The 138,280-nt window shown below is 50.0% G+C and overlaps 5 protein-coding genes across 10 annotated transcripts; 2 read left to right on the forward strand and 3 right to left on the reverse strand.

Annotated features, from left to right (window-relative positions):
• The first annotated feature begins 11,774 nt into the window (after positions 1 to 11,774).
• On the forward strand, positions 11,775 to 19,523 carry NGDN (neuroguidin). The gene is made up of 11 exons (XM_046007161.1): positions 11,775 to 11,805; positions 12,126 to 12,185; positions 12,804 to 12,875; positions 16,147 to 16,284; positions 16,738 to 16,822; positions 16,906 to 16,958; positions 17,201 to 17,321; positions 17,417 to 17,585; positions 18,566 to 18,722; positions 18,867 to 18,924; positions 19,377 to 19,523. Exons 1-11 carry the CDS (start codon positions 11,785 to 11,787, stop codon positions 19,394 to 19,396), a joined length of 954 nt encoding a protein of 317 aa, XP_045863117.1. The 5' UTR covers positions 11,775 to 11,784; the 3' UTR covers positions 19,397 to 19,523.
• Positions 19,524 to 54,933: 35,410 nt separating this feature from the next.
• Positions 54,934 to 85,377, reverse strand: ZFHX2 (zinc finger homeobox 2). Of its 3 annotated transcripts, none has more exons than XM_046008428.1 (10): positions 85,076 to 85,377; positions 66,550 to 68,642; positions 65,838 to 66,355; positions 65,044 to 65,284; positions 63,705 to 63,779; positions 63,205 to 63,263; positions 61,368 to 61,568; positions 60,811 to 60,937; positions 57,166 to 60,636; positions 54,934 to 56,902 (listed from the first exon to the last, which is right to left on the reverse strand). In XM_046008428.1, exons 2-10 carry the CDS (start codon positions 68,591 to 68,593, stop codon positions 55,923 to 55,925), a joined length of 7,716 nt encoding a protein of 2,571 aa, XP_045864384.1. In that variant the 5' UTR covers positions 68,594 to 68,642; positions 85,076 to 85,377; the 3' UTR covers positions 54,934 to 55,922. The 3 variants fall into 3 exon arrangements, with proteins under 3 accessions (XP_045864384.1, XP_045864382.1, XP_045864383.1); XM_046008426.1 differs by having other exon boundaries at positions 63,193 to 63,263; XM_046008427.1 differs by lacking the exon at positions 85,076 to 85,377 and adding an exon at positions 84,659 to 84,776 and having other exon boundaries at positions 63,193 to 63,263.
• Positions 85,378 to 88,165: 2,788 nt separating this feature from the next.
• On the forward strand, positions 88,166 to 91,271 carry THTPA (thiamine triphosphatase). Of its 2 annotated transcripts, XM_046007234.1 has the most exons (4): positions 88,166 to 88,496; positions 88,629 to 88,817; positions 88,904 to 89,455; positions 90,536 to 91,271. In XM_046007234.1, the coding sequence occupies exons 3-4, from the start codon at positions 88,909 to 88,911 to the stop codon at positions 90,679 to 90,681; spliced, it is 693 nt and encodes a 230-aa protein (XP_045863190.1). In that variant the 5' UTR covers positions 88,166 to 88,496; positions 88,629 to 88,817; positions 88,904 to 88,908; the 3' UTR covers positions 90,682 to 91,271. The 2 variants fall into 2 exon arrangements, with proteins under 2 accessions (XP_045863190.1, XP_045863191.1); XM_046007235.1 differs by lacking the exon at positions 88,629 to 88,817.
• A 322-nt stretch (positions 91,272 to 91,593) lies between these two features.
• On the reverse strand, positions 91,594 to 100,313 carry AP1G2 (adaptor related protein complex 1 subunit gamma 2). 3 transcript variants are annotated; one of them, XM_046009006.1, is made up of 22 exons: positions 100,235 to 100,313; positions 99,578 to 99,782; positions 99,025 to 99,149; positions 98,744 to 98,885; positions 98,536 to 98,632; positions 98,289 to 98,365; positions 98,076 to 98,171; positions 97,588 to 97,668; positions 97,187 to 97,285; positions 96,957 to 97,012; positions 96,674 to 96,787; positions 96,348 to 96,488; positions 96,210 to 96,264; positions 96,001 to 96,123; positions 95,217 to 95,303; positions 95,003 to 95,130; positions 94,663 to 94,767; positions 94,203 to 94,320; positions 93,986 to 94,121; positions 92,301 to 92,464; positions 91,989 to 92,087; positions 91,594 to 91,894 (listed from the first exon to the last, which is right to left on the reverse strand). In XM_046009006.1, exons 2-22 carry the CDS (start codon positions 99,779 to 99,781, stop codon positions 91,793 to 91,795), a joined length of 2,349 nt encoding a protein of 782 aa, XP_045864962.1. In that variant the 5' UTR covers position 99,782; positions 100,235 to 100,313; the 3' UTR covers positions 91,594 to 91,792. The 3 variants fall into 3 exon arrangements, with proteins under 3 accessions (XP_045864962.1, XP_045864961.1, XP_045864963.1); XM_046009005.1 differs by having other exon boundaries at positions 95,217 to 95,306; XM_046009007.1 differs by lacking the exon at positions 94,663 to 94,767 and having other exon boundaries at positions 95,217 to 95,306.
• A 251-nt stretch (positions 100,314 to 100,564) lies between these two features.
• JPH4 (junctophilin 4) lies at positions 100,565 to 110,591 on the reverse strand. The gene is made up of 6 exons (XM_046009009.1): positions 109,774 to 110,591; positions 108,671 to 109,220; positions 107,134 to 107,905; positions 104,025 to 104,143; positions 103,175 to 103,707; positions 100,565 to 102,263 (listed from the first exon to the last, which is right to left on the reverse strand). Exons 2-6 carry the CDS (start codon positions 109,047 to 109,049, stop codon positions 102,180 to 102,182), a joined length of 1,887 nt encoding a protein of 628 aa, XP_045864965.1. The 5' UTR covers positions 109,050 to 109,220; positions 109,774 to 110,591; the 3' UTR covers positions 100,565 to 102,179.
• Between the last annotated feature and the right edge of the window lie 27,689 nt (positions 110,592 to 138,280).

The raw sequence follows: 138,280 nt of genomic DNA on the forward strand, positions 1-138,280 counted from the left end.
CTTCCCCAGGAGGAGCCAGGGGAGCTGGCTGTTGTTTTCTCCTAAGGGAGTTTTTCAGGGGCAGCAGGCAGCCTGATTGTCAGGTCACCTCGGAACCAGGGACAAGACTGGTGGCTGAGAGCTGGTCAGGCTCTTCCACCCTGGAAGTACCTGAGCTGTGGTCTTAGCTGCCCCACCGGCAGGAAGGAATGAAGCGCCTTCATCAAAGGGCTTTGGATTTCCTTGATCAAAACAGCCTGAGCCATTCTGAGCAGGAAGAGTGGGGTTGGGGAGCAAGATGGTGAGGTAGTTGGTTTGTTGGGAGTGGGGAAAAGCCAGAGAAGGGTCCTTTGGGAGCCTGAGTGAGAGGGGCAGGCCAGGAGGTACCCCAGAGGGGGAGAGGGAGGCGCTGGCAGAGCTGAGGTTCAGCTGGGGAGTGAATAGGCCAAGAATGCAGAGAGAGAGGCAGAGCCCTGTGGCTGTGTGTCCTGGGGGGAGGCGACCTTGCCCCAAGGGCAGAGTCTCATGGCTCAGAGAAATCAGAGCAGGGGGCACAGCTTCCAGCCTGGCCTCCCCGTGCCTGGGCCCCTTGTCTCTGAGATTACAGTTTGGCTGCCAAGAGCAGCTCCGCGGGGGCTGTGTGAAACAAAGCAAAAGGCCCTTGTGTGGTACTGGGTTCCTAAGAATAGCTGTGGCTGGGCTTGAGGAGGTGTCTCCTGCGGCCTGCATGGCCTGAGTCTTGTTCTCAGAGGTGTCCCAATGCCTGGTGTCTGGTGGTGGTGATTTCTAGTTGTTAGGGGAGTGGAGGCTGTCAGCCCACCCCAATCTCTGTCACCTGTGCCTGTCCTGTTTAGCTCTGAGGGAGGGCATAGCAAGGAGACAGAGGCAGAAGGAGAACCTGGTTCAGCATGTATTAGGAAAGGGGGACAAAGGCCACCAGCTTAGAAAACAAGTCTGGTGCCTGAAGCTGAAGACCATGGGGAGCCTGGGAGGAGGAGAGAGGGTGGAGTGGGGAGCCGAGGAGGGTCACAGAAGTGGGCAAGCAGGATACGTGTGAAGGACTTGTGGGAGTGGTGGCAGGAAGCAGATCAAGGCAGAAAAGTAGGGAATGTAGATGCAGGAGACAGAAAAGGCATGAGGACTGAGAATGGGCTGGAGAGGACCAGGGCTGGACGGACAGGATGGGGAAGGAATAGGTGGAAGTTAGCAGAGAAGAGCAGATGGAAAGAGGAGAGAAAAAAACTCTGAGAGACAGTAAGCACTCCTTCAGAGACAGAGGGCAGAGGAGGGGGTGTCATACTCTTGGAAGAGCCTGGAAAAAAGGCTCTCAGAGGCCATTCCTATGAGATAACAATGCAGTTCAAATCCCTCCCTAATCTCTCCTCCTATTATTAGCCCTGTGTTCTCTCAGAGAAGAGGCCCCAGGTTCCTGGGCTCTGTCCTTTCCCCCATGCCCTTGGCTAGAATTAGACAGCCGTGCCTGTGTGGTCAGTCTGCTAACCGTGGTCCTTCTGGCTTCTGGTAATGTCACTGTGGAAGAGCAAGGGCACGGGAAGGTCACTGCACACTCTGTGGACCAGGCAGTACCTACACACTTGAAAGGGGTAGAGAACCAGGACAGAGGCCTCCTTGTCCTCAAAGAGCTCTCAGATTAATAAGCGCACGTGGCCAACATGCTCACAGGTCCAGAGTGACAATAGTTAATGTACGCAAAATAAAATTGAGGACAGAAAGGCAGGAATGCAGAAGTGTTGTCACTGAAGGCAGAGCAGTGGGGCAGAGGGCAGGGAGGCTCCTGTGGACAGTAAGCTCCATGTAGATCCTGAAGAAAGGGCTGGGACTTGAGCAACCACATTCATAGCCCCTGGCCAGTGCTGTAGGCATTCTGAAGGAAACAGGGAGCCCAAGTCTTCTCCTCCGTTTACCTTTCTGGCCCAGCCTCTAGGGAACAAGGTTTCAGAGCTTAAACAAGGAGTAGTGACCTCCTAGGTTTTTAAGCAAACTTGTGTGTGTTGCTATTTCCTTGAACCTACTGTTTCTTTCTTGCTCAATGAGATCCTTTTACCTGTTTCCCTCCCCTCTCTTTCCCCTGCCTCTTGCCCCTAGTCTCCCTAAAGTTGTTCGTTGTTTCATATTTTAAATGGCCAAAAGTCATTATGTATATTTTTATCCTGAGCCCTTTCAACTCTGACAAATTGAAATAAAATAATACATGATGAATAATACACCGAAGAAGGTGGACAGCTGCTGTTATCTGTTCCTCTGAGGGCTCTGATTGCTCTGCCGGGTAAGGGACATAGATGAGATTCCCTGGATCTGATTCAGGGCGAGGGTGGAGGGAGTCTCCTCTTCCTTCCTTCTCTCTCTCCCTCTCTCTCTCTTCCCTTTCTTTCTTTCTTTCTCTCTCCCTCTCTTTGTATAGTCTTCTCTCTTTCAAATCTCTTTCTTCTTCTTTCCTCCCTCCCTTTCTCCTTCTCTCCTTTGTTCCCAATTATAAAAGTAACACTCATGGGGCGCCTGGGTGGCTCAGTGGATTAAAGCCTCTGCCTTCAGCTCAGGTCATGATCCTGGGGTCCTGGGATCCGGCTCTCTGCTCAGCAGAGAGCCTGCTTCCCTTCCTCTCTCTCTGCCTGCCTCTCTGCCTACTTGTGATCTCTGTCAAATAAATAAATAAATAAAATCTTTAAAATAAAAACCAAAACAAAAAAAATAAATAAAAAAATAAATAAAAAAATATAAAAAAAATTAAAAAAAATATTAAAAAAAATAATAAATAAATAAATAAATAAATAAAAGTAATGCTCATGACTTCGAACGTTCAAACAATGAATCTTCTATAAGGCAAAAGAAGTAAATCCCCCTCCACCATTCACAGTACCATTTCACAAATGTGACCATGGTTAGTAGTTAAAGGGTATCCATCCAGACCCTTCTATGTGTATGGATAAAATATACACTGAGTTTTTTTTTTTAACTAGAATACACAAAAATTAAATGTTTGTAGTTTCTGGAAGCTTCTCAAGCCATGAATGATTCCAGGGGTTTCTCCTCAAGTAATTTGTATTTGCATGATTACCAGAGTCTCCAGAGGCTAACCGGTAATCAGCTCCCAAAAATGAACCAAAGTGAATTTTAAAAGAACTCAAGGAGGCTGGTAAATGTTATCTAAGGGGATGCTGATGAACATCCAGTTTCTGCCCCAGTTCTTTGCCCCTTGAACATCCTCCTCTTAGGAGAGGGGAGCACTTGGACAGAAAGACTGTGCTTTCTGGGGCAGAAGGGATAGCAGGAACACGGTGGCTTCTCAGGTCATGGGAAATTATCCCAGTACATAGCAGAAGCTGTTATCTGTATCTGTGTACAAGATTTTATTGTCACAACAGTGACATTGACATGATAATGTCTCACCATTTCACTGGCAAAACCAATTCTGAAATGTCTCATTTTTCACGCTCAAAGTTTTATGTCATTTTTCTGTTTCAGGCTCTATAACTTATCCTTTAGCTCACATTTGTACCTGTCCTTTGTTGTGGAAGTTCTGAGGTGGTCTTTAGCCAAAAGCCAATCAAAAGTTCTGTCTAAGAGCCCAGTGTAGGGACACCTGGGTGGCTCGGTCGGTTAAGCCACTGCCTTTGGCTCTGGTCATGTAGTCCCACATGGGGCTCCTTGCTCAGCGGGGAGCCTGCTTCTCCCTCTGCCTGCTCTGCCTGCTGCTCCTCCTGCTTGTGTTCTCTCTCTGACAAATAAATGAATAAAATCTTAAAAAAAAAAAAAAGAAAAAAAGAGCCCAGTATAGTTGATGACTCTGATGCAGGCCTGGGGACGACAGCTGGGGTAGCATAGATGGCTGCTTTCCTGGTGTGAAACCATAAGCCCAGAAGCATCTGAAAACCCCTGTTCTCTACTCTCACCCTGCTCTGTGCTGCTCCTGTGGGCCCCCCACGCCCTACTGCAGACGCCAAACTGAGTCAATACTTCTGCCTCTGCTTTCTGACTTCCCAGGGACTTACCCTATGCCCTGGCCAATCAAAGGGAAGAAAAATGAATAGGAAAAAAAAAGAAAAGAAAAAAAAGAGAAAGCTAAGACAGTTTTTAAGGACCCTAACAGAACAAGGTCAACAGGAGAAGGGCCTGAAACATGGAACCATCCTGTTGTGCAAACAGAGAATGTGCACATGGACAGCTGAGGTGGGAGGAAGGCTTGAAATCGAGAGAATGGAGGATGGGAAAGGAAAGTTCAGGGAATGGGGTCTGCGGCCCCTCAGGATATGGGTGAGCCTTAGGAAGGCCTAGCTTCCCTGGGGAGTGCAAAGGATCCTGGGGAGGAAGGTATGAAGGGTGACTTGGCTCTCAGTCCTGGGTCCATTTTCTTCTCTACACACCTTGTCACACCTACAGTGTCAGTCCTGTCCCTGATCAGCCTCCACGTAAGAGGCACCGAATAAGTTCTAGCCGGACTTGGGAGTCTCAGCATCCAGTTATCCTTGTCCCTGTGCAGTAGTTCCAGAAACTTAGCTTCTATCTTGTTCCTGAGACTTGGGCCCCACCCTGTGCCACAGCCTGGTAACTGAGCCCCGGTCGTGTTCCCTCTGCCAGACGTCCTGTTTTGGTAACTCTCTTAGTTTTTCTGGCTCCCATATACTCAGGGATTAGATTTTTCCCTTAACTTTCAGCTGGGGGACTTTTTTCCTGCTAATAAAGAGAGACAACCTATCTTAATATCTGAGAGCATAGTTTTGTTATCAAATAGACTTACGTTCAAAGACCCTGGCTTTCCTTCAGACCAGCTGTGTGACTTGGGTCAGTTACTTAACTGCTCTGAGGGAAAAAAAAAATGAGTATCATGTAAAGTCTTATGACTCAAAGTGTGATCCAGGGACATGGGAGCTTACTGGAACTGTAGAATCTTGGGCCCAGCCCAGGCCTATTGAAACATAACCTGCATTTTAACAAGACACCCCTCCACCTCCCCCGTGATTTAATGCACATTATTGTTTGACAAGCCGTAATTTAGAGGAAGGAGCACAGACTTTGGAACCAGGAAGATCTTGCTTTGAACCTCAGCATTAAACCTCAGTTTTACTGTAAAATATGGCTGGTAATATCTACCCCATATGTTTGGCTTAAGGATCCTGTATATGGAGTTATTTTAAAAATTGGTTACAGCCATCATGGAAAAGAGCACAGTTTCCCCCCAAAATTACGGGATGCCTGGGTGGCTCAGTTGGTTAAGCGGCTGCCTTCAACTTGGGTCATGATCCCAGTGTCCTGGGATCGAGTCCCACATCGGGATCCTTGCTCAGCAGGGAGCCTGCTTCTCCCTCTGCCTCTGCTGCCGCTCTGCCTGCCTATGCTCGCTCTCTCTCTCTCTCTCTGGCAAATAAATAAATAAAATCTTTAAAAAACAAAACAAAACTGGGGCGCCTGGGTGGCTCAGTGGTTTAAGCCTCTGCTTCGGCTCAGGTCATGATCTCAGGGTCCTGGGATCGAGCCCCACATCGGGCTCTCTGCTCAGTGGGGAGCCTGTTTCTCCCTCTCTCTCTGCCTGCCTCTCTGCCTACTTGTGACCTCTCTCTCTGTCAAATAAATTAATAAATATTTTTTTAAAAAAAGTAAAACTATCACATGACCCAGCAACCCCACTTTTGAGTATATACCCAGAGAAGAGGAAATCAGCATCTCAAAGAGATATTTGTACCCCCATGCATTATTTCCAAGTGTCAATCCATGGAAACAACCTAAGTGTCTGTCAACAGATGAATGGATAAAGAAAATCTGATTCCACACACAAGGAATATTATTCGGTCTTTATAAAGAAGGACATCTTATTGTGACAACATGGGTGGAACTGGAGGACATTATGGTAAGAGAATTAAGTCACAAAAAGACAAATACTGTATGATTTCATTTGTATGTGGAATCTAAAAGGTTGAACTCTTAGAAACAGAGTATAATGGTTACCAACAGCTGGCAGCAGGGTGGGGGAAATGTTGTTCAAAGGATACAAAATTTCAGATATAGGGGCACCTGGGTGGCTCAGTGGGTTAAAGCCTCTGCCTTCGGCTCAGGTCATGATCCCAGAGTCCTGGGATCGAGCCCCGCATCGGGCTCTCTGCTCCGCAGGGAGCCTGTTTCCTCCTCTCTCTCTGCGTGCCTCTCTGCCTGCCTCTCTGCCTAGTCGTGATTTCTCTCTGTCAAATAAATTAAAAAAATGTCAAAATTTCAGATATACATGGTGTAAAAGTTCTGGTGATCTGATATGTATCAGATGCTTATAGAGAACAGTACTGTGTCATGTACTTGAAATTTGTTGAGAGAGTACATAGTCATTATTCTCATTACCACCACCACCCCTCACCAAGAAGAAAAAGGTAACTATATGAGGTGGTAGTCTGTTAATTAGCTTGACTGTGGTAATCATTTCACAAAGTATATATCTATCAATACATGACATAGTACATCTTTTTTTGTTTTGTTTTGACATCATTTACATTTATTCAAAGCAACCCAAAAAAGAATCCATAGCTAACTATGGCTACATTGTCCATTTTTTAACAAACCTATCTTGTTTCTGATGGTTAAACTTTGAGTTTCGGTTTGGGAAAGTGTGTTGGGAGTGCATTTGACTGCTTTTTTCACCTCACGTTCTTTTCCTTAGTATTACACATAATACATCTTAATACATCTTTAATAATACAATTTTTGTTCATCAACTACACCTCAGAAAGCTAGGGGGAAAAAAGAAGTTATGGGGTGCCTGGGTGGCTCAGTGGTTAAGCATCTGCCTTTGGCTCAGGTCATGATCCCAGGGTCCTGGGATTTAACCCCGCATCAGGCTCCCTGCTCAGCTGGCAGCCTGCTTCTCCCTCTCCCAGTCCCCTTGCTTGTTTTCCCTCTCTCGCTGTGTCTCTCTCTGTCAAATTAAAATCTTAGGGGAAAAAAAAAGAAGTTACAGGCACAACTTCCAACAAACAGCGAACGCTTGATGAGTGGTACCTTTCTTTCCACTAGGCTGCGTGGCTTTCCAAACCTGTTCTACTACCCTTTTGTTTGAACATCTTCCTGATTCTGTTTCAAGGATGAACTCCTTTTATAGGCTTCTGGGCCAGTCCGGACTTCCTTCCAGCACCCACAATAACAACATTCTCCAGGATCTATCCCATCTCAGTGGGCCCCATCTAGTAATTCTCAGCTCCTTGTCGTCTGTTTGGCTGGGCCACTTTGCATCCCTGCCTAATTGCAACAGCACTTTGACCAGTCTTCTAGCTGCTCATTTCACCAAATGGCTGGCTAGCAGACTCGATGTTCTAAAGAAGTGTGCACTTCTTACGTATCTGTCATTTGTAGAAACTTCCAGGGCTCCATGTTGTCTCTGAGACAAAGCCTAGGCTCCTCTTATAAAGACAGTTTATAAACTGGTCACAGATTGTGCCGTCTCATCCCTTCACAGACTTCCACCTCCAGGTTGGACTGGCCTACCAACAGCTCCCTCACCCCAGGCTGGGCTTTCCTACTTGGAAAGGCAGGGGGTGGGGACTCTTCCTGTCTGCCCTTCTAGGCACAGCCCAGGTCTTCCCCCCTTCTACCAGCCATCACATGGAGCAGACCGCAGCATGGACTACCAGGACAGAAAAAGACCCACAAGGGGTGAAGACTTGTATCTTCTATCCTGCTGCAAGATTCAGTTCTGTGCATCACAGTTAACATGTCAACCGGTCCCTCCAGGCCCCCTCCCCCCCCCCCAACCCTGTCCATGATGGTGTGCAGTGAGATGCAGCAGCTCACCCCCATGACCCATTCTGTGCCCATACTTAGCCATGTCTGCCACTCTATGTCTTTTTTTTTTTTTTTGACAGAGAGAGATCACAAGTAGGCAGAGAGGCAGGCAGAGAGAGAGAGGAGGAAACAGGCTTCCTGACGAGCAGAGAGCCCGATGCGGGACTCGATCCCAAGACCCTGAGATCATGACCTGAGCCGAAGGCAGAGGCTTAACCCACTGAGCCACCCAGGTGCCCCTGCCACTCTATGTCTTTAATGGTTTGTTGGTTGCCATTACAACTTTGTTGAGTAGTGGGTTTTGTTTTGTTTTGTTTTTCAGCTCTTGCGGTTAAATGTTCCTCTATTTCCCAGTTTGTCTCTACAGAGTTGCAGAAGAGATACATACATCGTCTGTTATGCTTTTGTGAAGTGAATGAAATGAGCTTTCTGCATTTACAAAAAAAGTCTCTTCTGTAAAATACCTTCCAATTGAACAGGGCTGTTTCTGAAACACAAAAACAAGCAAAACTTTGTTGAAACTCCACAAGTACAAAAATGACACCCAAGGTGTCCTACCCAATCACATCAATTATTCTTTTTTTTAAATATTTTATTTATTTGACACAGAGAGAGATCACAAATAGGTAGAGAGGCAGGCAGAGAGAGAAGGGGAAGCAGGCTCCCTGCCGAGCAGAGAGCCCCATGTGGGTCTCAATCCCAGGACCCTGAGATTATGACCTGAGCCGAAGGCAGAGGCTTCACCCACTGAGCCACCCAGGCGCCCACATCAACTATTCTTATATCTCTACTTCTTTCCAAGTAGAGAATCTGTGTGTGTGTGTGTGTGTGTGTGTGTGTGTGTATGAGAAAGTCTTCTTTATGGATGCTATGTATACATACAATATGTACACAAACATATTAACATTCAAATGAGTAGACTGAGTAAAGTAGGTTGCCCTCCCCAGTGTGGACGGATGGGCCTCATCCAATCTGTTGAGTCCCAGAACAGGGCAAAAAAGTGGAGAAAGGGATTGTGGTCTTCTGTCCTCAGACTAGAACTTATACCATTGGTGCTCCTTGGTTTTCAGATCTTTGTACTAGGGCTGCTACTATACCACAAGCATTCCTGAGTTTCCAGCTTACAAACAACAGACTGCAGGACTTCTTAGCCTCCATAATTGTGTGAGCCAATGTCTTCTAATATCTCCAATTGGTTTAGTTTCTGAAGATCCCCGACTAATACATATAGCTATTCTTTGAACACATTAGTTCATAAATAGTCTCTTTCCTCCCCGCTATTGCCTTTTATTTTTAGCATGTTGCTCATTTCTTATACTGTTCCAGTTTTCTTAAGTTTGTGTCAACAGGGGTGCCTGGGTGGTCAGGTTAAAGCCTCTGCCTTCAGCTCAGGTCATGATCTCAGGGTCCTGGGATCAAGCCTCGCATCGGGCTCTTTGCTCGGCAGGGAGCCTGCTTCCTCCTCTCTCTCTGCCTGCCTCTGTCTGCTTGTGATCTCTGTCTGCCAAATAAATAAATAAAATATTTTTAAAAAAAGTTTGTGTCAACAGACTGCAAGGTTTTTGGGGTCAGTGGCTGAATTTTCATCTCTGTGTCCCCAGAGCTGCTGAAATGGAACAGAATATCCAAGAACTGTGGGACAATTTCAGAAGTTGTAACACATGCATAATGGGAATGTCAGAAGTAGAACAGAGAGATAAAGGAGAATAAATACTTGACATAATAATGGCTGAGCATTTCCCAAAATTAATGACAGAAACCAAACCAAATGTGAAACCTAGAAAGATCAGAAAAACACTGAGCAGAATAAATCTCTCTCTCTCTCTCTCTCTCTCTCACACACACACACACACACACACCAACACCAAAAAAAACCCAAAAAAACCCCTATACTGAGGCATATCATATTCAAACTGCAAAAACCAAAGACAGAAAAATCCTGAAAGAAGTCAGGGGGAAAAAAAAGAAAAAGAAAAAAGTCTTTTATCTAGAGGAATGGGGAATGGATAGGTATTACAGTGCATCAAATGTTATTAATGACTGACAGTTTATGGACTTGCAGAAAACAATAAATTTAATGATCTCGTGTTCTGGCCAATACTCGTTGGTTGAGTCCTGGAAGAGTTTTACAAAGATTTACTGTACTGTTAACTCCAAGATTTTCTTATAACAAAAAGAATGACTGGGGGCGCCTGGGTGGCTCAGTGGGTTAAGCCTCTGCCTTCGGCTCAGGTCGTGATCCCAGGGTCCTGGGATGGAGCCCCACATCGGGCTCTCTGCTCAGCAGGGAGCCTGCTTCCCCCCCCCCCCCCCGCCTGCTGCTCTGCCTACTTGTGATCTCTGTCTGTCAAATAAATCAATAAAATCTTTTAAAAAAATGGCAAGTACTTAATCATCAAAACCAAAACAAAGCAGCATAGTTTGTTTCCTCACTGACATCATAATGCATATGAACAGATTAACTTCAAATTTCAAGGAAAAAGAAAATCTTATTTGTGTCCTAATAGGACAAGTATGAAGATTTATGTTGAAATGGCAACTTTTCAGGATGCCTGGGTGGCTCAGATGGTTAAGTGTCTGCCTTCAGGTCAGGTCATGATCCCATTGTTCTGGGATCAGGTCCCACATCCAGATACCCTCTCAGCAGGGAGTCTGCTTATTCCTCTGCCCGCTGCTCTCCTTGCTTGTGCTCTCGCTAGCTCTCTCTGACAAATAAATAAATAAATAGGCAACTTTTCATAATACAAATCCTGACAAGCTGCACAAAAATTATTAATAGAATGAATAGGTTATCAAGACACTCTGAGCTTCCACATGGGCCTGAAGCAGCAAACCAATGTTAAGAGGCATAGGGACTGGACACAACCTCTACCTGTTCTTCTCGAGTCCTGCAAAAAATTTAGAAACCAGTATCTTCCCACTCTGGCTGAGATATGGGAGTTACGCCTTCCTTAATTCCAGAAGACAGTTCCAAGTCAGGAGATCTCATTTCTAGTCAGAGGTCAGCTCGCCCTTGCAGGACAAATTCAAGACCATTATCAGCCTCTGCAGGGCTTTCTCCCTAAGGCAGGGGATGGAAGCAATTAATCCAGACTCAATTCACTTTATCAGCCTGTGAGAAGCAGGAGTGAATTGACATATTTTGAAATATGGAGAAAAGAATGAAACAAGCTGGATTTGGACCAAGTTCTGCTGCGGACCTGTGTGATGGGGGTTATGTCACATACATCTTAACTGGCTTCCTCCTTTGTAAAACGCACTTTCATGTCCCCAAACGGGTAGGGGTGAGGAGTGTTGGGAGTGGCACATGGGGGTCTTCGCACAGGGTCTCCTCCGCACACCACGAGGAGGTGAGAGCGGATGTTCTAGGCGTCCGTTTGTAATCTACCTCGGGGCTTCTCTGGCCAAGGCTCAGAGGCCTAGTGACCTCTCCAGGGTCACACAAGTCTACTGTCACAAAGTCGATCCAAGGGCCTGGCGGTCTGTGAGGGATCTCGCGAGGTCTGTGAGGAATCTCGCGCGACCTGCATTGGCGCAGCAGCACGCTACCGCGGATCCGTAACCCAGCCACCCCAGAGAGAAGCCGAGGACTGCCACCTAGCGGTCAGTTGTGGCCACGCAAGGGCAGAGTAATGAAAAAGATTGGGTACGACGGCATCCGGGAAGCCAATACGTTCTCAGTCGGCTCTGCAAACGTCTTTTTGCCATTGGGGCTTTCTAATTGTCGATCAGTCACTTGGCTAGTTTTTTATTGGTTTAGCTCCAAACAATCTACACAATCGGCTAATCGCGCGTCCGTTTCCACGAGCATTTTTACGTCATTAGATCGCTCCCTAAATCTGACGAAGATAGTCAGTTCTTCCATTCTATTGGCTGGATGTGGCTCCAATCCCGCACGTCCTGTTCGGGGCGGAAGTGAGAGATCACTATTCCTATTGGCTTAGATTTCCAAGTGGCTGTTGTCTATCAAGTCTATCGCCCAACGTTAGGTCAGAAAGTACCGCCCCGGAAGAGGCAGGCTTTGTGAAGATGGCGGCGCCGGATAGTCCCGTGAGTTTGCTTCCTCGCGTTGGTATTGTGGGATTTTTCTATACCCTTAGCGGCCCTGGGCAAATTATTGGCAGGAGGGAAGGGAGTGATGAAAGGAAGCAGGCACAGCGGGGTGAGAGGAGGAGTAGGGTGATGGAGCGGAAGCTACCGCTTCTCTTAGAAATGTGGAGGATTGGCCGGCTTTGAAGCATGGCTGCATGTGTACTGGAGTGGGAAAGTCGGAAATCTAGGGTGTTTGAAGGAGAGTATTTTCCACCCAAGTCTTCTCATAATCCTGAGGAAAGAAGGGCTTTTCTTTATTTTCTCTCTTCCTCTCACAGGAGGTGCTGGAGTCTGACCTGCCAGGTGCTGTCACACTTTTGAAGAACCTTCAGGAGCAGGTGAGTCATATCACCCCTTTGGGTCGGGTTAGTGACGAATTGGCTTTGGTTTTGTGTGCTTCACCTCCAAACTCTGGTCGTTTGAAGGCATGTATTGAATGATACCAAATACTTTGAGAGCCAAGTAACTTAATGAAAACCTTTTCAGGCTAGAATTTAAAGTAATTGATTTCTGCATCCAAAGCAATACAGAAGACTCCAAAAAGAAGTCGTCTGAATGAATTCCCTTTTCTATTATATAGCTAAGGAAACCAGTGCTGGGAAAAGTGGTATGATTTGCTCTTAGGGTACCTAGGTGTGCTGGTTGAAAGTTCATCCAGTACCGATAAAGGTACAGCACCCTTCCCCCCACCACTGACCCAGTTCCCATCCCTTCCCCCATGGTTTGGTCTGATGATTTCTGTAGCTTTGAGAAAAGGTGGAAAGTTTTTTGTACTTTTTGATGAAGTATCAAAAACCATCTCTGCTATACTTTCCCAGAACTGAAAAGAAGGTAGTGCTGCATTTCAGGTAATGTTGCTGATTTTTAGGCATCATTGTTTAGCTTTTGCCCTTCATAGGTCACAGAGATGACTTAGGTGTATTCTCCTCAGCTGTTTTTTTTTGAACTGATTTCAGGTGATGGCTGTAACTGCACAAATACAAGCTCTGACAAAAAAAGTTCAAGCTAGAGCCTATCCTACAGAGAAGGTAAGACATATTTGAAGAGGGGCACCTGGGTGGCTCAGTCGCTTAGCATCTGCATTTGGCTCAGGTCATGATCCCAACATCCTGGGATCGAGCCCCACATCAGGGTCTCTGCTCAGAGGGAAGCCTGCTTCTCCCCTCCCACTCCCCCTGCTTGTATTCCCTCTCTCTTTGTCTCTCTAAATAAATAAAACCTTAAAAAAAAAAAAAGACATATTTGAAGACCTAATATTCTCTGGCTTGTTCTCAATAGTTCTTTTATCATAGGTTTATTGAGTGTCTCATATGTCCTAAGTGTTAGAGCTTCGAAGATGAGTAAGGTCCAGTTTCTGTGCTGAAGTCTAGTGGAGAAGACAGATCAGAGCAATAGGTCTGAGCAAGAGTAGTCACTTCACAGTGCCAGAGAGCAGAAGAAGTGAGGGAAGGCTTTTCAGAAAAGATGGATTATGAGGAATAAATAAAGAGTCCAGGGAACAGAAAGAAACAGCATGTACAAAGTCACAGAGACCTGAAAGCATGGTGATATCCTGGGAAAGGAGGTCATTTAGTGTGGTTGGCTATACAGTGTGTTGGGGGATGGGATGGGGAGTAGGAAATAACACTAGAAAAGTAGTCACTCTCTGGGACAAATAATACATTGTATGTTAATAAAAATAATAAAGAAAAGTAGTTGCTCTGTGAAGAACCTTGTAGGCCATCTGAGGATTTACGACTGTTATTTCCTCTAATCTAAGATGCCGTTAACTGGGGACATACACTTACTTTATATACTTAAAAAAAATGCTGCCTGTTAATCCATAGTTTAACATTAAGATATCATTGATTAAAAGATACAACCTGACTTCAGAGATGTTAAAATACGGAAATGGTGTGCATATTAAAATTGAAATATGGTAGGGCGCTTATGTGGCTCAGTTGGTTAAGTATCTGCCTTTGGCTCGGGTCATGATTCTGGGGACCTGGGATCAAGTCCTGCATTGTTTCGGGCTCCCTGCTCAGCAGGGAGTCTGCTTCTCCCCGTGCTGCACACTCTCTCAAATAAATCTTTTTTAAAAAATTGAAATATGGTAGTTTTCAAATTAAGGTCTTGTAGAACCTTCTTAGGGATCATTGGATGTGAAGCAGTATAGAAGGAGGGCTCTGGGTCACTGGGTCATTCATACCTGCTTCAACTGGAAAACTGGTATTACCTGTTTTATGTATTGAGGTTTTTGTCCTTAGGTGTTATTTGAGCAAAAAATTCCATAGGTCAACAAAAGTATGGAAATCTTTATGGTAGCTTATTAAGTAAGAGACATTGAAAGATTTTTTTTTCTCTTAAGTAGGTGCCACACCCAGTGGAGTTGGAACCCAAAGTGGGGCTTGGACTCATGACCCTGAGATCAAGACCTGAGCTGAGATCAATTAAAGATTTTATTCTTTTTTTTTTTTTTCAAGATTATTTATTTATTTGAGAGAGAGTACACAAGTGGGGGGGAGAGGGAGACGCAGACTCCCCACCAAGTGGGGAGCTTCATTTGGGCCTGGATCTCAGGACTCTGGGATCATGACCTGAGCCAAAGGCAGATGCTTAACGAACTGAGCCACCCAGGTGCCCCTAAAGATTTTATTCTTTTTTTTTTTTTTAATTTTAACTTTTTTTTTTTTTTTTAAGATTTTTATTTATTTATTTGACAGATAGAGATCACAAGTAGGCAGAGGCAGGCAGAGAGAGAGGAGGAAGCAGGCTTCCCACTAAGCAGAGAGCCCGATGTGGGGCTCGATCCCAGGACCCTGGGATCATGACCTGAGCCGAAGGCAGAGGCTTTAACCCATTGAGCCACCCAGGCGCCCCAAGATTTTCTTCTTAAGTAATCTCTACACCCAACATGGGGCTTGAACTCACAACCCTGAGATCAAAGTTGCATGTTCCATTGACTGAGCCAGCCATGCACCCCTATAGCTAATAAAATCTTTAATATATTTTTGCCTTTTCTTTCTCATCATGCAGTTTTGTTTTTAGCTATTTTTATTTTTTCATCTTTGTGTTTTCTTTTTGTTGTTTTTTCTATATGCTTGTCACTCAGTTTGAACTTAACAGTGTCCAAGCTCATCAGAAGAACCTGCTTCTCAAATTCTTGGCTAGTTCTGGGCTGCCAGCGTATTTATTAGATCACTCACTATAGCGGCATCTGGCTGGCTCAGTCAGAAGATCACATGACACGTTACCCAAAAAAACCCAGGGGAAAAAAAAAACAAAAAACTTATATTAGATCACTATATATTTATTCATTGAACAGATATTTAGTAACTTATCCCTCAGGACCAAAACCTTACTAGGCGCTTTACAGGTTACAGAGTGCTTTCCTCTTTTATTTTATTTAAGCCTCATAATTGGGGCGCCTGGGTGGCTCAGTGGATTAAGCCTCTGCCTTCGGCTCGGGTCATGATCTCGGGGTCCTGGGATCGAGCCCCGCATTGGGCTCTCTGCTAAGCGGAGAACCTGCTTCCCCCTCTCTATCAGCCTGCCTCTCTGCCTACTTGTGATCTCTATCTGTCAAATAAATAAAATCTTTAACAAAAAATTACCTTGAGCTTAGGTGTTAGACTGAGTTTGAATCCCAGCTCTACTCCTAATACTCTGTAGTCGTAGTAGAATATGTAGTCTCTCTGAAATAAGTCTTCCCAGGGCTGTGGACTTTTACAGTTTCATTTTATGTCATCACAATTTTTTTTTAAGATTTTATTATTTATTTGACAGAGATCACAAGTCCGTGTCTATATATGTAGATTATTGTTTTTAACTCTATTGCATAATTCCATTGTATGGGGATAAAATTAATTGTTTTGATTAAATTAACTTAAGATTCAGCACTGTATGGAGACAGTTTGATTATCAAAATTTAGAGGGCTCCTGAAGAGTAGAGGCCAAGGATGCTGCTCAACATCCTGCAGGGCCCAGATAGCCTTCCCAACAAAAAATTGCCCATTCCCAAATGTCAGTGGCTCTGAGGTCGAGAAACCATGTCATTGTTATTTTGGGGGCTGCTTTATTGATTTTCCTGTTCTTACTGTCTTCCAGTAATTCTTACAGGTTTGCCTCTGTCATGTTAGCATAGTTGTCGCTGGGGCCATTTTAGGTAGAGTCACCTCCTTGAAACTATTCCAGATACCTTAAAGGAACTGATTGGGAAAAACATGAACTTGAAAAAAATTATCCTGTTTATCCTACGCCTTCCTTCTGATTTTCTAGCTAAAAATGAATTTGCATCTCTTACTCTGTTTTTCACCTCAGGGTCTTAGCCTCTTGGAAGTAAAAGACCAGCTACTACTCATGTACCTTATGGATTTGACCCATCTCATCCTGGACAAAGCCTCAGGAGGGTCTCTTCAGGGACATCCTGCAGTTTTGAGACTGGTGGAGATTCGCACGGTATGAAGCACTGGGCATCTTAGTGTTCTAGGTTTCCACAGCCTAAACTCTAGGACTGTCACACAGTAGCTCTCATTTAAGTGGGTGTTTTTTATGATTAAGTGAGGAACCAAATGAAAAAACTTTTCTCATTCATTTGTTCTGGTTTGTTAATATTTTAGGTTCTTTTTTTTTTTTAAGATTTTATTTATTTATTTGACAGAGATCACAAGTAGGCAGAGAGGCAAGCAGAGAGAGAGGAGGAAGCAGGCTCCCTGCTGCGCAGAGAGCCCGATATGGGGCTTGATCCCAGGACCCTGGGATCATGACCTGAGCCAAAGGCAGAGGCTTTAACCCACTGAGCCACCCAGGCGCCCTAATATTTTAGGTTCTTTTTCTGGCAACTTAATATAGAGACTCTGATGTATGTTTAATTTTGGGAAGGGAATGTAATCCTACCTAACCACATTATAGGTTTTGGAAAAGCTTCGTCCCTTGGACCAAAAACTGAAGTATCAAGTTGACAAACTAGTCAAGACTGCAGTGACAGGCAGCCTCAGTAAGTGGCAGAAGCTTTAAGGTTATGTGGGGACTGTCATAAATTTCTAAATCTTGTAAAATATTTTGGGTTTTTTATTTCAGGTGAGAACGACCCACTCTGTTTTAAGCCTCATCCCAGCAATATGATGAGCAAGGTAGGGAGTTGCATTATTCTAGTTTTCCTGAGGACTCTAAGCCTGAATGAGCCTCATGGTGATCCCAGATCTCCTGGGATTCTCTTACTACTCTTGACTCCCATCTTGTGCCTTAGAATAGAGAGTATGATGTTTTCCTTTCTTAGTTTTGTTTATATTCCCACCTCCCCAGGCTACTCTAGCTTTGGTTTTTCTTATTGTCTAACATTTCCTAAGTTTATGCGCATTATGTTCTTTTGTAGTTGAGCTCTGAGGATGAGGAAGATGAAGCCGAAGAAGGCCAATCTGCAGCTTCAGGGAAGAAATCTACAAAAGGAACGGTTAAGAAATATGTTCCACCACGCTTGGTTCCAGTACATTATGGTATGAACTGTGGCTGCTGCTTCCTCAGCATAAATTGTGTTTCTCTTTTCCTTTTCTCTGTTCTGGGATAACCCTTGCTGATTTTTATCACATAGATGAAACAGAAGCGGAGAGGGAGAAGAAGCGCCTAGAACGGGCCAAAAAACGGGCATTGAGCAGCTCTGTCATTCGTGAACTGAAGGAGCAGTACTCAGATGCTCCAGAGGAAATCCATGATGCTCGGCATCCTCATGTTACTCGTCAAAGTCAAGAGGATCAACACAGGTCTGAGTCTTTGCAGTTGGAAATTGTTTTCTACACCATAGAGAGCTGTCCTTATGTTTTGGATGAATGTGATTAAGTCTGGTACCAAGGGAACTCACATTGTAGAGAAAGTGGAGTAAAAGGCTGATGGTTTAATTTTGTTTCATTTCTTTTCTTTTCCTTTTTAAAAGATTTTATTTATTTATTTCACAGAGAGACCATGAGAGAGGGAACACAAACGGGGAGTGCAGAGGGAGAAGCAGGCTTCCTGTTGAGCAAGGAGCCCAAAGCGGGGCTTGATCCCAGGTTCCCAGGATCATGACCTGAGCCAAAGGCAGATGCTTAATAACTGAGCCATACTGGCACGCCCCAGGCTGATGGTTTCTAAGAATGAGGAGTGTTAAGTACAGAATAGGGGAAGAATGTTTTCTTTTTCCCCAACAATTTGAGCTGTTTAGGCTGAACAAATGCTGTAGGAAGAGGAATATGTGCAGTTTTATCCATTCTGTGGGACTTAGAAATTCTGTGTTTCGCTATCACAGTTCTCACTTTTGCTCAGAAGGCAATGAAGTCATATTTCTAAAACGGCATTGAGAGTGATAGATAAGTTCAGGGAAGAAAAGCAAAAAAGCAAATGTAATATGAATACAGACTCACCAGTTTTGCCTTGGCGGCAATCTCTGTTCATAGATTTGAGTGAAGGGGCCCATGTAGGGAATCCTGTTTGTGAAGGTGAAGTAGAAGAGGTTTCTAGTATAATAGCTTAAGTATTCTTGTGGATGGACTATGAGTTCATTTCTAGGGAAGAGGGAAGTTCTAGCATAAAGAACATTTCGATGAAGAAGCGCGATATTAGACATCTGGTTTGTTCTTAAATACTCCATTGACTTGCTGTCAATATGAGCAGGGGGTGAGTAAATACCTGGGCCCTGGGCCCAGGTTCTTGGCTGCAGCTTTCTGTGTGTATGGACTAAACATGTTGTAAACTGTTTTTGCGGCAGGATTAACTATGAGGAGAGCATGATGGTGCGTTTAAGTGTCAGTAAACGTGAGAAAGGACGGCGAAAACGGGCAGATGTCATGAGCTCACAACTCCATTCCCTCACACACTTCAGTGACATCAGTGCTTTGACAGGAGGAGCCCCTCATCTTGATGAGGTGAGGTTGTGGGTACAGTAGTGGAAGATAGCCTCCTGGATTTCAGCCAGGTGGATGTGGGGCTCATTACCATGCGGAATGCAGGAAGGGATGCTAACCCTTGGACGTACACCACCATTCCTTCACTTCTCCATCTGTCTCCAGGATCAGAATCCTGTTAAGAAGCGGAAGAAGATACCAAAGAAAGGTCGGAAGAAAAAAGGTCAGTCAATGGCTAGGACTTGGATGGTGAAGTGCAGGGTGGGCAGTACAAATTGGGATGTGAGCTCTCAGGATTTGCCCTCCTAGGTCTCACCAACCCCTCTAGTATCTCTTCCTGACTGGGCATTCATCTTTTTAGAGGTGGGCTTCATTATTCTTTGTCAAGCAGAAAATCAGCATCATTCACAAACAAGATTTCTGGATTCTGTCTCTAAGATCCCACAGTTTGTATGCAGGCTTCCTTTAGTAGAACTGTGGAAGTACCACTTGAAGGAACCGTTATCATGGTTCAGTTTCATTCCTACTTCTAGTCTTTTGTCCTGGGAAGATGCAGAGAGTATTGCCCAGGGGACCCGCCCTTCCTGAGCCCTTCTCTCTAAGTGTTCTTTTTTTCTTGTCCCCTCAGCTTTTCCAACTGTCCTTTGCCTCATTCTTGGTTTCCCTTCCTTTCAGGTTTTCGGAGGCGGCGGTGATTATGGGTGTACATGTTTATATTGTATTTGTTGTCATCCTGGGATACTTCTAATTTCACTGTATGTAGGTTTTTTTTTTTTTCCCTTGAAATTCGTTGTTTGCTCTGGATATATGGAAAGATCTTTATTAATAAAATTGATTTTACTTATGAATTGAAGCCCCTTTTGCACATGTATTGTATGACTGGACTCACTGGGTGTGGGGTGTTTTTGGTGAGAGGGTGATAAAAGGGAAAAAGGAAAGATTAAATTTTGGGGGAGTGAGAGAAGTTTGACTTTATACAGTTTCCTTTGATAGTATATTTTCCTCAGAAACTGTAAATTGGTCATTTTTTAAAAAAATATTTTATTTATTTGACAGACAGAGATCACAAGTAGGCAGAGAGGCAGGCAGAGAGAGAGGAAGGGAAGCAGGCTCCCTGCTGATGCGGGACTCGATCCCAGGACCTTGGGATCATGATCTGAGCTGAAGGCAGAGGCTTTAACCCACTGAGCCACCCAGGCACCCCTGTAAATTGGTCATTTAACAGAAAATATTGGGGGATTAGAATAGTATAATCAACTCTTCCAACCCACATTGCCCCAATTTCATGTATGATTTGTTGTAATTGAATTCAAGTCATCTTAAATAAGTGGGTTTTGTTTTGTTATTGTATCTGCTGGCCACCAGATGGCATCAGTGGTTCAGGAAACTTTTGGTGCTAGACTCCGGCAAAAGCTATGTAGAACCTTTCCTTGCCCACAAGTTACTCTTCTCTCCGCATTTGATTGTTTTTCTTTTCTTTCTAAAATAGTATAAACAATAGAGCTGATCCTTGGTCAGTCAAAGAATTAATCTGGAGAGAATAGCAGAGTGAATAAGACTAGAGTGTGAAGAATCAGCATAGTCTTGTATTTTGTAGCCTTTGACCTTCCCTCAACTAAGGCCCTAGTTTACCAGTCAGTAAAGGCCAGTACTTTTTCAAAGAGCTTACAGAGGAGTGCCGAAAATAGGCAGACAGAATATTCCTAGTTTGAAGACCAAAAGAATGAGAATCCCACAGAAATAAAGCCTAAGTCAAGGGATTGGTAGGAGTTACGTATCTGAGATCTTGTATTCTGTCCACAGAATGACTTCTGTTGGTGCGAGATCGTTCAGGCCTTGGATAATATAGAAAGTGAAAAGAGGAACAGGAAGAGACAGAAGTTGAAGAATCTGTAGAATAAGTTCACTGGAGTTTTTATAAGGGCTTGGGATTTCATGAAAAGCTAACTTCGTGTCTGCATTCCTGGGCAGTGGCATGGAGAAGGGGTATAATTAGGTTATTACATCACTAAATCCTTGTTGATTCTGAGTCCTGTGGATTTAGATTTACACTGGTCTGCCCAACTGGGTGGGGTCTGTTTCTGGTCAACTGTAGCCTGGTAGAAAGTAGGAGACGACCTAGTACTGTCTTCTGTTGACTCTGTCATCTTGGGCAGATCACTTAACATCCCTGGCCTTTAACTTTGCTCAGCTGAGAAATGAATGTGTTAGACTGAATCTCTGAGATTCCCTCTAGGATGGGTTTATTTCTGGGGCCTTGATCTTTTAGTCCTTGGCAGATCTGAGGGAGCCTGACCTGCCCAGGACCCTCATACTTCTATTTGCTCCAATGAATCTAAGCAAAGAGCCACAAGAACAGATTTAGAGATTCTTTTCCCTTTCTGGCTGAGCTAACTGGACAGGAGGTTCAGTTCAAAAACGCTTTAGTTAGGGGACGCCTGGGTGGCTCAGTGGGTTAAAGACTTTGCCTTCGGCTCAGGTCATGATCCTGGGATCCTGGGATCGAGCCCCGAATCGAGCTCTCTGCTTGGCAGGGAGCCTGCTCCCTGCCCCCCCCCCCCAAATCTTTAAAACAAAAACAAAAGAAAAATGCTTTAGTTAGGATCACCACATTCACTTCTTAGGACTAACTTGCATTTGTTTCTGCCTTTTTTTTTTTTTTTTAAAGATTTTATTTATTTATTTTACAGAGATCACAAGTAGGCAGAGAGGCAGGCAGAGAGAGTGAGACTGCCAAGCGGAGAGCCCAATGCGGGACTCGATCCCAGGACCCCGAGATCATGACCTGAGCCGAAGGCAGCGGCTTAAACCACTGAGCCACCCAGGCGCCCCTTGTTTCTGCTTTATCAAGATTTTTGGGTTATGGGCACTGCCAAGGAAAAGGAGTACTTTTTTTTAACCTTTTTCCTTTTTTTTTTTTTTTTAAGATTTTATTTATTTATTTGACAGAGAGAGACAGTGAGAGAGAGAACACAAGCAGGGGGAGTGGGAGAGGGAGAAGCAGGCCTCTCACGGAGCAGGGAGCCCGACGCGGGACTCGATTCCGGGACCCTGGGATCATGACCTGAGCCGAAGGCAGATGCTTAATGACTAAGCCACCCAGGCGCCCCTTTTTTTTCTCTTTTTTAAATTCTTCCTTTGTGTTATATATGGAGCCAAGCACTTTACACATAACCCTTAGAAATTATATACCACCAATATTTTACAGTGAGGAAACTAAGACACTTAGGCCGTTTGCCCAAGGTTACATGGCTAACAAATTAGATAGCCATGCTTGAAGAACAGCGTGGAGACCCTCAAGTGTCTTGGGGCTCATGAAAATCTTCAGGTTATTTTTTTCCTTTTTAAAAATAGTGATAGGTAGTTTATAGCCTCCCTACAGCCCCATTTCTGTTCAAGGTCTTGCTTTGAAAGAAACCACAAGTTCCAGATACTCTTCTGCCTTCTTGGTGGTGCACCAGTGAACTGAATAAACAATAGCCCCTGCCTTTGTGAATCTTACATTAATTCAATCCAGTCTTCAATCCCAGAATGTCTTGTTACCCTGGTTTTCTAGATGATAGGCACTAGTTGAAAGAGGTTTCCAACAAAATGTTAAATAGTTTTTGAGAATATTTGCCTCATGGTCATCAAATACCATTTAGAGAACACTGCTGACAAAGTTTTACTGGGATTTGCAATATGTAAAACAGGCATAAGTGAAGTTACTTTAGTTAAAATGGGGATGAAAGATGCTGGAGCCCTCTGTTCTCATAGCTTGCTTTCCCCAAGATTTCTGAGTAGCTCCAAGCAGAATTTTCAACTCCATAGAATGTAGTTTGAAAACTACTGTTAAATAGTAGTAGAACAAGGGAACTAAGAATTTGAATCTCAGGATTTCTTTATGGCTGTTGTTCGCTTTTCTTCTATCCTTTATTCCTCCTCATAGATTTGGTTCTTTGATTGTTCAGACCACATAAATGTCAGATTTCTTCAGTGCAATGCTAGCAACAGATCGTTTCCAATGTTCACTAAGTAATGTCTGTCATTAGTGCATATGAGCCCCAGTTCAGTTTTTGTAATGGTAAAGAGAGTCTTGGCCTTGCTCTTGTCAAGTAATTTAGTGTCTTTCTCTGCCTTAGTTTTTTCATCTGAGGGGTGAAGGAGGGTTTGACCAAGACCTGGTTTTCCTGTTTTTATTAGTTTTATGAAGGCTTGGGGAAGTTGTCAGGAGTTCACAGCAGTCTTCATGGATATATATTTTTTATTAAAAAAAATATATTTTGTTTACAAGGAAGGGATAATCTCATTGTGTCCATTTTCAGTACCACGGAGAGTTCTGGCTTTCCCAGCTTGTTGGTTGCCTTGGGTTGGTGAAAGTACATAGCTAAACCAGTCCATAGAGCTGCATGGTGGAGATCTGCCACTTTGCAGAGGCTAGTTTATCTGTCCAGTCTCCAGTTCTGATTGGTAGCAGATTGAGTGAGGGTCAACAACAGTTCTGAGTATTCCCGTCCTCCCTGCAGTCTCTTAGGTGTGTAAATCTCAGATCCATGTTTAGACTTATCCAAGGATTTGGCCAACTTGATGGAAGCATGTGAGTGAGTGAACTGCCTTCTCCTCTGCTGGTAACATCATTCATATTGTGATGCACAAGACTTTAAACAACCCTTAAGAGGAACTCTGTCCCCTATTCTTTGCTTACAGACCCTTGAGGAGACTTAAACTTGCTCTTTGATTTCTTGTGCTCAGCCTCTCTTTCTGCCTCTGCATGGAGAAAAGCATCACTGCTCTGGCTCTCTGCCCAGTCTTGCTTTTGTATTTCTTTGATCTCATTGTTGAGAGGGTCTCAGAGAAGCCCCAAGAGCCGTGCCTTCGCATGTTTAAGCTATTGATGCTCTTGAAATAACAGAGCCTTGCTGTGTAAGAAGTATATTAAAGGTCTGTCCTGAACAAATTTGGGTCAATAGGTGGCAGTAGTCACCTAGTCCCGAGGCCCTGACACCCCCTGAACACAAGCACATTTGATGGCCATTATATTTAAGGTTGTGAGAAAGGAGGTCACATTGAAATAAAAATGGGGGAAAACCATCCCTTTTTGGTGGAATCCAGGAAATGCTGAAATGTACTGGGTTAGTTCCGTGGGGGTGTTGTATGGGGGAGATTGCAAACAGCCTGAAGGGCCCTGGTAGGAAACAGCAGGGCCTAAGGATTGGGGGAGGACTTCGTGGGTACTGAGGTTTCTGAGAGCTGGAGTAAGACCGTGTTAAATGAGGACCAGTGCTGAAAAGAGAGTCGGGTTGGGGGAGAGTAGAGAGGAAGAGGTGGAGGAGGGAGAGGCAGAGCTGTGTGAAGGGACCAGGGAAGGGGTGGGCTGTGATGGGGAGGACTGCGGTTAGAGGGGGAGGGGAAGGCTGCTGCAATACTGAGCCCATCGAATGGGGGAGGGGGGATATTTGTCTGTGCTGCAGCTGCATTGGCTCCCCTCCCCCACAATTCCAGGGAGCTGGAGCAATGCTGGCAAATCTGTCTTCATGTATTTATTATTATTAAAAATGTGACGGATCCTTCCTCCCTGGAAGCATAACAAATACCACTGATCACATTTCTCTCCCTCTCCTCCCTCTGCAGAGCTTTTGCGTTCTCTCTTTCATTCTTTCCACCCCATCCCCCTCCCAGGTCTGTTTGACTGGTGGTGGTGGTGGGGGGACCCTTCCTTTTCCTTCTCTGAGCTTGGTGGCTCCCTGGGGGTTTCTAATGATGGTTGGGAGTTTCAAGGCGATGCTGGGAGGAAGCAGCTGAGTGAGGGGCATCCATTGCCCCAAGGAGGGAGCTATGCTCCAACATCCACTGGGGAAAGGAAATCACTTGGAAATAAAGATAAAATCTTTTCTCAAGCTAATGAAAGAAGAAGCAGCGCACGCATTCCTTTCAGTACCCGGCATTTCTTCCATCTCATACCCTTTTGTACTGCCTTAATTCTGAGGGGGAAACCCCATTGGAATGGAAAAAGCCAGTTCTGTGTCCTCTTTCCCTTACCTTGTTAAGTCCCTCTTTTCCCAGGAGAGCCATATAGAATTTATTCTTTTAGCCTGCGTGTTGGTTACCGAGAGGTTTGAAGGGCAGAAGCCATAGCTTCTCCCTCCCTGCCTGCACCCCAGACTCCCCATGCCCAGGTGGGGGCCTCTTTTGTTGCTGTCTGTAACCCTTCACCATGCCCATAGGTGGTGCTGCTGTTGCTCTGCGTGCTGGCCCTCCTCCCACCCCCTGGCGCCCTCCCCCTTTCCCCAGCCCTCTACTGCCTGATTGTTATTCCACCAACGTCTCCTCTACTGTTCCCTTCCTCAAATTAATTTTGTGGCGCTCTTTTTCCGCAGTGCCATCTTCCCCTCCCCCCACTCCAGCTCTCTTGCTTTCTCTGTTTCTCTCCCTCTCCTTCTCTCTGTCTGCAGGTTTTCTGTTGGCCACCCCTATCTAAAATCTACACTCTTCTTACTCCCTTTCTTTTTCTTTATCTCTTCTACTGGTGGCGTCTTACAGATGACTCTCCTAATGAAAAGCGGCTGTGGATAAGAGTGGGTGAGAAGAGAGCCAGGGCGAGGGGAACTGAAGAGTCAGTGTTGACGGCCAGGTCAGGAGAGTGACAAGGCTCTGTGAGAGAAGTGAATGGAAGTGGGAAAGTAAAGGTATCCTCTGCTGTCCAGATCTGTTCAGTGTCTGGATTTGGATAACGAGAGCTCAGCTGGCAAGGGAATACTGTGTTAATCTGAATTCACAGAATTTGATTCTAGGACAGTGGGAGATAGGGAGTCACAAGAATTCAGATAATCAGGGCTTCAGCCAAAAAGTTCTGGTTTAGATTGCTAAGGATAGTTGTGCTTTTGTTACCCTGTATTTGAAGACTCAGGAAGAAAACCGTGCTCTTAAAACCTGTTCTCTGGTCCCTCAGGAGATGTCCTGTTATTGATCTTTTGAGTCCTGAGAAGATCCTTCTTGCCAGGACAGCTGTGATGCCTGCTTGGGTATCCTGGCTGCCTGCTGAGCCCAGTTCTGGCTGTCCTCTGTAGGATCTCAGTTAGCTCTTGTAGCCTGTTTCTTTCTCCTGCCATTCTGGGTCTCCTTTATCTCAGCCAAGTTGATGTGGTTGCTTTACTCAGCCGTAGCTGCCTTTATTGTTTAGTCTTTCCAGAATGTAGCCCAAATGCATCAGACCACTACCCTAGCTCTTACCCCACCTTGCTTCTTAACTTTATCTGGAGACTGCTCGTTGTGTGACCAGTACAAACCCTAGTTAACTCAGCAGTGTCATTGATTGTAAGGTTATCCAATTTCTAGGATGGCTAATTTTCCTCTTACTGAATTATTTTTATGGATGAATAGCATCCTAGCAGCTGTCTGGACAAGTGCTGAGTCTCTGCCTTGTGTGTGCCCTAGGAATTACGGGTGGACATGTGGCCTCCTTCCTTCATTTCCGCATGGGAAGAGATCTTCCCTAGCATATGTGGTAGTCCCAGAGCGACTAGCACCCACTTCCCTAGCATATGTGGGTCAAGGCTGCCTCCTAGGTAGGGGAGAGGCAGAGTTCCCTGCCCAGCAGAGCACGGAAGGAGCCTCAGTGAAAACAGGGACTAGAACACTATATCCTTCACTTTATTCTCTGAGCCTTGCAGGTGCCTGTGAAAACCTCTCTTTTTGCCTGCCTCTTCCACCTTCCTAAGGTGTGCATATTGATGGAGGCAGGTAGGCCAGTGGACTCTTTGTTTCCTCAGCTGAATTTTCTACTGCCCTTTTTCAGACCCTCCAGTTAGGGTCATGGACTCACATAACATAGGCAGTGATCCGTGTTAAGGTCCTTCTCTTAAAAGCAAGGCCCAATAAATATTTGTTGCACTGTATGGTAGGAACTTTTCAGCTTTAGTACCCTTCTAGAAGAGTTATAAATTAAGTTTTAACTGTTTCTTCCCTTAGTGCTTATAATGCTGTAGCTAAAATTGTTGATTTTTGTTTTCTTTCACTCAAGCCTTATAGAGGGAAGTGATTTGTCCAAAACTTTATGAATAAATCATTAGCAGAGCTGACATGAGAGCCTATATCCTCTCCGACATCTAGGTCGTCTGGCTTTGTTGACTCCCACTTGGAAACCAGTGTTCCCATTTCATCCCCAGAGTCACTGAAAGCCTTGAAGCCAGCAGCAGGTCAGATTTTATGTCTACACTAAGCCAGCCTTGGTTGGCCTGCTGGGGGAGAGCATCAGCCGTGGGAGAGCTGGGGTACGTGCACCGGACGGGTACCTGGCCAGAATTTCTCTTGGGCATTTCATTGTCCACCCTATCGGAGAAGCCTTGACCATGGCAAGGTAGGGGATTTCCAGAGCCCTGGCTTCTGTTTCCCATTCCACATTTAATTTGACCTTATTCCTAATATGCCCCTTCCCCTAAGTCTTCTCCCCCTCAAAAATATCTTAGAGCTCCAGCTCTTAAGCGGTGGATGCTGGAAACTCTGGTCTCTCTTCTTTTCCTTGCGGCTCATTTGCAACCAACTCTTCAGTTCCAGTACAACTTAAATAACAAAAGGCTCTGGGGACTCCATGCTTCCTGTTGGTCTGGAATTTAGTATAAAACCATCATTGTGGCTATATTAATAAATGTCCATATAGTTTTTGATCGTTAATTAAAACCTAAACTAGAAAATAGGCTCAGAAAGCATTCATGTATTTCCATTCTGACTGAGCCTGTAGCAGCTTCCTCTGAGAACTGCTTTGTCTCATCTGCCAGCCTTGGGTTTAGCCCCACGGGTGAACTCTGGAGAATAAAGAGCCCCTGAGTTTCTACTTCCTCTCTCCCAATTGTGATTCACTCACTGCTAGCTCTTGCAGGAAGCCCTAGGTGGTAAAGAGATCAAATCAGAATTCCTAGCCAGGAAAACCCTGTCTCTTAGCTACAATGACCCCTGTCTGCCATTGCATTCAGCTCTATGGCAGTTAACACCAGAAAAGCTTCATCTGGCTTCACACCCTCCTTCTGTTTCTTTCAGTCAAGCCTTATGTAATCTATCACTGATAGCAGACTTCCTTCTTGCCCTCCTTTATTCCCTCCAAGGCTTTAAGCTCCAAAGCTTCCTAGATGCCTCCCACCAAAGAGGTGCTTTCTGAAGCCCAGTCTCTCCTCTCTTTCTCACCCCTCAAATCCTCAAATCAACCCCCTAATAGATGTATCTCCCTCAGTATCAGATGATACCCTTACAGAGCCAGCTGGGTGGTGCTAAAAATGCCATTCCTCACCCTTCTCCCTGCTGGAGCTCCTGGAATCGGGTCTGTAGCCTCCTGTCATCCTAGCCTCCTTTTCTGTTCATTTGGAAGCTTTTCTCCATTGGTTTTGATAAATTCCTGGTTTGGCAGAAATATCCAGTATTTAGGAAGGTCCTGCGGGATGAGTTCCCTGTCTCCGGCATCTGAGTTGACCCTCAGAAAGATCTGCTCCTGCCTCTCCCTGCCTTGCTGCCATTCCCCCTCTGCCTGGCCTAGGCTGGGCAGGATCAGTATGTGGAAGTCCTCTGCTCGGACACTCTATCCCTCTTTATCCATCGTGGCAAACAAAGCGTGGCTCTGCCCCTGACTTCCTCCTCTTCTTTCTCCAGTATTTATTTCTTCTCCTTCGCCTTCTCCCACCTCTCCCTTCCCTCCCCACGTAACACTCCTCATTCCTCTTCCTTTAAATCTCTTTCTCCTCCACTTGCTCCCCGTCGCCCATCTGTGCCTACTCCCCCCCACCCCCACCCCCTCATTTTTCAATAGCATCTTCCTCATTGCCTGCACATGCTGAGGAAATAGGCAGGTATGGGGAAAATGGCTGCAGAGTGGGTCCCTGGTTGTCAGAGTAAGCTATCCCTTTTTCTCCGGAGGAGTAGTGGCTATCTTTTCCCATCTTCTCCTCAGTGGTCCTTAGGAGCCAGGGAACCCCAGGTGCTGGCTCTCTCTTTTGGGATGAACAGTCTCTCCTCTCGGCTTCATCCAGGGTTGAAGAGGAGAGGAGTCATTGGATCCAATAACCTCTTCTTTTGCTCTTCCTGAGTGTGGGTCTGTCCGTGTTTCTCCCCTTTTTTTTCTCGTTCTCTCTCTCTTTCTGTCTCTCCCCAGCACAAAGCGGCGGCAGGACTGAACGAGTCTGTTTAGAGGCTCTGCCAGTCTGTGCCCCTCACTCTTGCCCCTCCCCCCTCGCTGTGCGTGCTATGGGAGGGGGGGTTGGAGGGCGGTGGCATGGTGCCAGCCAACCCAGAACCATCTCCGGTGCCTTCTGCACTAAGGCGGGCTCTGTCTCTCCTGCCCTCCTCCTCTCCCACTCTTCCTGTCCCATTTTTAATTAGCTGCTGAATTAATTAAATCCCACATGCTAATTAACATTCCTACAGGGAAGCGTGCCGGGTCAGAAAAGCAGGGGGTGGTAAAGCAAGACTTCTGTCCATCTAGGATAGGAGATTTGGGGATGAGAGGTGGGGGGGGGGAGGATAAAGGGTAGATGAGGAAAGAATCTAAGTGGGAAGAAACCCGAGAGAGGTATGAAGAGACAGAGAAGGGAAATCATGGAGAATGGAACCTATTAAAAAGGAAAATAATTAGAATAATTAACATGGGAGAAATGAAAGTGTCTTGAAGCCTCTAAAGGTTAGAGGTAGAGCTGTGGGTCTCAAACATTAGCATGCATGAGTAGCCTGAGAAATCATGCTACAGAGGATGCTAATTTGCTGCCTTGAATGTCTTCCAAAGAAATAAATCTCAGTTTTAAGAGGAGTGATTTAGGTTAGAAATGAAGGAGAACTTCCTCCTTGGAAGACAGTGGCATACTCTGCTGAAGAAACTCTTTGGGAGATAAATTCTTACCTGTCTAGAATGGTTAAAGTTTGCCCAAAGCCAGAGGAGATGATGAACTCTAAGGTGTTTTCTAAATAGACCTATTAATCCATAAGTATGTACTCTGTCCTAGAGAATCAAGAAAATCCAGGAAGGGAAAATTTAGGATTCATTCTCAGTTCCCTTTCCGTACTGCATTCTGGTGAGCTTTGAGTTTGTTCTCTGTGGTTCTGTCAACTTTTTAGGGATGAGCCTTCTCTTCAAATCAGATAATTGCTTTGCTGAGAGGTTGAGAGCACTGATTCCTGGTGAGATCTTCAGAAAGATGAGTGCCTTGTGGCTACCATGGCTCCTGGCTTTGAGCAAGGGTAGAGAGACAGGAGAACAACCGGAGTTAGATATAAGAGAGCAGAGAAGGGAGGTTGGGGTGTGGCTTGACAAGGGTAGGTCTGGCACCAAGGATTCCATTAAAGTCACTACTGTGTCCCAACCTGAAAAAAAATAGGGACATCTTGCTTGTTATTGCTTTTTTCTGAAGAGTAAAGAAAACTATATTCAGTACCGCTCTAAATTCCCCTTTGTTTAGCACCCTCAACAAGAACTCAAGTCTGGGAGGAGTCCAGCAGGTTAGAAGAATGTTTCCCAACCATTTCGAGTCTGAAATAGACCAGGAGCAAGTGCTGTGTTGTCTATACCCCTAACCACCATTCATTTAGACGGCATTCCTCACCATTATACCGCAGTAATTAATTCACTCAAACATATTTGCATACAAGCTGTGCAGAGCATGGTACAGCACAGTATCTCAGCCTGTGTGCACGTAAAAATGTGTGCACGCTCTAATAGCACCTGTTGGCCTGCACTGCTTTTGTGTCCTCGTCTATTGTGGGAGATCTGTGTCTGTGTCTGATCTGTTGCAGAGATGGGGGCTTCTGGAGAAACCAGGTCTGTTGAGCGGGGCACACAAAACACTAGCCCAAACCCTCCCATGTTTGCAGCTCTTCAGCAAACGGTGATTAACAGACAGCCATATATTGAGGTTTTAACAGTTGATTTAGAGTCTGTGACATTCCTAGTTGTGAGTATTTTCCTCTGAAGGGAGTGCTTATTTTTTAAAGTTATGAGAAGCATAACAGTGAGTGAGATAAAGAATTATGTGATAAGTAAGGTAGGCAACTCGAGAGGGTCACAGGGCTTATGCTCCTTGATGAGGCTAGACCAGTTCCTAAAGAGGGGCCAGGCCTGAGGAGAGGTACCAGAGAGCAGAGAACAGGATACAGGCTTGTTGTTGTCTGTACTGTATTCCCTTTCACTCTCATAGATGTTTCCCAGCATCTTCCCACTCCAGAATTATGGTTAGGCAATCCGTGCCCATTTATATCTTATTTTGTCCACTTAATGTTGTGTCATATTCTCCTATGCTATTAAAAAAATCAGGTTAGAGAACACCTTGTGAACATGTAATATTCTAACATGGATGTACAATAATTTGTCAAACCAGTTCTTATTGTTGGACATTTAGAATGTTTCCAGGTTTGTGGTTACTGTTTCTCCCTTCTGTGTTGGATAGCCACATCTTTATATGTAAATCTTGCAGTTTTCCAAAGTGAAATTTCTCGAGCAAAGGATAAAGACCCCTATTCTGGTTTGTGGAGTGACTGCATTTGATTCACCCACGGAAGCTTATTATTATTTAATTTTTTAAAAGGATTTATTTTTTGAATAGGTAAAAAATTCAGACACTACAAAAGTTAACACAATGAAATTTTCTTCCACCTTTGTCCCCCATTTCCCTCTCCAGAGGTGTTGAGTGCATGTATAAGCATATATATAGCTACAGGATTGTGAAAAATAGAAATCATTCTGTCTCACCTCCAAAAATTCTAATCTGGTCTGAGGAGGAGCCTTGGAATATCTCCCTCCTCCCCCCACCTCTGATGGCTTTCTAGCTAATTCTACTGTGCAGCCAGATGTGGAACCACCACCAAGTCAGAACTCTCTGGATCCTTTCCAGCTCTAAAATTGAATGACTGAAACTCACAGAGTTAGTAATTTAAAAAATAATAATGATTAATGTTAAGACTAAATCATAATCAGGTGTCATAAAGATTCTCTTTGAAATGATCTCAGGGATCCAATTTTTGATGCTGAATTTATTATTATTAATACAAATAATGGCTACCATTTATGGAGTGCTTATCTGTGCCAGGCTTTAGAAAGTACTTTACACATTCTCACTTAAATTCCATAGCACCCCATGAGCTATGTAATTCTTAAAGCAAGGCTTTGGAAACATCAAAGCAGTGAGCCCATGATCGAGGAACCAGTAAGGGGCAGAAGGAAGATATGAACCCAGGCGTCTTCCTCTGGTGCCCATTCACCTCCATCCCCACCCCAAATGTGAGATCATACTCTGCCTGGTGTTTGATAAACTTGTTTTTTCACTAAAACATATCTTGAGTATCTTTTGTTTCATACATAAAGGTGGTATTTACTTTCATTTTTAGGTTTTTATATTTTTATTTGTCACTCATTACACATGAATACATTTTTTTTTAAGATTTTATTTATTTATTTGACAGAGAGAGATCACAAGTAGATAGAGAGGCAGGCAGAGAGAGAGAGAGGGAAGCAGGCTCCCTGCTGAGCAGAGAGCCTGATGCGGGACTCAATCCCAGGACCCTGAGATCATGACCTGAGCCGAAGGCAGCGGCTTAACCCACTGAGCCACCCAGGTGCCCACATGAATACATTTCTAAAACAAAAAATTCATATAGTACAAATAACGGAAAATTCCTTGATCTCATGTCCCCAATTCTTATAACCACTGTTACCAGATTTGTGTGTATCTGGGCCCTTTTGCATGCATTTATGTATGTAAAGACATACATGGGTTTTTTGAGTGTTTTTAGTTATTTTATTTTTACATAAATGGGAGCATACTATACATAGGGTTCTGTAACATGCTTTTTAAATTATTATATCTTCAAAGTCTAGGTCTTTAAAGATCTTTTTCAATTTTTTAATTGGTACATAATACCTATAGCTTATGCAACCATTTTGCTGGTGACGGGAATTATTATAAACACTACTCTTGTGAAGAAGGTTGAATTGTTTTTCTCACAGATGCCTAAAAGTAAAATTGCTGGATAGAAGTTTTAAATGTTAATGGACACTGAAGCTGCCCTCCAGAAAGGCTAAATGAGTTTGTACTTCCACCAGCAGTGTACCAGAGTGGCATTTCCCTTGCCAGCCCTGGACACACTGCAGCTCTTCCCCTGAATTTGCTTTATGTTAATTGCTTCTTCTGGATGGTCTCTTGCAGAACAAGCCAAATATTGACAGATCTCTTTTGATTAAACTCTAGGGTAACTTTTCGCCTATTATTTCTGACCTCTGTACTGGGCCTGTTCTCTGAGATACATAGACTTTTTTTTTTTTTTTTTTTAAAGAATCTAATTGTCTAAACCTTATGTCTCTTCTGGAATGTCCTCATGCCTGTCCATATCCCCTTTCGCAGTCATTAATATGCCTATAATATTAATATGGTTTAGGCATAACCCTGCTTATGACCAGAATGCTTCTCTCAATGCCCTGTTGGCACAGCGAGAGGGAAGTCCAAGAATTACCTAATATTTTGTTTTAACACATTGTTTATTCGCTGTTTTAACACTTTCTTTGTTTAGTAGCTATGATTTATTCCTGTTGTAATCTTTTTAGAATGTGTGAGTCCGGCTACCTTGAGTGGCCATGCTAACGGGTGGGATCCTGATCAGATCACCAAGAGGCCTCTTGACTATAGGGCAGCATTGACTAGCACCCAGGGTGAAGGGGCCTGCTCTAATGGTAAGGGGCACAGGCAGCCTCAATCCTTGCTGACTTTTGGATGGCAAACACAGGGATAAACAACAAAAAGAAACAAACGGTACTAAAACTAAAGGAGAAGAAAAAAGCATCGTTGCTACATTTAACAGGTTCAGTGGCCTTAATAGTTCTTAGTGGAAAAATAAAGGAGGGGGTGAATTTAGAAAACCTTTTTTCTATTCCTTAAGGTCTTCCTTGATTCTTCTCCTGTGTGAGTAATGGAAGAACAGATAGGTGGAGGTTCCAGTCCTGCGGATATAGGGTCCTTGAATAATTTGGAGTATTTGCTTCTGTGACCATAGAAAGTGGCATTTGGGCAATTTTTAAAAAAAATATTTATTTATTTGACAGAGAGAGAGGTCACAAGTAGGCAGAGAGGCGGGCAGAGAGAGAGGGAAACAGGCCCCTCACTGAGCAGAGAGCCCGATGCGGGGCTCGATCCCAGGACCCCGAGATCATGACCTGAGCGGAAGGCAGAGGCTTAAACCACTGAGCCACCCAGGCGCCCCAGCATTTGGGCAATTTTGCTTCCAGATCTCAATGTTATTGACTGATAAATGAAGAAGAAAAAAAAACCAGGAATCATTCAAGAAATTTCAGGGCTCTAGTGCTGAAAGGGAGTTCGGAGGTCGTTTAATAACGGCATATGGCTTAATGGGTTTTGGGATCTGGAAAAAGTAGACTTGAAATGTAGCCACTTCCTGGTAGCAGAGCTTTGGGCACGTTGCCTCTCTGAGCCTCAGCTACTTCGTTTGCAAAATAAAGAGAATAACTACTTTCTAGGATTTGTATGAAGGATAGAAATAAGTACACAGCCTTTCTTGTCCTTGCCTATGGAAGGTACTTCAGTGCGTATGGTTGTCGTATGGGCCAGCACCCTCGTTTGCATGAGGAAACTCGGGCTCAGGGAAGTGAAATGGACAGCCCAAGGTCACAGAGCCAGTGAGTAGCAGAGCCAGGCCTCAGATTTCGATTTTTTGACTTTCGGCCCAATTTCCTTTCCTACAATGTAGTCTTTTTTCATTCTTTGTTAAAAAACGAAAAGAAAACATGCAGCCCCTTTCCCCCATTCATTCTTCTTTGTCCGTCTCTGTGTGTAGAGAGATAATGGGGGCAGGAACCCTACAGAGTTACAGGATAGGAGGAAGTATTCTGTTGAAGAAACTTAATTGACCAGCTTATCAAAACATTTTGCCAAGCTGGCAGAAAACCGGTGCTCCTGGATCCAGCTCTGGTTCTAAGCAGGGAGAAGTGTACTTTGAGCTCCTCCACTCCCTCCCCCCTTATTTCCTACTGTGCCCACAGGCTCTGGTTGGCCAGGACTTCCAAGTGGATATGACTGATTTGACCCAGTATCCTATTGGCCAACTCTGTTTCCTCCTCACTGGGAGCTGCTGAGAGGAAAATGGCTGGTTGGCCTTTGGGATGTTTCTGCAGTCTGCAGAGGGAAGGAGGGAGGAGGAGGGTGACTGGAAGGTCCAAGGCTGAGAGTCTGGCGTCAGCAAAAAGATGCAAGTGTTTGGGAATCCTTGGCTCTCTTACTGCTCAATTCTGTGCAGAGATTGTCCTGGATGGATGGAGTTGGCAACACCACTCTCCTTTCTGAGCTTCCGTCAGGGACTCTGTATCTTGTGCTGATGAGGATGGCTGCCAGATCCCTCTTCACTGTTGGAACCTGTGCTCTGGACCCTTACCTGCCTTTCGCATAATATATTATATTTTCCTCCTCCCGTTCCCAAAAGGCCTTACTTCTGTCAGGAGATAGTAAATAAATGACACCAGCTACTGACTGCTAACTAGTCTGATTTCATGGTACCCATCCCAGGTGACGTAAAGCCTTAATGTGGGTAAGAGAAGCACTTGTGTCTGCAGAAGGCCCTACGTGACTCCAGGCATGGGCAATTTGGTCAGCACAGTATCTGCAACAGGTAGCATTCGCTAGGCACGAAGTAGCTCTCTCCAAGCCCTGCTTTTTGCATTAGGCACTGTGCTAGGTTCTGGGATGGGATGTGAATTCCCTCTTACAGAGGAATTCAGTTTGGGAGGGAGTCGGGCATGTTCCAGAAGTCATTATGATAGTGGCTGCGTTCTGGAGCAGACCATTTGTGTAAGGTCCTATGTAAGATGAGCCGAGCAGATCCATTAGACATGCCGGGGAAATTCCAGAGCCTCAGTCCAGGCCTGGGCAGTAGTGGTGGGGAGCCTGCACTTTAGTTGTCCGTAGGCTCGGAATCACATGGAAAACTGTTATGCTGGAGGCAGAATCTTCCGGGCACTTTACATGGGAACAGGCACAGCCTATGTCTAAGAGGAATTTTCCTGGTGGAGCAGAAGCCTTAATAGTATTGTTCAGCCACACCCAGGGGTAGGGATGGTATGATCTTCACAAGAATTCCCTGGGCTCGGGGCGCCTGGGTGGCTCAGTGGGTTAAAACCTCTGCCTTTCGCTCAGGTCATGATCCCGGGGTCCGGGATCGAGCCCCGCATCGGGCTCCTTGGCGGGGAGCCTGCTTCCTCCTCTCTCTCTCTCTCTGCCTGCCTCTCTACTTGGGATCTCTATCTGTCAAATAAATAAATAAAAAATCTTAAAAAAAAAAAAAATTCCCTGGGCTCTGGTACGGTACAGTAGCAAAGCTCTGACTGGGGAGTAATAAGACCTATGTTGAAGTGCTTGTTTTCTTACTGAGAGCTGGATCAATTAATCTATAACTTTATTGGGTACCTACCATGTGCAAGGAGGGTATGGAAATCAGGCATATAGACTCCTTTCCTGATCCCAAAAGGTTTCAGGCCAAAGGTTGCATGGCCTAAAGAGGAGGAAGAACAAGTGATTAATAATTACTATTAAACAACTTAATGGCAGGAACTGAGTTACCTATAATTACATCTTTGTGTGTATATGTGTGTTTGTTTTTTTGTTTTTTAAAGAGCTTATTTATTTGACAGAGAGAGCCAGCAAGAGAGGGAACATAAGCGGGGGGGGGGGGGGATGTGGGAGAGAGAGAAGCAGGCTCCACACCGAGCAGGGAGCCCAATGCGGGGCTCGATTCCAGGACTCCAGGACCATGACCTGAGCCAAAGGCAGATGCTTAACAACTGAGCCACCCAGGCACCGCTCTGTGGGTGCTTTTAATAGGTACTCTGGCTCCTCGCTTGGAGCTAAGTACTTAGCAAAGCCCTTGATAAAAATTAGTTGACTGACTACGATTTGTCAATGAAAGGAAAGCCACTTCTGAGGGCCTTGGTGAAGTAATGTTGCATCATTTGAAGAAATAACAGAAAACTCCCTTAGCGCTTAAATGTGTCTGTAGTGCTGTAGGGTCCTTGGAGGGAAATGGGGAACTAAATGCAGATGCCATCATTAGTCTGGCCCATGCCATTGGGAGACCCTTGTCCTGTGATGAGATGTGACCTGCCTATGGCTTCAGTCCAAGCCACATGGAGTGGAGGCAAGTATCTTGGACCATGAACCAGAAGACCTGGGCCCCACTCCCACTTCTACCATTTGCCAGCTGGGTGAGTCTGGGGGTTGGCCCTGCCAGTGCTGCATAAAGGGAATAATGTCTACCTTGGGTTAATACAGCAGTCCCCCTTTATCTGCATTTTCTTTTCCTGAGGTTTCAGTTCTCCGTAGTCGCCTGCAGTCCAGAAGCAAGATGATCCTTCTCGTGTGCCATCAGGTCAGTCTGCGCCTTACGTGCCTCATGCACCTCACGCACCTGTGTCATTCCCCGCACTGCTTCATCTCGTCATGTAGGCGTTTTATCATCTCCTGGGATCATAAGAAGAAGAAGGGTAAGAGAGACCACATTCAAATAACTTCTATTAGAGTATATTGTTATAGTTGCCCTATATTATTTTCAGTTGTTATTGTTCATCTCTTACTGTGCCTAATTGATAAACTTTATCATAAATAATGTGTTGAGGAGAAAACATGGTGTGTATGTGGTTCGGTATTGCCTATAGTTCAGGCATCCACTGGGGGTCTTGGAATATATCCCATGTGGATAAGGGGGGCTGCTCTGTGTGGAACAGAAAATTTCCCAAGCAGAGCTTAAAGGATAATGTGTTCCTATCCACAAAGCACCCTACTCAAAGGCATTCACCCTCTAGAGTATTCCTGCTCTGTAGATGAAGTAACGAGGTCTAAAAAGACTAAATGACTTGCAGATTATGTTTTGAGTGGATGGTATCTTTGTTTCAGAGAAAGAGATCGTTCCTCAGTTGTCACCTTCTCTGTATTTAAAATTGCCCCTTGCCTCTCCCTCCGTACACACCCCATCTCCCTTTCCTGCTTTATTTTTCTCCATAGCATTAACACAATTGAACATACCATATATCCTTAGAGATGGCTTAACACCTGGACATTGCCTTACACTACATTTTAGGCTGGCATTTCAGAAGGAAAGGAATGAAAGATAGTGATTATAGTGAGCCCTGGACATTGGAGCCTTGAGCTCTATTTCTGACTGAGGAGATTCTGCCAAGTAAAAGGATCTTGGAAGTCCGCTTCCCTGGATTCAGCTTCTAGGTCAAGGGTAAAGCTAGTAGTAGGCAATGTTTGCAAGAAGAGATCTGAGAAATAGGGCTCTTGGGTTCTTTTGCTTTTGTGCTTGGTCCTGGGTTCTGTCATTCTGGTGGAGGCCAAGAGGATTCTGAGGGCTCAGCTTCTCTAGAGTGAATTCTCCTATAGGCTTGTCCAGTTAGGAATAAGGCTACTATATTAAATCTTTGGGTTTATGCAAGATGTAATGATTAATGAAAGAGGGATTATTTACTTAGAAAAGGATTCTGGGCATTTATGTGCTGTAGATGACAAAACCCTGGACTAAGCCTTAGCAGCCTTAGGTTCAGTCTCGGCTTTGCGGTTAATTTTCTGGGTGACCTTTGGTCAGGCACTATACTTCTCTAAAGCTGGTTTTCCCCATTTCTCTCTAGGTTGAAGAATCTAGAAGAATCATGTAAGATTGCAGCTTTAAAAGTCTTTAAAGCCTATAAAGGAAGGGAGGAAATAACTGTTGGCATTTATGAGATGACTCCTAAGAGCCAGCTACAGTATAAGATATGTTAAGCACTTGGACCATTTTACAATCATTTTATAGATTAGGGAAACTGAGGCTCAGGGGATTTGTCTTCAGAGTGTCAGCAACGTTTTCAGGGTTCTGGGTGTAGTGCATGAGCTCCTACCTTAGATGTGGGTCTTGGCCCTCAAGAGACTTCCAGGTGACCCTGCCCTGCTGCTTGTCCTGGTGATTCTCTACTGAACTTTAAGTTGAATAAGGAAATTGTTTGTGTTATTCAATGGCAATAAAGGGGGCTCATGAAAAACAGTGGTGCTAAGCAATGTTTTCTGTGTCAGCAGCCTACATGGGATAGGTTAGGGTGGTCCCAAGATCGTTGTCCAAACATCGTGGACCTCAGCATTTGACCTGTGGACCTCTTCTTCTTGAAACTCTTCTCCCTTGGCTTCTGTGACACACTCTCCCATTTGTCTTCGTATCACTCTGTTCCTTTTTGGTCTGTTGGTGACAGCAGTTATTTTAAGAGTCTGCCTCTTCTTTACTTCTTACTCAGCATTTTCAGCATTCATTCCCAAGGATTCACCTCCACCAAGTTCCTAGTAATTCCTACATCTCTATCTTCAGCTCAGATTTCTTCCTTGAGCTTCCAATTCCTCTGTTCAAAATCTGCTTTCTGGGAGCTCCTGACTGAGTCAGTAGAGCACATGACCCTTGATCTCAGGGTTGTGAGATCGAGCCCCACGTTGAGTATGCAGGTTACTTAAAAATAAATCTTTAAAAAGGGGCGCCTGGGTGGCTCAGTAGCTTAAGCGTCTGGACGCCTTTGACTCAGGTGCAGGGTGGAGCCCCGTGTCTAGTTTGTTGCTCTGTGGGGAGTCAGCTTCTACCTTTCCCTTTGCCTCTTTCCCTCTGCTCTTCCCCACTGCTCGGGCTCTCTCTCTCAAATGAATAAATAAAATCTTTTTTAAAAAAAACCTAAAAGGGGCACCTGGGTAGCTCAGTGGGTTAAGCCTCTGCCTTTGGCTCAGGTCATGATCCCAGGGTCCTGGGATCGAACCCCCGCATCAGACTCTCTGCTCAGCAGGGAGCCTGCTTCCCCGCCCCCCTCTCTTTCTGACTCTCTGCCTTGTTGTGATCTCTGTCTGTCAGATAAATAAATAAAATCTTTATAAAAAACAAAAAACAACCTAAAAAAATCCGTTTGATGGGTGTGTCCTCCTGGATGATCTAAACAAACATTATTTTATTTTTTTAAAGATTTTATTTATTTGACAGAGAGAGAGGCAGCTAGAGAGGGAACGCAAGCAGGGGGAGTGAGAGAGGGAGAAGCACGTTCCCCACTGAGCAGGGAGCCTGACTGAGCGACCCGGTGCCCCTAAACAAACTTTATTTTAGTTTGACTTCTAATTTCAGACTTTTAACTTAATTTCTAAAGCCAGCTCCATTATTTCCCCTACCAAATCTGCTTTTATTCACTCTCCTAGTAGGTGATTCCATTCTCTTCCTGATCACGGAGCTTGGGACCTGAGCTTCTTTTGGCATCTTTTTCTTCTCTCATCTCTATATACCACCAGTTAAGGAAAGCTGATCTCAACTTCCCCTTTTTTTTTTAAGATTGACTTATTTATTTGATAGAGAGGGAGGGACGGAGAGAGAACACAGGCAGAGGAAACAACAGAGGGAGAAGGAGAAGCAGTGCCGCCGCCTGCCCCCACCCCCCAAGACACACACCCTGAGCAGGGAGCTGGATGCCGATGCTGGGGCAATCCCAGGACCTTGGGATCATGACCTGTTCCAAAGGCAGATGGTGAACCGACTGAGCCACCAAGATGCCCCTTAACTTCCCTTTCCTATTACCACTGTTTCTTTTGTTTCTAGTCACCTCTGACCTCAACCAGCCAGAGCCTCCTGTTATCCCTGCTTCCATTTTTGTCTCCATTTGAATCTAGCCTCTGATGAGCCACCAAAGTCATCTCTCTGAAGCCCAAATTTTACCATCATTCCCCTGCTTAAATCCTTCCATTTCTCCTGATACCCTTCAGGGTAATGTTCCCATACAAAAGGGGGTATAGGTGGTGTATATATATGCGAAGGCTCTTTTTTCTCTGCCTTCTGCATATCTTTGCCTTATACTTTACACTGTGTCACAACAATCTGCTCATAGTTCCTGTGTTCCTTAATTGAATGATAGTGAAATATATAAACGTGAGACTCACTAGATTCGAAGTATCCCAGGCTCAAAGCTAGACTAGGATGCTAGGGAATCAGCTTAGCTAGAGGGCCTCAGAGTTCCCCTAACTGAGGTATTTGTAAATCCCACTGACTTTTCTGTGCTCTTGGTTTTGTGATGAAGAACTTGCATTCCAGCACTGCCCTGGGATTCAGGAGACTTAGACCTAGTCCTGAATCTTTCACTTAGGCCAGCTTCCATTCCATCTCTAGGCCCAGAATCAGTGGGTGAGCCAGGCAGTTAGGAGAATGGGCTCTGGAGCTCCATCTACTCCTCTCAATAGCTAACCTCTCCTTTCCTCAGTTTCTCCATCTGTAGAATGAGTGTAATGATAGTCTCTATCTCAGAGTTGTTTAATTAGATGAGTTAGTATGGCACCTGATATAGAGGAAGTGTGAAGTAAATGTTGGTTTCTATTATTATTATTAACACTGAAGGAAATCTAGTTGGCCTCAAGAGACCTCCAGATGACAGACAATTACAAGATTAACCTAGTAGAGGTGCAGAGGACCCAGGGCTCTTTTTCAGTCCCCAATCCTGGAATTAAATTATGTCTGAGTAGCTCAGTCTTCCCTGTCTATGGAATGGGCAGGAATAATAATAAACTTGCCTCTGGCAAGTTTCCCCAAAAGTGGAAGAGCCAAAGAAGAAAGAGAAAGAACAGAGGTGAAAGAAGTCCTAATGGGTGTGTTCCTCATCCCTTTTTGCTTCCTCTACTTAGATGCCTTTACACCTAGGCTCACAGAGCCCTCATCCTGCTCCTAGAACCCTGGGACAGCCATGGTATCCCTTCTTGCTGCTGGCTTGTTTCCTTTGTTCCAAGCTTCTGTCTTAGGGGATCCAGAAAGCTGTGCTGAGATTTGATTGATGGTGTCATTGGTGTGTCATCCTTTTGGGAACATCAGCTTAACAGTCGCCCTTTCTGGACAGGTAGAGTTGCTCCAAGGAGTTGTTCCCTTGGTGATTAGAAGGTTGAGTCACCTTCAGCTCTGTCCATTAGATCCTGTCTGGGCAATAGTCTGTGTTGGGTCTGGCATTTGGAAGCACTCCAGTTGAGCTGAGTGAGACCTAGGCCACTCCCCTGGCTTAGGCTAGATTTCCCCACATAAAATGGACAAACTTCCATCAGTCTAGACACGCTCATTTTCACCAGTTTACTTTCCAAGATGAGATATTTAAACTTAGCCCCTAATGGCCAGAGAGGCTGTTGAAAATAGAAGATACAGAGTCAAGACACTCTGGGATATGGCCTTACCCAGGAGACATGCTTCACCTTAGCTTCACACTGCCACTCTCCTCTACCTCCTCGCTTTTTTTTTTTTCCTAGATTTCTCCAGGGGCTGTTTTAAATTTCTGAAGCTCTGATGGAAAGAAAATGGCAGGTCCATTGCATAGATCCATTTCTTTTGATCCTAGTCCTGGGCAGAGCCACATACTGGAATTGGGTAGAATCAGAGAAGAGACAGCTATAAGGCTCACATAATAAGTCCTCTAGCTCTCTGTCCGCACCAGAGATACTCACAGTGTGGCCCAAATGACACCTGTCATTACAGTCACCTTGAGGATTGGGGAGAGTCTTTAAAAATGCACATTTCTGGGTCCTTCCCCATTTAGTTGAATCAGTCTCTGGAAGGTAGTCTGCTAGTAAGCGTTATAAGCTAATCGGGTAAGTCATAGCCTTACTCATGTTGGAGAATCATGGTGTTAGAGGTTGAGCAACCCCCTCCCGGATGGCCTGGAGAGGGACACCGAAGTTTGGAGGAGGGCTAAGTGACCGGATGGAGTGCAAGTCAGGCAGGTGCTTGGGGTTCAGCAGTAAACATCCCACTTAAATATCCGGGTTTTCCTGAGTGTCATGTTCTTCAGGCTGTAATAGGGATGGAGGAGGATGTGGGCCATCCACTAGCCATCCTGCCAGAAGGTGGAGAGCACTGAAATGGGTAGCCCATTTCTCCCTGCCCCTAGCCCCAAATGGAGAAATAGTCAGGTGGGTCTGACTGAAACATGAACCATTCTAACCTTAGCTTCATTCGTTCAGCAAATATATATTGAGCACCTACTTTCTATGTGTCAGGCATTGTTACTGGTGTTTGGGATATATTCATGAATAAAGCAAATATCTCTGTTGTGGTGGAGTTACATGCCAGAGGTAAGAAATAGAAAATAAACAATAAACATTATGTAAATAAGTCAACTATACGTTAGGAGGTAATAGATGAAACGGAAGAAAAGAGTAGAGCAGGGTGAAGGGGCTGGGTGGGGGCAAGCATCAGTACTAAGTAGGGCAGTCAGGTAGGCCTCCTGGGCAAAGAGCAGGAGGAGGGCAGGGAGCTGGCTAGGCATCTCTCTGGAGAGATGCACACCAGCACAGCGAACAATGCAACGACTGGACTGAAGTGTAGGTACCTTCCCCTATCTTTAATGTGACTACAGGGAAGAGAAGTGCCATTTGAAGGCATGGCAGAGATGGGACTAGATTGTAGGCCCCCCTTCCTGTTCACCAGTGTTCTGTTCTTCCGGGCAGTTTTGTTCCAGATTAACCCTCCAGAAGGATAGGTCAGGACAGAGCCTGAAGGGTCAGAGTAGGCTGGTTCGTGTTAGAGTCTGCAGAAGTGGTGGGCTCTGAGGACTTCTTCCCTGAGGTTTCTGGGCCCCTTTGCTTTTCCCTCTGCCTTATTGCCCTGCTCCCCCCACCCCCCGCCCTCAGGGCCATCACTAACCAGTATCTCCCTCTTTGCTGCTAATGGTGGGAGGCTTAGAGAGTGGCTGTCAAGCAGAGTGATGGTTCTAGAAGACAATATACAGTTTATCAATATTGAATTTTGTAGCTCGCCTCCGCCGCCACTGTTGTAGGGAGCCGGCCAGGCTTGGCAATGTTATTTGATAATAGAATAATCATCATTTATATTGCAGCTTTGGAGAGCCTCTGCTACTGACAGTGGCTCAGTCCCTGGGTGTTAGGTGAAACAGGCTCTAGAAGGGAAAGTGAACCAGCTTGAAATCCCTGACCCTGGAGAGCTGGACTTTGGCCTGTCACTGGCCACTTACCGGAGGGGAGTAATTTAGCAAAGATGCCACCCAATTCTTTCTGAAATACCTGAAATACTTTCTTTAAAAAAAAAATGTGTCCTGTGAGAACATCTAGGTTTACCTCTGACTCTGTGGTTGGGTAGTTGACTCCTCTTTGTCCTCCCTTTATTGAGTGGTTCCTCAGCTAAAGGTGTAGTTAGCAGGTGGACAGTGGGTCACACTCCGAGGTGGCTCTGCTAGCCCAGTGCCAGGGGCTATCCCATCAGAAACGCAGAAAGGAAGGAGGAGATGGGGTCAGCCGGCACTTGTGTAGACTTTTTTAGAGATCCAAAAGAAGGACCTCATCATTCCTGGATATTTGGACGTAAATTTCTTTGGCAAATCAAACTTGTATTTCGAAGCTTTTCTCCGTTTAAAATGGGGTAGTGAGTTATCCTGTGAAGAGAGTTGTCATTCTTAGGAAGTTGTTTGGGGGTTACCCATGGGGAATGTGGGTGTAAAGTGGGGCTGGCTCACACAATAGAAAGCAAAAACAATTTGGTAATATTCTTCAACTTTGAAATAATCTAGACTCTCACCTTTCTCCTGTTTCTATTTCCCCAAAGAGCCTTGCAGGGAAAGAGAGGCTCACACTGTGGAAGGAGGATGGATGTTCAGAAGCTCAGAGAGGCTGTGGGCCCTGGCACGTCTCTGAAGCTGGCCCCAAGGCCACCTCACTAGTGAGTCAGGAGTCCCTCCAGCTCCTGGAGAGGTGCCTAACCTCTCTGGAGAGGTGAAGGGACCTCGGGGACTGCAGACGCCAGAGTGAGGACAGGCAAAGGGAAGGTTGTTAGGAATACAGCAGGAGGTGTCCTGGGAGGCACTTGGCGTTTCTTGACCAGAAGGAGATTTAGGTTGGGAGGGAGTAGAAGCTTTGGCTTAAAACCAGTATTATATAGTGGGGGGCAGGGATGGGGGCACCCCAGAAGACAAGTTCTGAATCCATGGTATCAGAAGCACTTGGGAGCTTTTGTGACATACAAACTCCTGCCCCCATTCCCACTTCCACAACAAGATAGACTAAACTCTCCAGAGGCAGGGAAAGGCTGGGGATTCCAAAGATGGGGGTGAAGGCAGAGGGCAGCGGTGGAAAAGACCAGGCCCGGGCCTCAGTCCGCAGGAGGGAAGGCGTCTGGGTGAAGCTCTTCAAGAGCACAGGTTACTGGTAAATCCCACAGCAGCCTGGTCCCAGACTTTTAAGTCCTCCCCTGTTCCAGAGGTCAGGAAATCTCGGTCCTGATGTCAGTGCTATCACCTAGCGGCTCTGTGACCTTAGGCAAATCACTTCACCTTTCTGAGTCTCATTTGCTTCTACTGTAAAATCAGGAAATGGTTACTAAGGTCTCTCTCCAGCTCTGAAAAGTATAGGTCTGTGGTTCTAAAGATTGTTATGGCTGGTGTATTGCATTTAGAAGACCAGAGCCTGGATGCTATTCCTTTGTTCGTGGACTGTTGGGAGGCTGCTGACCTGGGGCCTGCTAGTCTGTCTGCTAGCTTTCAGGCCACAACCACACCTGATCACTCAAGAGAGCTTTCCCCAAACTGGAACACTGCTGTGTGAATAAAATTAATTAAATGAGAAAATACAAAAATGAGGATTCCGTGGCCCAGTGACATTGAGTATCTGTGGGTTAAACACATCCAACATTTTCTTTTTTCACAGGACTTCTCGGAGCCTTGATATACCAGTATGCATTTTGAATCTCTTAGAGGGGGAATAAACAGAATTTCCCAAACAAATCTGGTCATGGGATCCATTTTTCTAAGGAGCAGTCCATCAGATCAGTGTTTCATAGAGCACCTACGGAAGTTTCCCTGTACGGGTGTCTCTCTTTCTCTAAAACCAGAAACAATTGCAAGTTAGGTGGCCCTTATTCTTTCTACAAAGGTCACAAATTCTTGACCTTCGAGGTGGGTAGGAATGTTTCCGCTCTTCCTACTCTGGAATCCCAAAGACAGGCAGTCTTTTGTCACAGTCTCCCTAGTGCAGCCTTGCAGGCAGTGCCAATGATTTTTGCTAATTGCTATTGAAATCCCCTTGAATTGACACCCCTCAGAGTTCCCCATATCAGTCCCCCATGCCCTCCTGCAGCAGATGCTCACAGATTGTCCCCTTCACCTTGACAGAGAGGTAGAGAAAGACAAGTCAACATGGGCTTCTCTGGGCCCAGAGCTTCCTTCTGGTGACCTGGTCTAAGGATCATTGTGGCTGGATTGACAGGTAGTAGCTGTTGACTCTGGTGTGGGATTGATTTTCTGTAAGAGACGGGAAGAAAGCTGCTGGAGTCCCCCACCTAAGGAGTATATACTTCGTGGGATGAAAGGTAAGCTTGAGGAGGAGGAGGAATTAGCTGTCCTATTTGGGCAGGAAGGGCTGTGTTGCACTCCCTTGGACTCTGTTTTTACACCCCATTTTCCACACGCATGTCTCATCACTCTGCCCTCTCTCCTTCGTCCTTTTTTGGGTTCTTTTCATCTCCCACTGCTCTTGTAAGCAGACAGGCTCTCCTTTCCCTTCCCCTATCCCAATCTCCCAATCCCCTCTTCACACCCCTGCTGCCCTCCAGCCTGGCAGCCTGCCCTGTAGGAATGTTAATTAGCATTCACAATTTAATTAATTCAGTAGCTAATTAATGATGGGGGGGATAGAGAGCTGGGGTGCAGGGAAGCTTGGGGCTGGAGGTGGCAAGGAGAAAGAGCGGAGGCTGCAGAAGGCATTGCAGATGGCTGCGTGGTGGCTGGCAGAGTGCCCACCGCCATGGATGCAGACACTCGGCACGCACGCACACGGACACACACGCACACACACACACCAAAAGGAGAGGGTGATCGAGGAATAAATTCAAAAGCAGGGAGAGAAGGGCACAGGGGCCCTGGGAACTGGGGGTGGGGAAGGCTCTAGATCTATTTGAATCTGCTCCGGAAGTGGAAGAGGAGAAAAAAAAAAAAAACACCACAGGCGCAGAGAGAAGAGAGCTCTCCCGATACCCCACCCCGCCCCCACCCCACCCCAGCCACCCCTCCTCCCTGGCATGGGATTCATGGGCACCTGCTGAGGACAGGGTCCCCTCCCTCTGCTTGCCATAAATATTGGCACCGAGGACCCAGACTCAGAAGGACAGGACATTCCCAAGGAAAATTGTGTGTTTTTTTTTTAAGTTGCTTTTTATAATATATGTGTATATATATATTTTTAAAACATTGCACCTGTTTTGGTATGAGGGCGGAGGCGAGTGAAAGAAGGTGACCGAGCCAGGAGGAGAGAGCACAGATGGCTTGGTGGTGGTATGGTGTGGTGAGTTGTGGGGAGGAGGTGAGGGGGTCTGACAGAGGTTGGGGGTGGGCGGAATGAGGACCCTGTTTTCCGTTCGGTTTGCTGTGGATGAAGGAGAGAGAAAGAGAGAAAAAGGGGGTGGGGAGAGAAGTGAGACAGATGGCAGAGTGGAGAGGCAGCAGCCAGTGCCGGCACTGCCCAGCCTGGGCGGACCCAGCTCCCCCCCCCCCCCCGCCCCCGCCTGCCAGCTTTCCAAATGCCACCCTTCCCCCATCCTCCCCTCTTCCCATCCCCCCAGCTTGGCACTGATCTCCGAGAGAGAGGGAGGGAGGCTGGGCAAAGAGCATCTGTTCCCTCCATTCTCCCCGCTCTATCGGCTGCCAACCTAGGGCCATCGTCTGCCTCCATCACCCCTCCGCCCGCCTGCCCGCCCGCCTACCCACCCAATCCCAAACGGGTGCTGGATCAGGTGCCGAATCTGGCTGCCTCCTCGGGTATACCCGTCACTATGCATTGCTGTGTGTCTGCCACCGCTGCCTGGCACTCATGGGGCCGTGTGTGTGTATGTGTGTGTGTGTGCGCATGTACATGTACGCATAAGCGCGTGCTGTATGTAAGCCTCCTGGGCATGGGTGGGGGTTGGCACTGCAGTTGCCAATCTGTGTCCAACCAGAAGGACAGAGGGATGGAGGGGAAGAAGGAGGGGAGAGGTGCGGGGCCTGGGAGGGCAGAGCAGGGTGCATGGGTTGCTTCGTGCTGCCTGCTTCTAGGCATTGGCACTGCGGCTGCCACCCTCGTGCCTGCGGAGATGGGAGGAGGCGAATGGGGAGGGGGGCGGCGGTAGGAGTCCTGGTGCTCTGAGAGGAAGCATCGCTACCTGGGAGCCATTGGCATCACACCCATCATTCTGGTGCCCCGAGCTGGGGCAGTGGGAATAGGGGCCCCAGGAGGCAGAGAGGAGGGGCAGGGGGATGTTAATGATCTTGCTGTCCCTCTGGAGCTTAGCTCTGAGAAACGGTTGACTAGGAGGTAGTCAGCCTTCTTCCAGTCTGGGGAAGTAAAGTGGTGGAAAGAGTAGCCAGGGAAGTGCCAAGAAAGTGTCTAAGAGCCAGAAGGAGGGACCGTGCCACTGATCCCTGGGGAGAGCTCCTCGGGGCTGGCAGTCTGGCCCTTTGTGAAAAGCATGGGGACACGGGCATGCGGCCGTGGGTGCTGGCACTGTCTGAGGAGGCTGGCACAGGCTCTGGCATTGTGTGGAAGGAAGAAGCGGGGCAGTGCCTCTTGCCAATCTGCTTGAGAGGGTGGCTGTGCCAGGAGTGAGAAGGGAGGTGAGATGTTGGGGTGTATGTGTGTGTGTGTTTATGAGTTGTTTAGGAGAACAGACTTTTTTCTGCCAGGACCTCCTTCCTGTTCCCTCTTAGGCATGGGGAGTGGAGCAACAGACGGAGAGAGGCGTGAGGACACAAAGGAGGACGTGCGCCATTGCCAAGACCCCAAGGAAGAAGGACGGAGAGCGCTGGCAGTCCTGTCTGGCCCCCGGCCAGTTTCCTGCTGAAGATGGCCAAATCCTCCTGCCTGGTCTGTGTATGTCACTGTGCGCGTGGGGTGGGGGCGGGGTGGGGCTTGCTTGCTGAGCTGGGATCTAGAAGGGGAAGGGCACCTTTCCCATTTGGACTTTCGCTCTAACAAGTGAGGTATCTGATTTTCTCCCTGGTGCCTTCCTGTCCTCCCACTCCCTCCCCTTCACCCCTCTTTCATCTCTCTATCACCATCTGGGTCCTATTGCTTGGCACCCAACCAACTAGACGCTGCCACGCTTGGCAGTGCTGCACTGGCACGTGAATAGTGTCTCCGATCCTGGCACTGCGGCAAACCCCAAGCCGCCAAACGTGCTCACGACCGCCACTTGGCGGCAGAGAGAGAGGGGGCGCACCTAGGCAAGCTGGGCATCGGGCAGAGCTCTGTGCTGGGGGGTGGCAGGAGACCGGACCCTCAACAGCTCACTGCGTCAGTACTCCCGCCAACCCCAACCAGACACCCACCTCCCTCCCACCTTACTGCCCCCCAGAAGGGGGGTTACCTGCTACCATACTCCGTGTTTGAGCAACTCTTTCAGGGGAAGCTGGAGCACAGAGGGACAAGGGCACAGGCAAGAAGCCAAATTCAAGGCACCAGGCCAATGGCCTGTCCACCTTTCTGGGCAGTGAGGACAGAAAAAAATACCAGCAGGGTGAATGAGAGCTATAGAGAGGCCAGCCAACTGTGTTGCCACAAAGCCGGTGCCAGAAGAGGCTGGAAGAGAAGTAGGAGGGAGGGACCCTCAGGCCTTGCTGGCAGGTAGTGGGGTGTTTTGTGCCTGTGCGTATTTCGTCTGCCTTGTGATTGGCTGAGCTGTGGTTGAGATGAATCAGTTCTTCCTCCCTGGTTAAAAGGCCCATATTCAATAACAGTCCTAGAAAAATGAAGAGGTGCTCTTGGCCTAGAGAGGTAGGCAGGTATAAGGAATACAAAGGCACCTGGGACTCGTCCTTCCAGAAACACTGTTTGGGGAGATTTAGTGTTTAGGAGTTTCTCAATGGCACCCCAGTTAGGTAGAATTTGGATACGTGTCCATGTCTTTGAAATCCACCCCTGGAAGGGAAACCACAGATCAGCAATGAGCCCTTGTAGAAAGGAAGGCTCTTAGGAGGGGAGGCCCCAGCATCTGTGGTGACACAGACCACCGCTGTGCCTCCAGGGGCAGTTCCCTTGGCAGTGCCACAAAATTGGCACAGTGCCAGCACTTGGGCCTCCATCTGGAAGAACTTCTAGTAGGTTGGGTTTTCTGGGTAGCCAGAAGCCGTGGATTAGTAACTAGGAAGATACGTGGGTAGAAGCTTTGGCTCTGGGTGATACTGAGGGAGGCTGGGTGGCTCTGACGGAGGATAGGACCTGCCCAGAGGAAAGTCAAGCCATTGCCATGCTGGACTGAACTGCTTAGGGTTGGGGGAGCTCTGGTTCCAGCATTTCTGGAAGTGGATGCCAGCTTCAGAAGAAGGGAGATGGTTTCCACAGCAGAGGAAAAAGCAGGGAGACACTCAGCCAAATGGGTGAGTGGACAATGTTTCTTTTCTCCTGTTCAAGAATAGCCAACATAAGCAGAAGACAGAGTCCCAGGCGGTGGGGGTGACGGCAGGGTATTGGGGAAGACAAAGCTGAGGTGATGTTGGGCCCCTGGTGGTACCCCTGGTGGAGCAGGGTTGGGTCTGGGTGCTGGAGAGTAAGGGGCAGGTCTACAGGTGTGTATGGGCTGAGCAGCCCAAATCAGGGCTTCTTGTACTCCAGAGAGCATGGGGTCACTTTAGGAGTTTCCAACTCAGCAAATCTGAAGTGTGGTTCAGAAATGTGCATTTGAAGCCAGCGCTCGGGCGACCACGCTGCATGTAGACAGAACTTGGAGAGTGTTCTGAGATGTGGCAGTCACCTGTAGATGGTTAACCCTAGTCTGGGCTTCTCTAGGCCTTTGGCATCTTTCATCTTCCTCCCCAACCAAAGGCATGTCTTTATGCTGTCATGCCTGTGATACATGTGTTGTGGGATGTGTGTCAGTGTGTTGTGAGTAGGAGCAGCAGGATGAATAGGACAGATCATGAGGTCAAACCAGGCAGATTTAGCCTGTCAGAACCATGCTTCTCACTGGCAATAGTTATCACAGAAGAATCCCTTAGGGAACACTTCTGAATTCTGGTGGGCAGTTTCCCTGTGTTTTTGAAACCTCACCACTGAGAACCACTAGGTTAGGAGCACGGCCAGGAGGATGGCTGTCTTTGGAACAGTAAGATTTGTGTGGCTTCTGTGGCTCAGAACAGCATGAGTCCTAATTACACTGCTTCTTGGAGACAGGTCTGTGTCCTGGGTGGACAGAGTATAGGGCCTCGCTTACTGCAGATACCTAGCAAGATGCAAACAATGCTGTTGTTTGAGCACTTGGTGGGAATGAGCACAGTGTGGGTCATTCAAGTCCAGTGGAGAAGACATGGTATAAGGTTGGATATCAGGGAAGGATTGTGGATATGGGGCATCCGAGCTCCTACTGATGACCTCTTTAAGTGTTTTAGCCATTGTTTGTGTGTAAAAGTCCATGTGTGGTGGTTGGTAAGATTAAGAGTCAACCCCGGGGGTGGGGGCGCCTGGCTGGCTTAGCTGGTGGAGCATCTGACATTTGAACTTGGGGTCATGAGTTTGAGCCCCACATTGGGTGTAGCGATTTCTTTAAAAAAAAAAAAAAAAGAAGAAAAATGTCGATCCCAGGTCACCTTTCCCCATTACCTTCCTTCTGGTACACTTATAATCAGCCTGCTTCCCCACTAGCTTCTAGCCAGACACTGTTCTGTGGCTGGAGAGCTGCAGGAAACACCAGGCTCAGACTACTGACCAGGAATAATGCCATTTACTTCTTGTCTGTCCTTTGTGTGGAAGGTTGGCTGAGCCCTCTGTATGACGGAGAATGACAGGGTGGGTCCTCACGCAATTACACACTCTGCCCATAACATGTGGTCTCGCGCTGGACGCTTTCCCTGGGATCACTTCCCATCTCTCCCCAGACTTGATGAGCCGCGGTCTAGATCTTCTCTGAATGTCTTCTGTCTGGATTTTCTTTCATCTGCCCTTTTCACAATGTATCCAGGCTGTTCTCCTGCAGACTGGGTCTGTAGCCCTTCTTGTAGCAAGGGTTCCTTGGCATTGGAGCAGTTCTTCCTTAGTCCTCAAGGACATCCTCGGGGCTTACAAGTTGCTCACTAGTTGTTCCCAACTGGTGTTTTAGATTCCCAGTGCAGCCTAGAGAGAAGGGCTCCTCGTGCCTACCCTTCCTATAACACAGGGTCCCAGCCCAGTTTAATCCTGTTTCTAGGAGTTTTCCTTAAAGTTTCCTCCTGGTTTCTCTTCTACCTCTCCTCTCCCCAGTGTAACAGTGCAGAGGAATGGAAGGTCCTTTTCCCATGGATTGCAGCATTTGGTCACCCTTCCTGACTCTGGTTACATTTCCCCTGTTTATATTTTATTCTCACCTACTGTTGGATGTAAAGGAAATGAATATGTCCTGGAGGCTGGTTGTACTTACGGGAAGTGTAGGTCCCTACACAGGCCTCTGTGCCCATGGGGCCCATCCTTGCTAGCATGTGTGTACCCTGACGGTGCTCCGTGTGGCTCTGCTGGCTTCTGATGGCATGCATGCTTGTTTCATTGGTGCGGTCGTATACACAGAGCTCTGTGTTTCAGATGTGATTTTCTATACAGGGATGAATGATTAGATGAGAAAATGTGCATTAAGACAACCAGGCTGTTGGAGGTTTGGGGAATTGGCGATCTGATCTATAAGCCCTCTACATGGCTAAGGAACAAATAGATGGAATTAAGCAGATGGGTGCTATTGGGTCTGGAATACTGGCTTTCTTGGTTCTTGTGCATGTTTCTGTAAGGACACTCCAAGGACTAGGGGGTTGAGGGAAGAAGGGTTTCTTTTTTCTGGCCCTACTACAGACTCTGCCTATTTTGCTCCTGTAGCTTTAGGTTTTTCTCATATTCTAGTTGAGAATGGGGTATCTGAACCCATCCCCATATGATTCTGGTTTAGAGTAATTACAGCCAAACTCCCATCCACCTCCTGTCTCCTGGTATTGATCCTAGTAGTAAATATAGGCTGGACCAGAATTTGGACACCTTAGGGCTCATGTATGTTAGAAACCGTAGTTCTTTGCTCCAGGCTGTGGAAGACCAATAGTAGAAGCCAAGGATTCAAGCTCACTTTAGGGTTGTTGGGGTGGGGCCTGTGTTACAGAATAGGTGTTATATGCCAGGCATTTAAGTTGGGTCTGCTGCTCCCCAGAAGCAGCAGGGTTTACCCAGGGTGACCTGGTGTTCCCCTCTAGCATTTTCTGCATGGGGCCTGAAGACCTGGCCTTCCTTCCACCAGAACGGCCCGCTGAGCATCTCTGAAGCAGGAGCGTGGCTGCTGGGGACTTTTGGTCTGAGAATGGGGTTGTGGAGGAAGGCTTCCGGCCACTGGGGACATGGAATGGCATGCCTAACTCTACTGTCAGGCAGACTCTTGTCTCTCAAGTTACAGGGCTTCTGGTAAGGACAGTGGCTTAGTGTCAGCTCCCATCCCCTACTGTGCACGTATGCCGTGTCTGTAGACCAGGGTGTCCCCATGTAAGAAAACGTGCGAGAGGGCAAGAGGAAGCAGAAGAGGGATTTCTGGCCATATTAATTCCTGGTAAAAATATTTGCAGTTCAAATGACAGCCAACCTGTCCTAAACTCCTAAAAATGCACGACACCTCACCTCTAATCATCCCGTACCAGGCGTTTGCCCCAGTTTTCTTTTAAAATGTTTCTTCTTTCTCTCCTATCTTTTCTTCTAATTTTTTGTTTGTCTTCAACTTTTACACACAAGTCACATTCCCTGAAAGCAGAGTGAAAAAGCTTCTTTCCACCTACACATGCTGCTAAGAAAATAATTTTATACACAGTTTCAATGGGAAAAGAAAAGGATAGGAAGGGAGGGACACAGGAGAGAGGCTGAGAGGTGGGAAGGGTGGCGGCAAGAATGAGAGCGTGGTGGGGCCTGCATTTGTAACTGGTGTCACTGGAAGGACTGTTTGTACTCTACCCCGGTTTGCTAGAGTTGGAGCTCTTAAATTTAGAAATGCATTGGGAAATGAGGTTCACAGAACATGTGGGCACTAGGGACTCGGCTGATTTTCCCTCCCCCTTTCTCCCATCTTTTCGGCACATAAGCCTCTGCTTTGGTATTAACATGTTCACAGGGCAGAGTGACAGGCCAGGAGGTGGAAATCCCAGGGCTGACTGAACTGTGTGCACACATATTAAATGGATGAGGGTAGTGGAAGAAGCCCAAAGCGAGAAAGTTTGCAATACCTCGAGAGGGGAGGTCTCCTGGGCAAGGGCAGTAGCAGAAACTGTCTGGAGGACTGGGAACTTTTGCAGGCTTTTCTTTGCCAAAATAAAACACCTGCTTTTCGACCTTGTGCCACTGTAGCTGGGCTTTGGGATCACCGGTTCCCATCTGATGCTAGCAGAAACAATGTTAGAGGTGGGGAAGTCTCTTCTAGCCCATTCCTTTTTCATTGGTTTCCTTTGGTGATAGCATTGTCAGATTCGCCTTGTGCTTTGATCATTGCCTAGCCCACCCACCCCCTGAGCTGTCTCCTCAACTCGAGCCCTGTGGGCCTTCTGGGACAGCCTCTGACTGGGTGGTGCCCCGAGCAGCTGCTGCTTGCTGGGGGGAGGAAGGGCAAGGGCACAGGAGGAAGGAAGAACATAGGTGGGGAATAAAGGTCCCCACAAAGGCAAGGATTTCAAGTGACCAGGAATGTGAAGGGGACACTAGACACGGAAATAGAAGTTGGGGTTTATGAAAGAAGCGAATGAGAGGGAGCAGTGGTTAGCTGTAGGAAAGGGAGGCATACCTGAGATTCAGAAACCATAACATCCTGTCCACCCATCCCTTTCTTCCTGGGACTGCCAAGATACATTTGGCAACATTGACTTTCCTAACTAGTGGCTGGGAATAAAGAGGTGTTAGCAGTCCTGATATTCAGTTCAGAGGGCAAAGGTGGGTCTCTCCCAGTCTCCGGGCTCTTCTCCCCATGGCCAACCCTGGCCTCAGAAGCTGGGCTGGCTAGGGTCAGGCTGCAAAGCTTTCTGTCCCAAGGATCACCATACCCATGCAAGGACTTAAAAGCCATTTGCTCTTCCCAAGACTAGTAGTTTAAAGAAACCCTTAACATGGGGGAAAATGGACACAAACCGGGGAGGGGGGGGAACGCCTGTTTGATGGGAGAGTTTGCAGTTTTTTTTTCTGTATTTTCCAAGTTTATGTTTTACTTTAGTTCATTCCTCTGTCTCCATCTCTCTCCCGTGCACATATGCACGCGTGCTCTCTCTTGCTCTTTTTTATTTTTTTTTATTTTTTTTTTTGGTTGTGTGTGTGTTTCAGTTTTTTTAAAAGAACTTTGGATTTGCCGTTGGTGGGCAGCGCTGGTCCCGGAGGTTGGAACCCCCCACATGGCAGGGCTGGGACAAGGGGCGGGCCCACGGCTGCTGAGAGGATCTCTGTGTTTAAAGCCTTTGAGAATAAGTTACTGCAGTTCCCAGGGTACAGGGTGGGGTTTGGCAGAGGGGTTCCTGGCGGCGGCTTCCCCTAGAGTCCAGGCCGCAGGGGCTCCTGTCAGGCAAGGAGAGGGTCAGGAAGGAGGAATGTGGGGAGTGAGCTGTGAGCACTTCTCCCCCCTGCCAACCTCCATTTTGGTTAGAGTTTTGTGGGCTCCCTGCCCATCCCAGGCTCCAACCTTGGGAGCCAACTGGGTATTTGGAAAGTTTGTGAGCTGTGTGGTGCTCTAGACAAGGGGTAGGGAGAGAGAAGGGGGAGTAGCAAAGTTTGTTTTCCTTCCCCCTTCTTCGTCTTGGGTTTTCTATTTCCTTTCTTCTTTTTCTTTTTTTTTTTGGTGTTTTCTCAGTCAGTGGAACAGCATGGGCTGACATACGTGTATTTGCAGGGGCTGACTGTGTTGGGGGGGTGAATCCAGTGGGGATAGGTTGTAGGAAGATGGATTCTAGGACAGATCTCGTGTGCGGTGGACAGGGCAGAGATGAGCAGACCATCAGGATGACAAATGAGCATGTGTCTGTGAAGACGTGGGGCAAGGAGCCGCAGAGGATCAGTGTGTGTTTGGGGGCTTGGGCAGGGGGAGGAGGCAGGACTCTGCTGGAGGTGGGGTGTGTGAAGCCCACTGAGGGTGGGAATTGAAAGATTCCCAGGAGGTGGGCGGAGCCAAGGGTTGGGGGTGGGGGATTTGAGCTCCCACCAAACACCCCTTGGGGCAAGGGAGGGGGCCCTGAAGCCTTCCCCTCTCCCCCCATCTTGGTTTATCTGTTTATAAAGCTAGAAGTGTAGAGGTAGTAGTAGTTTTTGGGTTGGAGTCCGTGTGAGGTAATCTTGCTTCCTCTTTGGCAAAAGCCACAGCAGCCGTGGCGGCAGTGGCGGCGTTGGTGATGGTGATGGCTGGGCCCCCTGGGGGCGGGGCCGCCTTGCGCCTATGGGCCAAGGAGCGCAGGTGGGAGGCCAGGGCTTCGTGCCCACTCAGCAGCACCTCACATGCCAGGCAGTGGTAGGTGCAGATGGGCACCCGCAGTGGGGGGGGCACAGAACCCCCAGAGCCCCGCCCAAAGAAGCAGAAGGATCTCTGGTGAGCAGTGGCTGGGGCCTCCCCATCGAATGCCATCTTGCACTGGCGGCACAGATAACGGTGGGTCACATCCACGGTGGAGATGCCGGTACTGGCCGACAGCAGCTCCTCGGCCTCCCCGGCCTCCCCCTCCCCTGCAACAGCCAGTTCAGGCGGCTTTGGAGGCGCTGTGGCTGTAGGCTCGGGGGGCTGGGGTGGTGGCTGGAGGAGGGCATTGGGGAGCAGTCCGATGAGGGTCTGAGGTATCACGGGGTTCATGGGAAATAGCCCCTTCTTCATGCCATAGAGCTGTTGGAAGTAGGCCCCCTGCAACTGGGGGCCAAAGACAGCTGGTGGTGTCGCCCCCCCAGCAGGGGGCAATGGGAAGGGCAGGAATTGGCCCCCCAAGAGGGCTGGGACAGTAGCCTTCAGTGCTTTGAGGTTCTTGAGGGCGTCGGTGGAGGAGTTGGTGGGGGCTGCCACTGGCTTTCGCTCACCAGAGACTCTGTCCCCAGAGGGCTCGGTAGGGGGGCCTGGGGCAGGGTCAGTGGTGCCTGCTGTGGAGGTGTTAGTTTGCTCAGGCACAGGTCTCTGAGGTAAGGGGCAGCCTGGGCCAGCAGTCTGGACCACTGTGGTGGCAGGCAGGACTGAAGTGGCGAGGCCGAGGAGGCCAGAGGAGGCTGCAGGGCCTAGGAAGATGAAAGGAGTGATGAAGGATTAGCCACCTCCTGGCCTGTCATCCTTCCTGTTGTAGGCCACCTCCAGCCACACCCTTGCCCACACCCGCCACCTAGCTGCCACGCGCCCTTCCCTCCCTTCTCTCCCTGAAGAGCCTGAATCTAAGGAAGGCCACAGGAGGCTGGAAGTGGGAAGAGTCAAGGAGGAAAAAAAGGAGACCTTCACTAGAGAGAGATGCTCTCTGGAGTCCAACCCCTCCCAACTGCCCACTCACCTGAACTGAAAGGAGCTAAGCTGCCCAGCGGGGGCTGGGCCAGAGCTGGGCCGGACAAGAGGACCGGGGCCAGGCGAGGCAGGGCCGGGGCAGCCCCAAGGGGCAGAGAGGCAGATGTGGTGGCAGGTGTGGCCTTGGGAGCCGGGGGTGCCTCAGGTGCTGGGGCCAAGTCGTAGCACTTGCTTTCACTCTTCAGCTGGGCTCGGACGGCCTCTTTGAGTTTGGCGAGGTGCTGGCGTGAGAAGAGATGGCCTCGGCAGGAGACATAGAAATCATACTTGACATCACAGTAGGGACAGTCGGTGCGCTGGGCTCCCAGGGGGCCCTCACTGCTGCCCCCAGCCCCGCCAGCTGCTGCCCCCTGCAGTTTGGCCTTCTTTTCCTTGGCACGAGCATTCTGGAACCAGACCTGGATGACTCTCTTGGGCAGCCCAATCTCCTCCCCCAGCACCTCACACTCCTGCATGGTTGGGGTACGGTAGGCCTCGTAGCAGGCTTTCATGATCTTCAACTGCAGGCTGCTCATCTGGGTCCTGTAGCGCCGCTGCCCCATTCCGTCTGGAACCCCAGCCCCCCCTCCTGCTCCTCCACTGCTTCCTCCAGCCCCAGGGGATTCCGGTTCGGCCAGACTGGAAGCAGACGAATCGCTGAGATCACCTGCAGATGGACTGCAAGCCTCGCTTTCTGGAGAAGCTTTAGCGGGTTCGTCGGCACCCTCTTCCTCACTGGGTGGAGGGGGAGGTGGGAGGGGGAGCGGTGGCTCTGGTGTTGAGGTGGTGGCCTCTTTCCCCGGTGGCAGAAAAGGCAGGGGCCCGGTGGCAGGGGTAACCGGGGGGTAGGGAAAAGCAGGTGCTTCCCGCTTTGAGGTCTCCCTCCCAGTCCCATCGTCTACCTTGCCCAACAAGAGGTTGAACTTGGGGAATGCTGCGGGGGCAGATGTGACAGGCTTGACTGCTGGGTTGGGCACCACCCCAGGAGTGCTTCGAAACTGGCCTTTCCTCTCCCGGGCCCTGGTGTTCTGGAACCAGACCTGCACCACTCGCTTTTTGAGCCCCACCTCCTCGGAGATGCAGTCGAGCATCTTGCGAGTCGGGTTGGAGTCTTGCATGTACCAGCGGTACAGGATCTCCAGCTGCTCCGGCAGGATAGTGGTGCGCAGGCGCTTGTCCCTGGGGGGATCGCTCTCCCCTCCCCCGCCCATCTCACTGCCTGTCGGGGACAGGCTGCCCTCCTCGAGCTTCCGTTTGAGCGGGGGCCCTGGCGTGGGTGGAGTGCCTGCCACCAGGGGGCTCCGCTCCCCAAACACCAGCAAGGGTAGATCTAGGAGGTTCGGAGCCGTGCTGGTCTGCGCGGATGGCAAGAAGTGCAGCCGCCGGTGACTGGCGAGGAGGTCTGGGCTGGGGAAAGACATGGTGCACTGGTCACAGGTGTGGGCCGGGGAAGGTGACGGAGGGGCCTTCCCTTCAGGTTCTTTGCCTCCTGGCTTTGTTGCCTCTGCTTGACTCAGCTCTTCCCGGTCCAGGGGCTCTGGTGAGGGACCCCCGGGCCCTGTGGGGGGTTCCAGGTTCTGTTCCTCCTCTGCTTCCTCCTCCTCTACCTCTTCTTCCTCTTCCCCTCGCTCTGCCTCTTCCTCCTCCTCTTCAGGGGGCTGGTCGTCATAGCATTTCTTGAGGTGCTTCACCAGCTCAAAAATGCATGAGAAGGTGGCGTGGCAGCGCCTGCAGCCAGAGGCTCCCCCATTGCCACCTCCGGTTGGCACAGGCCCACCCTCAATGGCATTTTTGCGTGCTTTCTGGCGGGCATTCTGGAACCACACTACCACCACACGGCTGGCCAGGCCCAGGAGACTTGCAAGCCGCTCCACCTCTCCGTCCTTGGGGTAGGCACTGGTCTCAAAGAAAGACTGCAGAGCCTGGGTCTGGAACTCTGTGAACTTGGTTCTGGAAAACCGACGGCCTGCAGGCACTAGGGGAGGCAGATTCCCTCTGGAGCTCTCTTCCTCCTCTGGGGGCCAACGTCCTGCCCGGCTGCGCTCCTCAGAGGGACGGTTCCCCCCAGCCTCAGGCTCCGGGACCAAGAAGGGAGGGCCCAGTGGGGGAGCTGGTGAATCCAGGGACCCATCAGGAGGTTTGGGGGGCTCCGCAGGGGGTGGATACAGGCTGTCATAGCTCTTTCGAAACTGAGCAGCGTAACGGCTCAGGGCTTCAAAGGGCAGGAATCGGCGGTGGACGTGCTCCTCGTGTGTCTTGAGGATGAGCATATTGGAGAAGAGTTTCCCACAGGCCCCACAGGCCAGCTTGTCCCCACCTCCCAGGGCCTCTGGTGGGGGTGGGGTTGGGGGAGGGAGCACAGCCTGCTTGCCTTCGTTGTACTGGATCACCAGCTCAAAGCCGAAGTTTTCTAGAAGGGCTTTGGCTGCAGTACGGGCTGCTTCGCTGGGCGTGGAGTTGGGAGGTGAGGTGGGCCTTGCCTCACTCCCCTCTTCTGCCACAGGGGGCCGCTCCCACTCCTGTTCAGCCAGCTCAGCCTTGGGGGGCGGGGGTGGGGGAGGAGGAGTGGCAGCTGGCAGGGACAGCAGGGGTGCAGGCCCCGCCAGTGCCAGCTTGGGCCCCACCTTGAGGTCATGGAGGTAGAAGGGCAGGAGCAACTGTTGCTGCTGGAGCTTCAGCAGTGATTCGGGCACCAGAGGGAAGGGGGGCAAGACTGGCGGGGTAAACAGTGGGGCTGGGAATCGGTGCAGGTCCAAGGGGGGTGGGGGAGGCGACAGGAAGGGCAACCCAGATATGAAGCCACCAGGGTCAGGGCCCTTCTTTTCAGTACCCACATCCCCCTCGGTCTCGCCCTCTTTGGGCTCTTCCTGACCTCGCTCTGGCCCTTCCACCTTGGCATCAGTCTTGGTCCCCCGAGAGCGAGTCTGGTGTAGAACGGAGCGCATGTGGATCTCCAGGGTGGAGCTCTGGTTGTAGGAGACCCGGCAGATGGTGCACTTGAAGGGCTTGTCTGTGGCAGCAGCAGTGGGAGGCGCGGCGCCCGCCTCTCCTCGGGCAGGGCCGGATGGGTCAATGGCAGCTTTCTTCATCTTGTGCAGGTGGGAGACAGAGTTGTAATGGACCAGGAGGATATTCTTCTGTGTGAAGGACTCCTTACACACAGTGCACTTATAGGGCCGGGCAGGGTCAAGAAACTTGTCCAGGGCAAAGTTGGTGGTCTTCCGATAGGTCAGAGGATGGCGAGAGTCAGCTGGAGGAGGCTCTGTGGGGCGTGGCTCCCCGACACTCCCCTCTTCCTCCTCAGCCACAGTGGGTGGAGGGGCCATTTCTTCCACCAGGGCCTCTGGCCGAGGGGCTGGAGATGGGGCTGGAGAAGGGGATCGATCAGGGCTTCCCGGGGGCTTGTCTGGGCCCTCAGCTGAGGGCGGGGGAGGCTCAGGAAGAAGATCAGGACTGGCTTCAGGGGTCAGGTGAGGGCCTTCTGAGGGAGAGAGAAGGGGGCCATAAGCAGGGAACTTGGTCTAAGGTCAGACCCCACCTACTCCATGTCTAGGGCAACCGATCCTTGCCTCGCTTGACTTCAGACCCTCCTGGTCTGTGGGGCCCGGGTCCCCTTTCCCTGCCACCTTGACAGGTTTGCCGTCCCCATTCTTACCTGCTCCCTGTTCTCTGCTGGGTGCAGCCTCTGGCCCAAGAGCATGGGGCTCTGGGGCATCCCCCAGCGGGCAGAGAGCAGGCCCAGGCAGCACTTTGGTCATAAAGGTCATCTCTACTGTTGTGGCCTGTAACGGAAGAAAGCCCAGTGACTGACCCGTGCCTTCCCCACCCCACTACTCCTGCCGCCCTGCTCTGCACCTGCGCCCACACCTGTGCCCAGCGCCAGCCTAGGGCTCCTCCTGGACTCATTCCCCCTACCTTCTGCCCTTCCCCAGAGGAGAGGGCCTAGGCTGCTGCCTCTCCCATGCTACAGGGAGGGCGTGCTGTTGAACAGCTCTTGTTAGGACCTCATGGAAATGGAAACACTGAGCTCCCTCACCGGCGAGCAGAGACAGCCAGACAAACTCTGCTAAGTGTTCCCCAACTGTAAAACCACCCCAAACCTGTGAAATGCTGCTTCCTCACCACTACCCTCCCCACCACACACACACACTTGCCTGGACACCCCTGCCTTGTCTTCCCCTCGGGTCGGGTCCTTGCCCAGCCAGTACTCACCACAAGCAGCAGCTTCTCCACGCACTCGGGCACCACATTGTGAAGGTGGCTAAGGTGGAAGTGCAGGGCAGGCCGGCCCACCAGCTGCTCCTGGCACAGCGGGCACCTATACTTGGGCTGCACTGCATGCTGGGAGAGTGCATGAGCCCTCACCTGGTCTGGCTCTGGGCTCAGGAAGCTGCAGTACGGACAGCAGAACACCTGGGGACACACGGCAGGGGGAGGGGGTGCCAAGGGAGGAGGCGTCAGGGAATTGGGGGGCCGCTATCACCCTGCCCACTGTGTGCCTGAACACAGCAAGATCCCTCATGCCCAATTTAGGAGGAGCGAGCCCCAAATGAAGGCTTCAAGGCATCACCGGGATCCAGCCAGAGCCAAGAAGCTGGCTCCTCCCTCGGTTCCCTTAGATTGGGACAAAGGCCTGGGCTAGACTTGCCCTTGCCTTCCTTCTTTGTCCAGGCCTCTCCCTCCATTCTGGCCTCTGTCTTTCCCTTCTCTTCTGCCTTGCTCACTTCTCCAGCTAACAGTATGGCCCTGTACCTGCTCCCCCGAATTGAGTTTTCTTACCCACCCCCACCCTGCCAGCGTCTTCTCTGGGAAATGGCTCCCTGGCCCTCTGCACATCTGGAACCAGAGGCTCCTTCATCCCTGCCCACGCTACGCTTCCAAGGTCCCTAACCTGAGTGTCTCCTGAAGAGGGGTCCTCCCTACCTGTCTTCTCAGAAGCTGGCTCATTCTCCCAGCGGCTTAGCGGCTCCCACTTTCTTTTCCTTTTTCCCTTCTTAATGTAAACAAACACCACAGCTCCCCCAGCGGCCCAGGAAAATTCTGGTCTGGCTCTGCTGGCGCATTCCTGTCCACACCTCCAGAGGGGCGGGGCCAAGGGAAGGCCCTGCCACAGCCTTTGTCACCTGACTGCCTGACCCCCAACCTGCAGCCCGTCTGTCCGGCTCGGCTCACATCCTCTCCTCTCCTGCCGGCTGGTGCCACTGGTCCAAACCCACACACTAGGGGAGGGAATGGCCAGAAAGGAAGGGCATCCAGATGCTCACGTTAATGCCCTCGGCCCTAGGAGCAGACATCTGCAGTGGGTCTGCAGGAGGGAACAGGAGCGAGGAGGCAGGCCCAGCCAGCATTGTCGTCTGTGAGAATGCAGTAATGGTGCGCACTGAGGCCCCATTGGAGAGCTGAGGGGCAGCGAGGCGCCTTGGGACCCAGGCTGGGAGTCCCCTCACAATACCACTTCGCAGCCACAGAGCTAAACCACCCAGGTCCTGCCTACCTCAGGCCCAGCCCTGAGGCCAGACTTAGCTGCAGAGTTTGCTGTCTGGGTCCATCATCTGGGCTGGGGCCTCAACCCTCAGGAAGGGGGTGCCCAGATGCTTCCCTGCAGGCTCAGGGCCTTCTGCAGGAGATGACCATTGTGTCTTTTTGGTCATGATGGGAAGAGAGAGCTGGGCAGCAGCTAGTCTTGTGGTTTAGGCTTTCTCTTTTCATTTCTTCACTTGTGTCTTACCCCCTCTGTCCCTCTATTTTCAGCTTTTCCTACCTTCATACAGCTTCTGTTTCCCCATCTCTCTCAAGTCCTGCTCACCCTTGTCTTCTCCCTCTGTCCTCCAGCCCCTCTGTGGTGCTGAACACCTGACTGGACCTAAATGGCCTTTCTCAGTGTGGCGTTCTGAGATAAGTCACAAGCCTGACCAAATTCCATCTACCTTTAAGTCTGAAATCTGTGTGTAAAGCTCTACCAAGGAGAATTTTAGGCTTTAGAATATGAACAGATCACAATAACACTAGACCCCTGACCCCAGCTTTTCCCGGTTACCCCAGTTCTGACCGTGGTCTGGTTGGCATTGTCTCCTGGAGGGCCAGTCTTGCTCTCTGCCTCTTCAGAAGCTTTGAAAAAGAAAGGAGATTAAAGAGCCCTCCCTCTTCCTTTCCAGATGCCCATCCCCACCTCCACCCTGCCAACCCCCGGCCCTTAAGATGACCTGATTAGTAGCAGAGAGCTTCCAGAGTAGGGGGTAGGCTCTGGGGAAAGGGGAAAAGGCAGAAAAGTACAAAGCTGTACTCAATACAGGGAGAGAAGGCCCAGCAGGGCTGACCCCAGATTAGCGGGATGGCCAGGTTTGAGCCTTTTGGGGCTCCCCCTCTTCATTTCCCTCTGGTGAGTCCTTTCTTGCATCAGTTTGGCTCCCTGTGCCCAGGAGGCCTTGCTGGGTGTCTGGATTACTGCCATATCCCCTGTGCATCTCAGAATGTATGAGGAATGGGGCAGGGAGCAAGGTGGGGAACGGGGCAGGGATAGAGGGAAAAGGGGCCAGTCGAGCAACTCACCCAATTGTTCTGTTTTGTTCTGAGCATCTTTTTCAGGGGTGGGCGGCTCAGCTAAGGGGGTGACAGGAGGCTTCCCTGTGTAGGAGGAGGGGAGAGTTGGCTTAATAAAAGAGTGAAGCATCAGGAAAGGGAAGACACAGGGCAGAGGAAGCAGGACAAGCAGCCAGGAGGAGAAGATGGATGGATGAGCCACCAGGCTGGAGAGGACAAAAAGCTGCCAAAAAGAAATACAGGATGAAGGAGAAATGACGGGGTTAGAGCTAGGAGGGCCTAAGAAATCCGCTCTGTGAGTCCAGCCCCTGCCATTCCAGGATGAGGAAGCAAGTCTGGCCATAGGCAGCAGAGATGGGGCCCAACTTGGCTCCCCATCTTGACTGGTCCTGGAAGCAGGGAGCCCAGAACCATAAAGGTAGGGGCACCGAAGGAGGAAGGTGAGGCCGAAAATGGAAGCAGGTGTGGTGAGCAAGAGGCAGCAGGTTTAGCTGGGAGAGGAGATTACCACTCAAGTAAGAATTGACAGATGTGTAGGAATTTATTTTCGGTGGCAGCCTAATTAAAGTGTTAAAGTTCCTTAACTCTGTTCAGCCCTGCGCCAGGATCATTAGCTATTGATCTGGGCCCCTCCGGCACTTAACTCCAGCCAGCATATTGGCAATTCAATTAGCACCAGTCAATGCGGCCTGTTCCTGGTTCCTGCTGCCCGCACCCTCACCCTCGCCCGCCGCCGGCCCCTGCAAGCCCGGATGCCCGTGCCCACCTCTGACAGCCCCTTCCAGGCTCTTCTCCGCACCCTCTGGATCAATGGCGCCTGGCTGGCTGTTCCTGGTCTCTGTTGGTACAACCTCAGCTGCCTAAGGGGGACCCTAAGCCCAGCCTTTGGGCTGAAGACCTCCTAGGATACAGGAAGAGGCTAGGGAGCCCGACAAGGGCTTCTGCTCCCTGCTGCCTTAGGTCCACGCCCACAGCTCCCATCTCCTGCCCAGCACAAAGCGGATTCCATTCTTCTGTTCTACCTCCTCTCTCCTTCCTGACCAGCTCCTGCCACCCCGGATACCTAGCTAGTGTTGCTGGAACCCTGCTTACCATTCGCCATTGCCAGGTGACTCCTCCTCTCCTCCCTTCCCCTCCCCTCCCGTTCTCTGCTCTCCACCCAGCAAAACCGCTGCCCTCCTCTGCCTCCTCCCTCCCAAGAGCCTCCCCCAGGCCGCCCCACTGTTCCCCACACCCGGTTTCATCATGCCTTCACGGGGCCCCCTTTCTACGTGCTCTCGACTGTCCACAGACCCATTTCTCCTCACGGGCGTTGCCTTCTCCCAAGCCCCAGCACCCACTTTCTCACCGGGAGTCCGCAGCTGCCCGTGGCTGAAGCTCAGGACGCTCTGCAGCGCTGAGAGCCCATCCTCGGCCGCAGGGCCGCCCTGCAGCAGCTGCAGGCGCCGCTGGGCCTGGGCGTCGCGGTGGGCCGGTGCGCGCAGGTGCTGCAGCACAGCCAGGCGGGACGGCGTCTCCCATGCGCACAGCAGGCAGCGGAACAGCCCCAGCTCGGGGCCGGCTGCCGCCCCCTCCATCTCCAGCAGAAACTGGAAGCATGGAAAGAGGCTGCTCAGGCCCCCAGGGACAGGCCCCTCTCGATCTCAGGGGCCCCTATGCCTCCCTCAAGGGAGCCTGAGCAGCAGCACCCCCACACTGCCCACTCCGTCTAACCTCCTCTGGCCATCTGGACAGGATTGCTCTTCCTCCCCCATCTCCTCCTCTTCCTCCTGCCAATCCTAGACCGCCTCCTGGTAGGCAGATGGAGTCTGCTTCCATCCCCTGGAACTGCTGACAAGATGGCCTAAGCAGACAGACCCCACCTCTCTAGTCCCAAACACCAGAAAAGCTGAATAAAGTACTGGGTTCACTTTGTCTGTGTCCATCATACTTTGGTCTCCTCTCCATGACCATCTCCAAAACGTCGATGAGCCTGGTACATACTTGCCATTTTATCCAATCTTGCCCGCCCGGGGTTTTCCCCTCACTCTCCAACTTGTGGGTGTCTCCCTGGTCCATCCCCGTGCCCCTCTCCTCTCCTCTGTCCCCAGGGGCTCTGTGCCAGGCCCCTCCAGGGCCAGACCCTCCCTGCCCCCCCCTCACCTTATAGATCTGGCTGTTTTCCTCATGGGCTGCAGCCCGGGCGTGCAGTTGCATCTTCTCTTTGCTGTTGGACTCGAAGTCACAGATGTTGCAGCGCAGGTGCAGTGGGGGCATGGAGCCATAGGGAGCCCCGTCTCCCAGGGGCACTGGGGCGGGGGAGCCCACAGCCCCACCACCCTCCCTCAGGTGGGCGGCCAGCTGGTACTTCTGCGCGTGTTTGTCAGTCTTGAGGTGGAGTTGGAAGTTGGCCTTCAGCTGGGTGCCGTAGCAGCAGAGTTTGCAGCGGTGGGTATCCCCGGCCACCTCCTTCCACTCGGCCTCCGGGAGGCTCCGGCCCACGCTGCAGTGGTAGAGCAGCAGCTCCAAGCTGTCCGTGCTGAAGGCCTGGCACACCAGGCAGCGGAACACCTTCAGGGCTGGGCTGTCGTCTGGGGGCGGTGAGGTGGGCAGGCCATCGGACAAGGGGCCCAGGAGCTGACTTGGAGGCAGGGGGGTATCCGGGGAGAGGCTGCCAGGGGCTGGGGGACAGAGACAGATGAGTGGCCCAAGGAAGGAAATGGGCGGGTGGGCAAATGAGGGCAGTGCAGAGGGAGCTGGGGTTACCGGGGGTGGGGGGTTAGGTGGGGTGCCAGCCCTTGGGAGCACATAGGGACTGGAGTTTGGGCCTGGGGAAGGGAGGAGGGGAACTGGGTGCAGAGCCCAGGCTGCTTACCAGGTGTGGGGAACTTGCGAGCAGGCGCTCCAAGGTGGTGGAAGCCGTTGAGAAGCAGCTGGGCTTCCAGGGGCTTGTCCGGCCTCAGCCCAGAGCCAGGCAAGGGAGCCTGAGGCTGCCCCAAGGCCTGCGGCCCAAAGTACTGGAAGAGTTCGGGGGTGGGGGTGGGGGCTGCTCCCGGCGGCGGCGGGGGGCCCGGCCCCACCAGCCCAGGCGGGAGGCCCAGTGGCAGCCCCTGGTGCAGCAGCAGCACATTCTGCATGTGTTTCTCAGAGGTCATGTGGATGCGCAGGTTGCGGGAGATGTTGGTCTCATAGCTGCACACCTTGCACTGCCAGGACGATTTGGTCTTGGGCTCCTTGTCCCCAGCAACAGGGGGGAGTGCCGCCTCTGGGGGGCTGCCCTGGCCCCCTGGGCCCGCCTGGAAGCCCTGCAGGTTGGCCAGGTGCTTATCCGACTGCATGTGGATGCTGAGGTTGCCCTTGGTGGTGGTGGAGTAGTTGCACACGTCGCAGCGGTAGGGCTTGTAGCCGCAGTTGTAGCTCTCGCCCCGGGCCAGGCGGGGGTGCGCGCCGCCCGCGCTGCAGTAGCTGCAGTGGCTGTTGCTCTCGGGGTGCTTCTCCCGCATGTGCACGTCCAGGGTCTGCTGGTACTTGTAGTGCCAGTTGCACTTGGGACACTTGAGCGTCTTGCAGGAGTTGCGGGAGTGTAACAGAGACATGTGGCTGGATAGGCTGAGGCCCTGGAAGGCCGCGGGGGCCGGGGTATAGTCGTCGGCGAGGCGGTAGGGCTGCGGTGGGTCGCTGGGGTCTTCAGGGGAGCCGACGAGGGTTGGGAGAGTGCCCCCCTCCTTGGAGGCAGGTGAGCTTTGGTTGAGTGGGGGGCAGAGCCCTCCGTCCTCTTCTTGTCCCTCGGAGAGCCAATCCGGCCCTGCCTCACCTGCTGCCATAGGCGATTCTTTGGCTTCGGCTGGGCTGGGGTCCCAGGTGGCAGGGGTTGCAGGTGGGGAGGGCGGGCTGAGGGCCATGACTTTGTCGGCAGGCAGGACAGGTGCCTGGGCTTCGGCCTCAGTGGGGCCGTCCTCGGGCGGGGCTCCATTTGCCTCTGTGCTCACTGTGCTGCTGTTGTCGGGGGGGCCTTCTTGAGGGGGCTGAGTAGGTGGTTTTGGTTCCAGAAAGCTTAGGAGGGCTGTGCAGCCCTCCTCTCCCACCTGGAGCACAGCTGGGTTACTGGGCAGGCCCAGGTGTTGAGCAGGGGTGAGCTTCACCCCGTGAGACTGTGTGTGACCCACAAAAGCCTGGGGCCCACTGAAACCCAGGCGGCACAGGAGGCAGAGCCAGAAGAGTGCCCTGTGGTCTCCTCCCCTGCTCCCCATAGGGCCATCTTTGGGATCTCCGGGTGGGTTTGGAGCCAGCTGGTAGCTCCAGAAGGCTCCATCCCTTCCCTCACAGGTGGCCGGAGATGGCGCTGAGGTATCATGGGACAGAATTTGGTCAGAAGAGCTAAAGCCTTGGATTGGGTCAAAGCCATGTTGGATGTGAAGGGCAGTGAGGAGTGCAGGGGGCGAGTGGGCAAGGAGAGGCAGGCTGGGCTCTTCTTTGATTCCCACCTCGCCCCAAGGGAAGCCCTTTGGTAACAGTTCACTGCCACCTGTCAGGGACAGCTTGGCTGCGAGGTAGGCCTCACCACCAGCTATGAAGAACAAATGGTTGCTTAGGTCCACGGGTGGGAGCCCACCTCCTTCCTCCCCCTGCTCCTTGTCCTCTCGAACTCCTAGGTCCTTTGGTGAGAAGCCATCACAGCCAGGTTCTTCTCGGGGCTCCCCAGTCTCCTTTGGTGGGACGAGGCCACAGCCCGGCTCCAGGGCCTGTCCCCCTGGCTCTGAGGGCCTCATGCTCTCAGAGATGGAGGGGGCAGCAGGGGGATCTTTGGTGACAGGGTCAGCGGGGGTGCTGGGGAAGGAGGTGTCCGGAGGCGGGGACGGGGCATGGTGCCCAGGGGTGGGGGTGGCGCCGGTGGTAGAGGGTGCGTTAAGGGTAGCCATTGCTGACGGAGGGGTGCTGGGGGTTCATCTCAGCGTGACAGCCAGTACCCTGCAGGGGAAACGTGGAGAGAGAGCGGGGCCGTGAGGCAGCAGGAGAGATACTCGGCCAGGCAGTCGACCCTCCAGATACTCCAGCCCCACTCACTTCTATCCCGAGCACCAGACTCAGGTACCTGTTTGCCAACGTGAAGCTTCGCCTTAGTGCTAAGTCTTCAAACTACCGTGTTCAAATTCAGAACTCTGTATTTCTCCCCTGAACTTGGTCCTCCCATCTTTCCTCTCTCAAACATTGGTACCTCCATTGATCTGGTTGCTTAGGCAAAAAAGCTAAAAGCGAGCAGGCACCTAGGTGGCTCTGTCCGTTGAGCATCTACCTTCAGCTCGGGTCATGATCCCAGGGGGAGTCCACTTCTTCCTCTGCCCTTCCTCCCACACTCATTCTCTCAATCTGTCTCTCCATCTCTCTCAAATAAATAAAATCTTTTAAAAAAATCAATAAAAACCAAGGGCAACTGGGTGGCTCAGTGGGTTAAGCCTCTGCCTTCAGCTCAGGTCATGATCCCAGGGTTCTGGGATCGAGTCCCACATCGGGCTCCCTGCTCGGGGGGAGCCTGCTTCTCCCTCTCTCTGCCTGCCTCCCCCTATTTGTGCTATCAAATAAATAAATTCTTTAAAAAAATCAATAAAAACCTAAAAGGTTCCTCTTGCTCCCACTCATGTGCAACTGGACGGCAACCTCTCAGATACCTGTCCTGTCCCCCCACCAGCGTCCCCTCCACTAGCACCGTTGTGGCATAAGCCACTGCCCTTCCTGAACTGGGGCAACGGACTCCACATAGTGGCCTCCACTTCCACTACTGCCCCTACAGCCCAGTCTCCTTCTATCCAGCAGCTGCAATCATCTTTCATTTAATTCTCAATTATGAAAAATGCCAAGGTGCCTGGGTGGCTCAGTGGGTTGACCATCTGCCTTCGGCTCAGGTCATGATCATGGAATCCAGGGATCAAATCCCAGTATCATCAGGCTCCTGGCTCAGCAGGGAGTCTGTCTCTCCCTCTGACCTTCTCCCCTCTTCAAGCTTTCTCTCTCTCACGCGTGTGCTCTCTCTCAAATAAATAAATAAAATCTTTAAAAAAGAAAAGAAGGGGCGCCTGGGTGGTTCAGTGGGTTAAGCCTCTGCCTTTGGCTCAGGCACGATCTCAGGGTCCTGGGATGGAGCCCGGCATTGGGCTCTCTGCTCGGCGGGGAGCCTGCTTCCCCCTCTCTCTCGGCCTCTCTGCCTGCTTGTCATCTCTCTCTTTCTGTGTCAAATAAATAAAACTTTTTAAAAAAGATGTTATTTATTTATTTGACAGACAGAGATCACAAGTAGGCAGAGGCCCAGAGAGAGAGGAGGAAGCAGGCTCCCTGCTGAGCAGAGAGCCCGATGAGGAGCTCAATCCCAGAACCCTGGGATCATGATCTGAGCCAAAGGCAGAGGCTTTAACCCACTGAGTCACCCAGGTGCCCCTAAATAAATAATATCTTAAAAGAAAAGAAAAGAAAACTGCCAGACCTATATAAAAGTAGACCAAGTAATACCAGGAACCCTTTTGTTCTCATCACTCAGCTTCAAAAGCCACCAACGCATGGTTGGTCTTGTTCCATCCACATCCTCACCCACTTCCCCTTTTCCCATATTGTTTTAAAGCACATTTCAGTTATCATAAAGAAGCATCTTTTAAAATGTAAATTGTAGGGGCACCTGGGTGGCTCAGTCATTAAGCGGCTGCCTTCAGATCAGGCCATGATCCCAGGGTCCTGGGATCCAGCCCCACATCAGGCTCCCTGCTTGGCAGGAAGCCTGCTTCTCGCTCTCCCACTTCCCCTACTTGTGTTCCCTCTCTCTCACATAAATAAAATCTTTCAAAAAAAAAAAAAAAAGTAACTTGTACTATAAAGAAGCATCTTTTAAAACATAAACTCTATTTCTGCCTAGAACCTGTCCGTGATTTCTCACTGCACTGTGAATAAGATCCAAACTCTGTCCCTGATCTACAAAAGCATCTATCTCATCTAATGCCTACCCACTTCTGACACATCTTCAAACCCTCCACCCCGCTGTCTGGCTAGCAGCGGTCTACTGGCCTTCTCTCTGTTCCTCAAACATGTCAAGTTCATTCCCACCTTAGGGCCTTGCCTAAGGTAAACAGCCTAGATCTCTGTTTAGCGGCTCCTGCTCATTCAGGTCTCCACTTACCTGTCACCCCTTCCAACAGGCCTTCCCTCCTTACAGAGGCTACCATGCCCTGGGGGTTATTTTCTTCAGAGCTTTACCACTACCTCCTATTTCCTGGTTTACTTATTTCTGCCTAGAATTCTAGAAGGTCAATGCCAGGAGAGCAAGAACTCTTGCGTTACTTATTACTCTGTCATTAGCACCATGAAACATGCCTGCCACGTGTAGTCAATACATTATCTGTTGAATGAATGAACTCTAGGAAAGACCCTCAGATTTTCCACTCGCTGAAGGGGTAGTTGCCCTAAGTCAAGGTCCTCTGGCAAGGGAGGCCACAGTGAACTTTCACTGGCCTGCAAGTGCCCTCCAGATCATCCATCGCTGGTCACTGCACTCGGAATAGGCAGAGGCTTCCCTGGCCAGTCGGAAGATAACAGCTGCAATGTGATTAACCTTCTCCTCCCCAAAGAGATTAAAAAAAATAATAACAGTAATATTATTATTAGAAGCTATTCAGGTCCATCTACCACAGTCCTGGTACTGTGCTAAATGCTTTTTTTTTTTTTTTTTTTTAAGATTTTATTTATTTATTTGACAGAGAGATCACAAGTAGGCAGAGAGGCAGGCAGAGAGAGAGGAGGAAGCAGGCTCCCCACGGAGCAGAGAGCCTGATGCGGGGCTCGATCCCAGGACCCTGAGATCATGACCTGAGCCGACAACCAACCACCTGACTTTACAGATGAGATAGCCAAAGACACAGAGAGGTTGAGCGAGCTGCTGACTGTCACACAGGTCCAAGGTGAAACGAGAAAAGGACCCGCGGGGCCTAGAGATCTGGGCTCCTCCAACCATCTGGATGGTTCTCAGACCCAATACAGACCAAACCCACCTCCAACCGCCTAACAGTCAGGATTCCCGGGCTCCCTCCAGCTCACTAGAAGCACCTGGCCTCCCAGGCTGCTCCCAACCTTTTTACCTTGATGACCACACCTCCCTGTCCCCACCCAACTCACCAATTCCCCAGACATCACCATCCCATACTTCTCCCCATGTCCCAAGTGGCTTGCATCCTTTCCAGTTTTTACTATCAGCCAGTCTCTAATAACTTAACCTTCCAAGCTCAGCCCAGTGCCGGGAAGGGATGTGGCCTCTCTTTCCCTGGGCCACCTCTAACCCTCACCTTCAGACTCTTCCATTAGGACTTGGTCTTCCGTCTGACCCCACCTAGCCTGCAGGCCCCCTTTCCCAATCCCCCCCTCCTCCTGGGGGGCTAGCCAGGCGTGAAGTCGGAGCCATTAAGGAGCTCCGCGTGGGGCTGGAGCAGCATGCTAATGAAAATGCAAATCAGCACCTGGGCGAGGGGTGGAGGGGGGAGGTCGTTGGAACACCGAGAGGGAAGTAAAGGAATTAGATGGAGGGGTTATCCTAGATACCCAGAAAAAAGAAGGCCGACCCTGCCTGAGAAAGGTGTCCCTCCCTGCAGAATCCTTGGGGGTAGGTGCGCTGGCTCACTAGGGCCTGACAATCCGCTGTCACCCCCCACAATGGGGGCCCGCCACCCTTCCGCCGCCCCACCTGGTGAGAAGGACTGAGGCTGGGCCCGAGAGGCTTCTTCGGGGCCCTGCCACGGAGGGCTGACCTGGGTGGTGCTCTGTCCCCGCGGGGCCACTGCGCCTACATCCCATCGTCCAGCGGCTTCCTCCTTCCTCCTGCCTCCCAACTCCAGCTCCAACTTCAGAGGAGGTGCTAGGAAGACCTAAGCCCCAGACCCTTTCTCCAAAGCTTTTATTTCCCAGGCCTGGAAAAAGACCCAGCTGATTGCTAGCTAGAAACCAAAGGAGTTTTAGCTTTGGGCTAGCTTGTGGGTGAGACCCAGACAGCTGAGGGGAGGTCGGCAGCTGTTTAAAATTGCAAATCTCTTCCCCACCTCCCCCTCCTCCTCTACAGGAAAGAATTTCAATTGCAAATTTATCTCTGCCTCAGTGCGGGCCCCCCCACCCCCCCACCCCACTTCTCCACACTTCTCCCCCTCATCCTCTATTTATTATAAACCTTTAACTACAGCAATTAGTTTTTCACCTTTCCCCCCTCCTTCCATTTCCTTCCTCACTCTCTTCTTCTCTGGGCCTGTGTCCCTCTCCTTGCCCTTCCTACCTGGAACTCAGTCTGCAGCTCTTGCTGGAGATGGTGCAGAACCAGATGACGAACCAAGCCACCCTCCACCTACCCCCCCAGCCCCGGGCCAAGCGTCCTGTCCACCCTCAGACTGCTGCCATTCCTCCTGTAGGTCCGGGCTGTCCTTAAGGGCGTCTCCTCTCCCTTGGTGCACATCCAAGAGGTGAGGAAGGGGAGAAGGTGCCCCTCAAGGGCCCTAGCATTCCTGCCTCTGGGGGAGGGAGGGGGCGAAGAGGGCGGGCCAGGCAGAGGGTGGAAGTGGTGGGACAGTCAAAGGAAAGGTGGCAGCAAGGGCTGGGGCCCAGGAGGAGAGGGGTTAGGGGAGACAGCAGGCAGTGGCGGCGGTGTGATTAGAGCGGAGATTGATGTGAAGGGGCGCCACAGACGGCAGAGAGAGTCAATAAAACGAGAGGATCACATTAGAGGCGACAGAGAGAGCTTTAAATTACAAGGCTGCTGCCACCGAGGGGGATGGGAGGAGGCAGGCCTGGAGCCAAGGGAGGGTGGAGAGTTCTGAGGGTGTAGTCGTCCCCTGAGAGGAATCTTCCAGCTCCAAAATGGCCCTCAGTCTCCAGAGCTCCCCTGCTGCCCCTTCATTCCATTTCCCTCCCTAATGCTTCCTTCCCTCCCGGGGCGAGGAGCGGAGAAAAAGGAAGACGGAGAGGTGGAGAAATAGAAGAGATTTTCTTTTTTTTTTGTTTCTGTTGCCCTCTTCCTCTTTCAGAGCCTTGTTCCTGGCTGCTGCTCAGGCTGAGAAGAGAAGGCTGAGCTACTGTCAAAGCTGAGCTGGGGAGCGGCTGCCCCACAGCCGTCATCACTGAACTGCACAGACCTGTCCCTCAGACACCCAGATTTACAGCTGCACAAGAATTCCTCCGGCTTGATGTGCGCTCCTTGTTCTCCGGGCAGACACACAGTACCTAGAACAGGAGGGAGCCAGGAGGCTCCAACACAGACAGTGGGACCCAGAAAGCTATGGGGAGAGAGACAGATGGGCCAAAAGGCTTGAATGTGACGTTATGACCGTCTGAAGAGACCACACAAGGCAGATAGAGCATAGTGAGACTTAAGACCCGAGAACTACAGGAGCTAAAGGAGCAAGGGTAAAGGAAGGACCAAAGAAAGGAGGCCCGAGGAAGGAGACAATCTGCCCCTCACCGAGGAGGAATTAGGGCGTGGGGTCAGGCTGGCCCACGGAAGCCAAGGCAAAGCCGGCCTGGGGCGCTGCCTCGGAGCCCAGCGAGACTAAGACTATCCGTGGGTAGCGCCCCCTCCCGGCCACAGCCGACTAGGAGAGGGGAAAGGAACACTACTGCTCCCTAGTGGTTACCAAAGGAACAGCACCAAGGAGAAGACAGGCCGGGCAGGCGAGGAACAGATCGCCTTTCTCTTCCCGGCCTCCGTCCTTAAACCAGAAAGCAAAACCCCACTCCATTCTTTTCTCCAAGCCCAAGGACAAGGCAAAGGCTTTCCCTGAAAAGTCTGCCTGAGAGCACCAGCACATTTGCTTAAAATTTACATACAATGATTTCCCCATCAGAGCCCTACAGACACTTTGGCTTTTCTCTTTTCCTCTCTGAAATTCTTGCCTACAGCACTGCTCTCTTCCACACTCACTTAGCCCTGGGCTCTCTCCTCATTTTGTCTCAACCTGTTGCTTTCAAGAGGCCTCAGCCATGGAGAAGAGGTCTCGAAGAGAAAAAGGAAAGATGGAGTGAGTGCCCTATCTCAGGGGGACTCTTTGGTATAAACAGCAAATAAACTCTGACTTAATGAGCTTTATTTTTAGGGCAGGGGAAGAACATGGGCTTTGGATTCACGCAGACCCAGGTTCAGTGCTGATTCACCCACTCACCAGCTGTGCCACCTTGGTAAGTTACTTGTCTATTTCCTTAGCTGGGAAAATGGGAAGAAGGATTCCTTTCTTCCTGGCCACTGTAAAGACTGTGTGCACGTCCAGTGGACACTGGATGGTCAGGTTAGTTCTTTTCCTTCTCTCTTCGCTAGCTCTGCCCACAGAGTAGAGCAAGGTGTTTGCAGGTAGGAGATAACTTTCCTTCCGCCTTGCCCCTTCTTTTTTTTTTTTTTTAAGTTTTTATTTATTGACATGGAGGGGGGGAGAGAGCACAAGCCGGGGCAGTGGCAGGCAGAGGGAGAGGGAGAAGCAGGCTCCCTGCTGAGCAGAGAGCCCCATGTAGGGCTCCATCCCAGGACCCCAGGATCACAACCTGAGCTGAAGGCAGGTGCCCAACCAACTGAGCCACCCCCATACCCCGCTTTGTCCCTCTTGACTAGGACTCATCCTCTAATTTCTGCCCATTTCAAAAACTGAGGGCAGTGGACAGGATTTAAATCTAAGTGTGCCCAGCAGCAGAGTTCACTTCTCAGTTGGTCCTCTAGATTGCCAGGCCTCAAGATACCCCATCATCCCAGAGCAGAGAATGAAAGCGTTCCCTGGGCCCACACTTGGCCAGGGTGCAGAAGCAGCTAATGCTTGGATCAAAACTATATGACCTCTCCCTGCATTTAAATTTTTAAAAAAATTTTAAAAAGATTTTATTTATTCATTTGATACACACAGAGCACAAGCAGGCTGAGAGAGAGGGAGAAACAGACACCCTGCTGAGCAGAGAGCCCAACGCAGGGCTCAATCCCAAGACCCTGAGACTATGACCCGAGCCGAAGGCAGAAGCCTAACCCTCTGAGCCACCCAGGTACCGTACTCTCCCTGCATTTAAAATGATCGTTTTCTCTGTCTCTAAATCTTACCTTCTTATTTAAAAAGAAAACAAAAGGAGGTACTCCTATTCCTCCATTTTATATATTTTTCACATTTCAAGTTTTTACTTAAAATCTAGCAAGTGACATATAGTGTAATATTAGTCTCAAGAGTACCTATTCCTCTATTTTAATCCTACCTATCTCTCCTAGATCTTTCCATCTCCCTCTACCCCAAATATCTGGCAGTGTTTACTTTGTGCAATAGAAGTTTTGTCCACTGGACGGAAAATGAGAATGGCAGGGAATGAGATTCTCAGGCAGGTGAAGGAGTGTCATAGGGGGTAAAGAAAGAGCTAACGCAGAGAAGAGGCAGGAGAAAGAGGGAGAGGTAGGGAAGCTCAGGGAAGGGGCCTGATCTTGATCCGCATATGTGATTACTGAATCTCACTAAAACCTCCCAGCTTTGACATCAGATTGGGCAGGTGGCCTGTCCTCCCTGGGAAGGATGGAGCAAGGGGGCTGTGTCTTAAATCTTGCAAGATAAGGTGGGCATGAGAGAACTAACTGGATGAGGTGTGAGGGGAAAGGAGAGACAGAGAGGAAGAAGACTGAGGGGTTGGGGGGGTAGGCTAGGAGCATAAGGCAGGGGTCAAAAGGAAACTGTGGACTAAAACCACAGCTAGCTAGTTGAACATCCATCCACATTTACATGGCATGTTGAATGGGCTGCTGGAGGGGTGGATGTCCTGGAGAGGAGTGGACCCTTTCGACCATGCATCTTCCTTAATGACACCTCAGTTGTTAAGGCAGCAGGGTGGGGCTGTGTGATATCATAGGGGAGACTCAAGCCAGACAACCCCATAAAGCTAGCTCTGAACCCTTCTTCTATATGAGGGGCAGGAAGTAGTGCCCTTGAATTCAGATTCAGGATCCTATCTGATCCTGGCAGGGGGGACCTCTGTAGAGGACTGCTGATCTCTCTGTACTCAGAAAGAAATTACATACAATTCTTTAGAATCATTTGAAAGAATACCATTCTAAGTGACTGTGTATATAAACAAACACTTCTAATTCTTTGAGCCTCTGTGAACCCTTGTGATGGTAACAACTCCATTTAAATTGTGTCACAGGGGCGCCTGGGTGGCTCAGTGGGTTAAGCCGCTGCCTTTAGCTCAGGTCATGATCTCAGGTCCTGGGATTGAGTCCCGCATGGGCTCTCTGCTCAGCAGGGAGCCTGCTTCCCTCGCTCTCTCTCTCTGCCTGCCTCTCTATCTACCTGTGATATCTCTCTGTCAAATAAGTAAATAAAATCTTTAAAAATAAATAAATAAATAAATAAATAAATAAATTGTGTCACAACAACAACTAATAATAATGTCATTAAATGTTTCCTGTATGCCAGCACCATGCTGAGCCCTGGCCAAGCCCTGCATCACCTGATTCTGACCTGCAGTCTGATGAAAACTACAGCTATTCATTCCCATTTTACAAACATGGAAACAGACTTAAATGGGTTAAGGAATTTCTAAGGTCTCACACTTGGGAAGTAGAGCCCAGACTGGACTCAGGTAGCCTGACCCCAGCACAATTCGTAAGCTTCTGAACTCTGGCTGCCATGTTATTTTGAACGAGGTCTTTTGAGTTTTGTGTGTGTTACTCTGCCCTTATGTGCGTCCCGCCTTGAACATATAAGCCTGAGGATACACATCAGGTCCTCTCAGCTTGGAAGGTGATGGCCACTCTCAATTTCTTAGAAGATGGGCCAAAGGAGGACCAAGGCTTTGTGCAACTCCAGGGGGCGCTATTCACACTGTAGTCAATGAGGGGCCCTGGCCATTCCTTTTGTGTGTTTGTGTTTGGGGTGGAGGGAGAGCTAGATATCAAAAGGCGGAGTTGAGGATATGTGTATTCGTTTGGGATAATGTCTCTTAAAGCTGGAAGTCTACACATGTGCGTCCATAATAGACGAACTTCAAGACAGACGGTATGGTTATGGTTATGATTTAGAACGCGGCCTTTAGGGTCAAACTGGAATCAAATGTTAGTTCTAGTCTGTATTATGTAAATGACTTCGGGTGAGTTGCTTAAAAACGATTTCTTCCTATACATAATGGGGACTGGCTCCTCATGGAGTTCTGTCCATTGAGATGATCATTATCCAGGCCAGCACTTTGTGATCAATAAATGGAAACGGTAATTATTCATCCACGTGCCTTATTTCCTGAGTTGGGGTGTACGCGTGTGTTTACTGTTTTCTGACTCTGTGTGTGGCCGAGGGCCTGGGTGTAGGGCTGTCGGTCCCAGCACCGTTTCGAGGTTAGTGAAGGTGCTGGTTCTCAAGCCTCTGGCTGGGTCTCCCCAACGCCCCGATTCTGCCGGTGGGGGCCGGGGGTTGCCCGCTGGGCGGCGGGGTGTCCGGTGCGGGTGTGTTGCCGCGTGCCTGTTTGTGCTCCGCGGCCCGACTGGCGCGGGCGTGTTTGGGGTGGTGGTGATTACTGGGATGGCCCAGCCCTAATGAGTGTGATCCCGTTACACTCTCGCCGCCTCTAATGGAGCTAACCTCATTTCACAGCCATTAGAGATGGAGATGAAGCCCCGCCCACTGGCCCAGCCAGCTGCAGCTCCCGCAGCCCGGCCACGTTCTTTCCCTCCGGCTCGCCATTTCCCGGTGCCACCTCTCCTTCTCCCTCCTGGTCTTGTGCTCCTCCTTCCAGGCTTCCCTGCCCTGTTCCCCATTGTTCTCTTCCGTCCCAGCTTTCCGCTCCCCTCGCCTCTCCCCTGCTCCTGGTGCGTCCCCTTCCCTCGGCCACCGCTGTGCCTAGGTTCCCTCCTCCTCGTTCGGCCTCCGCATCTCTGCTTGCCTGTCCTCTCCTCCGCGCCCCTCCCCCGCCCTTCCCTGCCGCTGGCCCTCCCCTCCCCCACGTTGCCCCGTCTGGCCAAAGGACAAATCTCAAGGGGAAACCAGCAAAGACAAACAAGGAGCAGTGACTTCATTATCGTCGTTAATTTGCCACTTCAGTTCCTCCCACAAGGGTCAAAGCCAGCACGGCTTGAACTCAGGGCTGCCACGGAGGCCGAGCCGAGGCTGCCTTTTCGGCTTAAAGCCTCTCCCCAACCACTCTCCCTCCCTCCCCTTCCAACGCTGCCATCGTTTCCCGGCAGGGGGTCAGACTCCCGGTTTTGCTCCTCCATTTCTTTCCCCCAGCCACACAGCCTACCGCCCTCCTTCCTTTTTCATTTAAATTGTGGCCTTCACTCCAGCTCCAAGTCACATGGTTTTTGCCTCGGACTCCCTCTCTCAGTCATCCTCTAATGGTCCCCGCTTCTCCCACTCCCTGCCCCATCCATCCTGCACCCCCTTCTTGGCTTCCCCTGGCCTTCTCTCTTCCTAACCTCAAGTGCACTCCTTTCCCTGAAGCATCAGGATTTATCTCTGGATTTTGGAAATCGGACAGCCAGAAGAAGCTGGGGATGGAAGAAGGCATTCTGGCCCAAGCATGCCAGAGGTCCAGAACTTGGAAAGGATTGGACAGGAAAGAAGACAGCTGCCATGGGGGCAAGAGGCCCATGAGTCAGAAGCAGCAGCAGAATCTAGACTCAGACATCCCAGACCCGAAAAACCACCTCGGAGACCAGAGAAAAAGGAGGATAGATGGCCTTGCCTTGGGCTTGAGACTGAGGTGGGGGGGTGGGTGGTGATCACGGAGAAAACAAGGATGGAAAGATATGAGGATGGAAATGGCGTGTTTCCCCATCAGTTCCTTGGGGAAACCCAGTCTAACACTCTGGTCCCACCCTCTGCCTTCCTTCACTGAGAAGCCAAATGACTAGCAATTGACTCCTAACCTTTCCTCTGATCTCAGCCCCAAAGGGAGAGGCTGAGGGTAGCTGGCTGTGACTAGAGGAGGCACTAGGGAAATGTCCACACTGAAGTAAAAATTTCTGGCCCACACCCATCCTGCCCCACTGACTGCATGTCAGCATGCTACACTGAGCGCGAGCCTGCATGCATTTACCTTCTTTCAGAAAAGAGCTCCTGATACTATGTCCTCCTAATTGTACAGGCCGCCATGCGGGTGGATGGCCCTGCGGTGACTCCAAGACTGGAAGCTTTGCTTTCATGTAATCCCTTATTCCTGCCCAAACATAGAGAGGCAGCTCCTGTTCTCTCACTTGACTTGGAAAGAAAATTTTTGAGGGATACCCAGCTATCTCGGCAGGAATTAGGAAAAAAAAAAAAAAAAAAGTCTCTCAGTTGTTAATCATCTGCTTTCCGCTCAGGGTCCTGGGATCAGCCCCGCATTGCATAGGGCTCCCTGCTCAGCTGGAAGCCTGCTTCTCCCTCTCCCACTCTCCCAGCTTGTGTTCCTTCTCTCCCTGTCTCTGTCAAATAAATAAATAAAAATCTTTTAAAAAGAAAAAAAAAATGTCTCCCTTCAGGTATATGCAGCCTGCACTCTAGTGGTATAGCTTGGTGACAAGGGAACAGGCGGATCTTAGCCTGGTCACCCCTTGAACTGGGCATCTCGAACAATCATCCAGAGGCCCTAGTCTCAGGACTACTTTCCTACAGGAGGGGGCTACTGAGAGCCAATGGGATTACCTCAGGATGCCGAGGGAGGGCCCTCTAATCTTTCACCCCTGTCTCAAGAGCCTGGGGTGGAGGAGGGGTGGGCAGGCAGGCCCCTGGGCTTTCCCCAGAGAGGCAAGGGGCTCTGGGAAAGTGAGTGGTGGGATGACTGAGAAGGCAGAGAAGAAAGATGGAAAAATCAATGAAATGAGTTTCTAACGGTGAGGTAAAGGACCTCCGTGTCGACAGCCTGTCGCCTGCTGCAAAATATGAGCTGCCCAAGTCCACGGTGGTGGCTGACAATGCATCCAGCCACCACTACCCTCCCTTCAGGGTACCCCCCCCCCAGCCCCTTCTCCAGTTGCCCTGGCCTTTCTTATTATAGCCAGACTTCCCCTTCCCTCCCAGGGCTCCCCACTTGCTTGCTTGCTCCCTTCCAGGTCTTCTCTCCTAGAGTCCTCAACCCATTCAGGGTCTTCATGACTCCACCATAGAAACAAGATTATAATCCCTGACCCATGCATCTTTCTCGAAGACTTCCGTGTACTGGGACCTCCCTCTGCAGATCTCCCTCAGAGTTGTGATGAACTCCACATCTCTTGCCACACCCCATCCCTTTCTAGAGCCTCTGGACTCTCAACAATGGGCAGTCAGGCATCAAGGCCATCCCCACAGGGTTCTTGACACCCAGGTCTATGCCTACTGCCTGCTGGCCCACTTGGCCAGTGCTGACTTCCTTGGGTTTGCCTGGATTGGGAGAGGCTGTGTAGGACAGGCCTGGTATTGATTCTTGAACTCTTGGTGACTTGGGGGGCGGGCAGGGGTATGACTGATTTAGTTGTGGTTCCATGATTGGGAATGGGGTAGAGTGGGGATGCCACTTCCAATTCACATCTGCCAACTCTGTCTTCGGAAACAACTCCCACCCTTTTCTGGAAACCACCTCCTTTCTCTATCCTCCTCCTCATCTTCCTCTTGGGTTCCTACGACTGTTCATTCATGTTTTCTTCCCATTATCTCTCCAAAGACTCCCCAGATCGGCCCCTAGAGTCAGCCCTCCAAGTGTGGCTGCCTTGGCTGACACCAAGTGTGCCTCTAACCTAGACAGTCTCTCCTCTCTCCACCTCAGATCTCACTGCTGTTCAGTGAACTCCCCTCCAGCCCTTTCCTTCAGTTTCTGCTTTCCCAACTTGCCCGTTTATGGAGACTTAGGCCTGAGAGGAAGGTAGGCAACTCCTTTCCCTGGCTTCTTCTGATTAATTCAACATTCAGGCAACAGATGTTTATTAAGCATCATCTATGTGCAGATGCTGGGCTATGTGCTGGGAAACAATCGGAAAGTAGATGGACAAGGCACCTGCACCTAGGGCCATCCTGACTAACCCTGGGTCTGTCACCCAACAGCTTCCTCTCTCAACTCAGTCCCCCCTCCCCCTCCCCACTGTGCCCTCTGGCATTTCAGAACCCAGCCCTTTTCTCTATCCCTGCCTCAGGTTACACTCACATAGCTCTGATCTCCTCTCTTCTGCATTTCTAGCTTCAGTCTCCACTCCTAAACCCAGAGCTAGGTTCATCTTACATTTTCAACTCTCCTCCCTGCTCACAAGGCCCTTCTCCTTTCACGTTCCCAAACTGCCATTTCCAGTTTTCTTCCTTCTTTCCCTGCCTTTCAGTCCTACCACCCGGTCTCCCAAGGTCTCTTCCTCTAGCTCCGGCAGGTTCCAGTGAATGTCAGGGACTCACATAGGAGATCTCACTCTGAGCTCAGAACAGCTTTGGGGAGGCAAGGTCAAGCTACCGACCAAGGGATCCTAGAGATCACACTCAGGCCTTGGCCTCCATAGTGCCCAGCTCCCAGCAAAGCAGCAAGTTGTTCCTCTGTGGGTCTCAAGGTAACACCAGCTGCTCTGACATCACGGAGGGAGGAACCCTGTCAGGTTGCCAGGGCAACACCAGCAATTTATGACATCAGAGCTTGAGGCCTTTGGTTCTCGGGGGGACTAGAAAGATTAAAGTTCCTGTCAGCTAAAGTAAATGGGAATTCTACTTTTTCATCTCTTTGCTTGTGTCCCCCTGGCTTGGGAATGAAAAGCAAAGGCCTCTGGTGGGGTAGTGAGGGATGTGGCCGGTGGAACGGATGCTTGTGAGGTCTCGTTCCCTCTCTCTCCACCAGTATCTCTGCATGCTCTCTGCCTCTCCTTTGGCATCTCTCTCTTGCGGGGCTTCACCCGGTGGCATTTCTGCTATGCCTTTTTCCAAATCACCCCTCCTGTGGAGCTCTCTTTGCACCGGTCACGCTGTGTCCCTCTCACACCAGAGGCATTTGTTTCCTTTGATACCTCATCCTCTCCTTTCTTCCGCCTCCCAAGCTCTGTTCGGCTCTGATCTGCTTCAGCACTCCTCCATTTGCCTTCCATTTACCTTCTTTGTACCATATTCTTTTTCCACCTCATCTTATTCTTCAATTCCTCCCTTCCCCCACTTTACCATTGTATTCACTGCATTTTGCCTTTTCTGTTGACCTCCTCTTTAGGAATACTCTATCATTTCTGTCCATCTTCTGTATCGCTCTAAACTCGTGTTTTATTTCATTCTTCCAATTTTTCATTAATCACCCCTCAGTTCCTTCCCTGCCCCCATTCCGCATGGATTTTCTTCCTTTCCTTTTGCACATTCTCACACGTCATGCATTTCTCTACCCCATACATTTATTATACCAGCCTCTTCTTCCTTTCTGGAACACTATTCACCTCTGAAATCATCCATCTTCTGCCCCTATCTACCTCCTCCTCTTACCCTTTCAAGCCCAGAGGGCTGGAAAACAATGATGCACTTAAAACAAGGCAAACTCTCCTGACTCTTTATCCACCTTTCCCATTCTTTAGGCTGAATGAACCTGGCCTCTTGCATAAGATAGCTTCTGTCATATGAATGAAAACAGTCCTGTAAAAGATCATGCTGAATCCAAATATGATAATAATAGGGGCCCGGGAAGACGAGCTAGAAAGTGAAGAAAAAGCCACTGATACCTAAAAGGAGCTAAAGGACGAGAGGCAACCAAGCAGGGTGGAGCTCAAAGTCCTAGAGAATGTCCCCTTACAAAATCAAAGTTGACAGTTAATGGACATAATGGCCCTGACTGATGAAGGGGTTATATGCCCCTGGAAGCCCATTAAATTGATTTCTTGGCCTGTTTATGTGCCTTCACAAACCATACTCCCACCTCTCCCAGCCCCTTGCTCTCTTGTACCTTCTGGTGAGGATGTTAAAATTCTGGGTGAGAGGATAAGAGATAAAAGGAAATTAAGGTGACCAAGGAGAAAAGGTAGGCAGAAGGCAGGTTATGGGAACAAAGGTAAAGAAGAAGCAAGGGAGGTCATGGGAGACAGGATTGCAAAAAAAGGGGGGTGAAGCAAAATGGGGAAATGAAAAAATATACAATGGCAAAATGAGGGAAGGGAGGAAATCAAGTCAGCAAGGAAGAGGTTTGTGGTGGGAAGCTTCTGGAGAGGCAAATGACACACAAGAGACCAGAGGTCCTGGCAGGGGAGACGGGCACATGGCAAAGGAGACAGTCAACAATGCTAGAAGTTCCAAAGCTTCGCGGGTGAAGGTGGAAGAGGTTGCTGTCCTGGCTGTGCTGAAGGGGTACCTGAGTCCTTTGACGAGACACATCTGCCCCATCCTTCAGACTCTTTCCAGGCCCCTGATCAGTGACTGCCACAATCATGACTGATAAGCATGAAAAAAGTAGCTTCAAAAGACCAGGGATATCATAAGGACTCTGAAGGAGAGGGCATGGAGTCGTAGACTGACAGACAGACCAGTCAGGCAGCCAAGGCATGACACATAGTGACAGGGACACACAGGAAGAGGATCACTCGGATAGGAAGAGTCACACGCGGAGACAGTGACACACAGACCCAGAGATGGATGGGTGCAGAGAATGAACGAGGGGAAGAATGGCAAAATCAAGAGGCAGGGGACTCGTGGACACAAATCAGCGGGGCTACAAGCACATCGAGACCACGCGTGGTCGAGTGCTCAAAAATGACAGGGCTACTCTAAGAGGAGGACACACAAGAGCAGAGCAGGTGGAGAGTTGGAGGGCCAGGAGAGACACACTTCACCTTGAGTGGAGCAGTGGCCTCCCCTTACCTGCTCGCACCTTTACAAAAAAAAAAAAAAAAAAGCTCAACTTCAGGCAAAACGGAGATCGAAGATTAAGAGTATCCACGTCCCATTCCACCCACCCTCGCCCCCAGCATGCTAGCCCATCCGCCAGCCCGCCCCCCTGCCGAGGTTTCCGATCCCGCAGCCGGCGGGGGGCAGCCGAGACCCAGGCCCCTCCGGGCTGACATCTCCGAGCCCGCAACTCACCCAGCCTCCCCTTCCCTCCGGGACCCCGGCTCCCCGCACAGCTCGGCGCGGTCCGTCTAGGCTCTCGTTACCCTCCGTCTGTCCGGCTGGCTCCTGGTCCAGCCTCGATGCCTTTTCCTTTCGCCGTCTCTCCCTCCACCCCTGCATCTTTCTCCCCCACCCTATCCTCCCTTGCACACCCCCTCCCCCCCCACCCCTGCCCCTCCTTCTCCCCAGGCTCTAGGTCTGTCTGTCCTTCCGTCCGTGTCCCCTCCCCCAGCCCCTTCCCCGTCCCTCTCCGTGCCCTCCAGCGGCAGTCTCCGAGCGCCTCCTCTCCCCTCCGTCTCCAGCTTCCAAAGAGCAAGGAAAGGAAGAAGAGAGAGAGGGAGAGGAGAAAAAAAAAACCAACCCAGCAGCATCGGAAATCGATGCACTTACACCTCAGCTGGAAGCAGGGACGGGAGTCGAACCGCGGCCGCCGAGCAGCGCGAGGCGGGGAGGGGAGGGGGCGGCTCTTGGAAGGGACTTCTCCGATGTGTTGATTCCTTTTTTTTTTCCCCTCCTCCTCCCTCCCTCCAGCGCTCACTCCGGGGCGTCAGGGACGGAGATGGAAAAAATAAATAAATAAATTCACGGCGGTGAGGGAAGTGAAGGAAAATAATCAATGCTATTTGGCTGCGGCTGAAGTGTTTTCCCGGCTTCGTGAGGGGGTTTCCATTGATTCACCCTGGGCACTCGCGCTCTCCCTGCCTCCTCCTCCTCGCCCTCCTCCTCCTCGCCCTCCTCCTCCTCCTCCTCCTCCTTCTCGCCCTCACTCCTCCGCCTCATTCACTGGCTGGAGCCGAGGCGTCCTACACAATGGAATAATCAATACCCAGGCGCCCGGGGCGGCCCCACTGAGCAGGTGCAGCGTCCCGCCCGCCGCGGTGCGTGCCGGGAGTTGTAGTCCGTCCCTGCTCCCACCCGCCTGCCAGCCTACGCTGCGTGAGCACGCGGGACCAAGGACGGAGGGCAGGCCTGCCCGCGGGCGGGGCCACCTTGCTCACTGTGGCGCCGGGTCCAAGCCAGTGCTTACAAAGGTGCAGGCGCCTTTAAACTCTTTCTCGTGTTCTCTTTCTCTCCCTCCAGCCTACAGAAACTATGCATGTGTTTTGTTGTTTTAAAGCGGCCGCAGAATAAGCATGGGCTTCTACCAGCTTTCCAGAACGCCCCAGGCCCCCCTTTCTTTTCCATTTCCTTCTTCCTGCCTTACCAGTCCCCCCTCCTTTCCAGTTGGGTACAGAACCTTCTCTTCCACAGCAGTTACTCGGAAGTCTCCAAGAGCTTCTGTTCCCTCCACCCAGAGTTGGGTCGGGAAAGGGAGCTTCTGGCTCCTGGGCCTCATCCTTAGGTTATTAAGCTCTCTTATAGTCTAATAATAACTGTACAGATTTGTTGAGTACACAGAACAGTTCCAAGCACTTTCGTGTTCATTAATTTACTTAATCCTCACAGCTAGTCCCATTTTACAGTTGAGGAAATCAGGCCACAAAGAAGTTAATTAAGTGGCCCAAAGTCACATGGCCAATAAGTGACAGTGCTAGGATTCAAACCTCGATGGTCTGACTCCAGGGCTCACAATAGCTGCTATACCCTATTTCTCTTAAAAGTAAAATAAGGGGCGCCTGGGTGGCTCGGTGGGTTAAGCCTCTGCCTTCGGCTCAGGTCATGATCTCAGGGTCCAGGGTCCTGGGATCGAGCCCCGCATCGGGCTCTCTGCTCCGCGGGGAGCCTGCTCCCTCCTCTCTCTCTGCCTGCCTCTCTGCCTACTTGTGATCTCTCTCTATCTGTCAAATAAATAGATGAAATCTTTGAAAAAAAAAAAAGTAAAATAATAGGGGTGCCTGGGTGGCTCAGTGGGTTAAGCCTCTGCCTTTGGCTCAGATCATGATCTCAGGGTCCTGGGATTGAGCCCCGCATCAGCATCGGGCTTTCTGCTCAGCGGGGAGCCTGCTTCCCTCTCTCTCTCTGCCTGCCTCTCTGCCCACTTGCGATCTCTGTCAAATAAATTTTTAAAATCTTTTAAAAAGTAAAATAATAATAATAAGAAGAAGAAAAGAAAAGAAAAGAAAAGGAAGGAAAGTAAGAAAGGAGAGAAAAGAAAAAAAAAACAACCTTGGAGCTCACAGGAAAAGAGGAAGATTTTGAGTCTCTATGATGTGACCATTTATCACTGAATCCCCACCCATAACTGTGGCAGTCCACTTTTTACCAAGAAGAGAGGAGAGGTTTAGTGAGGTGGAGTAGCATGCCCAAAACCAAACACCTGGAAATCAAAGCTGAAGGTCAACCCCAGGTCTATCTGCTTCCTGAGTCTGGTCTTTCCTTTCAGTTAATCTGCTGCCTCTGCCCCACTGAATAGCACCTTGTAACTCAGGAAAGAGGACCTTATAATTAAGAGGAAGAGGTTTTTTCCCCCTAGGAAAGAAAACTGAAAATCCTTGAAGGATGGATGAAAAGTATGCCTGTGATTGGATCTAGGGGCTGGGGGTCCTCCCCTCCCTGACTACTGGTGCCTGTTATGGGGTAGAGGAGGGATGTATCCAAGACATCCCAAGTTCAAGATGTGTCTGCCCCACAGTACTTCCCACAGGTCATTTGTTTTCAGAAACATCCTGGGAAGATGACAGATGTTGAGAACCTGGCACTTCTCACTCATCATAGGAGTTGAAAATAGGCACTGTTCCTCAGCAAGCTACCTCACCCAGAGGGTCAGACACACAATCTCCAGGTAATCATAGTCCTCAGAGAGAGTAAGAAGGGCCTCTTCTCTGTTTTGTCTCCCAAAGCACTCAAAGGGCCATCCTCACACCTTCCTGTATTTTAGGCGAATGTGAGAGTTTCTCCCACTCCAGACAAGGCCTGCTCAGAGACCCCTGGAAACTCAATGACAAATTCCTCAGGCTGGCACTCAAGGCCATTTCCAATCTGGCCTTCAACTGTATTTCTAGCCTCTTCTGCTTCTCACACACTGGCCAGGTGCTCTCTAGCTTCTTGGTCTTTGCTCATGCTTTTCCTGTCTCCATCTGGGTTTCTGTTGAAATCCCATTAGGTCTTTAGTTCCTATTCAAAATTTTGTTCCTTCTCTGACAGAAAGTTTTTAACCTTGCCCTAAACACTCAATGCAGAACGTATTATCCCCCTCTAAAACTCCTGAGTAGTTAATTTGGTCTTAGTTATCCCCCTTTTCAGCCCATTGTCACTGGCTTATATTTTGTGGGCCACCATTACAGTCATAAAATCTCTCTTGGATAGCGTTTTAGTTAGTGGCTTGGATTTCAGGCCCGTTTGTCTAGGAAGTGAGGGACCTGGAGACGGGACTGAGGCTCAGCTTCTTCCATCCGACAGCCTGCACCATCCCTGCTCAAGTTCAGGTTGCGTCCAGCGGGCAGTAGCCGAAGCTTTCCCATCACCATAGCGACGGGTGGGGCGAGGAAGCAAAATCTCCCTTTGGAACTACAACTCCCATCATGCATCTGGACCCCGGGGTGTCGGGCTCAGCCTGAGGCCTGAGACCCGGAGACCCCCGGGAGCCGGGAGGGGTCGGGCAGGAGGAGCAGAGAGCGGGGGTACTTCTGCGTTCCCGGTCCTGCGCGGAGGTCGTGGACCCCCTATCACGTAGCAGGTCTCTCGCCCGGCCTGTCCTCGGCATCGCCACATCGGGCCTAATATGGCCGCTCGTGCTGGGACCGGCTAGGTGCACAGAGATCCGGCCCCAGGTCCGAGATCAGGGACTGCTCCCGGCATTCCTCGCGGGCGTGGCGTGGGCTCCCCTCGCCCATCTCCAGGTCCAGCGAGTGGGAGCCCCTCGGGCTTTGAGGTGAGACCCGAGGCTCCGCTGGCCTGGCCGGTGCTGTGGCGAAGGACGGGGTCATTGCGGGAAGTGAGCCACTGGCCACCCGGGGTAGCAAGGTATAGAGGGCGAGTATTGAAAGGAGGACACCCACTACAGTTTTCTAGGGAGCCCTTTGGATTGAGGACATCACCGGAGTTGTAAGAGATTACCTGGAGATCTGCCACTGTTGCAGAACCTTAAGACATCAGAGACAGACCAGGACCATCCATCTCTGAGGCAGGGAGAGAGAGCTGTGGCCCCAACACAGAGCTCCGTGACAGCGTGTGCCTCATAAATTTTTCCCAGGTAGAGGGTGGTTTGCTGAATTGTCACCCTGCAAGGTTGAGCACCCTTGGGAGCTCAGCAAATGTTTATTGATTTACTGATTGCAGGTAGCATGGCCCAGCCATTGATTGAGGTGGAGCGAAAGTTCGTTCCTGGCCCTGACACGGAGGAGCGGCTGCAGGAGTTGGGGGGCACCCTGGAGCACCAGGTCACCTTCCGGGACTGCTACTATGACACCCCTGAGCTGAGCCTCATGCGGGCTGACTACTGGCTGCGACAGAGAGAGGGTAGTGGGTGGGAGCTCAAGTATCCTGGAGCAGCTGTTGTCTCAGGACCTCACACTGAGTTTATGGAACTCACAATTGAGCCTGCAATTGTGGCTCAGCTCTGTAAGGTGCTAAGAGCTGATGTCCTGGAGTTCGAAAGTGTGGCTGCTGTGCTGGGCCCACTGGGGCTGCAGGAAGTAGCTAGTTTTGTGACCAAGCGTAGTGCCTGGAAGCTGGTGCTATCCCGAGCTGATGAAGAGGAGCCTTCGCTTACGGTGGACCTGGATACAGCTGACTTTGGCTACGCTGTGGGTGAGGTAGAGGCCCTGGTGCATGAGAAGGCTGAGGTCCCAGCTGCCCTAGAGAAGATCCACAGCCTCAGCAGTATGCTTGGTGAGGGAGACGTGCCCTTCTGTCATTTCCTTGCCTTCCCTACCACTCTTTTGGATGTATCCACTGAAATCAGCCAGAGGAGAGGGTTTTGGGGTTATTTCTGTAACAGGGATCGTCTTGGCAATTTTTTGGAGGATGGTTTGCTTTTACAGAAGCTATCTAACCTGGATTGGATCCTTCCTTGTCTCTAATCTCCCCCAATCCTTGCCTCATTTAGTTCTCACACTGCTGGCCACTCCAAGTTTGCATCCGTTCTCTGCTTGAATCCTTCCATCCATCCTTTCTTCCCCCAAATCCTGTTTTCTTCTTTTTATAGCTACCTAGATCCTCATTTAATTTGTCCTGTTGGCTTTGCGTAAAAGGCAAGAACGCTGTACTTATGTGACAGACACAGGAGAAGTCGAGGCAGATTTCTTCTTCTGTAGACAGTTCATCCACAGAAGTATGGGATTGTGCATTCCATGAGGCCTTCAAGCGGTGGAATGCTGCTCTTGCTTCCTCAGCAAACATACGCTGAGTTGAGTTTCCTGCTATAAGCCCAGCATGCTTGCCAGGCTCTAACAATAAGACACTGACTTGTCACCGCTCCATACCACATAGAGGCTAGAATACTATGCGAATCCCACCCCATGGTGGTTGCTGCTTCTCTCCTTTCTACATTCCTGTTTCTCTGTGTGCATCTCTGCTTGTGCTTCATTATCAACCTAATGAGCTTCGGCCTGCCTGCATGAGCTTTCATCTTGACTGGGGGCCAGGAGCAGTAACTGAAAAGAGTAGATAGGGAGGCACCCTCTGTCTTCATGGCATCTGAGCACCTCTTCACCATTTCTCCTTGCCGGAGGAGAGGCTCATGCTTGGCTTCCCAGCTTCACTCCTACCCGAAGTGGCCCCTGTAAGCCCCACTGGCACAGGCCAGTCAGGGTGTGCGCTGGTGGGTTACAGAAACTGCTTGGATGGCCTTCAGAATCCCAGTACTGCCTTGGAAACAACTTTGAAGTCTGGTTAGGAGGGCAGGGAGCGGAATCAAAGCATTTGCACCTCCGTCTGGTTCTCTCCTCTCATTCCTCCTTTTGCCTGCAGGTGTGCTCACACAGGAGACAGCACCTCCTAAGGTGATGGTGTACCTCCAGCGCTTCCGGCCTCAGGACTATCAGCACCTGCTGGAAGTATACAGCCCCAGAGAGAAGCCACAGGGGACTAAATCTCCTGACAGCAGCTTGGGCTAGGCTGTCACTTCTTCAACAGGGAAGAGAACTCTGGGTCTAACAGGGTTCTTTCCTGAGCCTGTGCCTCTTCCCCAGGCCTCCTTCCCACAGTGACTCCTCTCTCTCTAGCTCCGCCTGTTCTTTACCTTACCCTCAGCTAGCCTTCCGTGAGCCCTCCCTAGCTGCTCTTCTTCCTCATCCGTCAGATGCAATCTGTGGGCCACCCCTCTCCCCTGGCCGCTAAGCAGCCTCCATTGATTTCCGCTCGTGTTTATAGGATTTCCACTTAGCCGTGATCAGTAGTTAAGCACAGGAAAATCCCTTGCCACCCCCCCTCCTTGGTCGATGCCATTGATTCTGCCAGCGGCTCCTAAACTGCCTTACAGCTGAGTTAGAGATGAGGGGAGGCAGCAGGGATTTCCCTGCCTTGGGGTGTAGGGAATAGGAGCAGGTTGGGGAAGTACGTAGGAATCCCTGTTGGAAATCTGGAAGTTCTGGGGCACCTGGGTGTCTCAGTCGTTACATGTCTGCCTTCAGCTCAGGTCATGATCCTGGGGGTCCTGGAATCGAGTCCCGCATTGGGCTCCCTACTCATTGGGAAGCCTGCTTCTCCCTCTCCCACTCTCCCCTACTTGTGTTCCCTCTCTCACTGTGTCTCTGTCAAATAAAAATAAAATCTTAAAAAAAAAAAAAAAAGAAAGAAATCTGGAAGTTCTGTTTCATTTTGCTGCTGTGCCCTACTCTGGACCAGATTGTAGAGTGCCTCCTGTGGAAGTTTAGGGGCAAATTTGCTCCCCAACCTGGAGAGGGTAGAAAGAGCCCTTCTTTGTTGAAACAGGTTCCTAAGGCTCAAGGGAAGACACAAACTTCTTAGATAAGACTCTTCCCTTACTACGATTTGTAAATGTGTTCTATCTCAACTGTACCCAAATATGGCTTTCCCCCTCAGGCTTTATTGGACTTTCATTATTTGTGGGAGGTGGGGGGACAGCACCCCCCACCCCGCCCCGTTTTTGCAGAGGCAAATGCAGGACCAGAGCGCCACCTGCTGGTCGCTGTCAGGTACAGGCTCCAAGTGGCTGAGACCCTGGGGTGTTGGGACACAGGAGGATTTCAGACTGCATGGAGGGTGTTACTGCCATGTCTCCACGGGCAAGTTGTTCACCTCAAAGATCTCCTGCACCGACTGGCCAAAGTGGTTGTAGGTAAGGCGCAGCTTCAGCCTCAAGGGGGCCTAGGAATATGAGAGTGGAGACCAGGGTTAGCATCTGTGATTTCAGTCACAGGGCCTTATCAACAGGAAGTGGGGTGGGTGCTCCTGAGCTCACCTTGTTAGGATTGAGGATTCTGAGGAGCTGGGTCACGGGAAGGCCACCCTGAGCTGGAACTGTGTCCCCACTGGGGGCCTGTAGCTGCAGCTGGAAACTCTGAACAAAGGAGGTTGGGCAGAGCACAGTAAGGTAGCTAGCTGGACTCAGGCAACCCCTCCACACCCAACAGTTTCAAACCCTCTTCCCATAACTCCCCAAGTGCTTGACTCTGCATTCCCTTCCTGTCTCATTCTTCCTCCCACCCACCTCCCCTACTTAGCCTTTTTTCCTGGAGTGCCAGGCCACCTCAAATCCTGGTCTTCTACAAACCTTGGGCACAGCAGCCTGGCAGATGAAGTGGGTGACATCAGCCCCTGAGGTGTTGATGGCAGTGACCGTGATTAAGAGCAAAGCAGGGGTTCCAGGGGGTCGATCAAAAGACAGATTCAGCTGCAGTCCTTCACGCTCGAACACTTTGAGATTTGGGATGGAAGCTAGAGGGTGGAAAAAGCAGCAGCTCAGTGTATGGGGAAGATAACAAGCTCATTCATTCATTCATTCAATAGAAATTAAGTGAGTGCCCACTGGGTGCAGGGCAGTGCTAGAGAAGCCAGGTACAAAGTGGACAAGAAGATGAATTCCCTATTCTGAGCTTATAGTCTAGTGGGCAGGGAAGAACAATAAATAAGAAAACAACCAAGATAGGGGCGACTGGGTGGCTCAGTGGGTTGGGCCTCTGCCTTTGGCTTGGGTCATGGTCTCAGGGTCCTGGGATCGAGCCCCACGTCGGGCTCTCTGCTCAGCAGGGAGCCTGCTTCCCCTCTCTCTCTGCCTGCCTCTCTGCCTACTTGTGATCTCTGTCTGTCAAATAAATAATAAAATTAAAAAAAAAAAGAAAACAACCAAGATAATCACAGACTACTTGGTGCTATGAAGAAAATAAACGACGTCAGAGTAACTGGAAGAAATAACTTAAATAAGGGTGCCTGGGTGCCTCAGTCAGTTAAGCATCTGCCTACAGCTCGGGTTGTGATCTCAGGGTCCTGGGATCAAGCCCCATATTGGGCTCCCTACTCAGCAGGGAGTCTGCTTCTCCCTCTCCCTCTGTCCCTTCTATTCATGCTCTCTCCATCTCAAACAAATAAATAAATTAAAAATAATAAAAAAAAAAAGAGTGGCAGGGGAAGGAATCTGACATTTTAGCTGAGGCCTGAAGAATGAGAATGAGCCAGTCATCTGATGTGCTGGGCAAGAACATTCCATGGAGGGGCACCTGGATGGCTCAGTTGGTTAAGCATCTGCCTTTGGCTCAGGTCATGATCCCAGGGTCCTGGGATCGAGCTCTGCATTGAGCTCGCAGGGAGTCTGCTTCTCCCTCTGCCCCTCAGCCCACTCGTGCTCCCTAGGTCTCTCTCTCAAATAAAATTAAAAAAAAAAAAAAAAGAACATTCCATGTGAAAGGAGCACAAGTTTACCAAGGGCTTCAGGTAAGAGGGTCTGAGGAGCTGAGAGGGCCAGTGGAGCTGGGAGTGGAAGTATAGGAGACAGAACGGGAGGCAGCTGGGCCTCACAGGCTAGGGTATAAAGTATCAAACAAAGAGAAGTCATTGAGGGCTATCCAGGAGGGAACTCGCATGAGCTAATGAAGCCTTTAACTATCAAGATGGGGAAGGGATGAGAAGTTCACAGCACAGAGGAGGGCATGTGGACTTCAGTCCTTGGCAAAGAAGGAGAAGCAGCCCATTTCCACCCCTCCTTTTCTTTTCTGCTTTTTTTTAAGATTTTACTTATTTATTTGACAGAGATCACAAGTAGGCAGAGAGTCAGGCAGAGAGAGAGGAGGAAGCAGGCTCCCCACTGAGCAGAGAGCCCAATGCGGGGCTCGATCCCAGGACCCTGGACCCTGGGATCACGACCTGAGCCAAGGGCAGAGGCTTAACCCACTGAGCCACCCAGGAGCCCCATACCCCTACTTTTCTTAAGACGTCTCCTGTCTCCCCTTTACTGAGGCTTACCCGGGGCTGGAGACACACAGGGCAGGTCAAGGAGGTGTACTAAAGTGCCTTCTGAGGAGGGTTCCAGAGGAGGTGGGGGCTGGGCAGCCCCAGAAGTGCCATCCAGGAGATCTAACAAATCCAAGAGCTTGGAAGCCTGGGGGAAAGGGCAGAAGGAGCAGGGCTAGGTGTGGAAGCCTGACTAAGTCCTCTTCCCCCAGGGGCTTCCGGCCTCCACCTGCGGCTCTGTGGGGACAAGGGCTGCTTCCGAATGCTGGGCTTCTTTGCTTTCCTTTGCTTCCTCATCTTGGGTACCACCTCGCTCCACAAGAGGCATCTTTTCCAGGATGGCAGCCCTGAGAGGATGGAATACAGGTGTGTCCCTCTGGCTGGACCCTGGGCTTTTCATAAGCAGCATGTGGGAGGACGGGTAAGACCGTACAGAGCCCCGGGCGCGTGGTGGGTCAGAGTGCCTCTCTGATGTCCTAAGCTGGCACACTGCCGCAGGTTTCCGGATGAGCACGGAGGGCTGGGAGCCACCCTGGCTTCAAGGAACTATGGGTGGGAGGCTCTGACTATGGAGGAGGAAGACCACAGGGGACGACAAAACCCTCGTACCCAGAAAAGGGTTCTGGGAGAAGTGGTGCGGGCAGAGGGCAGGGGTTGGGTCCTACGCTGCGGCACAGTGACAGTCGCACCTCATGTAGTCGTACTTCTGGAAGAGTGCGTTGTACTCGACAGCCCGCTGCTGCAGCTCCACATCCAGGCAGCTCCCGTAGATAGACACCACCTGGCGGATGCGGCTGGGCCACAGGGTGTGTGGGTGGGCGGCCCTGCCCCCCAACTCCAGGATGTGACATGGAAGGGAAAGGCCCCAAAGAGCAGGGGGACCCCCGCAATACCTGGCTCACAAGGAAGAACCTATGGACTGGGGGACCTGGGGTGTGTGCCTGGAGAGAAACTCTGAAACTGCTGGGCATGGTGAAGGGACATCTATTACTGGAGGCACCAAGAAGAGGGGCCAGGACCCTTTCTTACTTGTTGTCCCCACGGAGCCGGGTGCTGAGCTTCATGAGGGCTGTCAGCGCATAGCCTCTGGTGGCTGGCAGGGACATATGGGACTGCAGCACCTTCTCCAGCAATGCCAACACCTCCTCTTCCTCCACCTTCGCAGGGACACAGGCCGTAACCGTGGGGCACCTTGTCTCTCCTGCTGAGGCCCTCTTCAGTGTACCCCCGATGTTGGCCTCACCTGAAGGGGCTCCATTTCCTCACAGCTCCCCTCCAGCAGGAGGTCCCCATATTCTCCAATGCACCAGGCTGCCACTTGCACCAGTGGCTGCTGCGTGGGAGAAGAATGATGCTAAGCCAGGTTCTGGGTCCCCTCCCCACTCCCACCACGGTGACATGCCCTTATGCAGTGCAGAGATTGTGAGGTTTGGAGAAGTGGGGAAGGGAAGTGTCTAGCATCGAAACAGTTACATAAGAGTTTGTCCACTCTCCAGAGCAACCCAGCTCTATCCGGCTCTTGGAGGTTTTCTGCCCTCTGGTGGCCAAGCATCAGAACTACATGGCCTCACCAAAAGGAGCTCAGCAAGAGCCAAGCAAGGGTCCCTGCTCTGAGGAAGGGATACGTGGTTTCTGCCCACACTACTTAAGTAATATGGAAAAAACATGGGAGATAGATAGTGGCTGGCTTCTGTTAATCCACTCAGCATTCAAGGCGGTGGAAACCTGATACACATGGAATGAGCTCGATCTCATTTGATTCTTAACACAGCTCTGAAAGGTAGGCAGGGTAGAGAGTTGAGTACACAGAGTGTTAAGGAGACTTAAATCAGTCATCTGTGGCTGCAGAGCCAGGACAGAAGTTCAGGTGTTCTAACTAAAAACAGGGCTCTGTCCTTGGGTGTCTCCACTGAGTAGGTGGCTGTGACCTCCAGGGAAAAGCAGCTGGGCATCAGCTATAGGGAGTTGGTGGCTCAGGAAGGACCGGGAAGCTCGGGCAGCCCTGGGTCTGGCGGTGGGAACAGTACTTGGGATATGTCCTCTGCCAGGGCACTGTAGAGGCGGCGCACGGAGTAGGCGTGTAGCTCCTGGGCACCCCCAATCAGCTGGGTCAGGTTGGCCACTGCATCATCCCGTACATGGTTGCCTGCCTGGAGGGGGTGAATGGGGCCCAGGGTTCAGGGCAGTGAACCCTGCCCGCTCCCTCCCAGCTCTCTTAGATCAGTCCCTGCCTCACCGTTGTCAGCACACGCAGGATGGTATCTATATGCCACCGCTTGGTTGGGGCAAACCTAGGGGACATAGGCCTCTTCAGCCCTCATATTGACCCTCCCCAGATTCTACCATCTCTGCCTCCTGGGCACCTTCACCTCACCTCTCTGCTGCCAGCAGGATGCCTGAGGCACAGTCGGCCCGCAAATCAGGGGGGCAGGATTCCAGAAAGCTCTGCAGCTCTTGCGTCATGGCTCGCACATTGGAGCTATTCACCAGAGCCAAACTCAGTTCCAGGGCCCGCCTGGCAGGAGAAAGAGGTTGTTGATACAGGATAGCCAGGTCACCCTGAGCTATGCCTCAGGCCCTCCCTTCCCCAGGCACCTGTCTCCTTAATCCCTCTACTTCAGTGGCTCTGACCTGGTCGAGGTCTTGGCTACCAGGGGCTGGGCCTTCTGCCCTGCCCTCTTGTTGCTTTGTCCTACTCACCGGCTAAGGGAGGCATCGGGCTCCCGCAGACACTCCACCACAGTGGGCCGGTGCCGCTGCACAGCACTGTGGTCAGACTGCACCACACGCAGCAATGACGTCAGTGCCACATACCTGCCAGAGTGGAGAGGACCCATCACACCATGCTCCTCAGCTCCCTCCCTGCCCCACCCTGCCCCAAGTCCTGGAATAGGAGGCACATAAATCAGGAGGCACTGGAAGGAGGAGGGCCAAGGGCCAGGGGCTCAGTGGCACAGGCCGGCCAGACACCCAGGACGATTACCTAATGTTCTTATCACTGTTGAGCAGAAAGCGGCCAAGAATGTTGACAGCCAGGACCTATGGGAAGCAAAGGTTGAGGACAGTCAGGGAAGGAACAACGTGCTCATGAAGGAGCGCGGGCAATAGAGGCACAGGATGGTGGGTGGGGTGGAGAAACCAGTGACTAGGACCTGTCTGCCTGGCTGGGGTTGGTGGGTGGGGCCGCAGTGGGAGAGGCATATGGGGTGATACCCGGAGGCCGGCTACAGAGCGGATGTCCATGATGGTCAGCACTGTCTCAAATAGGACTGCATTGCCTGCATTTCGGCTGGTGTCTGTGTTAGTGGCCACCTGAGTAGATGAGAGAGAAAATGCGACTAGAAGGGGCTCTGTCCTCTCCTCAGGTCTCTGGAAGGTACCCACCATGTCACCCCTTCATCATCTAACAAAGTTCCCCAAACCCCCATGATGTGCTGGGGGTTACCACTCTGAGACAGACTATGTCCCCATCCTCACAGAGATCATAGTCTGCAGGGAAATGGCAACATGATTATATGGCCACCATGGGGGTGGATGATCACATGAGGGATGCCCGGGGCCAGTAGGATCTCAGAGCCACACCCCTAAGCAATGCTCACTCTCCAGACCCCCACCTGGGCCAGCAAATCATTCATGGTCTCACTGCTTTCTTCGTGATTCCGGCCCAGGATCCGAAGCAGACGAAGTATCTGGACCTGGGATGGGTTAAAGATCGAAAGGTAGAGGGGTTCAAAGGGTAAAGAGTCGGGCTGAAGAGAAGAATCCAGCACTGAAGAAAGTATTGTGAGGGGCCTGGCTGGTTTCCTAGATCTTCCCTGGCCCTTCCCCTGCCCAGGTCCCTTGGGTCCTGGGAGATCAGAGGCACATGAGGCCAGGGGATTTGGAGATGGGCATTTTGTTGTTGTTGTTATCAAACTGGATTTCTGATCTTTAGGCATCCCCCACTTCCCACACTGGTCTTGGGATGATCTGTGCAATCCTGTGCTTGCCACCCTCCTGAGACACTCATTGACACAGAGTGTTCTCTGGGAGGTGGCTGCTAGCCAAGGGCTTACTGCTAAGCCCTTTGCTCCAGGGACACAGCAGGACAGGGTCAGCCCACCTGCAGGAAGGGGTCGCTGACTCCAGATATACTGTGCTCTGCGGAGTATCCCGTCGTCACCAGAGTCCAGAGGATCTGCACCAGCTGGGGCACCACCTGGAGGGAGGGCACAGGCTTACTGGGCATTCTGCCTAATCCTCTCAACCTTCAGCCCCATTCCAACCCCATGGCCCCTCTTTTCCTGGCCCAGGGGTGCCCCTTCCACCAGCCCACCTTTCGAAAGTGCTTGAGGGCTGCAGGGCTTCGTTCACAGAGCTCCGTGATCAGCGTGATGGTGCCCAGCAGGACGCCTGGTGTTGAGGGGGTTAGTGAATGGTGGGACAGGGGCACAGGAGAGTCTACCGCGTGTGTTCATGTGCACATGCTACCCTGCTCCTAGGGGCTGGTGTTCCCGTCCCATTTTTTCACTTCTGTCCACACCCAGAAGTAAGGCAGGGGATGGGGAACCCCATGGCCTTACCGTGGTGGCGTTCATGAAGCAGTTGGGCACAGGGTGGGAGGAAGATGTTGGAGAGCTCGGGGACCTTCCGGATCATGTGCACGGCAGTCAGAACAGCCTGAAGAGATCAAGGGGCTCAGAAGTGGGCAGGGTCTGCCAGGATGGACCTCCCACCTTTAAAATGTGGCAAAAAGAACAGTTTCCTGTGCCTAGAGTGCTGCCATCTCACCTTCTTGCGCACATAGGGGCCTGGCTGCAGGAGCAGTTTCTCCACCTCAGTGGCCAGGTCCCGGCACATCTCAGCAGAGCCCACAGTGCTCAGAGTGCACAGGGCCAGGCCTTGTACTGCCTGAATCCCCTGGCTCAGGTCACTGCAGAGTCGGGAGGGTGGTCAGTCAAGGTCAGAGAAATCCATCCTTCCCAGTACCTGCATCAGGCAGCCCCCTGGGATTTCCCAGTTCCCCACTCTCCCAGCTCCCTGATTCCAAGTGCTTCCCAGAACCCTCTCACTTCTTGATGCTGTTGGTAATGAGCAGGTGGGCATCCTGCCTCTCATCCAGCAGAAGCATGGCCCCCAGGTAGCCCACCCTCTTGTCTGTGAATCTGGGGGAGGCGATCAGTTTCAGGCACTCCATCTACAGGGAAGGGGGCAGACCAGGAAGGGGCAGGGGTGAAATTCGAGGCACTAACATCCCCTTTCTATCTTCTTTATCCCCAGATTAATTTATGGTAGCACCATTTCCCATCATCCTCCTTCAACCAAGGAAAAAGCTTAGGAAATTCAAAGTTGGTGGGTAGTTTCAAGGAACCAGGAGTCGAGGAGGATGGGAGAGAAAAGGAGGTGGCTTGAATGGGGCTGACCAGAGAATGAACGGTTCAGTCCAGCTTATGACCTACAGGGGTTGTAATGGGGAAGGAGTTTAGCGGTGCATGCTCTGAGTAGGAAGGGCTCAGAAACCTTGTAGAATAAAAAAATCAGGGCACAGGTAGGTGAGGGTGTCCAAGACCCTAACCCCTCAGCCTTCCTCATCAAACTCAGAAGCGAGGCGTCCCGGCCCGGTACCTGTCCAAAGTGGGCGGGGTAGCCCAACATGTGGACGTAGAGCAGTTTGGCCAGCTGGCGGTGCCTGTGCAGAGGGTCCCCATCGCGGAAGGAGGCGCGGATGTGGGCGCACTCCTTCTGGATCACCTCCCGCTCCTGGGCCTGGGTCTTGGCCCCACGAATTTCCTCGATTAGATCTTGAAGCTTCAACGAAGGCATCACCATCCTGAAGGGGCAGAGCCCGTTAATGGAGAGGGTTTTGAACCTCTCGGGCTGGGAGTGCCTGGCCTTCCAGCCCAGACTCGCCCTGTACCAAGATCCTGAAGGACCGGGACCCGCAGCTACCCTAAAACCGGGCCCACATTTACCTTTCCCCACGTGGGTTTACCAAATTCCACCCCCTCCTCACCGCGGGAGAGCCCCACTACGCATGCGTCCCCGCCCCACCTAGCGCCTGTTCAGACTGAGCATGCGCCAGAACCCCGCCTATTCCCCAACCCACACCCCCCCCCCCCCGCCCCGGCCCGTCCTCCGGCCCCACCTGGTTTCCCATCCCTAGCTCGTCCATTGCTTTCCTTCCGGGGCCCTGCGCTACCTCTTCCGCGGGATTCCCCCCAAGGTCACACCTCAGGCAGCCTCAGCTTCACACCAGGACGCCAGCCTCACCCACAGCCTCACCTGACTGGTCTCTACTCAGCTCCTCTCCCCCCAACGCTTCCTGGTACCGGGCCCGACGGGGGTTGGTCCTTCGCCTGGTCCTTCCCTCTTCCCGCCCCCATCACGGGGCCCCGCCCCCTCCCGGGCCGCCCGGCTGAGTTGTCTAGAATCCTCTGACCTCAGGCCTCACTCAGGCTTTGGAGTTGAGGGCAAGGAGCTCTTCGGGCGGCAAGACTGCATAGCAGACTTGGGATTCTCCCAGAGGCCTCTTTGTACATTCTCACCACCCGAAGAGCCTCAGGAGACCTTGGGTTTGAAGCCATCGCACCCCAAAGGAGATGACAATCCCCCCCCTTTTTTGAACTTTTTTATTAATATATTTTTTTTTGTTGTTAAATTTCTTTGTATTTTTTTTTCCTGCAAGACTTGGTGTTGGCGGCACTGTTGTAGTTTAACTTCAATCCCAAATTCCATGAAATAGAAATCAGAAGTAAAGGTTTAGAGGGGAGGGAGGGAGGCAGGCCAAGGAATAAACAGAGTTTGACTAGAAAAAAAGAAGAGGGTATGTGTGATGGGCATTCCCAGGCAAGGCCATTCCTTGAGGGAGGGGATTGGCAGGCAGCTCTCGTCTGCCTCATGCAGGGGAGGGAGGAAAGATCCCCTGGGGACCCTACAGAGGGGTCCCCCTCTTCCTAGGGCTTCCTGCCCCCAGGGGAAAGCTATTAACAGGGATCAGCCACAACCTCAAACAGGGCTCTCCACCCACCTCTCACCCTGCTTTGACTCCCACCTCTGCCCTGCCTGGAAAGTGTGTGAGAGATTGGCTTCCTTTGATCCCTCTTTCTGTTGTTCTCCCATTTCACAAGATTCGGATGTGAGGGGGGAAGGGATATAACCCACTTAGAGACTATTAAACTTGTTACAGCTTCTGCCGCTCTGTGAGTTCTTGTTATCTAGGCTGGTTGTGTTCCCTCAAAATGCCCCTCCCACCCTTGCTCCACAACTGCCCGAGTTGGGGAGTGGGGTCCTAGCTCAAGTGCCTCTAACCCTCTGCGGCAGAAATATCTTCTTCAGGCCCCTTAGAAATCTAATCAAAGGCCACAAGTGAGTCCAGACCAACCAAATAAACTTTTAGGGGGAGAAAAGGGGGTGGGAGAGGTCAGTGGGTAGACGTGATTGCATTGGACGGTTTCTTTCCTTTACACATTGCTCTTGACAAGGCATGCCACCTGGGGTGGGGGGTGAGGGTGGGGGTTGGACAAGGTGCTGGATGTTGAGGAAAGGAAGAGGGAGATCTTAGGGAGTCATTCTACTTTTTGTCTCCCTTATCTCCTTCAGGGAAGGATAAAATTAGGCAAGAACCTAGCTCAGCGCTTGGAGGTGAGATAGGCTCCTCTAAGGTCAGAGATGGAGGCTATACCTTCTCCAGCTCCTTCACTAGGCCTTGCAGGGACACCAGGCCCCTTGGGTCAGGGAGCCATAGCAGCTCAGCCAGTGCCTTGCCCAGTATACAGTCATCCCTTCTCCATTTTCTTCTTCCTTTCCATTCAGCTTCCAGGAGACCCCTCGGGACACCAAACCCCCACGCTCATTGAAGTTCAGGTCTAAAGAAAAGGCGGGGAAGACACGGGGCAATGGTCTGACTTAGATTTGTGTGTCTCAGAGAAGAGAGCGACTCTGAGCAAGAAAAGCCCTTCATATGTAAACAATCTAGAGAGAGAGGTGGGGTGGGGTGGAGGAGGGAGTGAGGAACACTGAGACAGATTCAGAATAAATTAGAGAATCGGAAAGGAAAGCTGGAAAGAAAAAGCCAAAGACAAAACCAAAGGGGGACAGAAAAAAAAGGGAAGGAAGAAGAGAAAGAAAGATAGGAGATAAAAACAACCAGGAGGAGGAAAAGAAAAAAAGGCAGGTCAAAGAAGTGAAGAGGCAGCAACCGAAGCCAGAACTAGGCTGGGCAGGAGCCTCAGGTGAGGAGCTGGGAGAACAGGAACGCCAGGCTGAGGTCCAGGAGGGCCACGGCTCCCACCACCAGGGGGTTGGCAGCTCCCTAGAGAGACAGGGGGGAAAGGCAGTCTCAGTCCCTGAGGACCATATCCAGCGACAGGTCCCACCTTCCTGCCCTGGCAGAGGAGGCAAAGCTGAAGGGTCCCAGGTACCTCTCCTCAAAGGTCAGAGCAGGGGCATCTCCAACCCTTTTTTGGATTGCAAAAACACCTCTCTTCTCCCAGGCAGGGCCCCTCCTTCCCTCTGGCTCCCTCAAGTCAGGAACAGCCCTTCCTCCCCCTCCCTCCACTCCCCTCCCACTAGCATGTCACGTGGCCCAGGCAGAAGGTGCCTGGCCTTAGTAGCAGACGTTGGCAGCAGCAGTAGGTACTGCAGTAAAGCAGAGGGAGGAAGGGGTGAGGATGTGGTTGCTAGGAAACAGGAGAAGGCCTGGAGTCCAATCAGAGTACAGGGTTCTGGGAAAACTCCACCCCTCCCAGTTTTCTGCCTCCTTTCCCATTTCCCTTCTTCCCAGGAGAGGGAGGGAGAGTCAGGGTAGGGAGGGAACAAGCTTTTCCTTTTTTATTTCTGGGCACCAAAGAGACAAAGTGTGGAGGTGGGGGTGGGGGTGGAGTAGGAAACCAAGAGCTGGAAATTATATGGAAGGAGAACAGTGAAAGACGTTTTGGCTCTCCCGTTCCTTATTGGTAACCTTGGGCAAATTACTTTAAGTGCTCTGGGCCTCAGTTTCCCCATCTGTCAAATGAGGGAGCTGGAGATGAAGGTCTCCAAGGTTGCTTGCAGCTCACAAGTTCCCTATTTTTTTTTGGTGGAATATGTTCCAAGTGTGTGCAGGAAGAAAGGAAGATGAGTCCAAATCAGAGCCCCTGAAGGGATCAGAGAGGTCTGGAAATGATGAGAGGCAAGGCTTTGAGGAGAAAAGGGGCCACAAAGCGGGAACGGAGGGCAGCTCACCGGCTGGGCGGGCCTCTCGGTTGCAGCAGGCTCCTCAAGCTCTTCCGTTAGGCACCCGGCCTCGGGACCCCTCGAGGCTGGGTCCCTCAGGACCGGCATGGCCATGGGCTCAGGCTCCGAGCTCCCTGGGGTTCTCATCTGGGGCAAGGGCTCTTCGTCTTCCCCTTCCTCCTCTCGAAGACTTCCGGAGCTGTCGCTGCAGCCTCCAAGGAGTGGGGAACCGTCTCTGGGCCCGGGCCCCTGCATCCCAGCCTCGTCCTCGGCCTCATAGCCAGCTAGTTCCTCTGACTGTTCACCGGGGCCCCCCCACTCCTCAGGCCAAGCTTTGGGGCTGGAGAAGTGACCCCGGTCCCCTCCAGGAGGCAGTGGGCTCCGGTGGGCAGGGGGTCGCCAGGGTTGGCGGGAGGAGGCAGGACTGCTGGGCAGTTCAGGGGAACCCTCTGAGGGGGTCAGTCCATTCTCGTATACCCCAGGGCTGTCCTCATCCAAGGGTTCTGTGTCGGAGCCTTCTGAGTCCTGCCTGGGTCTGCGGCCTGCGGCAGGGATAGCTAAGAATCAGAGGGGCCTAATGGCCTTGGGCAGCAAAAGCTAGAGCTTTAGTCCACTGCCTGGGCATCTCCCAGGCTTACGGCCTCTCATAGCCAGACCCCAGGCCCCAGACCCTGAGTCCTCATTACCCTATTTTATAAATTCCCAGTTCCACTGCCCCAAACAACTGGGTCTGGTCCCCCACCCTTATACCCTTGGACCCTCATACCTTGGATTTTTCCATCCCTAGTCCTCTGCAGGGACTTCCTTCCCTTCCCCTGCCCCTGAGCCCCTCCAGCTCCCCGGGCCACCCACACCTCACCTGGGGCCTCTAACATAGGTTGCAGGTCCTGGGCTATCAGTTTGGCCATTCGAGCTGCCTCCACAGCCTTCTCGGCGACACTGCTGGCTGCCACTGCCTTTAGAAGGGCATCTGCCGCCCTGCCGGGGTCCAGGGACAGGAACTTAGCAGACCTGCTCAGATGCTCCAGCCCCCTGGTCCGCGTCCCCACCACATCATGTCCTCTGGATGGGAGCTCACTTCTGGAGTACTCAGTCTTGCTCACACACTGCCTGCTGCTCCCCTCCCTGGCCTGGCAGGGCAGCGGGCCTCTGCTTTCCACCCATAGACCTGGGCTGTGCCTGCTCTCATCACACTCCCCTGCTCCTCTCACACCTGCCACCACCATGTCCCGTAGTAACACTTCCCTTCCTCCAGCCGCAGCCACCGGCTGCCCTCCATTCCTTCCCAGGGACAGATGAGACCTCACGCTCTTAGCACACCTCTCTACAGTCGCACCTGCCTGGGTCTTCCCAGCAGCTTCCCCCTCCCTGCCCCCTTGTTCTGGGCCACTGGCTGCCTGTGCCTGGAGCCTTTGCCTCCTTCCCCATCACCACTGCTAACCCTCCTGACGTAAGCCTGCCCCTTCCCTGCACCTGACATGACAGATTCACAGGCTGTTTTCCTTCAGCCTCTTCTGTTGCCACACTGTTCTCGCCCCTAGATCACTGCCCCTGCCTCCCTGGACCATCGCATCCTTTCTGAGCTCTGGATTTGAGGTAAGCATGGGTCCCTCCTTTCTGCTCTTTCTACTCCCTATCCCAGGCACGGTGAATTTCTCACCGTTGTGATTATCTCTTCCAAGGAAACTCTTAGCTTCTTTCCCTTCCACATGTCCCTCCCATTGTGCCCTGCTCCCTGGGTACAGGCAGCCTTGAAGCATTATCAGTCCTTTCCCCACAGTGGTTTCCCAGTTCTCCCTCTAATGTCAGATGCTTCCTCAGTTTCCCTTCTGTTTCACCCTCTGCTGTTAATCGCAAACATCCCATTGTCATTCAATGAGTTCTGTCATACTGACTGAAGGTGACGCACAAAGGGGCAGAGGTAAAGGTAATCAGTTACACTCAGGCTTAAATGGATCAAGACCCCACTCCTGGCCCCAGGTTTGTTTTATCTGGCTTAGGAAGGCAGTCTGGGTACTGGAGGAGGGAGAAGGGTGGTGGTGTTCACTGTAGTCTTAAGCCTACCCCCTCTTTATGTACCTTGGGAGATATGGTCAGCCGCCTCCCCTCAAACCTGCTGGGTAAAGGACTTTTAGAGCCTGTTTGCAGGGACCTCAGATAACCCTGTTCTTCTCCCTTTGCGCTGCCAGACTGTATATGACTAGCCTTGCCCTGAAACTAAACTGGTCTCAGGGTTTAGGGCGGAGGATGACGATCAAAGTCTTGGGTTACATGGAGTTCTGTTGGCAGCCAAAAACTGCAACACTGACAAGCGGCTGTGTTTTGGGTTTGGAGGGTGTAGATGAGCAAGTCCTAGGCAGAAGACCCAGTCATCAGGCCAGGCTCAGGCTACCTGGAAGGGGCACCTGCTGCTGAGGCTCTGCTGTTTCCATGGCAGCTGGCAACCAATCAGGTTTGCCAGGCCTGTTGCTGGGGAGACCAACCAGCCTCCTCCCACTGACTGATCTTTCAGCTACTGAGATCAGTTTTTCCTGCCCCTGCCTGTTCCTTATCTGGACGAAAGTGCTCCCTGGTGCCCTCCTCTCCCCCTTCCCTGGCTTAAGGCCCAGACTCTAACCACCTAGACACCGAGATGTAGCTACAGATAGACACCTCTGGCTCAGGCATCTACTTTGGGTATGACACAGTCCTACACGGACACCTTGGTCAGCCCTTATACAAATTCCCTGAAGCATATTTGGACGTATCTTGGCCTCTGATCCTGTGAAACAGTTCCAAATTTAAACAAAATGCTTCCACTGTACCCTCCCTTTTAAAGAAAATGCAACATACAAAAATTCACGTGTATGAGTTGTATAAATCAGAGGCCTGAGAACCTCATTACAGATGGGTTTTTGGCTTTTAGATTTGTGCTATCTAACCCAGCACTTAAAATGTGGCTAGTCTGATCTGAAATGATGTGCTATAAATATGAAGTATACTAGATTTCAAAGACTTAGTAGAAAAGGGGGGAATGTAAAGTCTCTCATTAGTAATTTTATGTTGATTATAGGTTAAAAAGCTCAAATTTTGGATATACAAATTTTGGATATATACTTGGTTTAAATAAAGATGTTACTATTTATGGGGCACCTGGCTGGCTCACTCAGCGAAGTCTGCGACTCTTGATCCCAGGGTCGCTTGAGTTCCAGCCCCATGTTGGGCCTAGAGCTTACTTTTTAAAAACATGTAATAATTAAAATCATTTATCTTTTTATTTTTCACATGGCTACTAGATTAAAAATTACATATTTGACTTCTATTATATTCCTACTGCACAGTGCTGCTTTAGATAATACGATAATGCATGGACATGTAATCTGATTTATGGAGAGAAAATTTCATTTACAGGTGAGCCTCCTCCCCTCAAACCTTTATCAGTTAGTTGGGTAAAGGGAGGCAGAGGAGGCAAAGCTGAGTGGCTCTCCTCTCAGGTGATAGGTCAGCTGTACAAATTAGATCTACCCAAGGCCGGAGGCTGAGATAACATCAGTCCATGGGCAGGCAGGGACAGTGGCTAGGATCACACATTCCCTGTCTCTCTGCCCAGGGCTGCTGCTCCCAGCTGCAAGAGGAACACTGGGGACAGGTTTCTGAGCCTGTAGAAGCCAGCGCTCCTTGCTACTCCCACACACAACAATGACACACATCCCCACAAAAGACACTAAGACACACTTATAGTCTAACACGGCTTCCCTCAAATACCCAGCCACCCACAGTTACACCCACATCCACCTGTAGCCTCAGATATAAACACTCGAAATACCCAAGGCTACAACTGCTGGGCCTCGGGCCTGCTCTCCCCTACCAGGCCCCAGGCCTTTGGTCGTGGTCCTCCTCTAGGCACTACCTACGCACCCCACCCCCTAGCTGTCCCCTGGGTACCTTATCCACTTAGCCCAGCTTTGGCCTCTGCAGCGGATGCCCACCTGGCAGCGGCGATCTCCTGGCGCTGGCGGGCAGCACTCACGGCTCGACGGGCGCCTTCGACAGCCCTGTCCACCTTCTCCTTGACTTTGCCCCGGCGAAGGGCCAGAGGCAGGAGGCTGCGCACACGCCCCCCGTGCACCAGCCGGTTGCGCTTGTACTTGCCCTCCTCACGGGAGCCGTCCGGGCGGGTGGTGCGTCCGTAGCCGTGCCGCCGGTTGCCCAGCCACTCGCCCTCATAGCGCAGCCCATTGGAGCGCTGGCTCACGCCGAAGCCGCTGCGCCGGTCGGCGCGCCATTCGCCCGCATACACCTCGGTGGCAGAGCCCTCGATGAGGGCGGGCGGGACTGGGGCCGGGGGCCCGCTGGCCTCGGAGCCCGGGGGTCCTGTGCTGCCCACCTCGCTGCTCACCTCGCTGCGCAGGGAGCCCCGCTTGCTGCCCAAGGAGCTGCGGCGCCCGCCAGCCCGGAGCCCGCTGAGCAGCAGCGAGCGGCGGAAGAACCCGCCGGCCGCGGGGGTGCGCTTTCGCGAGGACGCGCCGTCAGCGTCCCCCGGCCCGGCCAGCACGAAGCCTCCCCGGGAGCCGGAGGCCGGGCTGCCTCCCTCGTCGCCCGGCAGGGGCAGGGGCGGGGGCGGTGTCGGGGGGTCGCTGTGGCCAGAGTCCAGGGAGGTGCGGCGGGGAGAGCGCAGCAGCGCCGCCTGATGGTAGGGCACACTCTGGCGCACCCCGTAGCCGTGGCGCTTCCCGGCCTGCCACTGGCCCTGGTAGGTGCCTGCGGGCGGGGTAGAACGGGGAGAAAGGGTCAGGACCCGCTGCTTCCTGCACCCTTGGCCGCAAGCACCCCTGGAGGCCTACGTATCGGGAGGGAGAGGTAGGGCAGTTAGCGTGGAGGTTGAGGAAGAGCTCTAGGAGCCGGGACGGGCCAGGCTGGGTCAGAAGGTATGGAAGGGCCGAGTGAAGGCCGACAGATAGCAGGAGATCTGTGGATTTGGGGCGTGCAGGTAGACAAGGGAAAGGGGGGGGGCAGGCAGGCTGGGGTGTGTAAAGGACAGATAGTCCAGAGTGTGTGAGGGACAGGCTGACAGGGTGTTTAAGACAGTCATGTGACAATCAGGGCGATGAGGGGCAAGCTGACTGAGGAAACGTGAGGGGACAGCAGAGGTGTTAGGGACAGGCGGGTGGGGGGAGAGGGGTGGTGTGGGACAGACAGAGAGGAGGGGTGGAACGGACAAGCAGATGGGGGGGGGGTGGTGAGCGTCAGGTAGACGGGGTTGTGAGGGACAGGCAGACAGGGAGGGGATGAGGGCAGGCCGACTGCAGACGGGGGAGAGGGAGAAGCAGGCAGGGGCCAGACCGCGGAGGAAGGCGTGTGCGATGGGAGGAGAGGGCGGCAAGATGGGCGCAGGGTGCGCATATGGGTGGGGGAAGGCGTACAGAACAGCGGGACAGGGGGCAGGGGGCACACGGCGGGGAAGGCGGACCGGGAGGCGCACGCGGACGAGCAGGCAAACAGACAGTAGTGGGCCGGGCCCCGCACCTCCGTCGGAGTAGGTCTCGGTGCCGTAGCCGTCCTGGAAGCCGTCCTTCCAGAGCCCGGCGTAGCGCAGGCCCGACACGCTCTCCCACACGCCGCTGCGCCCCTTCAGCCCGCCCAGCCACTCGCCGCGGTACGTCCAGCGGCTCTTGCGCTCCACGCCCAGCCCTTCGCGCTTGCCCTGCTGCCAGTGGCCCTGGTAGCTGTGTCCGCCGGGCCCCGTGAAGACGCCCAGTGACTCGAAGCCGTGCGCCCAGCAGCCGCTGTACTCGCCCTGGGCGCCGGGCCCCGTGCACACGCCGTAGCCATGTGCCCGCCCCGCCTCCCAGCCCCCCACGTAGCAGCCCCCGTCGTCAAAGTCGAACTTGCCCCCGGGGGACATGCATGTAGTTGGCGCGGCCTCAGCCCCCCGGCGGCTCAGCGCATCCTGGGGCTGGAGAGCCGGCTGGGGGCCTGCAAGCCGGGCGAGGCCTGGGGGCGGGGGCAGTTAGACCGGGGCCGGGCGGGGGGGCCCCAGCGCGGGCTGGCAGGGCCGGACCCTCATCCTGAGTGGCTGCGGAGAAAGAGGGGGGAAGTGGCGAGCGAGGCCCCTCCTCTTTGCCCGCCGCTCCCTGGCCCAGTGGCTCTGGGGCATCAGCACCGCCCCCCAACCCCCCACCCTTTGGCAGCGTCTTCCAGCAGCTCTTAAGCTTTGGAGGCATGGGGGCTCTCCCACCCCTCCCTCCTTGTAGAGGGCCCCTCCCAGGACTTGGGTCCCCAACCCCAAGCGGTAGTCCCGCTTCTCCAGCCGAGAACCCCAAAGTGTCGAGTGTGGATGGCAGTTGCTGGCGCGGGGTGGGGGAGAACGGGGGGGGGGGGTGTTGGTCCTGAGAGGGGGCTGGGCAGAGTCGTAGGCCACCCGTTCCTCTGGCTGCTGTCAGGACCTGTCTGCCCGGTTCTTTGGCTTCCCGGGCAAGGGGTGGGGGTTGAAAATGTAAGGGGGGGGATCGGAGCAAGGTGGGCAGTGGGTTTGGTGGGGGAAAGGATGGGGATGGAGGAGGCTCTGCAGGGAAAAGGCGAGGGTGGGGATGGGCAGACAGGCGGAAGGGAGGGGGCAGGTTACTCACCATGTGGGCTGGGGCTCAGGCTGCCTCCCAGGCACAGCATCCATGGCCGGGTACCTCCACTCCCACCTCGTCCCGACAAGCCAAAGCCCCCTCCCCTTCCGGAGAGACTGCTCCTACCCAGGGAGCGAAGGTGGGAGAGCCGCGAGTCCCCTCTCTCCCCAGCTGGAGGAGCAGGCGGTGGGGGTGGGGGGCGAGGTAGTGGCAGGGGTGGGGGGGAAATGAGAATAGTGGAGGGGGAAAAAATCTGCCTTGGATGGAGATAGGGATGAGGAGCTGGGAACTGGATGGGAAGGGAGAGGGGGCTATGAAAAGGGGGTGTTTTTATTATTTTTTTCCTTCTTATGGTTGGGAGAGGAAAAAAAAAATCAAAATTCCGATTCCATCCCAGCACAAATCAATGTTTGCTCCATCCCAGCATCACGGGGGAGGCTGGGCCAGGCAGATTTAAAGGGGCAGGGAGAAGAGAGAGGAGGAGAGGGTGGGGAGAGGAGGAGAGGAAGAAGATACAGTGGCGATGTTAGCAGTTGGGGGGGGGGGTGCCCAGGCTGGAAAAGATGGGTGCCGGCTAAATCTGAGGTGAGGGAGGAGGCAGGTAAAGGGGAGAATGAGAAGCACAGAGACCCCCAGGGTGGAAAGAAATCCTGGGATGCCGGCAGGGAGTGGGGTGAGACCGAGGGTTGGGGGGGGGGGGGAGAGAGGGGAGAGGAGCAGAGCGAGAGGGAGGAGACTGAGCTGAAGATGGGGAGGCTGGGGGAGGCCGAAGCCAGGCGGGGGAGGAGAGATGCAGGCGAGGCCGGGAAAGGGCGAGAGGAATACAAAGAAAGAGGTGCAGGGGTGAGAGTTAAGGAGGGGGAGATGCCGCTGGAGAAGGAGGGAGGGGGGAGACCCATTCTGGTGCTTCTGAGGCTTGGCAAGGAGGAGAGGAGCAGGGGAGGAGGGGGAGGGGAAAGAAGTAGATAGAGTGGGAGTGAATAAGTGTTGTAAGGGAGAGAGAAAGCACTGCACAGGGAAGGGCTGGCATGGGCATAGAAATCCAGGCAGGAAGAGCCCAAGCAGAGGCAGGACGGCCGGAAGTGGTGTTCGTGGGGCTCCAGGGAGAAGGATGAACCTGCCAGCTGCTTGGACTGAAGCCAGGAAGCCTTTGGGCACCTGTCCACCAAGTTCCCTGTCCTCCCTAAGTAACCACTGCAGGGAGATCAGAAGCCTCCCTTACTTGTGCTTTCTGAGGAAGCTTGAAATGGGGCCCTGCAGGAAGCCTGGCCCCGCTAGTGCTTATCTAGAACCCCCACCAACATTTTTCCCTGGGTTGTCCCTCTGAAGGGGAAGGGGTGGCATGAGGGGTGTATTGTTTCTGAATGGGGAATAGGGGGTCATGCTTGGTAGTGCCATGAAGACTCTGGGACTTTGGAGCCTTTTGCAAACCTAGAGGCTAAGACACATAGGCATTTTGGGGCAGACCCTTATTGTGGCAAAGCCCCCTTTAGCCTACCACCCTCCAACCACTCCTGAGAGGAGCAGTACACCCTGGGCCTTATTGTTTACAGACAGAAGTAGGCACATACTGTCTTCCCTGCCCTCAGCTTACTTGCTGAGATGATGCATCTATCCCACTCCTAAGCATTTAGGAGGGAAGACACTGTCCAGTTATGTACAATGGGGTAAATAAATGTACTCAATTGCTTTCATTTTTGTACAGTCTGATCCACTCCATTTTACAAAAACAACTGAGGCCCAGAAGGGAAAGTCATTCACTAGAGTCACACAGCAGAGGTGGCAATGCTAGGACACCAGACTTTTTTTTTTTTTTTTTTTAAAGATTTTATTTCTTTGAGAGCAGAACAGGGCCAGAGGGAGAAGCAGACTCTCCACCGAGCAGGGGTTCTATCCCAGGACCCTGGAATCATGACCTGAGCCAAAGGCAGATGCCCAACCACCTGAGCCACCCAGGCACCCCCAGAACACTAGACTTGAGACCTCTGAGCTCTGTAATTCCTCCCAGAATTCCATGTACTTAGGAACCTCCCTCAGAGTTCCAGTTCCGGTTAGAAGGGGTAGAAGTAGGGAGAAGGGATGGAAACAAACTTGGGCTGGCTCCCTAGGGAAAGAGGCATTTATGATGAATCCAGAAGGGATTCTGGAGCAGGCCAATCTCCATCTCATTGCTTATCCTTAGCTATTCAGGCCTCCTTTTTTTCCAAGAAAGAGGGACAAGAAAGGAAAAGCAACCTGTAGGTCTGGTGAGACCTGTGCCCTGTTCTTTGGGAAGACAGGGTGGGAGGCGTAAGGGAAGACAAGGAGTGATACCTTGTTGGTAGAGCGACTCTGTACTGGATTCTAGGCTGCAAACCAAAAAGTAGGGCTGAAGAAGTCACTGACAAGAGTACCCTGGAACTCGGGCACACAGTCCCAGCCACCTCCCTGGGTGAGGCAGCCCTCCAGCCCCAATCTGTTTCTGTCCCTACAGGTCCCATAATCCCTTCTTTTAAGGGATTATAAGCCTCCTTTTGGAGGCTGCACTGGTTTTTGTCACAATATGTCATTATGCTGGGGTCCTAGAAAAGGGAACCGGCAAGGAGTGGAGCTGCTCTGCTCTTGGAGCCAGGCACTGTGTGAGGCACGTGGCCCACATCACTGCATTCAGTCCTCCCACAAACCCATAACCATTAGCAGCCAAGGCTGGAGGCCAAGATCTGGGCTTTCACAGATTGACAGACCTCTCTCCATCCCGACTATATTGCTTCTGAACTGGGTAAATCTGAGCACATTCTCTAACTCTCCTGAGCTGCAGTATGCATAGCTCTAAGAGGGGAAGACTCCAGAACTTACTCTGAGGATTGAAATAATCATGTATGAATAGTGTTCAGGATTATATATAGGGGAAGACCCTCTGGGCATAGTACCCAACACATGGTAAATACCCAGTAAATGGAGGCTTGAATAATAAGCTGGCATTATGCCAGTTTTATAGGTGAGGAATCTGGGACCCAGATGTTAATTTGCTCAATGTTGCACAGCTAATATATGGGAGTCCTTAGAGTTGAATGTAGCTCAGACTCCCAAGTTGGTACACTTCAACAAAGGCAATTTGGGGGCCTAGTTATAAAACATGCTTATTGTTGAACTAAGAAAATAAAGGACAATATCAAGAATAGAAATCACCCCTAGTCTCATTGTACAATAACATGTTAGAGTATTTTCATATAGTTTTCCTTCTATGCACTGTTTATTTCACATAATTAGTTAAATACAGCATATGCAATTTTATATCCTACTTACTTGCTTTGCATAACACTGTAGGCATTTTTCCACGACACTGAAACAGCCCGGACTTTTTTTTTTTTTTTCAAGATTTTGTTTGAGAGAGAGACAATGAGAGAGAGCACGAGAGGGGAGAAGGTGGGAAGGAGAAGCAGACTCCCTGTGGAGTTGGGAGCCCAATGCGGGACTTGATCCCCAGACTCCAGGATCATGACCTGAGCCGAAGGCAGTTGCTTCACCAAGTGAGCCACTCAGGCGCCCCCAGCCTGGAATTTTTAATGGCTGCATAATATTCCACTATTTGGGCACATTATGATCTGTTGAGCCATTCCGGCACAGCACTTTTATGCTGTTTGCACAGTTTTTTGCTACTAAAAATTAACATCTTTTATACAAATCTTTGCATCTCTGATGCTTTTTTTGGAAGATGTTTTATCATCGCAAATTTCAAACATACACCAAAGTAGACCAAAACAAAACAAAAAGAACAACAACAACAAAAACAACCAAAAAATAGAATAAGGAAGTCCAATGTACCCATCACCAAGCCTCAGAGATGATAATGCTTGGCTCATCTTGTCTTTTCCTTTCCCATTTAATTCCAATTCTGGGTATCATGTTATTTGACTATTGAGTTTTTGAAGTTGTGTTCCTAACAGTAGAATTACTGAGACAGAGAGTAGAAACATTTTGTCAGATTTTGGATTTCTTTTGCTCAAATCACTTGCAGAAGGGTTGTGCAAATTTGTACACTCACCCATTGTGCATGAGAGTGCTGGTCTTTCGCACCCTGACCTGTGTTGACCTCTAGTTATAACACACACACACACACACACACACACACACACACCTTTTGCCAAATTGACAGGTGACAGTGCTTTCTTTATATATATTTGTTTGGTTGCTGGACTTACACTGAGAAGGCACCTGGGGACTGCAGTGGAGTAAACCCTCCTGAGGGACCCCTAGGAAACATGCCGGTACTTCCTGGGGACCCTAGCCAGGACCTTTGGGGTGGGAGATTACTTTTCCCTGCTATGCTGGGACCAGGCAGGGTGGAACTTGAGAAGAGTGCCCGCCTCATCCCATGGGCAGCCACCAGGGGTCAGGATGGGGCCAGAGATCCTGATGGTGGGAGCCAGGGTAAGTCAGAATGGACAGCAGCCAGACCCTGCATTTCCTCTGTCTGGCCACTGCTGGCTACACACACAGCTCCCCTCTGCTGCTCAGATCGTGATTCCAGAATCTTCTGGATGGCTGTCCCCTGCCTGATCACTCCTGCCTTTTGCTGCACCTAGGTTTGGCTTGCTGAAAATGGAAAGGTGTTTGAGAACTAGGTTCTGCTTCTTTCTCTACACCTTCTGTGGGATCGAGTTCGGTATGGAACGGGAATTTTTAACCCAGGGTCCATGGACTGAGGCACCCAAAGAAAATGGGCAAGTGGGGGCATGGATATCCATTCCCCACCCTTCCCCTGCGGAGAGGACAGTATTTTTGGTGAGATTCTGAAAGGGGGATCCATGCCCCTCCAAGTCCAGCATTTTCTGATACCCCTCATCCCTCCTAAGCCCATTTGCTTTCTGTGGGTGGTGTGAGGGAGCAGCTTAGTGTGGGAGACAGAGATGGTCTCAGGGGTATGCTAAGGGGTTGGACCTTCTGTGTCATCCAGTGGAGCTGGGAGAACGAGCCCGAATTTTCCCTATGGTGGGATGGGATCAGGGAGGGTTGCTGAGCTGTACCCTAGCCACCTGAGCCGTCACCTGGGCTGCCCTGGATCTGGCTACACACTGAGGTACCCTGCCTCACACTGAGATACACGTGTTTATGTGTTTTATTTTATTTTATTTTTTTTTTAAGATTTCACTTATTTATTTGACAGAGAGAGAAAGATCACAAGCAGGCAGAGAGGCAGGCAGAGGCAGAGGGAGAAGCAGGCTCTCCGCCAAGCAAGGAGCCCGATATGGGACTCGATCCCAGGATGCTAGGATCATGACCTGAGCCGAAGGCAGCCGCCTAACCAACTGAGCCACCCAGGCGTCCCTGTTTATGTGTTTTAAATGACTGGCACAAGGAGCAGAGGATCAGGGGAAGGAAGGCTGGTCCCAGGCCAGTCGTCTTGGAACCCGGACCATCTGAGCCATGGGTGATGGCTGGGGCAAGATGCACAAGAGGTAGAGGAAACCAATCAGGTTACTTTCTGCCAGGGCGCTGCTCTCATCTTACTTCCCTACAGCTTGCTCTAAGTGACAGCTGCTGCGCATGCACATCTGGGAGGTGGGGTTAGGGCCCCCAGGATTCTCAGAGCAGTGCAGTCTGACCTCACGGTAGCCAGAGAAGATGGGGGCTTGGAGAGGCTGAGAGTCAAGGCCAGAATCACCCAACACAGCAGAGATGAAAGAAAAATCGTGAGCATTCCTAAATCCCACGTTAGTATTCCATTTTATCTCATAAAAATGCTTTCTATTTGTATATTAAGATAAAGCAAATTACTACTGGGTATTTACCCTAAAGATAGAAATGTAGGGATCCAAAGGAGCAAGTGCACCCAAATGTTTATAGCAGCAATGTCCACAATAGCCAAACTATGGAAAGAGGCTAGCTGTCCATCAGCAGTTAATTGGATAAAGAAGATGTGGTGTATATATATACAAAAGAATACTATGCAGCCATCAAAAGAAATGAAATCTTGCCATTTGCAACTACATGGGTGGAACTAGAGTGTATTATGCTGAGTGGAATAAGTCAATCAGAGAAAGACAATTATTATCTCCCTTATATGAGGAATTTGAGAGGCAGGTGGGGGTTTTGGGGTGTAGGGAAGGAAAAAATGAAACAAGTTGGAATTGGAAGGGAGACAAACCATTAGAGACTCTTAATATCACAAACCAAACTGAGGGTTGCTGGGGGTGGGGGGGAGGGATAGGGTGGCTGGGTTATGGACATTGGGGAGGGTATGTGCTATGGTGAGTGCTGTGAATTGTGTAAGCCTGATGATTCACAGACCTGTACCCCTGGGGCAAATAATACATTATATGTTAATAAAAATAATTAATTAAACAATCTAAAAAAAAAACAAAGCAAATTGTGTTTGGCAGCCGGATGAAGGGAAGAAGGCAGCCAGTTTGAACCACAGTTTTCACACTTACATGCATATAGGACATTTGGCTTCAGGCTTCCTGGTTTCTGGTGTTCACTCTGGACTCAGTAATTCACCTGTTTTATTTTCCAGAGTAGAGTTTCAGCTCTTGAAGCCGCAACTGCTTTTTCTCACAGAACTTCCTTATTAAATGGGAAACAGGCCCAACGTTAAAGGTGCGTTCACATCTAGTGGACTCCGATGGAAATAGAAAAATTGAAGAAATATCTTAAAAGTGACATCTTTGAAGAGAACTGGGAACAACTGTTCAAAATGCTGTGTGCCAAGAATAAGTGCGGGGAGCTTCTCATACCTGTGAAGTTCATTTACAGGTAAACGGGTTCCTCCATCTGCCCCTACCCCCACCTGCCCCCGGAGACTTCAGGGGCTCCTGGCCTTTCCTCCCTTGCCCCTCCTGTGAGTCTTCCTCCCAGACCTGGCAGCCACGGACCCAGTTCCTACTGTTTACATTCCAGGTCCTCCTGGGCAAGGCTGCTCTTGGCACCCATAGGGACCAGAACGTGCCCCTGCACAAGTGTCTGGTGGAAGAACGAGGGCTTTCGCACCACGAGGTCACCCCCGTGCCCACACCTCCCTAATGCATCTCCACCTACAAAAGCACATTTAACTGTCTGATCTGTTGCTTGATTCAGAGCTTCCCAGCAAGTCTGGAATAGGAGGCAATGGGGGCCGGCTGATCACCATGTGAGACTCAGAGAAGTTGAAGTGGATTTTACCCTTCAGTGAGGACTGAGGAGCCAGCTCGTCCCTGCTCTGTGGCGTGGATCACCCTCCAAGCAGAACATGGCACTCTATGCCTAGGGCAGCTCTGGAATTTCTTACATTGTATTATGGGTGGTTGTGCTACGCCCCCCCATCTCCCACCCCTTAGCCTTAGAGGGCAGAGACCCCAATTTGGTGCTAGGCCAAGCCTAGGAGCAATAAGAAGCTAAAGGTCACATGATCTCTGGGGTTGCTGGCCTCTTCCCCGGGTTCCAGCTGGGCTAACTGGGTTTTCTGGATTCGTCCTAAAACTCAAAACTCAAGCTACCCCAGCCAAGGCGGCACTCTGGTGAGGGGGAGGCAGCCAGAGAGAGGGGAGATGGGGAGCGGGGGCGCAGCAAAACTGTGACAAGCTGGGGACTGTTCCTTATGCTAGGCTCCAATAGTGTGGGAATTTGCTGCAGAAAGAAGAGGGAGTATTGGTGGGGGGGGACAAAGAAGCCCAATGCACCGTCCAGAGGTTGGGACGAGCGTCTAGCAGCTGTGGTAGCTCCATCTGGGCTGGACCCTCCTTCCTCTGGAAAACATGCCTGCACATGCTTGTAGAACCCACTATCATTTGGGTTTGGGGTCTGGCCAGCTTAGGGTGGGAAGGGCAGAAGGCCTGGGGCCTCTGGGACCAGGAGTGTGGGGGTGGGGGTAAAGGTGTGAAGTCACTTGACTTTCAACCGTCCAGTAACTCTTCATGATAGACACGACCTGGAAGTTAGGCCTGAGCTTGGGCACAGGCTCCACACAGGTGGCCTGGGCCCCTGACGAGGCTCCGGGAGGGCTCTTCTCAGCATTGTGGGTATCTGAGCTGGCTCTGGACTCTATAGTTTTGTCCTCTTTGGGAAAGTGGCGTGACCTCTCTGGGATTGAAATTTCTTATTTGTTCTGTTGGGCGTAGCCATGCCTCACGAGTCTGAAGAGCATGAAGCCGTTCGGCCTGGGGAAGAGCCTGGTAGGGTGGGTGCCACGTGTGTGGTCCCGCTGTCCTTGGTCTTGGCCTCCCCTTCTTCCCTGCCTCCAGCTCCTGCTAGTTAGAGGCCGTGCAGCTAACATGGGGTTCTCTGCCATCAAGTCCCCAGCCCCTGTGGGCCCTAGAGCCTTTGAGGTTTCATTCTTTCTGGACCCAGGGCTCTATAGGATCTCTCTCCTCCATTACCTACAAGGAAAGGGAACAAAGACTGGCCGTGGGTCCCTTACACTTTGGCCTTGCTCTGACCATGTAGGACCCAACCTTTCAGGCAGTAAGAGGGGAGAACCTAAAGACCCCATGAATCCCTGCACAGTTCTGCCCTCCCTGGTGGCCTGACTTAGCTTCACTTGTGTGCACACAGAGACTAGGCTGTGAGGCCTGATCCAAACTGAATCCAGCGAGTTGGTGCTGCAGAGAAGACCTTTGTCTGGCAGGGCAGATGTCCCAAGAGCGCAGCTGTGAGAAGTGGAGAAAAGCGCTCCGTGAGAAGATAACCCAGAGGGGCTTGCAAGAGACATTCGTACCAACAGCAGACACACAGATCACTTGCTGCAATTAACAAAAGATTCAAGCTTCAAGTACTTACCAGAGACTCTCCCGTGGCACTCTTCATTAAGTTTTTACACACGGTCATTGCTGAGTGAATGACAGCATTAAAAGCACAGCCAGAAGAGAAGGGAGAACGCTGGGAGAAAGCACATCTGGAGAGACCAGGCCCGTATGCAGCCTGGGCTGCAGGGCGGGTGGGAGTGGGGAGATGTATTCAAAGGTAAGGCAACTGTATGGTACAGGGCCCGGTACGCACCAAACATGTCACTGTCGGTGATCTACTCTTTGTAGGTCAGACGTCACATATTCCAGGATCGCCTGGCTTGCCACATGGCATGACACTACTAATTCATGTTTAGGGTGTAGCCAATGCTGACCCACAACTTTTCTTCTAATATTGCTGGTACACAGCCAGTTGAGCACCCGCCTATATTTTTGGTTTTCGACTTTTTTTTTTTTTTTTTTGAGAGAGAGACAGAGCACGAGCAGGGCTAGGAGGCAGGGAGAGAGAGAATCTTAAGTAGGCTCCATGCCCAGCAAGGAGGCCAACATGGGGCTTAACCACCTAAGCCACCCAGGCGCCCCCTTTTCATTGCTAATTTTGTATTCCTAGCTATAGCAACATTGTTCTGAGAATGGAGGGATCATCTTGACCCTGTACAGTATCTTCTCCCCACTGTAGTCACAGGTAGCCTTTTACAGCATGTATTAGCTGCATCACTGGCCTGCTCAAACTCTTGACTCAGAGCAACCGCTGAAGTCCTTATCGAGGCCGGGAAGCCAAACCCTCCCTGACTTCATTCCTATCCTTCCCATGGGACTATCCACTCCAGCTTCACTGGTCTCCTTGTTGTTTCCCGAGCTACAGAAAACACCCTAGCTCCTAGCTCCTAGTTCCTAGTCCCAGGCTCAATCCTGGGACTTTGGGATCATGATCCCAGCCGAAGGCAGATGCTCAATCACGGAAGCACCCAGATGCCCCAGGAATAGGCTTTTTAATTTAACTTATTTAAATATTTTATTTTTTAGTCCTCTCAAAACCCAACCTGGAGTTCAAACTTACAACTCCAAGATCAAGAGTTGTGGGGCACCTGTGTCGCTCAGTCGTTAAGTGTCTGCCATCAGTTCAGGTCATGATCCTGGGGTCCTGGGATAGAGCCCCGCAAGGGGCTCCTTGCTCAACAGAAGCCTGCTTCTTCCTCTCTCACTCCTCCTGCTTGTGTTCCCTCTCTCTCAGTCTCTCTCTGTGTCAAATAAATAAATAAAATCTTAAAAAAAAAAAAAAAAGATCAGGAGTTTCACACTCTCCTGACTGAGCCAGCCAGGTGCCCCGAGGAATAGGAATAGTTTTTTTTTGTTTTTTTTTTTTTTTAAAAAACTCACTGCTGTATCCCCAGCACCTAGAGCAGTCCCTGGCACATAAGAGGGGCTGAATAAACATTTGCTGATTTAGTAAGTCATGAAGACTTTGCAAACACCCCAACCCTATACACCTGCCATGACAGCTTTTGCAGGGTGTCCCTGGCTGTCATGCTGTGGTGAGCCATCTGCAAGGACCTGAGAGGTGGCCAGTGGTGACCTGCTTGCCCTTGCTGACCCACAAGGGTGTCACCAGAAAAGGGGCTGTTGCCCAATGCCCAGTAACCCAAACACTGACACCAGTGTTGTGGCAGAGAGAAAGAGTTTTACTGTAGAACACTGAGCAAGGAGACAGGAGAATATTTCTCAAATCCACCTTCCTAAGGAGAAGGGGTGAGTATTTAAGGGATTTTTTCCAGGGTAGGGGTGGGATGGGCTGAGGGGAATGGAGCTCTTGAGGATGGATGTAGGTGAATGGGAAATGTAGGGAAATGGGATGTAGGTTGGGAAAGGGTCAGGTGAAAGGTAAAAGACATCACTGATTCTGTGAAGGTGCCAGCCAGTGCATGGTTGGACTTTAGTCATTTGTATACAAGATGGCGACACCAGCAGGGCAAACAGGGGAGGTCTCGGGGCGTCATTACGAGGTTTACTTTCACCCTTGGTCCTTCCTGCATAACTGCAAGAATTCTTCCTGGTTCCAGTCTTAGCTGCTCTTATTGGTGGTCAGTCAACTTCTGCAAAGCAGGCTCATAAATCAATCAGGTCAACCAGAGTTTCCTTAGAGTAGAATGGCCAAGTGTTTGTTAACTCCATGTGTCAGTTTCAAGGGTAGAGTCCATGAGGAGGCTATGCGCAGAAGGAAGGGACCTTTGGCCAGCTGCCAAGATGTATTGCTGTCAGAGGCCAGACGGAGGGCACAGCATGGGGTGGCTTATTGGAGGAGGGGAAGTGGCCACTTCATGGGTCCCGTGTGTTTGCCAAGGCAGAGATGACCAACAGTCCTGACATGGGCATTACTCTCTCCATTTTTATCTCCTGCATGAGCAAAGGGTCCAGACACCACATCAGCCCCTTCCCTCAACCTGCCTGCCATTCACACTCTCCTAAGACGGGGCTGTGTCTGCCTCCAGCTCGCTTCTACCCCTGCCATCCCTGGCAGCTGCTTCTGGAAGGTTTGGCACTTCTTCCTGGTCCTGTAGTCATTCGCCTCTTCTCAAGCCTCCTCTTCTCTCAGTGGCTCACCTGGCCCACCTTCCCCAATCTCTTTTCTTTTCGGTTTTAAAACACACCTACTTTGCCTCTTGCCTCTCTGACTCCTTTTTGGCTTCCTTTTCCTCTTCCCACTCTTTAAACAGAAGGGTTTCTTTGTCCTTCTGGGCCCAGCCACGGAAAACAATTCCATGGAAAGCACTCCTAATAGGGGGTGAGTACAGAGAGTTGGTAATCAGGTGTTGATGGGTTGGAAGAACAAACATAGGCACTGTGATGACTAGAGGTGGTAACTGCTGGAAGTCCTATTACCCCTGAGCTAAAGGAACAGAGAGAAGGACCCTCTGGGCTCAGAGGCGCAGCCTCCCGGCTGTTCTCAGACCACAGAATTAGGAGGCCACTGTGACTGCTGTATGGGCCCCTGGGGGCAAGGACTTCATGGGCCTGTTGGTGTCTCCAAGGAGGTGTCCTTTAGCTGCTGCTAAAGCCAAAATCGGGAGGCCAGAGCAAGGCGAGCTACAGCTCCTAGGCCAAGTCTGGCTGCCACCTATTTCTCTGTGACCTGTGAGCATTTTTTTTTTTTACATTTTTATTCTATTTTATTAAAAGAAAATTTTGGGGGGGGGGGTGCCTGGGTGGCTCAGTGGGTTGAGCCTCTGCCTTTGACTCAGGTCATGATCTCAGGGTCCTGGGATTGAGCCCCAATTGGGGGGGGGGTCTCTGCTCAGCAGGGAGTCTGCTTCCCCCTCTCTCTCTGCCTGCCTCTCTGCCTACTTGTGATCTCTGTCTGTCAAATAAATAAATCTTTTAAAAAAGTAATTTTTTTTTTAAAGTCAGCTCTATGCCTAGCATGGGGCTTGAGCCCAAGACCTGGAGATCAAGTGTTGCATGCTCTACTTTCTGAGCCAGCCACATGCACTCCCCACCCCCCTTATATATATATACACACATATATATTTCTAAATATTTTATTTATTTACTTGTTAGAGAGAAAGAGCATGAGTGGGGAGGAGGGACAGAGGCAGAGGGAGAAGCAGGCTCTGCGCTGAGCAGGGAGCCCCATGTGGGACTCGATCCCAGGACCCCAGGATCATGACCTGAGCTGAAGGCAGTTGCTTAACCAACTGAGGCACCCAGGCATCCCTACATTTTTAAATAGTTGAAAAAACGAAAAAAAAAAATCTCACAACATGTGAACATTATAAAAAATGGAAACTTTGATGTTCGCTTATGTATCATCTGTGGCCCAAACCCACAGCCCCATGCAGGATTCTTCAGCCTTGAATTTCTGTCGGCTGGGCACCCCAATGACAAGCCTTCCCTTCCTCTCAGAACCACTATATCCAATAGATGGAATTCATATTTCCTTTAAAATTCATTCTTTTTCCTCTCTCCCCAGTTCTGTTGCTGACACCATCCTTCTCTTAGGGTGGTGTTTGATAGACTGGACCCCAGGCCCAGCCTCATACTTGGGTCCTCTGTCTCCAGCTTCTCACATCAAAACAATTAGAAAGACAGAGTCTATATGAGGTTTTGCAATCATTTTGCTCCTTTCCCTTCCTAGAACTTTTACCTGGGGTTGTGCCATGATTACCTTTTGCCTACACTACAAATATGACCTAACAATGGGCATTGCCCCTTAGGAGTCTCATTCTACCTCATCCCATAGGTTGTCATCAGATTCATCTTTTTTTTTTTTAAATATTTTATTTATTTGACAGAGAGAAATCACAACTAGGCAGAGAGGTAGGCAGAGAGAGAGGAGGAAGCAGGCTCCCCGCGGAGCAGAGAGCCTGACGCGGGGCTCGATCCCAGGTCCCTGGGATCAAGACCTGAGCCGAAGGCAGAGGCTTTAACCCACTGAGCCACCCAGGCGCCCCCAGATTCATCTTTTGAATCAACTTGTTCAAAGCTCCTCTTGGTTTCTTTTTGTATGAATTGGCCAGGCACTTGAAGCTTTCCCTATAGTCCAAATGACTACAATGTGTTTTCCCAACTTTGTGGTTTTCTATTTCTTCCTTTCCTATACCTTGCTATACACCCTTGGTTCTGTGTACATCAAGGTTCCTATACCTTCCTATACAATTTTCCCTCTCCAAGAATGGCTTTGGTACTTGTGAGGATTAGGTTCAGCTATGAGTCATCAAAAATGTAGTGTAGGAGTCCTGTTGAAATGGTTCCAGAAACCCTTGGACTGGTTTATCATTTCCCACAGCTTCTGCACAGGGGACCTCCGGTGGGCTTTAGCTGAATTAGGACAAAAGCCCAATCACTTGTTTAAACTCTGAGGTGTAATTTGTGCTCAAGAGCTCCCTTCCAGGATCAACCTGAGGCTAGCACTTTGCTGGAAGCACACTCTGTCCTCTTCTCCATCCCTGTCTTGATTCTCAAACTCTTACCTGTTCCTCTTGGGAGCATTTAGTACTTCACTTGCAAGTGAAGCCTGATCTTGGGATCTGTTGCAGGCAACCCAACCTAAGATATGAATGTAACAGTGGTTTAAACACGATCACAGTGTGTCTCATATGGTCTTTATTTTTATTTTATTTTATTTTTTTTAAGGGATGAGAAGTTTTGTTTTGTTTTTTTTTAAGATTTTATTTATTTATTTATTTAGAGAGACAGAATAAGGGGAGGAGTAGAGGGAGAAGGAGAGAGAGGATTTCCAGCAGACATCTTGCTGAGCACAGAGCCCGTTGTGGGGGCTCGATCCCACAACCCTGAGAGCATGAACTGAGCTGAAATTGAGAGTCAGACTCTTAACTAACTGAGCCACCCAGGGATCCCTATTTTATTTTATTTTTGAGAGGGAGAGAGGGTGCATGCTTGCATGGGTGCCTGTGAGGGAGTGGGCGGGCAGAGGGAGAGGAAGAGGAAGAGAGAGAATTGTGAGCAGGCTCCACGGTGAGTGCAGAGCCCCATGTGGGACTCCATTTCATGACCCTGAGATTGATGAGGGAGCAGGAGACTGGCTGAGGACAAAGCAAAAGCTGGCACCTTGCACCCCCTCTCTACCTGCTCCCCTCGGTAATATGTGTGACATTCCTCAGGCACGCCTAACTGCCCTAAAAGAAAAACAAATAGTTAACTTGCAGAGATCACAATCCTGCAAGACAGGAGTCTCCCTTGGTTTACCAATGTCCTGGAGATTTACAACAAAGAAGCTATTTTAACAATAGCACAACTTCCAGAGGCAAATAACTCAGTTCCTCAAGCCCTTGAAACAGACAGAGTGGCTCTCCCCTGGGGACTTAACTGCCCTCACCTTGAGATTTTGCTAAGGGACAATCCTAGCCTGACCGACCCCCTGCTCCAACAGGTCCGACCAGGATCCTGTAAGTCTACTTTAACAATTCCTTTAGGAAACTTTATCTCTAAACCTCCAAGATAGTGTCGAGAATCATTCCCAAGCATATGGCCCACTGATATACTACTAGTAATAAATAACCTTTCTCCGAACAATAGTTAGCCCCTCAAGGTCCTGGAGACCTTGCTTCCAAAATTCCTTAGAGACTAACATCACCCCCTTTGTTCTCACCTACCCAACTCCTGTGTATATAATCAACCACTCCTCAGGATAATGGGGCAGCAGCTCTTCCTCCCACGGGTCCTGTCCCCGTACTTTAATAAACCACCATTTTGCACCAAAGATGTCTCAAGAATTCTTTCTTGGTCATCGGCTCCGGACCTCAGCCCACCGAATCTCACCTAGGTTCTAGAACTTCATCAAGATCACTACCTGGGCCAAAATCAAGAGTCTGATGCTTAACCCAGTGAGCCACCCAGGTGCCCCCTACCCATGGTCTTTATGATCTTCATGGACCCAGACCGCTTTAACATTAGAGTGCAACATTGTCATTGTGTAGCTTCCTCTTAGGTCAAGGATAGCTGTGAGCTTATCATTAAGTTCGCATTGCAGTCAGCAAGAGGGAGAGAAAGAAAGGAAGGGCATGTTCCCTGCATTGCAGAATACTTCTTGGAAGTTGGATACCTCACACCCACTATATCTTTTTACCCAGAACTCAGTCACATGGCCATGCCTGCTAAAAGGGAGGCTGGGAAATGTAACCTTAATTCTGGGTGTCCAGTTGCACAGCTAAAATGTTGGGGCATGATTACTGAGGGAACAGATATTAGGGGACAATGAATCATCTCAATTACTCTCTCTTTCTTATCTCTGCCTGTTCAGATTCTTCAAAACGCAGGACAAATGCCACTTTCCCCAGAAACAAAATTCAACTGAGTCAATTTGAAGATCTAATTGGCTTATTGAAGGGTTCATGAATCAGGCAGCATCTCATCCAGCAAGTGGAGGAGAGCTCCACTGAACTAAACAAAAGAAGGATTTTTCAAAGGCAGAGAGAAGGCATGGAAAAAAGAAAGGAAAGAGTTTATTGGCAGGAAATGCATTGCTTAGGCAATGTTGCCTTCCTAAGGGGAGTGGCAGGGGGTCCATTAGTACATTTCTGAGTATTGACCAGGAAATTCCATGTTGAGTGGTTAAAGGTTACCTTCCTGGAGGGTTAAGGTTGCAGTTAGGTTAGGCTTTTAAGTCTTGGTTTTACTGAATTGAGGCCTTAACAGGACTGATGCCTTTTCGGGGCCTGTGGTTTTCTCTTTAACATAACCCTACTTTCCCTCCTTTAGGAGAAAGACTCTCTTCTCTCAACAAAAGTGCATCTGTGTTTGTCATACCTTGTATTAATGAAAAGACATCTTACTTTCCTGGGAAATAGAGATTATTACTTTACTTTTAGTAGCTTTAATTACATATAATAATTAGAATTCTTAGCCCTTAGAAAACTTAATTTTCTTTTTTTTAAAAAGATTTTATTTATTTACTTATTTGACAGACAGAGATCACAAGTAGGCAGAGAGGCAGGCAGAGAGGGAGAGAGTAGGAAGCAGGCTCGCCGCCAAGCTGAGAGCCCGATGCGGGGCTTGATCCCAGGACCCTGAGACCAGGACCTGAGCCAAAGGCAGAGGCTTCAACGCACTGAGCCACCCAGGTGCCCCAATTTTCTTTTTTTTAAAGATTTTATTTATTTATTGAGATAAAGAGCTGGTGTACACATGAGTGGTGCAGGGGAAGAGGGGAAGGGGGAGTAGAGAGGGAAGGAGAGGGACAAGAAGACTCAGTTCTGAGCAGGGAGCCTGATGTGGGTCTGATCCCAAGACTCCAAGATTATGACCTGAGCCGAAGGCAGGCGCTTAAGCGACTGAGCCACCCAGGCGCCCCCAGAAACCTTAATTTCTAGCGAAAACTAAGCAGTAAGCAGTTGGGAAGTATCTGTTATACCACATTCTTTAAATCTGCAAATGTATAAATACACTTTATAGTTTTTAGAAACACATGTCTTTTAAAATTTTCTAATATACCACTAAGACATCCAAATATCTTTCAGTTTCTCTGTCATAAGAACCCAAAAGTAGATAAACCTATGTTCAGTAATTAATGATTGATTATTTTATCTTATTGGGAAATGGTCTAGGTATTCAATGAAGTTAAGTTAACTCACCACCTAACTTTAGGTTAGCGAAGGTTTTAGGCTACTAAAAAGATTTGGGGAAACTCCTTAAGTAGACATAAATATTGTGGCAAAACTCACTTACAAAGTGTAAGGACCTATTTAGCAAAAGGCTTTCATTAAAGTTAAACTGTCCCTGCTCCCCTTCCCCCATGAGATTTACTTAAAAACAAGTCCCGGAAACCAGCTCCAGGTAACAAAGCCCAGATACAAGGGTGGGTCAGGCCAGGTGGAGACATCAGATCAGGAGTAGCCCCCCTCCCCCTTTGGGATCCTTTTTGGTGCCAATCCTAACCAAGGTGTAATAGGCTGGTTCTAATGTCTACTAGGGTAAATTGTAATTCAATTGGTCACCTAGCATCACTGTAGAGTTTCCTGTGTGTGTTACAATCTCATTGGCCACCTGTGCGTGGCCAGGCCCGACTGCATGGCCTTTGCCCTTAAAGGCTAGTCTGTGAAACAGAGAAGGGTTGCCCTCTCTTTTAAGAGGTGTGTTCCCCAACGTTCAGTTAGATTCTTGATGCTTGGCACGAAATAAAGCTTTGCTTGACCTTTGCTTTATATCAGTCTCGCTCCTTTAATCACAGACCCATTTTTGGGGCATAACATAAAGTTTTATGTTGCTTACATCTATTTAATTCAATTTTTTTAAAAAGAATTGTTTAGACTACCTACAAAAACTTTGTTAAATGTTTGACAAAATCAGTCATTATCCTAAGCTATTTATTTTTTGTTGGCAGATTTTTTTTTTTTAAAGATCTTATTTATTTGGCAGAGAGAGACACAGCAAGAGAGGGAACACGAGCAGGGGGAGTGGGAGAGGGAGAAGCAGTCTCCCCACTGAGCAGGGAGCCCTAAGCATGGCCTGGGATCAAGGCCTGAGCTGAAGGCAGATGCTTAACGACTGAGCCACCCAAGTGCCCCTAAAATGTACAACTTTAGCAAACAGAGAAAGAATTTACGTTCTTTCAAGAATGACTTCGGTTTCCGAAGGCCGATGATTTCTAGGTCCTTTGCAATAAACGAGGGAAGTTTTAGGATTTGGAAATAGGTGAATTTTGAATTGCCTCTAGAACTGATTTTTGTTTTGCAAAAGATCTGTAAGATTAGCATAGTTGCTCTCAATTCCTCAAAGATTTGGGTTGTAATTCAAATGCTCCTATCCAAGTATTTTATCTTCAATTTGCTTATTTTCCTCTGTGTACATAATTTTAATTTTAAATATTTCTGGCAATACTGAATGACACTGCTTGGATCCTGAAGGACAGTGCAAAGGATATTAGCCAAAAGAAAGAACCAACAACCTATATTTCCCAAGCAGCCAGAAAGCCAAACCTAGTTACACAAACAAGAAGGCAATAATTTTTGTTGGGAGAGAAGGATCAATAAATAATGGGTCTGGATTTGCAAAGGAAAGGACATGTCATTTTATTTCCCACTCTGGACTGGGCACTACAGACGGAAATTCTGAAGAACTGATTCTGGTATGAATTTTTACCTACTGCTGGCCTCTGCCAGTTTTCAAGTGGTCCCTTCTACAGGCCCTGGTGTGTACCAGCACTTCCCCCTTGGCAGTTTAAAGGAATAATGTAGCAGTTTACCAGGAAATCCCTCAGTTTGGATAACTCTGGAAGTTTGGGGGCCCTCCCTTGAAGGCAGGTATAGGGATGTAAGTAAGGCCATTACCTTGGCAGATTTTTGTTTATGGTTGTATAGTCTTTTCAGAGTGGATAAATACTTCGGACATGATGAGTAGAATGAGTACTCAAAGGAGGCAAGAGGACAGCAGCAGGTCTGTCAGTCTTACAGTCTTATACCTTATGGACCTCTTATACCTTTAATTTTTCTTTAGCCTTTTGCAATGAATCTTTCAATGATACAGGTTTGGTGTTTTGAAACTTTTGGAGGCTTTTGCTTGCCAATTTAAAAGCAGGCATGCCACTGTATTTAATTTGGAACCCCTGCTTTCAAGTGCATGTCTTAAATGATCTTATGTCATTGAAACGTTCCCCATAATGCCCGTGATAATTCCACATTGTTTTTAGTAATATTTTCCATCTTGCTTGACACCCGCAACTCCTAGGATGATTGTTCTTAGACATAAAATAAGTAGGTGGGCCAGAGAGGAACTTGCCTGGGAGGGCATTGGGATGGGTAGGGTGTTCTGTGGTATGCCTCGCAGTATGGAAACTGTTGACATCAGCAGGTGACTTTGTGTCAATCTAACCTTCTCCGAGACCATCTTATCCTAACACAGGAGTTTGAGTTAGATGACAAGTGCTCTAAGAGCTCTTAGATGCTCAACCCGTGCCCACCAGTTTTTGTGGCTTTTGGTCTCTGAGCTCTCCACTAGCTGTAGCCTTTATTTATGCAAAACAAGACAGAAAATGTGTGCAAACAAATCTCAACTCACTGGCAGTACCAAAACCTGTCACTGTGGACTGGCCAAGAGAAGACTGTGGGCACCACCAGAGGATGGACTCTATTATGGAGATCACAGGCTGGACTCTGGGCTGGAACAAGGATAGGGGTCCAATGTGGAATTATGGACTGAACCCTCGGCTAGGAACTGGTGCTTTGTTAGAGTGTCCTGTCAGTCTACACTGCCTTGTTCACCAGGGGCTAGAAAGCCAAAGAGATCAGTAGCCCAAACACAAGCAGAGTTGCTGAAACCCAGGGGATTTACCATCCGTCCTCAGGATGAGAAAGATAAGGAACTAAATAGGGCTCCCAGGGAGCCATGCCTGTGTTTCTCATTGTTCTCAAAGGCTGTCACAAGCTTGCTTCAGATCCCACTGCTGCCACCAATTTGTTAAAATACAAAATTCAGGGGCACCTGGGTGGCTCAGTGGGCTAAAGCCTCTGTCTTCAGCTCAGGTCATGGTCTCAGGGTTCTGGGATCAAGCCTTGCATCAGGCTCTCTGTCAGTGGGGAGTCTGCTTCCAGACCCAAGAAACCAAGAAACGTTTCTTGACCTTTCAGTTAAAAAGTTAGCAACTCCTCAGCAAAACCCTATGGCAATTTGTATGCCCCTCACTCATGACACTTACCGTGAGTTTTTCTTGTCCTAGTTATTGTATCCTAGTTATTTACATATGCATTTACCAGAACACTGTAAGGGTATTTAGGGTAGCTGTCAGATTTCAATGTTCTAGTTTGAAACTTGTAATCCTCCAGTTTCTATATTCTGGAGAGTGTGGGTTTGTAGTCAGACTAATCGAGCTCAAAGGCAGAACTTAGTTATGCAGCATTCATTTGTTCAGTGTACAGAGTTTTATCGGTGTCTACCAGGCATTGTTATAGGTGCTGTAGACCCGGCAGAGAAAAATACAAATAAGGGCCCCATAGCAGAAGGATTAAAAGCACATACTTCAAAAAATAAATTAAAAATAAAAAAAAAAAAATAAAAAAAAAAAAAAAGAAAGAAAGAAAAGCACACACTTCATAGCCAGACTAACTAGGCTTATAGCCAGCTTCACTGTGTGACCTTGGCCAAGTTACTCTGTCTCTCTGTTCCTGAGTTTCATCCTCCGAAACGTGGAGATGTTCATAGTGCAACTTTTTAAGATTGTGATGGAGATTACACTAGTTTTCATGTGGAAAGTGCTTAAAACAGTGCCTAGCACATAATAAGAGTGACATATACATTACTAATTATTATTAGCTTGCAGAGCTTGCATCCAATTAAGCGGTGGTAAGTGCTATGAAGGAAACAAAAGATTGGCAAGGATGGGAGGGAATAGGAATCCGATGTACTGTTGGTGGAAATGAAAATTGGTGTTACTACTGTGAAAAACAGTGTGGAATTTCCTTAAAAAATTAAAAATAGACCTACTTTAAAAAAAAAGATTTTATTTATTTGAGAGAGAGAGAGAAAGAGACAGAGTGAGAGTACGAGAGGGGAGAAAGTCAGAAGGAGAAGCGGACTCCCCATGGAGCGGGGAGCCCAATGCAGGACTTGATCCCAGGGCTCCCGGATCATGACCTGAGCCGAAGGCAGTTGCTTAAACAACTGAGCCACCCAAGCATCCAAAAATAGACCTACCTTATGGTCCAGTGATTCCACTACTGGGTATTTACCCAGAGAAAATGAAAACACTAATTTGAAAAGATACATGCATCCTTATATTTATAGCTGCATTATTTACAAAAGCTGAGATATGGAAGCAACCTAAGTATCCTTGATAGATGAATGGATAAAGAGGAGGTGAGATAGATATATATATATTAGAAAATTACTCAGCCATCAAAAAGTATGAAATCTTGGCATTTGCAACAACATGGATGGAGACAAGAGTATAATGCTAAATGAAATAAGTCAGCGAGAAAGACAAATATGATCTCACTTATGTGGAATTTAAGAAACAAAACAAACGAACAGCCAAGGGGGAAAAAAGAGACAAAATAAAACACAGACTCTTAAATACAGAGAACAAACTGGTGGTTGCCAAAGGAGAGGTGGGTGGGAGGTGAAATATGTAAAGGGGATTAAGGTTATATTCACTTACCATGAGGAGCACTGGGTGATGTATGGAATTGTCAAGTCATTGCACTGTACACCTGAAATTAACATAACATTGCATGTTATGTTATAACCGTATTAGAAAAAGAAAGAAAGAGAAGAGAATGGGTAGGAAAAGTGCTTCTGGAGGGTCTACTTTGTACCTGATGCTCAGGGAAAGTCTCTATGAGGAAGTGACATTTGGGGCCATGAAATGTAGGTGGGAAAAGTTTCCAGAGAATAACTAATTTAAAAGCTATGAAGTTAGGCCTGAGCTGGCAGGTTTGGGGCAGTAAGAAGCCTGTTCGTCAGAGCCTGTAGGCCAAGGAGAGAGCATATAAGGTGGTCTGAGAGATACTTGGGAGCCAGATCCTGAAGGGCATTGCAGATTGGGGAAATAATTTAAGTTTTGATTCTAAGTGCAATGGGAAGACATTAGAGGGCTTTACGCAGAGGAGATTTCTTTTTACCTCTTGTTTTTTCTTTCTTTCTTTTTTTTTTTTTAAGATTTTTATTTATTTATTTGACACAGAGAGAGAGATCACAAGTAGGCAGAGCAGCAGGCAGAGGGAGAGAGGGAAGCAGGCTCCCTGCTAAGCAGAGAGCCTGACGAGGGACTCCATCCCAGGACCCTGGGATCATGACCTGAGCCGAAGGCAGAGGCTTTAACCCACTGAGCCACCCAGGTGCCCCTTGTTTTTTCTTTTTTAAAAGATTTTATTTATTTACTTAAGAGAGAGAGAGAGAGAGAGCATGAGCTCAGGGAGAGGCAAAGGGACAAGCAGACTCCCCACCTAGTGTGGAGCCTGATGTGGGGGTCCATCTCAGGACCCTGAGATCATGACCTGAGCCAAAGCCAGAGGCTTAACACACTGAACCCCCCAGGCACCCCCTGCAAGGAGATTTCATTTCTTCCTTTCTTCCTTCCTTCCTCCCTCCCTCCCTTTCTTCCTTCTCTCTCTCTCTCTCTCTTTCTTTTTAAATATTTATTTATTTGAGAGACAGAGAGAGGGAGAGAGAGAACAGGAGCAGGGGTGAGGGGCAGAAGGAGAGGGAGAAGCAGACTCCCCAATGAGTAGGGAGCCAGAGGCAATCTGTGAGCCAGGGATCATAACCTGAGGCAAAGGCAGCCGCTTAACAGACTGAGCCACCTAGGGGCAATCCCTCCACCCCAAGATTTATTTTTAAAAAGATAATCCTAGCTGCAGGGTAGAAGGAGAGTAGTTTATGAGAATTTAGGAGTGTAGTGAAGGAGGTCAGTTAGGAGGCTCCTGCGTGATAGTATGGATGAGAGGATAGTCGAGATGGAGAGGAGGGCTGGACACATGTTTTGGAGGTGAAATCAACAGGATTTGCTGATGGATCAAATGCAGGAGGTAGAGGGAAGAAAAAACTCAAGGGCAACTCTTAAGATTTTGGTTGAAAGACCTTTCTGAGATGGGGACATGTGAAAGGACAGGTTGTAGGGTAGAAGGGAATCAAGAGTTCTATTTCGGCTATGTTCAATGGGGCAAATCACTTAACAGTCTGTTCTGGAGTTTTGTTATCTAGAGTATGAGAAGAATACTAATGCTTCCTTAGGCAGAAGGGTATTGTGGTTAAGAGGACAGATGCCTGAGTTGAAATACTGACCCTGCCATTTACTAGCTGTGCAACCTCATGTAAGTTACTTTATTTCTCTGTGTCTCAGTTTTATCATCTGTAAAATTGGGATAATCATAGTGCTTACCTCAAATGGTAGTTGTATGAAGATTAAAAGAATTAATGTTTACAAAGTGGTTAGAATAGTTTCTGACACATAGTAAAAGCAATACCAGTATTACGGAAATGTAAAAACAAATAAGAAAGAATTGAACCTTGTATTACATAAGTGGCAGGAAGGAAGGAAGGAAGGCAGACAGACAGATGGACCTGTTCCTCTGAAGTATGCTATATAGATTTGACAAGTTTGACATACTGTCTTAGGGAAATGAAAAAGAAGGGAAAACTTCCCCAACTCATTTTATGAAGCTAGTATGAGCTTGATACTAAAACCAGAAAAAGACAGTATTAAGAAAAAAAAAAAAAGGAAAAAGAAAGCTACAACCCACATCTCTGAATATAGACACAGAAGTCCTTAGCCAAATGTTACCAAATAGAATTCAGCAATATATCAAAATCATTATATATCACGACCAACCAAGGGCGCAAGGCTCAGTCAGTATTCAGAAACCAGTCCATGTAATTGACCGTATTCACAGTCTAAGGGAGATTCTTCCACATATTCTAAAAGTTTTACAGTTTTATGTTTTACCTTTCAATCTGTACTCCATTATGAGTTAACTTTTGTGTGTATACGAAGTTTAGGGGGAGATTGACTTCATGTACGTGGAGCTGGGACTCTGCGGGGCTGGGGAGCGCCAAGGGGAACAGCATCCTGGGACGTTCTGTATGTTACATTGTGCAATGAACACCTCACTGATTCCTGGAGGATGATTTATGACTCAGCAACAGTTGTTGAGTCAATATTGAGAATTAACAGGGAGAAAATATCCTCAGGAAAGAGGTCAATGGGGATAAAGTCTCCTGAAGGTTGGTGTGTAGGAAGGCACGTCCTCCATCATTCCATTAATTTCCAGGAGCCTGACCTGGATTCATCTGGGGAGAGCTTGAGTGTAAGTAGAGACTGACAGACCTTCCGTTAGGGTAGAGTCTCCTAGAGAAGGCTGGAGCCTCTTGCCTGTGCGGGATGGGACAGGGAGGGCTGGGTATGTGGGAGCCTGCTCTTTGAGTCATTTCTCTTGGACAGAAAGTGGGTGATAGTTAGCTGTGGGGAGTCTGTCAAGGCACCTGGCTGTCTGCCCTGCTCCTCCGGGTGGCAGTTGAAAGGTCACTGTTCTGGCCCTCAGAATGCAGAGTGGGCTTCTCAGATCTGTGAGGGTGAGGGCAGGAAGGCAGGGAATGGCTTCAGGAAGTTTCAGGCAGGTATAGGCTGGGACATAGATTAAAACCTGAGAGAAAATGGAACCCCCTCCACCTCCCAGTGGATGGCAGGGGTCTGGGCTGATGGTACTGGATTCTCTTCTCTGATCTTTTGTAGGGTGAGAGACTGTGTCTCCCTGTCATTTCTTACAGGCCAGCTAGTGAGACTGGGACTGGGCCTTCTACTCCCCTTCAGCACGGGGTGGCCAGAAGTACTGAGGTAGGCCATATAATGAAGAGGAAAGAAGAGGGAAAAGGGAGTTACCCTCTGATCAGTGCCTGAGATGCTCCCTGGGATCACGACTGAGCCAAAATCAAGAGTCAGACCCTTAACTGACTGAGCCACCAGGGGCTCCTTTTTTTTTTTTTTTTTTTAAGATTCCACATACAAGGGACATCCTTTAAAATTTGTCTTTCCGTCTGGCTTGTTTCACTTAGCCTAATGCCCTTCAGGTTCATCCGTGTTGTTGGAAATGACAGTTTTTCCTTCATTTTTAATGCTGAACTTTTGTGTGTGTATGGTCCCATTCATCCACTGAGAGACCCTTAGGTTGTTTTTTGATACTCTGCCTGTAGCGAATAGTCCACTGCAATGGACTCAGAAGTAGAGATCTCTTCAAGGTCATGGTTTTATTTCCTTTGGATATTTATCCAGAAGTGGGACTGCTGGATCATGTGGGAGTTCTATTTTTAGTTTCTTGAGGAACTTCCATACTGTTTTTGCATTTCTGGCTGCATCCATTTATATTCCTGCTTGGACATCACTCTAAATGAAAAATAACCATATTTTCTAAAATAAGAAAAATTAGTAAGAAGAGTGGCATTGTTGTCCATTAAAAAAAAATCTCTTTGGGGCTCCTGGGTGGCTCAGTTGTTAAGCAACTGCCTTTGGCTCAGGTCATGATCCCAGGGTCTTGGAATCAAGACCCACAGTAGGCTTCCTACTCAGCGGGAACCCTGGCTTCTCCTTCTGCCCCTCCCCCTGTTTGTGTTCCCTCTCTTGCTGTGTCTCTCTCTGTCAAATAAATACGTAAAATCTTTTAAAAAAATCTCTTTTATGTCTGGCTTAATAGAAGATGGCTGGAATCTCCTACTTGTTTCTACATTCAATGTGTTACAATATGCTGTTTTGATGGAAATATAGAAAGCATTTCTGGCCTTGCACAGATATGCAGTTGGAAGAGAGAGGAATATTAGCTTTTCCAGATAATCATTGCTATTTTTCTTTGGTACCACACCCAAACTTGACAAAGGGTAGTTTCTTAAAGGTTCGCTGCAAATGGAATCTGAGACCACATCAATGAATTTTTGGTACTCTGTTATATTAAAATCCCTTTGGTATCTTGCACTTTGAGTGGATCTATATAAATAAATAAATATATAATCTTTTTAAAAAAATCACATTTATTAATATCAACACTGATCTCACTGGGAAAAAAATCTTAGAGAGTCAGGCAGTTGTCAAACAGGATGACAGATACAAATTTTTTACAGTCCTTTTTTTTTTTTTTTAAAGATTTTATTTATTCATTTGACAGAGAGAGACCACAAGTAGGCAGAGAGGCAGGCAGAGAGAGAGAGAGGGAAGCAGGCTCCCTGATGAGCAGAGAGCCCCATGCAGGGCTTGATTCCAGGAACCTGGGATCATGACCTGAGCCGAAAGCAGAGGCTTTAACCCACTGAGACACCCAGGCGCCCCTACAATCCTAATTTTTAAAAAAGATTTTATTTATTTATTTGACAGAGAGATCACAAGTAGGCAGAGAGGCAGGCAGAGAGAGAGGGGAAAGCAGGCTCCCTGCTGAGCAGAGAGCCTGATGTGGGACTCGAACCCAGGACCCTGAGACCATGACTTGAGCTGAAGGCAGAGGCTTAACCCACTGAGCCATCCAGGTGCCCCTACAATCCTAACTTTTGCCGGAAAGTTCAAATTTTATCAATGGCAGCAAACGTTGGCAAGTGATAGTCTGTCTTGCTCGTTTTTGAGAAAATATCTGCCAAATCCTTGAATCTGAGTAATCACGGCTTGGCTGTCAGTCATTCCTTCCAGTAAAAACAGAGTTACATGAAAAAGGCAGATAGCTCCACTGACATCTCAGACGATTGCACAAGGGCCTGTTCTTGAGATAACCATCATTCTTCAGGACACAACAGAAACGTTTTCTGTGCACTTGGCCATTTCTTCACCAAGAATGTTAAAAAGATGTGTTCTCAAGGATCGAGATTTCAGATGATAATTTTAAGTGAAACGGGCTTTCTTTGAACTGCAAGTGTGTGGCAGTGAGAACACAGGGCCTGCCTGGCGCCCTTATTGTGGCGAGTGCCAGGACCCATGTCAGTGGGGGGAATGCCAGAGCCATTCTTTCAGAGCAACCATGAGATTCCAGAAAGTCAGTCAGCACTGAACGTTTCACCCCCACTTGTGTTCGTTGCCAAGTATTCGAATAAAAGAATGACTAGTCTGGGGGCACGTGGGTGGCTCAGTCGGTTAAAGCCTCTGCCTTTGGCTTGGGTCATGATCTCAGGGTCCTGGGATCGAGCCCCACATCAGGCTCTCTGCTCAGCGGGGAGCCTACTTCCCCCTCTCTCTGCCTGCCTCTCTGATTACTTGTGATCTCTGTCAAATAAATAAATAAAATCTTAACAAAAAAAGAAAAAGAATGACTAGTCTGTGCTGACATGAGATAAATACAACAGCAAGCTCCCCCGCCCCCATCGTGTATGTTTGTCCATCTATTTGTGAGGCAAAGTACCATTCTTCAGACAAGAGATTCATTCAGTCTTAAGGTTTGCAACTAAATCTTTTCTTCCTTCCTTCCTCCTTTCCTTCTTTCCTTTCTTTCTTGATTTTTTAAAAAGTATTTTTTTTATTTGACAGACAGAGATCACAAGTAGGGAGAGAGGCAGGCAGAGAGAGAGGCAGAAGCAGGCTCCCCACTGAGCAGAGAGCCTGACACAGGGCTTGATCCCAGGACTCTGAGATTAGGACCTGAGCCAAAGGTAGAGGCTCAACCCACTGAGCCACCCAGGCACCCCTCTTAATTTAAAAAAATATATACATTTATTTATTTATTTGAGTGAGAGAGAGCGAGCGAGTGGGCATGAGAGGGGAGAAGGTCAGAGGGAGAAGCAGACTCCCCATGGAGCTGGGAGCCTGATGTGGACTCCATCCTGGGACTCTGGGATCACGACCTGAGCCAAAGGCTCAGGTCAAATATAAAACTATAAAACTTTTAGTAGAAAATGTAGAAGGCTCAACCAACTGAGCCACCCTGGTGCCCACTTTTATTTATTTATGAGAGAGAGAGAGCATGGACACATGAGCAGGGGGGCAGAGGCAGAAGGAGAAGCGGGCTTCCTGCTGAGCCGGGAGCCCCATGCAGGACTCCGTCCCAGGACCCTCGGATCATGACCTGAGCCGAAGGCAGACACTTAATCGACCGAGCCACCCAGGTGCCTGCGACAACACTTTTGATTTGGCAAGTGAGTGACTGCACTGTTGTAAAATGAGGGTGTCCAGGATTGCTGTCACGGACCTCCTCCTGCAGAAACCTGGTGCTGTCAGTGCACAAGGCTGGATTCCCTCTCAGCCATTGTGTGCCCTTCGCCAGCTAATACAGTGCAATAACTTACCCCACAAGATACTTCAGTGACTTGTTCATTTCTACTCTGAATAGCTCTAGGAAAATGTTGGCTTTCAAGCAGAATGTTGGCTTTCTATATGTAAAATAGGCAGTTCCTTTTTCTCTCAACTCTGAGTGACTGGTCTCCAAACGATGCTGCATCTTACAGAGTCATAACTATTCAAAATGTTCCACTGCATCACACATAATAAGATAAACTACTAATATCTGCATAGTGGAGGGAAATTGGGATTTCATCATATTTTCGTTTCTTACTTGGGCACAGTTTCTTTGGAGTACGTTCTTCCCTCCAGTTAGTCCGAGGGCTCTCGGAGAGTCCACTTTCATCTTATCCAGTAATTTTAGACATAGATGGTGCAGCTGTGGGTTGAGGAAGCAAGTCTTCTAATCTGTCTTTCTTAAGCCAATGATGAATCCTTGAATAGAAGGAAAAGTGTAATGTAAATAAATGATTTTGTGTGTTAGAATAAAATAGTACTATATCTTAAAATAACCATTGCAGATAAAACTGCAAAATTTAGAGAGGTTTTTGAAAAATATTTTATTTATTTAAAAAAGATTGTATTTATTTAGTTGGGAGAAAGAGAGTGAGAATTCAAGGGCAGGGGCAGAGGG

This window comes from Meles meles, chromosome 6, assembly GCF_922984935.1.
Source record: "Meles meles chromosome 6, mMelMel3.1 paternal haplotype, whole genome shotgun sequence".
In the NCBI taxonomy this organism is placed as follows: Eukaryota; Metazoa; Chordata; class Mammalia; order Carnivora; family Mustelidae; genus Meles; species Meles meles.

Coding starts and splice junctions, on each gene's coding strand:
- ZFHX2 (XM_046008426.1), bottom strand. CDS start 68,593: ATGGCTACCCTTAACGCACCCTCTACCACCGGCGCCACCCCCACCCCT. Junction 63,780..65,043: donor CGGGCAGCTGCGGACTCCCG/GTGAGAAAGTGG, acceptor CCTCCTACACAG/GGAAGCCTCCTGTCACCCCC. Junction 63,264..63,704: donor GAACAAAACAGAACAATTGG/GTGAGTTGCTCG, acceptor TCTTTTTCAAAG/CTTCTGAAGAGGCAGAGAGC.
- AP1G2 (XM_046009005.1), bottom strand. CDS start 99,781: ATGGTGATGCCTTCGTTGAAGCTTCAAGATCTAATCGAGGAAATTCGT. Junction 99,150..99,577: donor ACCCCGCCCACTTTGGACAG/GTACCGGGCCGG, acceptor CCTTCCCTGTAG/ATGGAGTGCCTGAAACTGAT. Junction 96,788..96,956: donor AACAGTGATAAGAACATTAG/GTAATCGTCCTG, acceptor CCACTCTGGCAG/GTATGTGGCACTGACGTCAT.
- JPH4 (XM_046009009.1), bottom strand. CDS start 109,049: ATGTCCCCCGGGGGCAAGTTCGACTTTGACGACGGGGGCTGCTACGTG. Junction 107,906..108,670: donor CGAGACCTACTCCGACGGAG/GTGCGGGGCCCG, acceptor CCCCGCCCGCAG/GCACCTACCAGGGCCAGTGG. Junction 103,708..104,024: donor ACCTATGTTAGAGGCCCCAG/GTGAGGTGTGGG, acceptor TCCCTGCCGCAG/GCCGCAGACCCAGGCAGGAC.
- THTPA (XM_046007234.1), top strand. CDS start 88,909: ATGGCCCAGCCATTGATTGAGGTGGAGCGAAAGTTCGTTCCTGGCCCT. Junction 89,456..90,535: donor CAGCCTCAGCAGTATGCTTG/GTGAGGGAGACG, acceptor TTTTGCCTGCAG/GTGTGCTCACACAGGAGACA.
- NGDN (XM_046007161.1), top strand. CDS start 11,785: ATGGCGGCGCCGGATAGTCCC. Junction 11,806..12,125: donor TGGCGGCGCCGGATAGTCCC/GTGAGTTTGCTT, acceptor TTCCTCTCACAG/GAGGTGCTGGAGTCTGACCT. Junction 18,925..19,376: donor GAAAGGTCGGAAGAAAAAAG/GTCAGTCAATGG, acceptor CCTTCCTTTCAG/GTTTTCGGAGGCGGCGGTGA.